The sequence below is a fragment of the Hordeum vulgare genome, chromosome 6H (assembly GCF_904849725.1).
Source record: "Hordeum vulgare subsp. vulgare chromosome 6H, MorexV3_pseudomolecules_assembly, whole genome shotgun sequence".
Lineage (NCBI taxonomy): Eukaryota > Viridiplantae > Streptophyta > Magnoliopsida > Poales > Poaceae > Hordeum > Hordeum vulgare.
Window position 1 is genome coordinate 25,625,010 of NC_058523.1, and position 144,179 is coordinate 25,769,188.

Consider the following 144,179-nt stretch of genomic DNA (forward strand, 5'->3'; position numbering starts at 1 on the left):
TCAGAAATTGTTGAAATTTTGTGATGTGCCTTTGAATGGTGCATTTTGAACACACAAAAAGTATGGAGTTCAAATCAGTTCAAAAAAACTGAAATCCCTTTATAAGAGATGAGTTCTCGTTCGAAACGATCATACTTCGAGAGAGATTGTCCGTTTTGTACTCGAAGTGCATCCAGTTTTTGTTGTAGCCCTCTCAACTTTTTAACACATGCTATGTGGGTGAAATGATGATAGCATGCCAACTTTCAACATTTTCAGAGTTCATTTGTAGTGCTTTTCAATTTCAGGGTCAACTAGCTCAAAAAATAAGTAAATGCACGAAGAATACCAAATGAAGTCAGAAATTGTTGAAATTTTGTGATGTCCCTTTGAATGGTGCATTTTGAACACACAAAAAGTATGGAGTTCAAATAAGTTAAAAAAAAAGAAATCCTTTTGTAAGAGATGAGTTCTCGTTCGAAACGGTGATACTTCGAGAGAGATTGTCCGTTTTGTACACGAAGTGCATCCAGTTTTTGTCGTATCCCTCTCAACTTTTTAACACATGCTACGTGGGTGAAATGATGATAGCATGCCAACTTTCAACATTTTCAGAGTTCATTTGTAGTTCTTTTCAATTTCAGGGTCAACTAGCTCAAAAAAAAGTAAATGCACGAAGAATACCAAATGAAGTCAGAAATTTTTGAAATTTTGTGATGTGCCTTTGAATGGTGCATTTTGAACACACAAAAAGTATGGAGTTCAAATAAGTTCAAAAAATGAAATCCCTTTGTAAGAGATGAGTTTTCGTTCGAAACGCTGATACTTCGAGAGAGATTGTCCGTTTTGTACACGAAGAGTATCCAGTTTTTGTCGTAGCCCTCTCAACTTTTTAACACATGTTATGTGGGTGAAATGATGATAGCATGCCAACTTTCAACATTTTCAGAGTTCATTTGTAGTGCTTTTCAATTTCAGGGTCAACTAGCTCAAAAAAAAAAAAGTAAATGCACGAAGAATACCAAATGAAGTCAGAATTTGTTGAAATTTTGTGATGTGCCTTTGAATGGTGCATTTTGAACACACAAAAAGTATGGAGTTCAAATAAGTTCAAAAAAATTAATCTCGTTCGAAACGCTGATACTTCGAGAGAGATTGTCCGTTTTGTACACGAAGTGCTTCCAGTTTTTGTCGTAACCCTCTCAACTTTTTAACACATGCTATGTGGGTGAAATGATGATAGCATGCCAACTTTCAACATTTTCAGAGTTCATTTGTAGTGCTTTTCAATTTCAGGGTCAACTAGCTCAAAAAAAAGTAAATGCACGAAGAATACCAAATGAAGTCAGAAATTGTTGAAATTTTGTGATATGCCTTTGAATGGTGCATTTTGAACACACAAAAAGTATGGAGTTCAAATAAGTTAAAAAATGAAATCCCTTTGCAAGAGATGAGTTCTCGTTCGAAACGCTGATACTTCGAGAGAGATTGTCCGTTTTGTACACGAAGTGCATCCAGTTTTTGTCGTAGCCCTCTCAACTTTTTAACACGTGCTATGTGGGTGAAATGATGATAGCCTACCAACTTTCAACATTTTGTGAGTTCATTTGTAGTGCTTTTCAATTTCAGGGTCAACTAGCTCAAAAAAAAAGTAAATGCACGAAGAATACCAAATGAAGTCAGAAATTGTTGAAATTTGGTGATGTGCCTTTGAATGGTGCATTTTGAACACACAAAAAGTATGGAGTTCAAATCAGTTCAAAAAAATGAAATCCCTTTATAAGAGATGAGTGCTCGTTCGAAACGCTGATATTTCGAGAGAGATTGTCCGTTTTGTACTAGAAGTGCATCCAGTTTTTGTTGTAGCCCTCTCAACTTTTTAACACATGCTATGTGGGTTAAATGATGATAGCATGCCAACTTTCAACATTTTCAGAGTTCATTTGTAGTGCTTTTCAATTTCAGGGTCAACTAGCTCAAAAAAATAAGTAAATGCACGAAGAATATCATATGAAGTCAGAAATTGTTGAAATTTTGTGATGTGCCTTTGAATGGTGCATTTTGAACACACAAAAATTATGGAGTTCAAATAAGTAAAAAAAATGAAATCCCTTTGTAAGAGATGAGTTCTCGTTCGAAACGGTGATACTTCGTGAGACATTGTCCGTTTTGTACACGAAGTGCATCCAGTTTTTGTCGTATCCCTCTCAACTTTTTAACACATGCTATGTGGGTGAAATGATGATAGCATGCCAACTTTCAACATTTTCAGAGTTCATTTGTAGTGCTTTTCAATTTCAGGGTCAACTAGCTCAAAAAAAATAAGTAAATGCACGAAGAATACCAAATGAAGTCAGAAATTTTTGAAATTTGGGATGTGCCTTTTAATGGTGCATTTTGAACACACAAAAAGTATGGAGTTCAAATAAGTTCAAAAAAATGAATTCCCTTTGTAAGAGATGAGTTCTCGTTCGAAACGCTGATTCTTCGAGAGAGATTGTCCGTTTTGTACACGAAGTGCATCCAGTTTTTGTCGTAGCCCTCTCAACTTTTTAACACATGCTATGTGGGTGAAATGATGATAGTCTACCAACTTTCAACATTTTGTGAGTTCATTTGTAGTGCTTTTCAATTTCAGGGTCAACTAGCTCAAAAAAAAAGTAAATGCATGAAGAATACCAAATGAAGTCAGAAATTGTTGAAATTTTGTGATGTGCCTTTGAATGGTGCATTTTGAACACACAAAAAGTATGGAGTTCAAATCAGTTCAAAAAAACTGAAATCCCTTTATAAGAGATGAGTTCTCGTTCGAAACGATCATACTTCGAGAGAGATTGTCCGTTTTGTACTCGAAGTGCATCCAGTTTTTGTTGTAGCCCTCTCAACTTTTTAACACATGCTATGTGGGTGAAATGATGATAGCATGCCAACTTTCAACATTTTCAGAGTTCATTTGTAGTGCTTTTCAATTTCAGGGTCAACTAGCTCAAAAAATAAGTAAATGCACGAAGAATACCAAATGAAGTCAGAAATTGTTGAAATTTTGTGATGTCCCTTTGAATGGTGCATTTTGAACACACAAAAAGTATGGAGTTCAAATAAGTTAAAAAAAAAGAAATCCTTTTGTAAGAGATGAGTTCTCGTTCGAAACGGTGATACTTCGAGAGAGATTGTCCGTTTTGTACACGAAGTGCATCCAGTTTTTGTCGTATCCCTCTCAACTTTTTAACACATGCTACGTGGGTGAAATGATGATAGCATGCCAACTTTCAACATTTTCAGAGTTCATTTGTAGTTCTTTTCAATTTCAGGGTCAACTAGCTCAAAAAAAAGTAAATGCACGAAGAATACCAAATGAAGTCAGAAATTTTTGAAATTTTGTGATGTGCCTTTGAATGGTGCATTTTGAACACACAAAAAGTATGGAGTTCAAATAAGTTCAAAAAATGAAATCCCTTTGTAAGAGATGAGTTTTCGTTCGAAACGCTGATACTTCGAGAGAGATTGTCCGTTTTGTACACGAAGAGTATCCAGTTTTTGTCGTAGCCCTCTCAACTTTTTAACACATGTTATGTGGGTGAAATGATGATAGCATGCCAACTTTCAACATTTTCAGAGTTCATTTGTAGTGCTTTTCAATTTCAGGGTCAACTAGCTCAAAAAAAAAAAAGTAAATGCACGAAGAATACCAAATGAAGTCAGAATTTGTTGAAATTTTGTGATGTGCCTTTGAATGGTGCATTTTGAACACACAAAAAGTATGGAGTTCAAATAAGTTCAAAAAAATTAATCTCGTTCGAAACGCTGATACTTCGAGAGAGATTGTCCGTTTTGTACACGAAGTGCTTCCAGTTTTTGTCGTAACCCTCTCAACTTTTTAACACATGCTATGTGGGTGAAATGATGATAGCATGCCAACTTTCAACATTTTCAGAGTTCATTTGTAGTGCTTTTCAATTTCAGGGTCAACTAGCTCAAAAAAAAGTAAATGCACGAAGAATACCAAATGAAGTCAGAAATTGTTGAAATTTTGTGATATGCCTTTGAATGGTGCATTTTGAACACACAAAAAGTATGGAGTTCAAATAAGTTAAAAAATGAAATCCCTTTGCAAGAGATGAGTTCTCGTTCGAAACGCTGATACTTCGAGAGAGATTGTCCGTTTTGTACACGAAGTGCATCCAGTTTTTGTCGTAGCCCTCTCAACTTTTTAACACGTGCTATGTGGGTGAAATGATGATAGCCTACCAACTTTCAACATTTTGTGAGTTCATTTGTAGTGCTTTTCAATTTCAGGGTCAACTAGCTCAAAAAAAAAGTAAATGCACGAAGAATACCAAATGAAGTCAGAAATTGTTGAAATTTGGTGATGTGCCTTTGAATGGTGCATTTTGAACACACAAAAAGTATGGAGTTCAAATCAGTTCAAAAAAATGAAATCCCTTTATAAGAGATGAGTGCTCGTTCGAAACGCTGATATTTCGAGAGAGATTGTCCGTTTTGTACTAGAAGTGCATCCAGTTTTTGTTGTAGCCCTCTCAACTTTTTAACACATGCTATGTGGGTTAAATGATGATAGCATGCCAACTTTCAACATTTTCAGAGTTCATTTGTAGTGCTTTTCAATTTCAGGGTCAACTAGCTCAAAAAAATAAGTAAATGCACGAAGAATATCATATGAAGTCAGAAATTGTTGAAATTTTGTGATGTGCCTTTGAATGGTGCATTTTGAACACACAAAAATTATGGAGTTCAAATAAGTAAAAAAAATGAAATCCCTTTGTAAGAGATGAGTTCTCGTTCGAAACGGTGATACTTCGAGAGAGATTGTCCGTTTTGTACACGAAGTGCATCCAGTTTTTGTCGTATCCCTCTCAACTTTTTAACACATGCTATGTGGGTGAAATGATGATAGCATGCCAACTTTCAACATTTTCAGAGTTCATTTGTAGTGCTTTTCAATTTCAGGGTCAACTAGCTCAAAAAAAGAAGTAAATGCACGAAGAATACCAAATGAAGTCAGAAATTGTTGAAATTTTGTGATGTGCCTTTGAATGGTGCATTTTGAACACACAAAAAGTATGGATTTCAAATTAGTTCAAAAAAAATGAAATCCCTTTATAAGAGATGAGTTCTCATTCGAAACGCTGATACTTCGAGAGAGATTGTCCGTTTTGTACACGAAGTGCATCCAGTTTTTGTCGTAGCCCTCTCAACTTTTTAACACATGCTATGTGGGTGAAATGATGATAGCATTCCAACTTCAACATTTTCAGAGTTCATTTGTAGTGCATTTCAGTTTCACGGTCAACTAGCTCAAAAAAAAAGTAAATGCACGAAGAATACCAAATGAAGTCAGAAATTGTTGAAATTTTGTGATGTGCCTTTGAATGGTGCATTTTGAACACACAAAAAGTATGGAGTTCAAATTAGTTAAAAAAATGAAATCCCTTTGTAAAAGATGAGTTCTCGTTCGAAACGCTGATACTTCGAGAGAGATTGTCCGTTTTGTACACGAAGTGCATCCAGTTTTTGTCGTAGCCCTCTCAACTTTTTAACACATGCTATGTGGGTGAAATGAGGATAGCATGCCAACTTTCAACATTTTCAGAGTTCATTTGTAGTGCTTTTCAATTTCAGGGTCAACTAGCTCAAAAAAAAAGTAAATGCACGAAGAACACCAAATGAAGTCAGAAATTGTTAAAATTTTGTGATGTGCCTTTGAATGGTGCATTTTGAACACACAAAAAGCATGGAGTTCAAATCAGTTCAAAAAATGAAATCCCTTTGTAAGAGATGAGTTCTCGTTCGAAACGGTGATACTTCGAGAGAGATTGTCCGTTTTGTACACGAAGAGTATCCAGTTTTTGTCGTAGCCCTTTCAACTTTTTAACACATGCTATGTGGGTGAAATGATGATAGCATGCCAACTTTCAACATTTTCACAGTTCATTTGTAGTGCTTTTCAATTTCAGGGTCAACTAACTCAAAAAAAAAGTAAATGCATGAAGAATACCAAATGAACTCAGAAATAAGTTCAAAAAAATTAAATCCCTTTGTAAGAGATGAGTTCTCGTTCGAAACGCTGATACTTCGAGAGAGATTGTCCGTTTTGTACACGAAGTGCATCCAGTTTTTGTCGTAGCCCTCTCAACTTTTTAACACATGTTATGTGGGTGAAATGATGATAGCCTACCAACTTTCAACATTTTGTGAGTTCATTTGTAGTGCTTTTCAATTTCAGGGTCAACTAGCTCAAAAAAAAGTAAATGCACGAAGAATACCAAATGAAGTCAGAAATTGTTGAAATTCGGTGATGTGCCTTTGAATGGTGCATTTTGAACACACAAAAAGTATGGAGTTCAAATCAGTTCAAAAAAATGAAATCCCTTTATAAGAGATGAGTGCTCGTTCGAAACGCTGATATTTCGAGAGAGATTGTCCCTTTTGTACTAGAAGTGCATCCAGTTTTTGTTGTAGCCCTCTCAACTTTTTAACACATGCTATGTGGGTTAAATGATGATAGCATGCCAACTTTCAACATTTTCAGAGTTCATTTGTAGTGCTTTTCAATTTCAGGGTCAACTAGCTCAAAAAAATAAGTAAATGCACGAAGAATATCATATGAAGTCAGAAATTGTTGAAATTTTGTGATGTGCCTTTGAATGGTGCATTTTGAACACACAAAAATTATGGAGTTCAAATAAGTAAAAAAAATGAAATCCCTTTGTAAGAGATGAGTTCTCGTTCGAAACGGTGATACTTCGAGAGAGATTGTCCGTTTTGTACACGAAGTGCATCCAGTTTTTGTCGTATCCCTCTCAACTTTTTAACACATGCTATGTGGGTGAAATGATGATAGCATGCCAACTTTCAACATTTTCAGAGTTCATTTGTAGTGCTTTTCAATTTCAGGATCAACTAGCTCAAAAAAAAAGTAAATGCACGAAGAATACCAAATGAAGTCAGAAATTGTTGAAATTTTGTGATGTGCCTTTGAATGGTGCATTTTGAACACACAAAAAGTATGGATTTCAAATTAGTTCAAAAAAAATGAAATCCCTTTATAAGAGATGAGTTCTCATTCGAAACGCTGATACTTCGAGAGAGATTGTCCGTTTTGTACACGAAGTGCATCCAGTTTTTGTCGTAGCCCTCTCAACTTTTTAACACATGCTATGTGGGTGAAATGATGATAGCATGCCAACTTCAACATTTTCAGAGTTCATTTGTAGTGCTTTTCAGTTTCAGGGTCAACTAGCTCAAAAAAAAAGTAAATGCACGAAGAATACCAAATGAAGTCAGAAATTGTTGAAATTTTGTGATGTGCCTTTGAATGGTGCATTTTGAACACACAAAAAGTATGGAGTTCAAATTAGTTAAAAAAATGAAATACCTTTGTAAAAGATGAGTTCTCGTTCGAAACGCTGATACTTCAAGAGAGATTGTCCGTTTTGTACACGAAGTGCATCGAGTTTTTGTTGTAGCCCTCTCAACTTTTTAACACATGCTATGTGGGTGAAATGATGATAGCATGCCAACTTTCAACATTTTCAGAGTTCATTTGTAGTGCTTTTCAGTTTCAGGGTCAACTAGCTCAAAAAAATAAATAAGTAAATGCACGAAGAATACCAAATGAAGTCAGAAATGGTTGAAATTTTGTGATGTGCCTTTGAATGGTGCATTTTGAACACACAAAAAGTATGGAGTTCAAATAAGTTAAAAAAATGAAATCCCTTTGTAAGAGATGAGTTCTTGTTCGAAACGGTGATACTTCGAGAGAGATTGTCCGTTTTGTACACGAAGTGCATCCAGTTTTTGTCGTATCCCTCTCAACTTTGTAACACATGCTATGTGGGTGAAATGATGATAGCATGCCAACTTTCAACATTTTCAGAGTTCATTTGTAGTTCTTTTCAATTTCAGGGTCAACTAGCTAAAAAAAAAAAGTAAATGCACGAAGAATACCAAATGAAGTGAGAAATTGTTAAAATTTTGTGACGTGCCTTTGAATGGTGCATTTTGAACACACAAAAAGTATGGAGTTCAAATAAGTTCAAAAAATGAAATCCCTTTGTAAGAGATGAGTTCTCGTTCGAAACGGTGATACTTCGAGAGAGATTGTCCGTTTTGTACACGAAGAGTATCCAGTTTTTGTCGTAGCCCTCTCAACTTTTTAACACATGCTATGTGGGTGAAATGATGATAGCATGCCAACTTTCAACATTTTCACAGTTCATTTGTAGTGCTTTTCAATTTCAAGGTCAACTAGCTCAAAAAAAAAAGTAAATGCACGAAGAATACCAAACGAAGTCAGAAATTGTTGAAATTTTGTCATGTGCCTTTGAATGGTGCATTTTGAACACACAAAAACTATGGAGTTCAAATAAGTTCAAAAAAATTAAATCCCTTTGTAAGAGATGAGTTCTCGTTCGAAACGTTGATACTTCGAGAGAGATTGTCCGTTTTGTACACGAAGTGCATCCAGTTTTTGTCGTAGGCCTCTCAACTTTTTAACACATGCTATGTGGGTGAAATGAGGATAGCATGCCAACTTTCAACATTTTCAGAGTTCATTTGTAGTGCTTTTCAATTTCAGGGTCAACTAGCTCAAAAAAAAAGTAAATGCACGAAGAACACCAAATGAAGTCAGAAATTGTTAAAATTTTGTGATGTGCCTTTGAATGGTGCATTTTGAACACACAAAAAGTATGGAGTTCAAATAAGTTCAAAAAATGAAATCCCTTTGTAAGAGATGAGTTCTCGTTCGAAACGGTGATACTTCGAGAGAGATTGTCCGTTTTGTACACGAAGAGTATCCAGTTTTTGTCGTAGCCCTCTCAACTTTTTAACACATGCTATGTGGGTGAAATGATGATAACATGCCAACTTTCAACATTTTCACAGTTCATTTGTAGTGCTTTTCAATTTCAGGGTCAACTAGCTCAAAAAAAAGTAAATGCACGAAGAATACCAAATGAAGTCAGAAATTGTTGAAATTTTGTGATGTGCCTTTGAATGGTGCATTTTGAACACACAAAAAGTATGGAGTTCAAATAAGTTCAAAAAAATTAAATCCCTTTGTAAGAGATGAGTTCTCGTTCGAAACGCTGATACTTCGAGAGAGATTGTCCGTTTTGTACACGAAGTGCATCCATTTTTTGTCGTAGCCCTCTCAACTTTTTAACACATGCTATGTGGGTGAAATGAGGATAGCATGCCAACTTTCAACATTTTCAGAGTTCATTTGTAGTGCTTTTCAATTTCAGGGTCAACTAGCTAAAAAAAAAAGTAAATGCACGAAGAACACCAAATGAAGTGAGAAATTGTTTAAATTTTGTGATGTGCCTTTGAATGGTGAATTTTGAACACACAAAAAGTATGGAGTTCAAATAAGTTAAAAAATGAAATCCCTTTGCAAGAGATGAGTTCTCGTTCGAAACGCTGATACTTCGAGAGAGATTATCCGTTTTGTACACGAAGTGCATCCAGTTTTTGTCGTAGCCCTCTCAACTTTTTAACACATGCTATGTGGGTGAAATGATGATAGCCTACCAACTTTCAACATTTTGTGAGTTCATTTGTAGTGCTTTTCAATTTCAGGGTCAACTAGCTCAAAAAAAAAGTAAATGCACGAAGAATACCAAATGAAGTCACAAATTGTTGAAACTTGGTGATGTGCCTTTGAATGGTGCATTTTGAACACACAAAAAGTATGGAGTTCAAATCAGTTCAAAAAAATGAAATCCCTTTATAAGAGATGAGTGCTCGTTCGAAACGCTGATATTTCGAGAGAGATTGTCCGTTTTGTACTAGAAGTGCATCCAGTTTTTGTTGTAGCCCTCTCAACTTTTTAACACATGCTATGTGGGTTAAATGATGATAGCATGCCAACTTTCAACATTTTCAGAGTTCATTTGTAGTGCTTTTCAATTTCAGGGTCAACTAGCTCAAAAAAAATAAGTAAATGCACGAAGAATATCATATGAAGTCAGAAATTGTTCAAATTTTGTGATGTGCCTTTGAATGGTGCATTTTGAACACACAAAAATTATGGAGTTCAAATAAGTAAAAAAAATGAAATCCCTTTGTAAGAGATGAGTTCTCGTTCGAAACGGTGATACTTCGAGAGAGATTGTCCGTTTTGTACACGAAGTGCATCCAGTTTTTGTCGTATCCCTCTCAACTTTTTAACACATGCTATGTGGGTGAAATGATGATAGCATGCCAACTTTCAACATTTTCAGAGTTCATTTGTAGTGCTTTTCAATTTCAGGGTCAACTAGCTCAAAAAAAAAAGTAAATGCACGAAGAATACCAAATGAAGTCAGAAATTGTTGAAATTTTGTGATGTGCCTTTGAATGGTGCATTTTGAACACACAAAAAGTATGGATTTCAAATTAGTTCAAAAAAATGAAATCCCTTTATAAGAGATGAGTTCTCATTCGAAACGCTGATACTTCGAGAGAGATTGTCCGTTTTGTACACGAAGTGCATCCAGTTTTTGTCGTAGCCCTCTCAACTTTTTAACACATGCTATGTGGGTGAAATGATGATAGCATGCCAACTTCAACATTTTCAGAGTTCATTTGTAGTGCTTTTCAGTTTCAGGGTCAACTAGCTCAAAAAAAAAGTAAATGCACGAAGAATACCAAATGAAGTCAGAAATTGTTGAAATTTTGTGATGTGCCTTTGAATGGTGCATTTTGAACACACAAAAAGTATGGAGTTCAAATTAGTTAAAAAAAATGAAATCCCTTTGTAAAAGATGAGTTCTCGTTCGAAACGCTGATACTTCAACAGAGATGGTCCGTTTTGTACACGAAGTGCATCGAGTTTTTGTTGTAGCCCTCTCAACTTTTTAACACATGCTATGTGGGTGAAATGATGATAGCATGCCAACTTTCAACATTTTCAGAGTTCATTTGTAGTGCTTTTCAGTTTCAGGGTCAACTAGCTCAAAAAAATAAATAAGTAAATGCACGAAGAATACCAAATGAAGTCAGAAATGGTTGAAATTTTGCGATGTGCCTTTGAATGGTGCATTTTGAACACACAAAAAGTATGGAGTTCAAATAAGTTAAAAAAATGAAATCCCTTTGTAAGAGATGAGTTCTTGTTCGAAACGGTGATACTTCGAGAGAGATTGTCCGTTTTGTACACGAAGTGCATCCAGTTTTTGTCGTATCCCTCTCAACTTTGTAACACATGCTATGTGGGTGAAATGATGATAGCATGCCAAATTTCAACATTTTCAGAGTTCATTTGTAGTTCTTTTCAATTTCAGGGTCAACTAGCTAAAAAAAAAAGTAAATGCACGAAGAATACCAAATGAAGTGAGAAATTGTTAAAATTTTGTGATGTGCCTTTGAATGGTGCATTTTGAACACACAAAAAGTATGGAGTTCAAATAAGTTCAAAAAATGAAATCCCTTTGTAAGAGATGAGTTCTCGTTCGAAACGGTGATACTTCGAGAGAGATTGCCCGTTTTGTACACGAAGAGTATCCAGTTTTTGTCGTAGCCCTCTCAACTTTTTAACACATGCTATGTGGGTGAAATGATGATAGCATGCCAACTTTCAACATTTTCACAGTTCATTTGTAGTGCTTTTCAATTTCAAGGTCAACTAGCTCAAAAAAAAAAAGTAAATGCACGAAGAATACCAAACGAAGTCAGAAATTGTTGAAATTTTGTGATGTGCCTTTGAATGGTGCATTTTGACCACACAAAAACTATGGAGTTCAAATAAGTTCAAAAAAATTAAATCCCTTTGTAAGAGATGAGTTCTCGTTCGAAACGTTGATACTTCGAGAGAGATTGTCCGTTTTGTACACGAAGTGCATCCAGTTTTTGTCGTAGCCCTCTCAACTTTTTAACACATGCTATGTGGGTGAAATGAGGATAGCATGCCAACTTTCAACATTTTCAGAGTTCATTTGTAGTGCTTTTTAATTTCAGGGTCAACTAGCTCAAAAAAAAAGTAAATGCACGAAGAACACCAAATGAAGTCAGAAATTGTTAAAATTTTGTGATGTGCCTTTGAATGGTGCATTTTGAACACACAAAAAGTATGGAGTTCAAATAAGTTCAAAAAATGAAATCCCTTTGTAAGAGATGAGTTCTCGTTCGAAACGGTGATACTTCGAGAGAGATTGTCCGTTTTGTACACGAAGAGTATCCAGTTTTTGTCGTAGCCCTCTCAACTTTTTAACACATGCTATGTGGGTGAAATGATGATAGCATGCCAACTTTCAACATTTTCACAGTTCATTTGTAGTGCTTTTCAATTTCAGGGTCAACTAGCTCAAAAAAAAGTAAATGCACGAAGAATACCAAATGAAGTCAGAAATTGTTGAAATTTTGTGATGTGCCTTTGAATGGTGCATTTTGAACACACAAAAAGTATGGAGTTCAAATAAGTTCAAAAAAATTAAATCCCTTTGTAAGAGATGAGTTCTCGTTCGAAACGCTGATACTTCGAGAGAGATTGTCCGTTTTGTACACGAAGTGCATCCATTTTTTGTCGTAGCCCTCTCAACTTTTTAACACATGCTATGTGGGTGAAATGAGGATAGCATGCCAACTTTCAACATTTTCAGAGTTCATTTGTAGTGCTTTTCAATTTCAGGGTCAACTAGCTAAAAAAAAAGTAAATGCACGAAGAACACCAAATGAAGTGAGAAATTGTTTAAATTTTGTGATGTGCCTTTGAATGGTGAATTTTGAACACACAAAAAGTATGGAGTTCAAATAAGTTAAAAAATGAAATCCCTTTGCAAGAGATGAGTTCTCGTTCGAAACGCTGATACTTCGAGAGAGATTGTCCGTTTTGTACACGAAGTGCATCCAGTTTTTGTCGTAGCCCTCTCAACTTTTTAACACATGCTATGTGGGTGAAATGATGATAGCCTACCAACTTTCAACATTTTGTGAGTTCGTTTGTAGTGCTTTTCAATTTCAGGGTCAACTAGCTCAAAAAAAAAGTAAATGCACGAAGAATACCAAATGAAGTCAGAAATTGTTGAAACTTGGTGATGTGCCTTTGAATGGTGCATTTTGAACACACAAAAAGTATGGAGTTCAAATCAGTTCAAAAAAATGAAATCCCTTTATAAGAGATGAGTGCTCGTTCGAAACGCTGATATTTCGAGAGAGATTGTCCGTTTTGTACTAGAAGTGCATCCAGTTTTTGTTGTAGCCCTCTCAACTTTTTAACACATGCTATGTGGGTTAAATGATGATAGCATGCCAACTTTCAACATTTTCAGAGTTCATTTGTAGTGCTTTTCAATTTCAGGGTCAACTAGCTCAAAAAAATAAGTAAATGCACGAAGAATATCATATGAAGTCAGAAATTGTTGAAATTTTGTGATGTGCCTTTGAATGGTGCATTTTGAACACACAAAAATTATGGAGTTCAAATAAGTAAAAAAAATGAAATCCCTTTGTAAGAGATGAGTTCTCGTTCGAAACGGTGATACTTCGAGAGAGATTGTCCGTTTTGTACACGAAGTGCATCCAGTTTTTGTCGTATCCCTCTCAACATTTTAACACATGCTATGTGGGTGAAATGATGATAGCATGCCAACTTTCAACATTTTCAGAGTTCATTTGTAGTTCTTTTCAATTTCAGGGTCAACTAGCTCAAAAAAAAAAGTAAATGCACGAAGAATACCAAATGAAGTCAGAAATTGTTGAAATTTTGTGATGTGCCTTTGAATGGTGCATTTTGAACACACAAAAAGTATGGAGTTCAAATAAGTTCAAAAAATGAAATCCCTTTGTAAGAGATGAGTTCTCGTTCGAAACGCTCATACTTCGAGAGACATTGTCCGTTTTGTACACGAAGAGTATCCAGTTTTTGTCGTACCCCTCTCAACTTTTTAACACATGCTATGTGGGTGAAATGATGATAGCATGCCAACTTTCAACATTTTCAGAGTTCATTTGTAGTGCTTTTCAATTTCAGGGTCAACTAGCTCAAAAAAAAAAGTAAATGCACGAAGAACACCAAATGAAGTCAGAAATAGTTGAAATTTTGTGATGTGCCTTTGAATGGTGCATTTTGAACACACAAAAAGTATGGAGTTCAAATAAGTTCACAAAAATGAAATCCCTTTGTAAGAGATGAGTTCTCGTTCGAAACGCTGATACTTCGAGAGACATTGTCCGTTTTGTACACGAAGTTCAACCAGTTTTTGTCGTAGCCCTCTCAACCTTTTAGCACATGCTATGTGGGTGAAATGATGATAGAATGCCAACTTTCAACATTTTCAGAGTTCATTTGTAGTGCTTTTCAATTTCAGGGTCAACTAGCTCAAAAAAAAGTAAATGCACGAAGAATACCAAATGAAGTCAGAAATTGTTGAAATTTTTTGATGTGCCTTTGAATGGTGCATTTTGAACACACAAAAAGTATGGAGTTCAAATTAGTTCAAAAAAAAATGAAATCCCTTTATAAGAGATGAGTTCTCGTTCGAAACGCTAATACTTCGAGAGAGATTGTGCGTTTTGTACACGAAGTGCATCCAGTTTTTGTCGTAGCCCTCTCAACTTTTTAACACATGCTATGTGGATGAAATGATGATACCATGCCAACTTTCAACATTTTCAGAGTTCATTTGTAGTGCTTTTCAGTTTCAGGGTCAACTAGCTCAAAAAAATAAGTAAATGCACGAAGAATATCAAATGAAGTCAGAAATTGTTGAAATTTTGTGATGTGCCTGTGAATGGTGCATTTTGAACACACAAAAATTATGGAGTTCAAATAAGTAAAAAAATGAAATCCCTTTGTAAGAGATGAGTTCTCGTTCGAAACGGTGATACTTCGAGAGAGATTGTCCGTTTTGTACACGAAGTGCATCCAGTTTTTGTCGTATCCCTCTCAACTTTTTAACACATGCTATGTGGCTGAAATGATGATAGCATGCCAACTTTCAACATTTTCAGAGTTCATTTGTAGTGCTTTTCAGTTTCAGGGTCAACTAGCTCAAAAAAATAAGTAAATGCACGAAGAATATCAAATGAAGTCAGAAATTGTTGAAATTTTGTGATGTGCCTGTGAATGGTGCATTTTGAACACACAAAAATTATGGAGTTCAAATAAGTAAAAAAATGAAATCCCTTTGTAAGAGATGAGTTCTCGTTCGAAACGGTGATACTTCGAGAGAGATTGTCCGTTTTGTACACGAAGTGCATCCAGTTTTTGTCGTATCCCTCTCAACTTTTTAACACATGCTATGTGGCTGAAATGATGATAGCATGCCAACTTTCAACATTTTCAGAGTTCATTTGTAGTTCTTTTCACTTTCAGGGTCAACTAGCTCAAAAAAAAAGTAAATGCACGAAGAATACCAAATGAAGTCAGAAATTGTTGAAATTTTGTGATGTGCCTTTGAATGGTGCATTTTGAACACACAAAAAGTATGGGGTTCAAATAAGTTCAAAAAATGAAATCCCTTTGTAAGAGATGAGTTCTCGTTCGAAACGCTGATACTTCGAGAGACATTGTCCGTTTTGTACACGAAGAGTATCCAGTTTTTGTCGTAGCCCTCTCAACTTTTTAACACATGCTATGTGGGTGAAATGATGATAGCATGCCAACTTTCAACATTTTCAGAGTTCATTTGTAGTGCTTTTCAATTTCAGGGTCAACTAGCTCAAAAAAAAAAGTAAATGCACGAAGAACACCAAATGAAGTCAGAAATAGTTGAAATTTTGTGATGTGCCTTTGAATGGTGCATTTTGAACACACAAAAAGTATGGAGTTCAAATAAGTTCAAAAAAATGAAATCCCTTTGTAAGAGATGAGTTCTCGTTCGAAACGCTGATACTTCGAGAGACATTGTCCGTTTTGTACACGAAGTTCATCCAGTTTTTGTCGTAGCCCTCTCAACCTTTTAGCACATGCTATGTGGGTGAAATGATGATAGAATGCCAACTTTCAACATTTTCAGAGTTCATTTGTAGTGCTTTTCAATTTCAGGGTCAACTAGCTCAAAAAAAAGTAAATGCACGAAGAATACCAAATGAAGTCAGAAATTGTTGAAATTTTGTGATGTGCCTTTGAATGGTGCATTTTGAACACACAAAAAGTATGGAGTTCAAATTAGTTCAAAAAAAAGTGAAATCCCTTTATAAGAGATGAGTTCTTGTTCGAAACGCTGATACTTCGAGAGAGATTGTTCGTTTTGTACACGAAGTGCATCCAGTTTTTGTCGTAGCCCTCTCAACTTTTTAACACATGCTATGTGGATGAAATGATGATAGCATGCCAACTTTCAACATTTTCAGAGTTCATTTGTAGTGCTTTTCAGTTTCAGGGTCAACTAGCTAAAAAAAATAAGTAAATGCACGAAGAATACCAAAGGAAGTCAGAAATTGTTGAAATTTTGTGATGTGCCTTTGAATGGTGCATTTTGAACACACAAAAAGTATGGAGTTCAAATAAGTTCAAAAAAATGAAATCCCTTTGTAAGAGATGAGTTCTCGTTCGAAACGCTGATACTTCAAGAGAGATTGTCCGTTTTGTACACGAAGTGCATCCAGTTTTTGTTGTAGCCCTCTCAACTTTTTAACACATGCTATGTGGGTGAAATGATGATATCATGCCAACTTTCAACATTTTCAGAGTTCATTTTTAGTGCTTTTTAGTTCTCAGGGTCAACTAGCTCAAAAAAAATGCACGAAGAACACCAAATGAAGTCAGAAATTGTTAAAATTTTGTGATGTGCCTTTGAATGGTGCATTTTGAACACACAAAAAGTATGGAGTTCAAATCAGTTCAAAAAATGAAATCCCTTTGTAAGAGATGAGTTCTCGTTCGAAACGGTGATACTTCGAGAGAGATTGTCCGTTTTGTACACGAAGAGTATCCAGTTTTTGTCGTAGCCCTCTCAACTTTTTAACACATGCTATGTGGGTGAAATGATGATAGCATGCCAACTTTCAACATTTTCACAGTTCATTTGTAGTGCTTTTCAATTTCAGGGTCAACTAGCTCAAAAAAAAAGTAAATGCACGAAGAACACCAAATGAAGTGAGAAATTGTTGAAATTTTGTGATGTGCCTTTGAATGGTGCATTTTGAACACACAAAAAGTATGGAGTTTAAATAAGTTCAAAAAAATAAAATCCCTTTGTAAGAGATGAGTTCTCGTTCGAAACGCTGATACTTCGAGAGACATTGTCCGTTTTGTACACGAAGTTCATCCAGTTTTTGTCGTAGCCCTCCCAACTTTTTAACACATCCTATGTGGGTGAAATGATGATAGCATGCCAACTTTCAACATTTTCACAGTTCATTTGTAGTGCTTTTCAATTTCAAGGTCAACTAGCTCAAAAAAAAAAGTAAATGCACGAAGAATACCAAACGAAGTCAGAAATTGTTGAAATTTTGTGATGTGCCTTTGAATGGTGCATTTTGAACACACAAAAACTATGGAGTTCAAATAAGTTCAAAAAAATTAAATCCCTTTGTAAGAGATGAGTTCTCGTTCGAAACGTTGATACTTCGAGAGAGATTGTCCGTTTTGTACACGAAGTGCATCCAGTTTTTGTCGTAGCCCTCTCAACTTTTTAACACATGCTATGTGGGTGAAATGAGGATAGCATGCCAACTTTCAACATTTTCAGAGTTCATTTGTAGTGCTTTTCAATTTCAGGGTCAACTAGCTCAAAAAAAAAGTAAATGCACGAAGAACACCAAATGAAGTCAGAAATTGTTAAAATTTTGTGATGTGCCTTTGAATGGTGCATTTTGAACACACAAAAAGTATGGAGTTCAAATCAGTTTAAAAAATGAAATCCCTTTGTAAGAGATGAGTTCTCGTTCGAAACGGTGATACTTCGAGAGAGATTGTCCGTTTTGTACACGAAGAGTATCCAGTTTTTGTCGTAGCCCTCTCAACTTTTTAACACATGCTATGTGGGTGAAATGATGATAGCATGCCAACTTTCAACATTTTCACAGTTCATTTGTAGTGCTTTTCAATTTCAGGGTCAACTAGCTCAAAAAAAAAGTAAATGCACGAAGAATACCAAATGAAGTCAGAAATTGTTGAAATTTTGTGATGTGCCTTTGAATGGTGCATTTTGAACACACAAAAAGTATGGAGTTCAAATAAGTTCAAAAAAATTAAATCCCTTTGTAAGAGATGAGTTCTCGTTCGAAACGCTGATACTTCGAGAGAGATTGTCCGTTTTGTACACGAAGTGCATCCATTTTTTGTCGTAGCCCTCTCAACTTTTTAACACATGCTATGTGGGTGAAATGAGGATAGCATGCCAACTTTCAACATTTTCAGAGTTCATTTGTAGTGCTTTTCAATTTCAGGGTCAACTAGCTAAAAAAAAGTAAATGCACGAATGACACCAAATGAAGTGAGAAATTGTTTAAATTTTGTGATGTGCCTTTGAATGGTGCATTTTGAACACACAAAAAGTATGGAGTTCAAATAAGTTAAAAAATAAAATCCCTTTGCAAGAGATGAGTTCTCGTTCGAAACGCTGATACTTCGAGAGAGATTGTCCGTTTTGTACACGAAGTGCATCCAGTTTTTGTCGTAGCCCTCTCAACTTTTTAACACATGCTATGTGGGTGAAATGATGATAGCCTACCAACTTTCAACATTTTGTGAGTTCATTTGTAGTGCTTTTCAATTTCAGGGTCAACTAGCTCAAAAAAAAAGTAAATGCACGAAGAATACCAAATGAAGTCAGAAATTGTTGAAATTTGGTGATGTGCCTTTGAATGGTGCATTTTGAACACACAAAAAGTATGGAGTTCAAATCAGTTCAAAAAAATGAAATCCCTTTATAAGAGATGAGTGCTCGTTCGAAACGTTGATATTTCGAGAGAGATTGTCCGTTTTGTACACGAAGTTCATCCAGTTTTTGTCGTAGCCCTCCCAACTTTTTAACACATCCTATGTGGGTGAAATGATGATAGCATGCCAACTTTCAACATTTTAAGAGTTCATTTGAAGTGCTTTTCAATTTCAGGGTCAACTAGGTCAAAAAAAATAAGTAAATGCACGAAGAATACCAAATGAAGTCAGAAATTGTTGAAATTTTGTGATGTGCATTTTAATGGTGCATTTTGAACACACAAAAAGTATGGAGTTCAAATAAGTTCAAAAAAATGAATTCCCTTTGTAAGAGATGACTTCTCGTTCGAAACGTTGATTCTTCGAGCGAGATTGTCCGTTTTGTACACGAAGTGCATCCAGTTTTTGTCGTAGCCCTCTCAACTTTTTAACACATGCTATGTGGGTGAAATGATGATAGCATGCCAACTTTCAACATTTTCACAGTTCATTTGTAGTGCTTTTCAATTTCAGGGTCAACTAGCTCAAAAAAATAAGTAAATGCACGAAGAATATCAAATGAAGTCAGAAATTGTTGAAATTTTGTGATGTGCCTGTGAATGGTGCATTTTGAACACACAAAAAGTATGGGTTTTCAAATAAGTTCAAAAAATGAAATCCCTTTGTAAGAGATGAGTTCTCGTTCGAAACGCTGATACTTCGAGAGACATTGTCCGTTTTGTACACGAAGAGTATCCAGTTTTTGTCGTAGCCCTCTCAACTTTTTAACACATGCTATGTGGGTGAAATGATGATAGCGTGCCAACTTTCAACATTTTCAGAGTTCATTTGTAGTGCTTTTCAATTTCAGGGTCAACTAGCTCAAAAAAAAAGTAAATGCACGAAGAACACCAAATGAAGTCAGAAATAGTTGAAATTTTGTGATGTGCCTTTGAATGGTGCATTTTGAACACACAAAAAGTATGGAGTTCAAATAAGTTCAAAAAAATGAAATCCCTTTGTAAGAGATGAGTTCTCGTTCGAAACGCTGATACTTCGAGAGACATTGTCCGTTTTGTACACGAAGTTCATCCAGTTTTTGTCGTAGCCCTCTCAACCTTTTAGCACATGCTATGTGGGTGAAATGATGATAGAATGCCAACTTTCAACATTTTCAGAGTTCATTTGTAGTGCTTTTCAATTTCAGGGTCAACTAGCTCAAAAAAAAGTAAATGCACGAAGAATACCAAATGAAGTCAGAAATTGTTGAAATTTTGTGATGTGCCTTTGAATGGTGCATTTTGAACACACAAAAAGTATGGAGTTCAAATTAGTTCAAAAAAAATGAAATCCCTTTATAAGAGATGAGTTCTCGTTCGAAACGCTCATACTTCGAGAGAGATTGTTCGTTTTGTACACGAAGTGCATCCAGTTTTTGCCGTAGCCCTCTCAACTTTTTAACACATGCTATGTGGATGAAATGATGATAGCATGCCAACTTTCAACATTTTCAGAGTTCATTTGTAGTGCTTTTCAGTTTCAGGGTCAACTAGCTAAAAAAAATAAGTAAATGCACGAAGAATACCAAAGGAAGTCAGAAATTGTTGAAATTTTGTGATGTGCCTTTGAATGGTGCATTTTGAACACACAAAAAGTATGGAGTTCAAATAAGTTCAAAAAAATGAAATCCCTTTGTAAGAGATGAGTTCTCGTTCGAAACGCTGATACTTCAAGAGAGATTGTCCGTTTTGTACACGAAGTGCATCCAGTTTTTGTTGTAGCCCTCTCAACTTTTTAACACATGCTATGTGGGTGAAATGATGATATCATGCCAACTTTCAACATTTTCAGAGTTCATTTGTAGTGCTTTTTAGTTCTCAGGGTCAACTAGCTCAAAAAAAAATGCACGAAGAACACCAAATGAAGTCAGAAATTGTTAAAATTTTGTGATGTGCCTTTGAATGGTGCATTTTGAACACACAAAAAGTATGGAGTTCAAATCAGTTCAAAAAATGAAATCCCTTTGTAAGAGATGAGTTCTCGTTCGAAACGGTGATACTTCGAGAGAGATTGTCCGTTTTGTACACGAAGAGTATCCAGTTTTTGTCGTAGCCCTCTCAACTTTTTAACACATGCTATGTGGGTGAAATGATGATAGCATGCCAACTTTCAACATTTTCACAGTTCATTTGTAGTGCTTTTCAATTTCAGGGTCAACTAGCTCAAAAAAAAAGTAAATGCACGAAGAATACCAAATGAAGTCAGAAATTGTTGAAATTTTGTGATGTGCCTTTGAATGGTGCATTTTGAACACACAAAAAGTATGGAGTTAAAATAAGTTCAAAAAAATTAAATCCCTTTGTAAGAGATGAGTTCTCGTTCGAAACGCTGATACTTCGAGAGAGATTGTCCGTTTTGTACACGAAGTGCATCCAGTTTTTGTCGTAGCCCTCTCAACTTTTTAACACATGCTATGTGGGTGAAATGAGGATAGCATGCCAACTTTCAACATTTTCAGAGTTCATTTGTAGTGCTTTTCAATTTCAGGGTCAACTAGCTCAAAAAAAAAGTAAATGCACGAAGAACACCAAATGAAGTGAGAAATTGTTGAAATTTTGTGATGTGCCTTTGAATGGTGCATTTTGAACACACAAAAATTATGGAGTTTAAATAAGTTCAAAAAAATGAAATCCCTTTGTAAGAGATGAGTTCTCGTTCGGAACGCTGATACTTCGAGAGACATTGTCCGTTTTTTACACGAAGTTCATCCAGTTTTTGTCGTAGCCCTCCCAACTTTTTAACACATCCTATGTGGGTGAAATGATGATAGCATGCCAACTTTCAACATTTTCAGAGTTCATTTGTAGTGCTTTTCAATTTCAGGGTCAACTAGCTCAAAAAAAATAAGTAAATGCACGAAGAATACCAAATGAAGTCATAAATTGTTGAAATTTTGTGATGTGCATTTTAATGGTGCATTTTGAACACACAAAAAGTATGGAGTTCAAATAAGTTCAAAAAAATGAATTCCCTTTGTAAGAGATGACTTCTCGTTCGAAACGCTGATTCTTCGAGAGAGATTGTCCGTTTTGTACACGAAGTGCATCCAGTTTTTGTCGTAGCCCTCTCAACTTTTTAACACATGCTATGTGGGTGAAATGATGATAGCATGCCAACTTTCAACATTTTCACAGTTCATTTGTAGTGCTTTTCAATTTCAGGGTCAACTAGCTCAAAAAAAATAAGTAAATGCACGAAGAATATCAAATGAAGTCAGAAATTGTTGAAATTTTGTGATGTGCCTTTGAATGGTGCATTTTGAACACACAAAAATTATGGAGTTCAAATAAGTAAAAAAATGAAATCCCTTTGTAAGAGATGAGTTCTCGTTCGAAACGGTGATACTTCGAGAGAGATTGTCCGTTTTGTACACGAAGTGCATCCAGTTTTTGTCGTATCCCTCTCAACTTTTTAACACATGCTATGTGGGTGAAATGATGATAGCATGCCAACTTTCAACATTTTCAGAGTTCATTTGTAGTTCTTTTCAATTTCAGGGTCAACTAGCTCAAAAAAAAAAGTAAATGCACGAAGAACACCAAATGAAGTCAGAAATTGTTGAAATTTTGTGATGTGCCTTTGAATGGTGCATTTTGAACACACAAAAAGTATGGGGTTCAAATAAGTTCAAAAAATGAAATCCCTTTGTAAGAGATGAGTTCTCGTTCGAAACGCTGATACTTCGAGAGACATTGTCCGTTTTGTACACGAAGAGTATCCAGTTTTTGTCGTAGCCCTCTCAACTTTTTAACACATGCTATGTGGGTGAAATGATGATAGCATGCCAACTTTCAACATTTTCAGAGTTCATTTGTAGTGCTTTTCAATTTCAGGGTCAACTAGCTCAAAAAAAAAAGTAAATGCACGAAGAACACCAAATGAAGTCAGAAATAGTTGAAATTTTGTGATGTGCCTTTGAATGGTGCATTTTGAACACACAAAAAGTATGGAGTTCAAATAAGTTCAAAAAAATGAAATCCCTTTGTAAGAGATGAGTTCTCGTTCGAAACGCTGATACTTCGAGAGACATTGTCCGTTTTGTACACGAAGTTCATCCAGTTTTTGTCGTAGCCCTCTCAACCTTTTAGCACATGCTATGTGGGTGAAATGATGATAGAATGCCAACTTTCAACATTTTCAGAGTTCATTTGTAGTGCTTTTCAATTTCAGGGTCAACTAGCTCAAAAAAAAGTAAATGCACGAAGAATACCAAATGAAGTCAGAAATTGGTGAAGTTTTGTGATGTGCCTTTGAATGGTGCATTTTGAACACACAAAAAGTATGGAGTTCAAATTAGTTCAAAAAAATGAAATCCCTTTATAAGAGATGAGTTCTCGTTCGAAACGCTGATACTTCGAGAGAGATTGTTCGTTTTGTACACGAAGTGCATCCAGTTTTTGTCGTAGCCCTCTCAACTTTTTAACACATGCTATGTGGGTGAAATGATGATAGCATGCCAACTTTCAACATTTTCAGAGTTCATTTGTAGTGCTTTTCAGTTTCAGGGTCAACTAGCTAAAAAAAATAAGTAAATGCACGAAGAATACCAAAGGAAGTCAGAAATTGTTGAAATTTTGTGATGTGCCTTTGAATGGTGCATTTTGAACACACAAAAAGTATGTAGTTCAAATAAGTTCAAAAAAATGAAATCCCTTTGTAAGAGATGAGTTCTCGTTCGAAACGCTGATACTTCAAGATAGATTGTCCGTTTTGTACACGAAGTGCATCCAGTTTTTGTTGTAGCCCTCTCAACTTTTTAACACATGCTATGTGGGTGAAATGATGATATCATGCCAACTTTCAAAATTTTCAGAGTTCATTTTTAGTGCTTTTTAGTTCTCAGGGTCAACTAGCTCAAAAAAAATGCACGAAGAACACCAAATGAAGTCAGAAATTGTTAAAATTTTGTGATGTGCCTTTGAATGGTGCATTTTGAACACACAAAAAGTATGGAGTTCAAATCAGTTCAAAAAATGAAATCCCTTTGTAAGAGATGAGTTCTCGTTCGAAACGGTGATACTTCGAGAGAGCTTGTCCGTTTTGTACACGAAGAGTATCCAGTTTTTGTCGTAGCCCTCTCAACTTTTTAACACATGCTATGTGGGTGAAATGATGATAGCATGCCAACTTTCAACATTTTCACAGTTCATTTGTAGTGCTTTTCAATTTCAGGGTCAACTAGCTCTAAAAAAAAAGTAAATGCACGAAGAATACCAAATGAAGTCAGAAATTGTTGAAATTTTGTGATGTGCCTTTGAATGGTGCATTTTGAACACACAAAAAGTATGGAGTTCAAATAAGTTCAAAAAAATTAAATCCCTTTGTAAGAGATGAGTTCTCGTTCGAAACGCTGATACTTCGAGAGAGATTGTCCGTTTTGTACACGAAGTGCATCCAGTTTTTGTCGTAGCCCTCTCAACTTTTTAACACATGCTATGTGGGTGAAATGAGGATAGCATGCCAACTTTCAACATTTTCAGAGTTCATTTGTAGTGCTTTTCAATTTCAGGGTCAACTAGCTCAAAAAAAAAGTAAATGCACGAAGAACACCAAATGAAGTGAGAAATTGTTGAAATTTTGTGATGTGCCTTTGAATGGTGCATTTTGAACACACAAAAAGTATGGAGTTTAAATAAGTTCAAAAAAATGAAATCCCTTTGTAAGAGATGAGTTCTCGTTCGAAACGCTGATACTTCGAGAGACATTGTCCGTTTTGTACACGAAGTTCATCCAGTTTTTGTCGTAGCCCTCCCAACTTTTTAACACATCCTATGTGGGTGAAATGATGATAGCATGCCAACTTTCAACATTTTCAGAGTTCATTTGTAGTGCTTTTCAATTTCAGGGTCAACTAGCTCAAAAAAAATAAGTAAATGCACGAAGAATACCAAATGAAGTCAGAAATTGTTGAAATTTTGTGATGTGCATTTTAATGGTGCATTTTGAACACACAAAAATTATGGAGTTCAAATAAGTTCAAAAAAATGAATTCCCTTTGTAAGAGATGACTTCTCGTTCGAAACGCTGATTCTTCGAGAGAGATTGTCCGTTTTGTACACGAAGTGCATCCAGTTTTTGTCGTAGCCCTCTCAACTTTTTAACACATGCTATGTGGGTGAAATGATGATATCATGCCAACTTTCAACATTTTCACAGTTCATTTGTAGTGCTTTTCAATTTCAGGGTCAACTAGCTCAAAAAAATAAGTAAATGCACGAAGAATATCAAATGAAGTCAGAAATTGTTGAAATTTTGTGATGTGCCTTTGAATGGTGCATTTTGAACACACAAAAATTATGGAGTTCAAATAAGTAAAAAAATGAAATCCCTTTGTAAGAGATGAGTTCTCGTTCGAAACGGTGATACTTCGAGAGAGATTGTCCGTTTTGTGCACGAAGTGCATCCAGTTTTTGTCGTATCCCTCTCAACTTTTTAACACATGCTATGTGGGTGAAATGATGATAGCATGCCAACTTTCAACATTTTCAGAGTTCATTTGTAGTTCTTTTCAATTTCCGGGTCAACTAGCTCAAAAAAAAAAGTAAATGCACGAAGAATACCAAATGAAGTCAGAAATTGTTGAAATTTTGTGATCTGCCTTTGAATGGTGCATTTTGAACACACAAAAAGTATGGAGTTCAAATAAGTTCAAAAAATGAAATCCCTTTGTAAGAGATGAGTTCTCGTTCGAAATGCTGATACTTCGAGAGACATTGTCCGTTTTGTACACGAAGAGTATCCAGTTTTTGTCGAAGCCCTCTCAACTTTTTAACACATGCTATGTGGGTGAAATGATGATAGCATGCCAACTTTCAACATTTTCAGAGTTCATTTGTAGTGCTTTTCAATTTCAGGGTCAACTAGCTCAAAAAAAAAAGTAAATGCACGAAGAACACCAAATGAAGTCAGAAATTGTTGAAATTTTGTGATGTGCCTTTGAATGGTGCATTTTGAACACACAAAAATTATGGAGTTTAAATAAGTTCAAAAAAATGAAATCCCTTTGTAAGAGATGAGTTCTCGTTCGAAACGCTGATACTTCGAGAGACATTGTCCGTTTTGTACACGAAGTTCATCCAGTTTTTGTCGTAGCCCTCCCAACTTTTTAACACATCCTATGTGGGTGAAATGATGATAGCATGCCAACTTTCAACATTTTCAGAGTTCATTTGTAGTGCTTTTCAATTTCAGGGTCAACTAGCTCAAAAAAAATAAGTAAAGGCACGAAGAATACCAAATGAAGTCAGAAATTGTTGAAATTTTGTGATGTGCATTTTAATGGTGCATTTTGAACACACAAAAAGTATGGAGTTCAAATAAGTTCAAAAAAATGAATTCCCTTTGTAAGAGATGACTTCTCGTTCGAAACGCTCATTCTTCGAGAGAGATTGTCCGTTTTGTACACGAAGTGCATCCAGTTTTTGTCGTAGCCCTCTCAACTTTTTAACACATGCTATGTGGGTGAAATGATGATAGCATGCCAACTTTCAACATTTTCACAGTTCATTTGTAGTGCTTTTCAATTTCCGGGTCAACTAGCTCAAAAAAATAAGTAAATGCACGAAGAATATCAAATGAAGTCAGAAATTGTTGAAATTTTGTGATGTGCCTGTGAATGGTGCATTTTGAACACACAAAAATTATGGAGTTCAAATAAGTAAAAAAATGAAATACCTTTGTAAGAGATGAGTTCTCGTTCGAAACGGTGATACTTCGAGAGAGATTGTCCGTTTTGTACACGAAGTGCATCCAGTTTTTGTCGTATCCCTCTCAACTTTTTAACACATGCTATGTGGCTGAAATGATGATAGCATGCCAACTTTCAACATTTTCAGAGTTCATTTGTAGTTCTTTTCAATTTCAGGGTCAACTAGCTCAAAAAAAAAGTAAATGCACGAAGAATACCAAATGAAGTCAGAAATTGTTCAAATTTTGTGATGTGCCTTTGAATGGTGCATTTTGAACACACAAAAAGTATGGGGTTCAAATAAGTTCAAAAAATGAAATCCCTTTGTAAGAGATGAGTTCTCGTTCGAAACGCTGATACTTCGAGAGACATTGTCCGTTTTGTACACGAAGAGTATCCAGTTTTTGTCGTAGCCCTCTCAACTTTTTAACACATGCTATGTGGGTGAAATGATGATAGCATGCCAACTTTCAACATTTTCAGAGTTCATTTGTAGTGCTTTTCAATTTCAGGGTCAACTAGCTCAAAAAAAAAAGTAAATGCATGAAGAACACCAAATGAAGTCAGAAATAGTTGAAATTTTGTGATGTGCCTTTGAATGGTGCATTTTGAACACACAAAAAGTATGGAGTTCAAATAAGTTCAAAAAAATGAAATCCCTTTGTAAGAGATGAGTTCTCGTTCGAAACGCTGATACTTCGAGAGACATTGTCCGTTTTGTACACGAAGTTCATCCAGTTTTTGTCGTAGCCCTCTCAACCTTTTAGCACATGCTATGTGGGTGAAATGATGATAGAATGCCAACTTTCAACATTTTCATAGTTAATTTGTAGTGCTTTTCAATTTCAGGGTCAACTAGCTCAAAAAAAAGTAAATGCACGAAGAATACCAAATGAAGTCAGAAATTGTTGAAATTTTGTGATGTGCCTTTGAATGGTGCATTTTGAACACACAAAAAGTATGGAGTTCAAATTAGTTCAAAAAAAATGAAATCCCTTTATAAGAGATGAGTTCTCGTTCGAAACGCTGATACTTCGAGAGAGATTGTTCGTTTTGTACACGAAGTGCATCCAGTTTTTGTCGTAGCCCTCTCAACTTTTTAACACATGCTATGTGGATGAAATGATGATAGCATGCCAACTTTCAACATTTTCAGAGTTCATTTGTAGTGCTTTTCAGTTTCAGGGTCAACTAGCTAAAAAAAATAAGTAAATGCACGAAGAATACCAAAGGAAGTCAGAAATTGTTGAAATTTTGTGATGTGCCTTTGAATGGTGCATTTTGAACACACAAAAAGTATGGAGTTCAAATAAGTTCAAAAAAATGAAATCCCTTTGTAAGAGATGAGTTCTCGTTCGAAACGCTGATACTTCAAGAGAGATTGTCCGTTTTGTACACGAAGTGCATCCAGTTTTTGTTGTAGCCCTCTCAACTTTTTAACACATGCTATGTGGGTGAAATGATGATATCATGCCAACTTTCAACATTTTCAGAGTTCATTTTTAGTGCTTTTTAGTTCTCAGGGTCAACTAGCTCAAAAAAAAATGCACGAAGAACACCAAATGAAGTCAGAAATTGTTAAAATTTTGTGATGTGCCTTTGAATGGTGCATTTTGAACACACAAAAAGTATGGAGTTCAAATCAGTTCAAAATATGAAATCCCTTTGTAAGAGATGAGTTCTCGTTCGAAACGCTGATACTTCAAGAGAGATTGTCCGTTTTGTACACGAAGTGGATCGAGTTTTTGTTGTAGCCCTCTCAACTTTTTAACACATGCTATGTGGGTGAAATGATGATAGCATGCCAACTTTCAACATTTTCAGAGTTCATTTGTAGTGCTTTTCAGTTTCAGGGTCAACTAGCTCAAAAAAATAAATAAGTAAATGCACGAAGAATACCAAATGAAGTCAGAAATGGTTGAAATTTTGTGATGTGCCTTTGAATGGTGCATTTTGAACACACAAAAAGTATGGAGTTCAAATAAGTTCAAAAAAATTAAATCTCTTTGTAAGAGATGAGTTCTCGTTCGAAACGCTGATACTTCGAGAGAGATTGTCCGTTTTGTACACGAAGTGCATCCAGTTTTTGTCGTAGCCCTCTCAACTTTTTAACACATGCTATGTGGGTGAAATGAGGATAGCATGCCAACTTTCAACATTTTCAGAGTTCATTTGTAGTGCTTTTCAATTTCAGGGTCAACTAGCTCAAAAAAAAAGTAAATGCACGAAGAACACCAAATGAAGTGAGAAATTGTTGAAATTTTGTGATGTGCCTTTGAATGGTGCATTTTGAACACACAAAAAGTATGGAGTTTAAATAAGTTCAAAAAAATGAAATCCCTTTGTAAGAGATGAGTTCTCGTTCGAAACGCTGATACTTCGAGAGACATTGACCGTTTTGTACACGAAGTTCATCCAGTTTTTGTCGTAGCCCTCCCAACTTTTTAACACATCCTATGTGGGTGAAATGATGATAGCATGCCAACTTTCAACATTTTCAGAGTTCATTTGTAGTGCTTTTCAATTTCAGGGTCAACTAGCTCAAAAAAAATAAGTAAATGCACGAAGAATACCAAATGAAGTCAGAAATTGTTGAAATTTTGTGATGTGCATTTTAATGGTGCATTTTGAACACACAAAAACTATGGAGTTCAAATAAGTTCAAAAAAATGAATTCCCTTTGTAAGAGATGACTTCTCGTTCGAAACGCTGATTCTTCGAGAGAGATTGTCCGTTTTGTACACGAAGTGCATCCAGTTTTTGTCGTAGCCCTCTCAACTTTTTAACACATGCTATGTGGGTGAAATGATGATAGCATGACAACTTTCAACATTTTCACAGTTCATTTGTAGTGCTTTTCAATTTCAGGGTCAACTAGCTCAAAAAAATAAGTAAATGCACGAAGAATATCAAATGAAGTCAGAAATTGTTGAAATTTTGTGATGTGCCTTTGAATGGTGCATTTTGAACACACAAAAATTATGGAGTTCAAATAAGTAAAAAAATGAAATCCCTTTATAAGAGATGAGTTCTCGTTCGAAACGCTGATACTTCGAGAGAGATTGTCCGTTTTGTGCACGAAGTGCATCCAGTTTTTGTCGTATCCCTCTCAACTTTTTAACACATGCTATGTGGGTGAAATGATGATAGCATGCCAACTTTCAACATTTTCAGAGTTCATTTGTAGTTCTTTTCAATTTCAGGGTCAACTAGCTAAAAAAAATAAGTAAATGCACGAAGAATACCAAAGGAAGTCAGAAATTGTTGAAATTTTGTGATCTGCCTTTGAATGGTGCATTTTGAACACACAAAAAGTATGGAGTTCAAATAAGTTCAAAAAATGAAATCCCTTTGTAAGAGATGAGTTCTCGTTCGAAACGCTGATACTTCAAGAGAGATTGTCCGTTTTGTACACGAAGAGCATCCAGTTTTTGTTGTAGCCCTCTCAACTTTTTAACACATGCTATGTGGGTGAAATGATGATAGCATGCCAACTTTCAACATTTTCAGAGTTCATTTGTAGTGCTTTTTAGTTCTCAGGGTCAACTAGCTCAAAAAAAAATGCACGAAGAACACCAAATGAAGTCAGAAATTGTTAAAATTTTGTGATGTGCCTTTGAATGGTGCATTTTGAACACACAAAAAGTATGGAGTTTAAATAAGTTCAAAATATGAAATCCCTTTGTAAGAGATGAGTTCTCGTTCGAAACGCTGATACTTCAAGAGAGATTGTCCGTTTTGTACACGAAGTTCATCCAGTTTTTGTCGTAGCCCTCCCAACTTTTTAACACATCCTATGTGGGTGAAATGATGATAGCATGCCAACTTTCAACATTTTCAGAGTTCATTTGTAGTGCTTTTCAATTTCAGGGTCAACTAGCTCAAAAAAAATAAGTAAATGCACGAAGAATACCAAATGAAGTCAGAAATTGTTGAAATTTTGTGATGTGCATTTTAATGGTGCATTTTGAACACACAAAAAGTATGGAGTTCAAATAAGTTCAAAAAAATGAATTCCCTTTGTAAGAGATGACTTCTCGTTCGAAACGCTCATTCTTCGAGAGAGATTGTCCGTTTTGTACACGAAGTGCATCCAGTTTTTGTCGTAGCCCTCTCAACTTTTTAACACATGCTATGTGGGTGAAATGATGATAGCATGCCAACTTTCAACATTTTCACAGTTCATTTGTAGTGCTTTTCAATTTCAGGGTCAACTAGCTCAAAAAAATAAGTAAATGCACGAAGAATATCAAATGAAGTCAGAAATTGTTGAAATTTTGTGATGTGCCTGTGAATGGTGCATTTTGAACACACAAAAATTATGGAGTTCAAATAAGTAAAAAAATGAAATACCTTTGTAAGAGATGAGTTCTCGTTCGAAACGGTGATACTTCGAGAGAGATTGTCCGTTTTGTACACGAAGTGCATCCAGTTTTTGTCGTATCCCTCTCAACTTTTTAACACATGCTATGTGGCTGAAATGATGATAGCATGCCAACTTTCAACATTTTCAGAGTTCATTTGTAGTTCTTTTCAATTTCAGGGTCAACTAGCTCAAAAAAAAAAGTAAATGCACGAAGAATACCAAATGAAGTCAGAAATTGTTCAAATTTTGTGATGTGCCTTTGAATGGTGCATTTTGAACACACAAAAAGTATGGGGTTCAAATAAGTTCAAAAAATGAAATCCCTTTGTAAGAGATGAGTTCTCGTTCGAAACGCTGATACTTCGAGAGACATTGTCCGTTTTGTACACGAAGAGTATCCAGTTTTTGTCGTAGCCCTCTCAACTTTTTAACACATGCTATGTGGGTGAAATGATGATAGCATGCCAACTTTCAACATTTTCAGAGTTCATTTGTAGTGCTTTTCAATTTCAGGGTCAACTAGCTAAAAAAAAAAAGTAAATGCATGAAGAACACCAAATGAAGTCAGAAATAGTTGAAATTTTGTGATGTGCCTTTGAATGGTGCATTTTGAACACACAAAAAGTATGGAGTTCAAATAAGTTCAAAAAAATGAAATCCCTTTGTAAGAGATGAGTTCTCGTTCGAAACGCTGATACTTCGAGAGACATTGTCCGTTTTGTACACGAAGTTCATCCAGTTTTTGTCGTAGCCCTCTCAACCTTTTAGCACATGCTATGTGGGTGAAATGATGATAGAATGCCAACTTTCAACATTTTCAGAGTTCATTTGTAGTGCTTTTCAATTTCAGGGTCAACTAGCTCAAAAAAAAGTAAATGCACGAAGAATACCAAATGAAGTCAGAAATTGTTGAAATTTTGTGATGTGCCTTTGAATGGTGCATTTTGAACACACAAAAAGTATGGAGTTCAAATTAGTTCAAAAAAAAATGAAATCCCTTTATAAGAGATGAGTTCTCGTTCGAAACGCTGATACTTCGAGAGAGATTGTTCGTTTTGTACACGAAGTGCATCCAGTTTTTGTCGTAGCCCTCTCAACTTTTTAACACATGCTATGTGGATGAAATTTTGATAGCATGCCAACTTTCAACATTTTCAGAGTTCATTTGTAGTGCTTTTCAGTTTCAGGGTCAACTAGCTAAAAAAAATAAGTAAATGCACGAAGAATACCAAAGGAAGTCAGAAATTGTTGAAATTTTGTGATGTGCCTTTGAATGGTGCATTTTGAACACACAAAAAGTATGGAGTTCAAATAAGTTCAAAAAAATGAAATCCCTTTGTAAGAGATGAGTTCTCGTTCGAAACGCTGATACTTCAAGAGAGATTGTCCGTTTTGTACACGAAGTGCATCCAGTTTTTGTTGTAGCCCTCTCAACTTTTTAACACATGCTATGTGGGTGAAATGATGATATCATGCCAACTTTCAACATTTTCAGAGTTCATTTTTAGTGCTTTTTAGTTCTCAGGGTCAACTAGCTCAAAAAAAAAAATGCACGAAGAACACCAAATGAAGTCAGAAATTGTTAAAATTTTGTGATGTGCCTTTGAATGGTGCATTTTGAACACACAAAAAGTATGGAGTTCAAATCAGTTCAAAATATGAAATCCCTTTGTAAGAGATGAGTTCTCGTTCGAAACGCTGATACTTCAAGAGAGATTGTCCGTTTTGTACACGAAGTGCATCGAGTTTTTGTTGTAGCCCTCTCAACTTTTTAACACATGCTATGTGGGTGAAATGATGATAGCATGCCAACTTTCAACATTTTCAGAGTTCATTTGTAGTGCTTTTCAGTTTCAGGGTCAACTAGCTCAAAAAAATAAATAAGTAAATGCACGAAGAATACCAAATGAAGTCAGAAATGGTTGAAATTTTGTGATGTGCCTTTGAATGGTGCATTTTGAACACACAAAAAGTATGGAGTTCAAATAAGTTCAAAAAAATTAAATCCCTTTGTAAGAGATGAGTTCTCGTTCGAAACGCTGATACTTCGAGAGAGATTGTCCGTTTTGTACACGAAGTGCATCCAGTTTTGTCGTAGCCCTCTCAACTTTTTAACACATGCTATGTGGGTGAAATGAGGATAGCATGCCAACTTTCAACATTTTCAGAGTTCATTTGTAGTGCTTTTCAATTTCAGGGTCAACTAGCTCAAAAAAAAAGTAAATGCACGAAGAACACCAAATGAAGTGAGAAATTGTTGAAAATTTGTGATGTGCCTTTGAATGGTGCATTTTGAACACACAAAAAGTATGGAGTTTAAATAAGTTCAAAAAAATGAAATCCCTTTGTAAGAGATGAGTTCTCGTTCGAAACGCTGATACTTCGAGAGACATTGTCCGTTTTGTACACGAAGTTCATCCAGTTTTTGTCGTAGCCCTCCCAACTTTTTAACACATCCTATGTGGGTGAAATGATGATAGCATGCCAACTTTCAACATTTTCAGAGTTCATTTGTAGTGCTTTTCAATTTCAGGGTCAACTAGCTCAAAAAAAATAAGTAAATGCACGAAGAATACCAAATGAAGTCAGAAATTGTTGAAATTTTGTGATGTGCCTTTTAATGGTGCATTTTGAACACACAAAAAGTATGGAGTTCAACTAAGTTCAAAAAAATGAATTCCCTTTGTAAGAGATGAGTTCTCGTTCGAAACGCTGATTCTTCGAGAGAGATTGTCCGTTTTGTACACGAAGTGCATCCAGTTTTTGTCGTAGCCCTCTCAACTTTTTAACACATGCTATGTGGGTGAAATGATGATAGCATGCCAACTTTCAACATTTTCAGAGTTCATTTGTAGTGCTTTTCAATTTCAGGGTCAACTAGCTCAAAAAAAAAGTAAATGCACGAAGAATACCAAATGAAGTCAGAAATTGTTGAAATTTTGTGATGTGCCTTTGAATGGTGCATTTTGAGCACACAAAAAGTATGGAGTTCAAATAAGTTCAAAAAAATGAAATCCCTTTGTAAGAGATGAGTTCTCGTTCGAAACGCTGATACTTCGAGAGAGATTGTCCATTTTGTACACAAAGTGCATCCAATTTTTGTCGTAGCCCTCTCAACTATTTAACACATGCTATGTGGGTGAAATGATGATAGCATGCCAACTTTCAACATTTTCAGAGTTCATTTGTAGTGCTTTTCAATTTCACGGTCAACTAGCTCAAAAAAATAAGTTAATAGTTTGGATAGTCAAAATAATTACTTTTGAAAATAGAAAAATAGTTTTGCATTATTTATTCAATTTCAAACACTTTTCATTATCATAGTTTTGTCAAATTCTCAAATATGCAAAAAGAATTTTAATAAACATAGTTTTTAATTGAAAATAACAAAATAGGTAATAGTTTGGATAGTCAAAATAATTACTTTTGAAAATAGAAAATAGTTTTGCATTATTTATTCAATTTCAAGCACTTTTCATTATCATAGTTTTGTCAAATTCTCAAATATGCAAAAAGAATTTTAATAAACATAGTTTTAATTGAAAATAACAAAATAGTTAATAGTTTGGATAGTCAAAATAATTACTTTTGAAAATAGAAAACAGTTTTGCATTATTTATTCAATTTCAAACACTTTTCATTATCATAGTTTTGTCAAATTCTCAAATATGTAAAAAGAATTTTAATAAACATAGTTTTTAATTGAAAATAACAAAATAGTTAATAGTTTGGTTAGTCAAAATAATTACTTTTGAAAATAGAAAATAGTTTTGCATTATTTATTCAATTTCAAACACTTTTGATTATGATAGTTTTGTCAAATTCTCAAATATGCAAAAAGTATTTTTTAATAAACATAGTTTTTAATTGAAAATAACAAAATAGATAATAGTTTGGATAGTCAAAATAATTACTTTTGAAAATAGAAAATAGTTTTGCATTATTTATTCAATTTCAAACACTTTTCATTATCATAGTTTTGTCAAATTCTCAAATATGCAAAAAGTATTTTTAATAAACATAGTTTTTAATTGAAAATAAAAAAATAGATAATAGTTTGGATAGTCAAAATTATTAATTATGAAAATTGAAAAAAATTGAAACTATATGAGAATTTATAGAGAAAATTCAATCTAAATTCAAAGTGAACTCACTTTGAATTCAGGTTGAATTTTCTCCATAATTTTGAATATAGTTTCAATTTTCATTGATTTTAGGCCCGTAAGCCTGCTTTAGAGAGGAGCTCGATGGAGAAGCTGTGACGGGGCTTATAAACAAGTGTTAGTCCCCCTCGCTGGGCGAGGTGGGACTAAACTTATCGTGCAGCCGAGGAGGGGCTTTAGTCCCGGGTGGAGCCACGCCCCGGGACTAAAGGGTCTCTTTAGTCCCAGCTCGAGCCCCGACCCGGGACTAAAGACCCCTGCTCCCCGCCTTCTGGTCTGCCGAAAAAGGGCCTTTAGTCCCGGGTCGTGGCTCCACCCGGGACTAAAGGGGGTCTTTAGTCCCGGATTGAGCCCCGAACCGGGACTAAAGATCCAGCTATATAAGCGGGAGTTAGAAAATTTCCAACCCAAATCGCATTTCCTTCTCTCCTTCTTCCTCGTTCTCCTGCCCAGCGCGGCACAGCGACGAACTCGACGACGCAGTTAGGCTGCCCGTCGTCCTGCTCGCCGCCGTCTGCCGTCCTCCTCGCCGTCGCCGCCGTCCTCCTCGCCGCCGCCGTCCTCCTCGCCGCGCGCCGCCGTCCTCCTCGCCGCGCGCCGTCGACACCTCCGACCGGTAAGCCCCCCGCCCCCTCCTCCCCAACAATCCGGACAGTAGAAGAAAAGAAGAAAAAGAAGAAGAAAGGAAGAAAAAGGAGAAGAAAGGAAGAAAAAGAAGAAGAAAGGAAGAAAAAGGGAAGAAAAGAAGAAAAAGATTTTTTTTGTCATTTAATTCCTATTGTTATTAGGTTGGTGCTAGATTATTAGGGTTAGTAATATTTAGAATTAGGAAAAAGGAAAATAAGAAGAGGAGGAGAAGAAAAGAAGAAAAAGGAGAATATAAGAACAGGAGGAGAGGAGAAGAAGAGGAAAAATAGAAGAAGAGGAGAAGTAGAAGAAGAGAAAAAATTAGAAGAGGAGGAGAGGAGAAGTAGAAGAAGAGAAGAGGAGAAGTAGTAGAAGAAGAGGAGAAGTAGAAGTAGAAGAAGAGGAGAAATAGAAGAAGAGGAAAAATTAGTTTAGGGTTACAAGAAGAGGAAAAAATAGTTTTTTGTCATTTAATTTTGCTATTGTATAGTGTATATGCTTAAGTGTTAATAGTGTTTCTTAGATTATTGCTTAATTTTGCTATTGTATATGCTTAAGTGTTAATAGTTTAATTTTGCTATTGTATATGCTTAAGTGTTAATAGTTTATTTTTAGCAAGAAAATTAATAGAACTAGTTTATTTTTTAGTTCATTTTACGATGCCTATCCCGCATCCCCGTCGTCGACTCGGCGGAGGACACCTGCTTGATCATAGGGGCCCTGTCCGGGACTGGGCTCCGCCCGGCTGGTATTGGGAGGTGCTACCTTCCGGGGGGCGCAGGTTGGTGAGGAACCAGCCCGTCGTTGACCCGATCCTTGTTTGGTGGCGGTCGCGTGGGCCAGTGAGGGTGCCGAGGCTTCCGGACACCGTGGAGGTGGTACGTCACCGTGTCAGCGAGGAGGATGAGCACGTCCGTCGCTACATGGTTGCGTTGGAGGGCAGGTTCGAGCATACCTGACAGGTTCTTCGGGGATCTCACTAGAGCTATGATCCTGTGATGGTTCCTTCTCTTTGGGTGTCCACCGCCCGCGCCTATACCCGTCGGGCGCTACGGTTCTAGATGTATCATTGATGCTATATGTATGATAGTATTCGAGAAGTATTAGTGATAATATTCGACGATGTTTGGACAAAAGAGATGATGTATTTTCTTATAATTGAATGCATGCTAATTTGAATACTACTTTCTTTTACGATTTGGTTTTGCTTATTGAATGCTCAAATTGGAAAAGTACTCCTACTTTGAATACTATGCAGAAATCTAGGAGTCCCGGGTGGAGCCACGACCCGGGACTAAAGTTGTTTTAGAACGGAGTTCCTGATAGAATAATTCTTTTTTGGTACAAAGGTTAAGAGAATCCGTTTTTTGCAGAACTATGGATGCACATATCAGGAACCTCGAAGAGGAAGAACTTCTCGAAGATATAATCAAAGACGGCCCCGACGTTGAACCAGCTGAATCTCCGTCGTCATATCTAAACCCCTCCGGATATGGAACGGAGGTCGACCGACACGAAGATGAAGTCGATGGGGCAGGAGATAGGTCCAATGACGGAGAAGGTGATAGCTCCACTAATGGAGAAGCCGGTGAAGAAATAATAAAGTCCGGCGAGGTATACATATGAAGTTCGACAATCACTTGTAATATGTGAAAAATATTGGAGATAGCTCTATATTGTATACATATACATTCATTTGACGAATGTTTCTCCCTCTTAGGCCTCCACATCGAGCAAAGCTACGAAACGAGGCCCGACTAGAAAGTTGGATGCACGGACGCATTACACCTTTGAGGTGATATTGCCTACGGGCGAACCCAAGCTTCCTAAGAATGCTGCTGACACATTCAAGAAGCAATGCGGAGTTCTCGTTAGGGATCACGTCCCGATCAGTGTTCGGGAGTGGTACAAGCGCAAAGGGGCAGCCGATAGTGACTATGTCGCCGAAAGGTACAAAGATAATCTTTGGAATGATCTCATGTCACATTTCAACCTGCCAAAATGTGAGAATGAAGACGCCGCAGACAAACTGAGGGCCAAAGTCAAGCAGTGGACTCTAAAGAAGATGGCTGAACTGTTCCGTAGTTGGAAGAAGAAGCTATGGAAAAACTATCTGAAGACAAAGAAAGTGCCAGTATTCGAGGGGTATCTAGCCAAGCAGGCGAATCACTGGAAGGCATTTCAAGAGTACAAGGAGTCAGAAGATGCCCAGGCATATTATCAGAAAAGAACAAGATAAATGCCGACAAGAAGAAATATCACCACAAGCTGGGGCCAGGGGGCTATGAGACTGCCATCCCAAAGTGGGATAAGAAAGAGCAAGATTTGCTAGATAAAGGCATCGTACCTGAACCACTCCGTGATGAGTGGGAATTGAGAGCAAGAAATTGGTTCCTTGCGCATGGTGGTTCGTACGACGAAGAAACAGGGGACCTCATCTGCAATGACGGTCTTAGGATACCCAGGGAGAATTGGAAAAGGATAGTGAAAGAAATTAAGGAGGGAAAAAGAAAGTTCATTGCAGATAGAGAGAAAGATTTGCTCACACTGGTCCTCGGCAATGACGAACATGGAGGACGAACGCGAGGCTTCGGTCCTTCTTACCCATGGTGGCTTGCGTTTGCAAGAGACCAAGACACTTACAGAAGCCGAGAGAGAGCAAAGAAGCGGCAGCAGGATGAGGAGAATGACAAATTCAACCAGTTGCTTGCCACGATTAACGAGCAACAGAAGCAGATTGATGAGCTTAGAGGAGTAGCGCGCCAGGAAGATCCTGCATTTGATATTACCGGCGCCCCATCTAAGCGGAAAAGCAGCGTGGCTGAATCTGAGGCCCCGCCCGACGAAGAACGAAGAATGATAGAGGGCGGTCCCGGCTACCCCGTGGATGGAATCAAGGAGTTAACATCATGTGAACTCCATCAGAAATTCAAGAACATATCCATGAAGGTGGCCGTCGGACAAGCTTTACCTTCTGGCCCTGATGCACGCTGGCATGGCCGTGAGATTCCAACTGGCTTTGCTAAAGTCGGGGTGGATGAAATCATGGTGGGGTTTCATGATATAGAGCTCGACAAGCTGGACCCGAAGATGAGAAGACACTCGGAGAAGTACTAGGTGGAGTCATCCTATTTGACAAGAACTACATCAAGCTTCCAGGCTCGGCCCCAAGGACAACACCGCCTCCGAGTCGTCGCAGGTCACCTACAACTCTATTACCTCCAAGCCCTCCACATGACGTCGGCCAGCACAACACGAGTCCATCTCGATCACCGCCGTCGGACTTGGGTCGTCCGTCTCCGCCGCCGCCCGCTCCGGATACTAAGCACAAGCGTGCCAACAAGAACGCTCCGCCGACGATTTCTAAGCAACGGAGCCCCCCAAAGCGCAAACGGTCTCCCCTCCCAAAGGTACCTCATGCTAATCTTCCTATCAGACCTTATGATCGTACCCCGAGGAAAACGCCAGGATAGCAAAGGAACATCATGATGCGCAGATGAAAAAGAAGGAACCCGAGCCCCGCCCGGAATACACCGAGAAGCAAATAGCATTTGCAAAATACTTCACGACCCTTCCATCACAGCATGACTTACACCATAAGCCTGATGACTATACACGCACATTGCAGAAGGAAGTGAAAAAGAGCAGATCACGTGCAAGTGCAAGTGGGAGCAAATCAAGTTCAACTACAAGCAAGAAAAAATCAGACGTTCCTCAGCTTGGACAACAGGCCAAACAGTCGATCCCACCCCTCAAGGCGTTAACCGAGAATGTTCCCCCTTCGATGCATAGGCAAGATTTGGAATTAGCAAAGAAGTGGGCGGCTGAATGGGGTATCTTGGTTGAAGATGTTCTGGCTTCCCAAGACGACAGGTTACCCAAGGCTGTGGTAGCCCCTAAGCCACAGTTTGTCATGGGAGAGCCTTTGGTCAGCAAAGATGATCTCCCAACAAATATGTGTTACTTGCATACATGGTACTTAAGTGAATCAAAGAATGGGAGAACGATGATCATGCTGAGTGTCCCACGGGAGTACTACGGTCGTCCCGAAGAAATCCATATCGACTTTGATGAACTCTTCCATATGTACAATGGCGACGCCCTCGACAAATCGCTTATGAGTTGCTATTGTCTATAAGTTTTTCAATTCGTTGTCTACATATAACTTGTTTAGTTATTTCAATTCATTGTCTATATATAACTTGTACTCTATTATGCAGAATGAAGATTCTGGATTGTAAAAGTAGGAACATCCTAAATATTGGGTTTATTGACCCAGATAAAATACATATAGCGACGCTAACTGATAAACCCAAGGAGACGGAGGAAAACCTTCTAAGATTTCTAACAGATCAAAATTTCTGTGACCACATACTGTTTCCATACAACTTCAGGTGAGGGTCTTTACTCTGTTGTGTCCATTCACTTATAAGTGTAATCGATAAGTTACTATATATATATATATATATATATATATATATATATATATATATATATATATATATATACACATGTGCAGCTTCCATTGGATTCTGTTGGACATTCAAATTGATAAGGGAAGAGTTGATGCCTTTGACCCATTATCGAGACCCTTGGAACAGTTCCAAAGCCTGCAGGACATGCTTCAAGGGTAATTTCAATCATTCTTGCGTTCTATCGGTCTCTTTCGATGATTTTCTGATATATCAATTAATGAAAAACTTAGCAAATCATTATCCTTGTCGGGCAGGGTTTGGAAGCGGTTCAAGTGCGTGACTCCCGGTATCGAGCCTGAGAAGCTGACCTTTAGAGCGGCTCAGGTAAGTAGTAGTATGATATACTTCTATTTCCAATACATTTATGATGCTAGATTGTTATTTTGATTATATATATTCTATTCTCGTAAAGTGCAACCAGCAGCCACGGGAAACGCATCTATGCGGATACTATGTTTGCGAGACCATTCGCACGTTTACCTCTGAGCACAAGGATCACAGATTCGACGTAAGCAATGAACATTCACACCTCTATTTATACCCGTCATTCTTTGTTATCATGATTGATATTCATATTCATCTCCTCTTCTTATATAATACACGGCCATGACGACGAAGGTCCTACCAGAGCAACGCGCGATTGCTGTTGCAGAGGAGTTTGCGACCTTTCTGAGGACGGAAGCTATAGATGACAAATGACGATTTAGTGTAGCTAGGGGCCATTACTGATGTTCGTCCATGTAATCGAATAGACGGGCTCTAGTCCTGATAATTCAGATCTCCATATAATTGTATATATATGCTCGCTTGTAAGATAAGTTAATCTTATATATATATATGCATATTTCTATTTAAATTATATGAAAACTAATTCCCGAACACCAAACGAGACATCACGTTAATCTCCCGAACACCTAAACCCTAAAACCCTAAAACCCAAAAATAATTTCATTAAAAAAAAACCAAAAAATAAACAAAATTTGAAACTCTTTAGTCCCGGGCTGTGTAAGGAACCGGGACTAAAGGGCCTGCCCATGAGGGCGCTACGAGGCGCCCACGTGGAGCACCTTTAGTCCCGGCTTGGAACAGGACCGGGACTAAATGTTAGGCCTTTAGTCCCGCCCCTTTAGTCCCGGTTGGTGAACCGGGACTAAATCCCCTTACGGGCCGGGGCTATAGGCCCCGTCCCCACTAGTGGCCGGAAGCTACGGGGTTCGACATTAATTAAAACAAAGCGTCTTTTGTTTTTCCTGATTGAATGCCGGTTCGTTATTAAGAAATACATGGTCTTTTCTATAAATATTATTGACGGACTAAGAATATCTTTTCTGTATTAACAGGTATAGATTATGTTTTGCACGATGTTAATAAAAGGAGTAAACATGAAAGAAAATAACTCTTTCTTGTTATTTCAGATCTACTCTGGTTGACACTAACTTGGTTCATTGGATAGATTGGAATATTTAATAGGTTATTAAGTGTTATCTAATTTGGCTAATGATGTGAAACATCACTTCAATTTCACAATAGGATTGAAGTGGTCTCTCATTTGCAACTTGTATAACTTTTTGATTCCAAAAGTATACGTAATAGTGAAGACTGTGTCACAAATATATGTGAGGTTGGAAGTAACATTGGAGAAGGGTTAAGGTGCTAATTTGGAAGGACGCAATATGTTCATTAAGTATTGACGGCCAATTATGTTGGCTTACTAATTGTAGTTATGATTGGCATGTGATTATCATAACTTGAATTTCTTGGTCCTCAGTTTTTTGGTTTGCAAGTACACTCACGGATCCTCGCTCTTGTGTTTATTCGGTCTTCATGGTTATAACTTATGTTATTTTATGAACCTAGATCAACAAATCTTTTTGAGGTTGAATTTGTTAGGCTACCCATATAACTCTTTATTAGTTCTGAAATGTGTCAGATGCCTCTAACTGAATATAATGGTTAAAAATGTATGACACTGTTCATATACTTTATGTTTGCATCCTTAATGTACTTTTTCGACAGATCTAGTCTACATTAATAAGTGCATCTTTTTTCCTTAGACAAACTTAGGGTGCGTTTGGTTGCAGGGACATGCTAGGGTGGTTGAGGGCATTCCCAACCATCTGGTTAGGGATAGCCATTTTTTTTGTTTGATTGAAAGGGTGGTGTTATTTCATGTTTTGTTTGGTTTGAGGGGTATAAATGAAGGATAAAGGTGCGACCTCGACAGCGCGGAGGAAGAAGAAGATCGGCTGGTGACAGGGGAAGGGGAGGAGCAACGACACGGAGGAAGGAGAGGAGCGGTCGGCTGCGCGGTGGTAGGAGAGGAGCGGCCGGCAGCGTGGAGGTGGGAGAGGAGCGGCCGACGGCATGGAGGTGGGAGAGGAGCGGCCGGTGGCGCGGAGGAAGGAGAGGAGCGATCGGCGGCGCGGAGGTGGGAGAGGAGCGGCCGGCGGCGCGGAGGAAGGAGAGGAGCGGCCGACGATGCGGGGGAAGGAGACGAGCGGCCGACGGCGCGGAGGTGGGAGAGGAGAGGCCAGTGACGCGGAGGAGGGAGAGGAGCGACCGGCGGCACGGAGGTGGGAGAGGAGCGGCCGGCGGCGCGGAGGTGGGAGAGGAGCGGCCGACGGCGCGGAGGTGGGAGAGGAGCGGCCGACGGCACAGAGGTAGGAGAGGAGCGGTCGGCTACGCGGAGGGCGGAGAGGAGCGGCCAACGGCACGGAGGAAGGAGAGGAGCCACCGGTGGCACGGAGGAAGGAGAGAAGCGGCCGGCCAGTGAACACAGCGCGCGGGGTGGATGCCGCGACCCCCCGTTTTGGGCGGTTGACCCCATCCCTGTTTTGAGGGAATATTCTTGGCATTTGGTTGCCCCTGTCCTCCCTCGCCTCGGATCCAAACATGTGGCATCCCTTGCATAGAAGGGGCATCCCTGTCCCTCAGAGGATATCCCTCCAACCAAACGCACCCTTAGTATCCAACATGCGTAAACATAAAATGCTTACCTATATATGCATTAACATGGATCGTAATCTAAAGTTACCACATGTAAGTTACTTTGATAATTATGTATATTAAATGACAACCAAGCAAGACATGGTTACTCTACACTACCAAGAAAAACCTTATAGGTTGATGCTTAGTAGTGGCGAGGAGTATATGGGTCGTGTTGCTACTAATTAGCAGTATCGTGGGGTATAGACCCCACACTACTACTATGTCGATAGTAGTAGCGTGAGGTATAAACCCCACGCTACTACTAAGTTGTCTCCATCGTGCCCTCACATTGCTACTAAGTGCTCTCTATTATGTTCTCCGGGACATGACATAGTAGTAGCACAGAGTATAAAGTCCGCGCTGCTACTAAATACACAGCTTTTAACAGCTTTGATATCCCCATCTCCTCGATCGAATTCCTCTTATCTCCCATCCCTGTCCATCCTCTCTGCATAGGCTCTCCTATGCCGCTCTTGTCGATGTGTTTCTCCTCCTTCATGGTGTCCAAAGAGGCCGCCGCCCCGCGCCGGCGGCATCCAAGAGCTAGACGGTCTCCCCTCACGCCTCCATGCCACCACGTCGAGCACCTCATCACCGATGATCCCCACTGCTCCCTACATCTCCTTCTTGTCTTCCCCGTTTCTGTTTTTTCCTCTCACCTTCTCGTTTGGCTCACCTCCCATGTCCATGTCGTGCATGTCGCCATGGACATTTTTTTTGATCGGATGGAGTAATACATTTTTTCTATAAGTGCCGTGCTAAACAAGCAATAACCTTCATTAAGCAAAGTGTAAAACACACTACTGCTGCACCAGATTGTGCTTTTTCTATAATCCGATGTCCAAGTATTTTGCGCCTTATCATAGGTACAAATAACAATACCTGAAATTTAAGACATCCACTCGTACGGACACTATCTGAATCTAAATACACCTACAGCTGCCGACATTTCTAAAAACCTATCTACAGAGACAACACCAATCCATCATCATGAGTTCAACTTGAGGCTTTATTAGAAGTAGAGTACCTATTAGAAGTAGAGGACCTGTTAGAGCATGGTTAATAGTATAGCCAACAGCTGGCTATAAGCAGTCTTATAGTTCATCTTATAGCTAGCTTGTACAATAGTTAGCTATAAAAGAGTATTATTTTTATCATATACTTCCTCCGTTTCTAAATATAAAGTGTATTAATTTTAAAAAGAGTCAAACCTTGTCTATGTTTGACCAACTTTATAGCAAAATATATAATAATTTACAATACTAGATATATAAAATATGAAAATATATTTCATGATGAATCTAGTGATAATGATTTGCTATTCTAGACCTTGATATATATTTGTCTACAAACCTGGTCAAAGTTTAAGAAGTTTGACTTTTCAAAAAAATAATACACGTTATATTTAGTAATGGAGGGAGTATGACATACCTTTCATTCTCACAAAGCATCTAGGAGCACGTGCTAGACCTGACTCTTCACGAAGAGTCCGCTTCCTTCTCTTTCATCCAACTCTCGTAAGCACTTTCGTAAGAGCATCTCCAACAGGCGTGTAAAAACTGCTCCGCGCGCTAAAAGATTCATTTTTTGGGCGCCGGACTGCTCCAGCAGAAGCTGCAAAGCGCTGCGCGCGCTAAAAACTTCCGGGCGTGCGCTTAAAAACGCTATCGCGCGCAGCATATTTGGTGCGCCGGCTTGCGCGCGCAGCAAACTCTGAGCGGCTGCAGATGGGACCGCTGTATCGGACTGGATTGGACGCCGCACTAGCGCGCGTCTGTTAGAGATGCTCCGGTCCCCGCGTTTCAAAACTGTTACAGTGACGTGCTAAAATATTTATTGGGCGCAGATTTTTTGCGCTGCCGTTGGAGATGCTCTAAGCACTTGTTTAAAACACATGGTATCCAGATAGATAGATAAGGTACCTTCATTTGTTAACTCGCACAGCTTAGCGCAGCAATGCCGGCGGTGGCGTCACTATCGCCACCGGCGCCGGGGCCGGCCGCATCGCGTCGCCGGAGGTTCTCCCCCGCGTCGGCGTCGCTTCGCCGCGCCGCATCCGGAGGGGGCTCGAGCTGGCGGGGCGAGCGGCGCCTCATGTCGGAGCTGGAGCGCACGGTGACGGCGGGCGCCGCGGAGCGCGTCATCCGCGGCTACGTCGGCACCAAGTCGGAGCGCGCCGCCCTCGCCGCGCTCTCCCGCCTCCTCATGGACTCCGACCCCCTCGCCGTCCCCGTGAGCGCCCGCGCATCCCTGCTTCTCTCCGACTCCTCTCTCTCTCTCTCTCTCTGACCTCGCCGGCGAAATTCTGGATCTTTGCTGCAGTTCTACGAGGCGGTGACCCAGGCCCGGTGGTTCAAGTGGAGCTCGATCCACGCCGCAGCCGTCGCCGCCTTGCTGGAAGCCAACGGCCGCGCCGACGAATCCAGATCCCTCATCGCCGACTCCGCCGGGCGCCTCGAGTCCACCGCTGAGCTGGCCCTCTTCTACTGTGACCTCATGGCGGCCTTCTCCTCGCGCGGGCTGAAGCGCCGGGCCATGGATTTCTACGCGCAGCTCCGGGCGATGCCGACGCCGCTCGCCGGGGGCGGCAAGACCTACATGGCCATGATTAAATCCCTGTGCATGTTGGGCCTCGCCGCCGAGGCCGAGGAGGCGCTGCGGGAGATGGTCGCTCTGGGGTACCAACCTGATGCGTTTCAGTTCGGATTGGTGGCGAAATGCTATGGGAAGGCAGGCCAATTGGCTGAGATGGAGAGGGTGATTGCGTCCATGTCTGAAGCCGGCATCCGCCTGGGCACCGGCGCGGCGAACATTGTCCTCTCGTGCTACAGCGCTTGCCGTGAGCACGGAAAGATGCTAGCGTGGCTGAAGAAGATGCGGAAGCTGCGCGTTGCGCCGACAACCAAAGCCTACAATTTCGTGCTCAACTCGTGCCCGACGGTGGTGTCGATGGCTCGTGAACTGGGCCCTTCGCTCCCGTTGTCGGCAGCGCAGTTGGTGAGGAAGCTCAAGTCTGCATCTCCATGGCCGGCAGAAGTTGAGGTGGTGCAGGAGCTTCTGGCAGCCTCATCAGTGTTGAACAAGGCGATGGTTTGGTCAGAAACTGAGGTGAAGCTGAACCTGCATGGGTTCAGTATAACATCAGCCTATGTGCTGATGCTGCAGTGGGTGGACGCAGTGAGAGGGGGCCGCGCATTGCCATTGGAAGTGTCTGTCGTGTGCGGCGTCGGGAAGCACAGTGACGTCCGAGGCGAGCCCAAAGTGCGGGAGCTGGCACAAGAGGTTCTGAGCCGGATGGGAAGCCCCCTGCGGCTGTCCGCGAGGAACAAAGGCCGGCTCGTGGCGAAGCGAGACAGGGTGAAACAATGGCTGGCCACTGAGTGGACTTCTGTGGTGCCTGAGGACAGCACAGATCAGTCACCCAATGCGAGCAATAAGCAACCATTTTTACCTAAGCTTTTGAGGAAACTCGGGCAGTTTTTTTCCTCCTTTGTGTCGGTTTCCATATGAGTGTCAAGCTGTTCATTGTAGATTAGGAAGTTCAGAGTTGGCATAACATCTTTCTTATGTTGTGTGAATGATACAAGATGGGCTTAGTGCATGAATGTACCTAAACCCATCAGTGCATATTCGACTTGCCTCTCAAGTCCTCAGCCAACTACTTGACGGTAATTGGTTTGCCTTGCTGATTTTTTTTTTCAACTGGTTGCTGGTGTTTAACCCCTGCTTTGATGTGCCTTACTTTATGGTGAAATTGCAGAAACCTATTGAAAATGTCAAGTTTAATTGTTCCTAGTAAGCTCAGTTGGGACTTGGGGTTTTCAAGCTTTGCACAAAAACATTTATTAGATCTCTGGTATGTGCATCATATTTCTGACGTAACTGCATCTTACCAAAAATAATCTAAGCTGATACTATTATTTCTCGAGCTGTAACTGATCTTTGTCAATGTATAACTCCTCACTGTCCTCTTGGAGTAAAACCAGTGCCCGTTCCTCTGGAGTTTTCTAGTTATACAGCCACAAATACATTTTTATATATTATGGGCTAGGCTTAATGTTGGAGATATTGTTACTTGTCTATCAAGTGCTTTGTTTACTTAGGGATATTTGTTGAAGTAGGTCTAATTCATGTGCCAGATGATTTCGCTTCAATTCAGCAGCGAACTGTCTCTTTCAAGGTTGATGGTTGTTCCCTGCACTGACGTAACTGCATCTTACCAAAAATAATCTAAGCTGATACTATTATTTCTCGAGCTGTAACTGATCATTGTCAATGTATAACTCCTCACTGTCCTCTTGGAGTAAAACCAGTGCCCGTTCCTCTGGAGTTTTCTAGTCATACAGCCACAAATACATTTTTATATATTATGGGCTAGGCTTAATGTTGGAGATATTGTTACTTGTCTATCAAGTGCTTTGTTTACTTAGGGATATTTGTTGAAGTAGGTCTAATTCATGTGCCGGATGATTTCGCTTCAATTCAGCAGCGAACTGTCTCTTTCAAGGTTGATGGTTGTTCCCTGCACTGACGTAACTGCATCTTACCAAAAATAATCTAAGCTGATACTATTATTTCTCGAGCTGTAACTGATCATTGTCAATGTATAACTCCTCACTGTCCTCTTGGAGTAAAACCAGTGCCCGTTCCTCTGGAGTTTTCTAGTCATACAGCCACAAATACATTTTTATATATTATGGGCTAGGCTTAATGTTGGAGATATTGTTACTTGTCTATCAAGTGCTTTGTTTACTTAGGGATATTTGTTGAAGTAGGTCTAATTCATGTGCCGGATGATTTCGCTTCAATTCAGCAGCGAACTGTCTCTTTCAAGGTTGATGGTTGTTCCCTGCACTGACGTAACTGCATCTTACCAAAAATAATCTAAGCTGATACTATTATTTCTCGAGCTGTAACTGATCATTGTCAATGTATAACTCCTCACTGTCCTCTTGGAGTAAAACCAGTGCCCGTTCCTCTGGAGTTTTCTAGTTATACAGCCACAAATACATTTTTATATATTATGGGCTAGGCTTAATGTTGGAGATATTGTTACTTGTCTATCAAGTGCTTTGTTTACTTAGGGATATTTGTTGAAGTAGGTCTAATTCATGTGCCGGATGATTTCGCTTCAATTTAGCAGCGAACTGTCTCTTTCAAGGTTGATGGTTGTTCCCTGCACTGAGATTCAGTGCGGGAAGTGTCCTGTGATTAAACAATCAGTATATTACAAAATTGATCATGTAACACTTAGTAGTTGTGTTTTTTCTGTTTTTTATCCTTTTGTATTTTAATGTTTGCTATCAAAAATCTGAAACTGTCAATCTTTGTATACTGAAGCTATGTTTTCACTGGAATTAGTTGTCTTTTCTCAACTCGATATAATATTGCTAAAATGGTCATAATGAAATACCATTTTTGGGACTTAAAAGTTATTTTTGTTTTTCAGGTTGCTGATGCTAAACTTATTCAACAGGATTACAATAATAACTCTACCTCTTGGTGTATAAGACATTGGTGAAGTTAAGGATTTTTATGAAGGGAGGTTCTTCTGGAGCCTTGGGTTAGCTCCAACTTTGGTGGTAAGATGAAATTTCATTGTTTAGTTGTCAATCAGTTATGAAACATGGTACCTGGAATTGAAGTCATTTCCTATCAAACCTGCATATATAGCTCTTTGGTCAGTTGCAAACATAAAGTTTTTGCATGACACTAAACAAGGTACAAACTTTAAGGTTAAGCTGATCTAGGTCAACAACAGAAAATTCCTTTGTGTGTTGGGGGGGGGGGGGGGGGGGGGGATATGGGTTACGATCTCGTTAAGAATTCTTCAGTTTTAAACACCAATGGAATCCTCATATTTCAATTTTTTTTCCCGAGAAACAAAGTGTTTTACTTAGGGTCGCGATATTCACCACACGTGTGGCATGATGGACACCCGACCACACACCATGTGTGGCATACCTAGGAGGCAGCCCATATGGTCATGTGTGGGCGGACATTAGAACTGCCCGCACGTGTGAGTGCATCTACTTCGTGCCACACGCCCAACAACAACTACTCATCCCCAACAACAACAGCTACTTCGTGCCACACGCCCACGTGCCACACACCCACACGTGTGGTCCTGTGTTGCAACATTTTTTTATGTCAACTTTAGTTAACCGGGGGATGGCAACTTTAGTTGTAAAGCATGACTACTTCTTTGTTTTGGTTAACTATAGTTGCCATGTCTAATTAACGGTAGTTGCCACGTGTGGTCAACCCATAGTTGTCATGTATGGTCAACCATAGTTGCCATGTGTAATTAACTAGTTGCCACATGTGGTCCAACCATAGTTGCCATGTATGGTCAACCATAGTTGTAGTGTGTGATTAAATAGTTGCGACATATGCACAACACATGTTGGCCATCTATCACCGTACAAGCGTTGTGTGGGCGAGAGCAGTTCACCCACACGACGTGGACTGGGTGGTGTCCGTGTGGGCGAGGACTGATTCACCCACACGACACAGCTGGCAACTGCGCGCGGCAGGTCGTGTGGGCGAGCGCTCTAACCCCCACACAACACACTACGCCTACGTGACACTCCAATTTCGTTAGAAATCGTCAAGATTCGTGCAAACCAGAACAAACGAAGATTGAGGCGTGTGGATGAAATGTAGAGATGCCACACGTGTGGGTGTTATCATTTGGGTTTACTTAAGGCGCACCGCATAAAAGCCAACGATCGCAGAAATTAGATAGGTTTGAATTAAGTATACTATGTGAAGTAGGAGTAGAAAACAACCATGAGAATAAGGGGACATACATCTTTTGTCCTAGAGGCAGAAGAATCAAATGCAAAGTTGATCATGAGTTTACACTGAATATGAAAAATACTATATTCTACTCCCTCTGTAAAGATATATAAGAGCGTTTAAATCACTAAAGTAGTGATCTAAACGCTCTTATATTTCTTTACGGAGGGAGTAGCTCATAAAAAACATAGCTGTTATTAGAGAAAGCATTATAAGAATCTATTTCCCCAAGGTAATCAGAGCACATAAAAATGTGGTCAACTCATGTAAGCGGAACTACCGTGGATATCTTGCAGACGACATGTACTCTTCTTCCATGCTATACTGCCTGCTAACCAATCCCGCTCCGCATGTTGATGTAGAATTTACCGCAACATCACCACTCGCCTCAAATTCCTTAGGTGGTCGAGCACCTTCCAATCTCAACTCCACTTGTCTCATGGTTGGACGTTCCTCCCCTCTTAGTTTTATACATGCTACCGCGATTCTAGCGATTTCATCAATTCTATTGCCACCCTCACTCATAACTTGAGGATCTAATATTTGCGACAAATTTCTTTCTGCAAATAAGGTAGCAAAATGAGCCACAAGACCAACTCCTTCAGAAGCCATATAGGTAGTGAAGCTAGCTATCCATGTATACGTATACGTACGTGTGTTACTGCTAGAGAAATCAATCAAGCACTCTGTCTGCTTGCTTGCGTGGTAGTTTTGCGTACGTGTACACAGCTACAGAGGGATTTGGTCTAGCAGTTCAAAACCCAACAATTGGTATCTAGAGCCTCGACGATCTACGATGACGGACAACGACGCTGAGTGGGTCAAGTCCGACAAAGGCGGTCCGAAGGCGAACAAGAACGGCGACAAGGTGAAGAAGGGCGGCAAGTCAGCAACGAGTGGTGGAGGAACGAGCGGCGCCAACGTCCAGGCGCATCGCAACATCCCCATCCAGTACCCGATGCTCACCGACGCCAACTATGGCGTGTGGGCGGTGAAGATGAAGATTATTCTCCGAACCCTTCGAGTGTGGCAGGCAATCACGGACGACGACGTCGATGACGAGTCCGACGAAGGTGCCATGGCCGCCATAGCCCAGTCTGTGCCGGATTCCGTGCTGATGACATTGGCGGAGTTCGAGACGGCAAGAGAGGCGTGGAACGCACTCAAGGAGATGAGGATCGGAGAAGATCGCGTCACCAAGGCTCGGGCACAAGTGCTGAAGCGCCAATTTCACAAGTTGCAGATGGAGGAAACTGAATCGGTGAATGACTACGCCATGCGTCTTACTACTTTGGTGGGAGAGATCCGCGCGCTTGGTGCAAAGCTCGATGAGACCGAGATCGTGGAGAAATTTTTCAGTTCTGTCACTGATAAATTCACGTACATCATCGGCACGCTCGAGCAGCTTTACGACATCGACGACATGACCATAACGGAGGCGATCGGACGATTGCGGACATGGGAAGAGAATGCTCATGGCTGTCGGAAAGGCAAAGGAGGAGGTAGTGACCAACTCATGTACTACGGTGGCGAAGGCTCAAGCAACACGAAGGGCGATGGACAAACCGGAAAAGGCAAAGGAAAAGGCAAACCACAAGGTCGTGGTAAGGCGGGCCAATCTAAAGAGCAGAAACCACGGAACTTGGACTTGTCCGAGGTCAAGTGCTATAACTGCAATAAGATGGGTCACTTTGCGAAGGATTGTCCAAAGCCTAACAAGCGGGAGATCAAGGCAAATTTGGCAAAGCAGGAAGACGAAGGTCCAGGTCTTCTGATGGCCGAAGTTTGTGATCTCGCTGAAACGGTGGTTGTAAAACCAAGCCGGAAGGTGCTAATTCATGAGGAAAAAGTGACACCAAAGTTATCCGGTGATCAGAACGTGTCGTGGTATCTCGACACGGGTGCCAGTAACCACATGACGGGGTGCAAGGAGAAATTCCTCGAGCTGGAATACGATGTTGAAGGCTCGGTCAAGTTCGGTGATGGTTCAACTGTGGAGATTTGCGGGCAAGGATCTGTCCTCTTTGAGGGTCTCACAGGCGAACATCGCATACTCACCGGAGTGTACTACATCCCACGGCTGCGCAACAACATCATCTCTATTGGGAAGCTTGACGAGAATGGATGCAAGGTGAATATAGAGAGCGGAGTGATGACGATCTTCGACAACCTCCGAAACGTGCTAGCTCGTGTTAATCGCACACGGAATAGGCTCTATATCCTCAACCTTCATCAATCTCAACCGGAGTGTTGGCTTGCCAAGAGTGATGATGATTCGTGGTTATGGCATGCTAGATTTGGACACGTTAACTTCTACGCCTTGAAGAAGATGTCAAAGATGCAGATGGTATCCGGGATGCCAGTTATCGACCATGTTGATCGAGTATGTGACGGGTGCTTGGTTGGAAAACAGCACCGCAGGCCATTCCCTGCTCAGTCTACCTATCGTGCAAGTGATGCACTCGAGCTGCTCCATGGTGATCTATGTGGCCCTATCACCCCGGCAACTCACGCTGGAAAGAAGTATTTCTTCCTTGTGGTAGACGACTACTCGAGATATATGTGGGTCATTCTCCTACGATCTAAAGATGAGGCGTTTGAAGCGTTCAAGAAATTGAAGGCTGCAACAAAGATGGAACACAAGCTGAAGGTTCGCGCTCTACGGACAGATCGCGGCGGAGAGTTTACGTCGAATGAGTTCAACGACTACTGCGAGAAGATTGGCATAAAGAGGTTCCTCACGGCACCTTACACGCCGCAGCAGAATGGGGTCGTTGAAAGGCGCAATCGAACCGTTGTTGACATGGCAAGGAGTTTACTCAAGAGCAAGAACCTGCCATGGACTTTTTGGGGAGAAGCTGTCTCGACGGCGGTCTATCTTCTCAACCGAGCTCCAACGAAGGCGGTGATCGGCAAGACTCCGTATGAAGCAATTTACGGACGTAAGCCGAATGTGTCTCATCTACGGACATTCGGGTGCGTGGCACATGTGAAGACGGCGGAGCCGCACCTCTCAAAGCTTGCCGATCGTAGCACCAAGATGGTGTTCATCGGATACGAGAGCAGTTCTGGCACCAAGGCATACCGTTTCTACGATCCACAAACCAAGCGTCTACGGATTTCACGCGACGTCGTGTTTGAAGAAAACCAAGCGTGGAATTGGAGCGCCGCAGCCGACGATGCTCCAAACAGTAACATATTTGCAGTTGAATTTCCAACTGATGATGATGCAGGGGAGGATGTCCAGGTGATTGGCAAGACGCCCAACCAAGGTGACCACAATGGTAGTGATCATCATGGTGCCGACACCGACGACGACGCGCATAGGTCGCAAGGAGATAGCGACAACGCCGCGCACGACACAGGCGGAGATCTCGACGACAACATCGACAACGAGGCGCATAGTGACGACGACAATCAAGATGATGGTCACGGTCACGACGACTACGCCGACGACACGGATGTCGATGACACACCAAGGTCTCAGCCGTCTTCCTCAAGTGCATCAACACCGACACAATTTGTGTCGCCTCCTTCGCAAGCCACAACGGACTCCTCAGGGCCTCGTCGCTACAAGACCCTCAAGAAAGTCTACAAGTACACAAAGCCAGTTACGCTCGAGTACTCCGGACTATGTCTGTTCGGAGTTGAGGAGCCGACGAACTTCGTAGAGGCGAGAAAAAGTCCTAGCTGGACGCACGCCATGGATGAGGAGATGAAGGCAATTGAGAGCAATGGCACGTGGACTTTGGTAACCCGACCTCCAAACCAAAAGACGATAGGTTTGAAGTGGGTTTACAAGATAAAGAAGGACACGGAGGGTGCCATTGTGAAGTACAAGGCAAGACTCGTTGCAAAGGGCTACGTTCAACGTCAAGGAGTTGACTATGATGAGGTGTTTGCACCGGTTGCTCGAATCAAGATCAGAGAGAAAAACGAAAAGCAATACAAAAGTTTACCAGGCTCGAGACGAGCCTGTAGCAATACTACATCGATCGGTTTCTCGTTGAGTTACGAATCGCTGCGATCCGCCGGATACGTACGATCGCTAGCTTAGCTAGCTTTGCCAGGAATCCATCCAGGTGCTTGCTAGATTGCTTGCTAGCTTGCACGTACGTTTGTGTAACTCCTGGGTAGTTTTGTTCTACGGTTCAAAAACCAACAAATGGCTTCTTTCTGGTCATCAGCTCAATAAGCATAACACCAAAGCTATAAACATCACTTTTCTCCGTGAGGCGCCATGTGTGCATGTACATCGGGTCCAGATATCCCAGTGTACCTTGCACCATTGTTGTTAGCCCTGATTTGTCCAATGGAATGTACCTTGAAGCTCCAAAGTCTGCCACTTTTGCTGTTAGAGTATCATCCAAAAGTATGTTAGCGGGCTTGACATCTCTATGGATGATAGGTACTGAAGCTGTTGAGTGAAGATGAGCAAGAGATTTGGAGATTTCAGTTGCTATGCGTAGTCTGTCATCCCATGATAATGATCTTGGTCCTTCAACATGAAGGTGATCATAAAGAGTTCCATTGGATATGAATTCATAGACCAACAATGGGACTTCTGTTTCAAGGCAACAACCATATAGTTTTACTACATTCCTATGGTTGATTTGTGATAGGATAGCAACTTCATTAATAAACTCATCGATTTCCCGTTGAACAACCATCTTTGGTTTCTTGATGGCCACAACATGGAGGTCCGATAAAATCCCTTTATATACCGTACCATGTCCACCACCACCAAGTTCACGAGCTTTATCAAAATTGTTTGTTGCCTTCTGTAGCTCTTCCAAGGTAATGATCATTCTCTCTGCAATATCAGCTCTTTGAGATACCAACCGTTGCAACAATTGCCCATGGTTTTGCTCGAAATACTTCTGTTTCAACATTTGTGCCTTCCGATTCTTAAATTTGTTGGAAATATAGTATGCAATGAGAACCAAAAGTATGAGACCTGCCCCACTAGCAACTCCAATGATGATGCTTAAGCCTGAGAAAATAAATACACACAATCATTCATTTTCACCGGTATGCATGTAATGCCATGTGTAAATTGTCTCAGAAAGTGCTTTCATCGCTTTTGATTTTCCTAGGTACTAATAATGGTAGTCTATGGTGGGTTGTATTTAAAAAGTATTGTTGATATCCAAAATAAAATATTGATAAATTGATGACATTTTGGACATTTGAAACGGTCCCAAATATGTATATTTGACCTCTATTTCCTGTAAGTAGATGTTAATAGAAAGCTGCACATTTTATATTTTTAATAACATTTTTGATGAAATAAACCTAATGATACTATTTTGTCCTTACACATCTAAATGTTTTTCTATGGGCAGTCCTAGTGCTCAACCTTGTTCTACATCATAATCATGATAACTGATAATTTTTTGATATGGCACCGTATTTAGTAAAGAAAGACAGAGTTATCATTTCTTAATATAGATATAGCTCTTGTCACCAAAACCAAGATAAAGTATAGTTTTCCTCCCACAAAACACATTAAATAAGCGCTCTTTTGGATAGTATAATGACGATATAATCCATTAGAGGAGTTATTACACATATTTTATGCATATGATATAGAAGTAGTTTAAGATACAATACATATGAGGTAGTTGAATGTGTTAGCATTAATGTACTACTCCCTTGCTATTGGTAGGAAACTAAAGTTGGAGCATTCGCTGCTCACCTTTGATGAATTTGGGGTGGCCACCTGGAGATAAAAGAAAAGGAAGGTGAAATTCAGTAAATTACACTTTCAAAGGAGTAGTACATAATTGATGGAATGATTGCATCAAAAGTACCTATGCATCCGTCTTGAATGTAGGGGTTGCCATGATAGTCGTCACTACACTGGCACGAATAGCCTCTATTTCTGGGTTGGCAATGGCTTTGCTTGCTCTTACAAATATTACGGGCTACCTGATCCCTGTTGCAGTCCGGATGTGAGGAGCTCACGTTGGCTGATAACGAGCCATTATGCAAAGGCAAGACCTCCCACCGGAGAAGAAGAGGAACCTCCACGTAATTTGTGGACATCGTATCATGATCCTGCATCAGTCTGGCAGCAACACCCGGACGGTCGAACCATCCCTCCTCTGCAATGAAAACCATTCCGGGCATCCGTATAGGGCCACGGGGTGCGTTGGCGTTGACCCAATTGAAGCGCAATTTCTTGGGCATTCCATCCATGGACTCAGAGATTCGCGCTTGACAGCATCCCATACCGTAGCAGTACTTGCCACCACTGCTTCCACCATGTAGGTCATCTGTTGGCCACCCCACAGCCCCAATGCGGTTGGCGGTGTCGTTGTGGGAGCAGAAGGAGGCGCATCCACTAATGATGGCAGCCGGGTTACCATGCCCCAGCAGTGTTGCCTGTGTGTTGCATCCCGTGAGGATGAACTCGTTGTCGGTTGACAGGGAATAGGGTGCCTTTTCTGAAAAGAACCGAAGAAATTCACCTAGTGCTGTTTGTTGGATCTGATAATCATTAGGTGTGAACAAGGTGTTTAGCATAAGGTCGGTAGTCCCAATGACGCGCATTGTAGTGTTGGGAAGTGAGATACTGGTAACACGGAATTGGCCGCTGCCAAGGAGCAGCCGCGGGGGGTAATTGGTGGTGTCACACCTGAGCTCGAATCCTGGCCAGTAGCACTTGGACGGGCCAATGCCAAAAGGGTATGGCACCTCCACATCCCCGCATGACCTCATGCAGGTACCTGTTTCAAACACAATTGTTGATCAATTAGAGTGGCGACATCAATATTAAATTAGTAAGTGCCTCACTCATAGTTCGTGACATTTTTTGGCGTATGTTTTTTATCTGTCTTGGTGGCATCATGCGGTAGAGTGGAAGACCAACGGCACAACAGACCCCCTCCCCCAATACTCCCAGCATCACACAACCGATCAATGTCGGCGCATAAGACGCAAAAAACACATGCACATCACACATACACGCAGGTAGGCTCAATGGCTCTACACAACCGGACCACTCAACGTATCAATGCCTGCTGCTGATGATTCTCCAACGCATTGGATTGGTTTCCTTGCTTAGATTTACTGGTTATACTAGCCCACTTATTTTGTGCATGGTGCTTATTCAGAGCATCTCCAACAGCCGCGCTATACTAGCGTCGTGCGGCAAAAAAGGCTAATATAGCGCGCGCGCAACGCAGCGGACAGCTCCAGCGGGCGCGCTAAAACCGCGCGCGCTAAAACGATTTGGACGCGCTGGTCCTAGCCCCATCCCGCGTTGCGTATTTTGGGCGCTCACTTCGGCGCGCGGCAGACTCGAGCGCGCGCGCGAACTCTCCCTTTCTTCCTCCTTTCTCCCGCGCGCCTGCGCCAGCGCCCCGGCCACCATGGACGCGCACACCGGCGCCCCACTGACCCCGCTGTACAGCCGCGACCCCCCCGCCGCAGCCGCCGCCGCCTCCGCCGAAAACCCTAGCACGGCCGCCGCCGGAGCTCCGCCGACCGTCGGCCTCGCGCGCAGCCTCTTCTTGCCGCCGCGGACGACCACGCCGGCGGGTGGCGTCGCGCCGGCGCCGTCCCGTGCCGCCGCTGCACCGTTGGAGCGGAAGAAAGGTAAAACATCCGCGAAGAAGAAGACGACGGACGGCTCCGGCAGCTCGAAGCCGAAGAAGAAGGTTGCAGTGCGCCGGCCGGGCGCGACGTCTACCGAAGCGCCGGCGAGCTCACTCGTTGAGCCGGTGGCAGACGCGCACCACGTGTTTGATGAAATGCCCCCAAGGTGAAAAAATTCCAACTTTAATTTTCTTGTTTTTTTTTCAATGCATCATCATATAGATAGCTTATTTGCATTGTCACAAAACTTTGTAGTCTCAACGATGATGCATACATGTCAACTATGGGTGTTGGGTCCAACAATTCACATTGGTCTCAAACCAATGACATCCATTTGGACGACGATGAGTTTGAGGTGGACGAGGGGGGTGAGGGCATTATCGAGGCGCCGAAAGGAAGAGCGGGCAATTACACCACCAACGATGACAACTTACTATGCAATACTTGGTTGCAAGTGTCGAGGGATCCATCCGTTGGAGGTGATCAAAGTAGAGATGCTTATTGGGGGCGAATGAAAAAACACTTTGATGCTCAGAACGTGAGTGGAATAGACCGCTCCGAGAGATCACTTCGGTCCCGATGGTCGACAATCAACTCGGATTGTCAAAAGTGGGCGGCCGCACAGAAGGCAGTTGACAAGCTTAACCCAAGTGGCACAAATGAGGATGATAGAGTAAGTGGCATCTCATACATGTTCATCATACTTGTTTTTGGTGTGAGAAGTGCTAACTTGTTTTGTTTTTCTTGTAGTACAACATTGCCCAAAACTTGTTCAAAGAAGAGACGAGGACAACCAAGAAGGGCAAGATCAAGAAAGGAAAAAATCTTTACCTTGCCTCATTGCTACGAAGTGTTGAAGGATGATGAGAAATGGAAGAAGCGTGAAGATTTGGATGATTTGCATTTGAGCAACAAACGCAAGCGCACAATTGAGTTGAATGATGATGATGAGGAGGATGATGCATCAACGGATGACGGCAAGAGAAGCCCCACACCCAACTCGGTTTCATACTCGAAACCAAAACGACCGGATGGGTGCAAGAAGGACAAAACCGAAAAGAAGAAGAGGAAAGGAGATGATGAGCTCACAAATGCTATGGAAGCTATTGTGAAGGCAAGAAAAGAAGCCAACGAGGTGAGGAAAATGGCAAGGAACCAAGATGCCGCGGCCGAGGAGAGGAGGTTGGCGGCCGAGGAGAGGAGGGTGGCCGCCGAGGAGAGGAAAATGGCATTGGAGGAGAGGAAGGTGGGCATGGAGGAGCGAGCTAAGTTGTTGGAATGAGAAAAGCACTTGTTCTTCTTGGACACATCTTTGTTCAATGATGCGCAAAAGGAATATGTCAAACTTGCCCGTGAAGAAGTGTTGATTCAAAAAAGAGCCATGATCCGCACAATGGGTGGCGGTGGCCTTGGCGGCATGGGTGGCGGCGGGATCGGCGCCATGGGAGGCATGGGCCTCGGCGCCATGGGAGCCATGGGTGGCGGTGTCCTTGGCGGCATGGGTGGCGGTGGCTTCGGCGCCATGGGTGGCTTTGGAGCACCCTCCAACGCTATGGGAGGCATGGGTGGCATGAGTTTTGCTTCTCTCATGGGCGGCATGGGTGCACCTCCGGCCATGGGTGGAATGTCTTTCGATGTGCCTCACACACATACCCATGAAAATGCCGTTGAAGATCTTGCCAAGACCGTCGGAGCTACGCGTGATGCGGTGCGTGATGAGGTTAGGGAGGAAGATTCATCTTCGAAGGCGGAAGAATCGTCTTCGGAAGAAGAGGAAGACGACGAGGAAGATGATTGATGTGTTATTATATGTCTTCAACTTTGTTGGATGAACTTGTATTTTTAACTTGGTTTGCATTTTGAACTTGGTTGGATGAACTTGTGGGGATGACCATCTACTTGTTTGTATTAAATTTCGCATGTTATTGCATTTTGATGAATGTTTCACATTGCATTTTGGGCGTTGCAGCGGCGCGCGCTGCATTTTTGCGCGCTGCTGGAGCGGAGCGCGCGCTGCATTTTATAGCTACTGCTGGAGCCAACGCTGCGCGACGCGCAAAACCAGTTGACCAGCGCGCGACAAACTCGTTTTTTAGGCGCGCGCGAAGCGCGCCTGTTGGAGATGCTCTCCGGAAGGAATACCAATCTCACGGGAACATATCCCTTAAACTCCTTTGGAAAGTTGCATGGTCGTCCCTGGTTATATAAGTATCTTTATCTTGAATCTTTCTTATTTGCTCATTCAATCTGATGGTCAGGTTAACAATGTAATTACTTGGAAGCTCCGTTTTCTGAACATGATTCTCTTTTGAAATTTTGCAAACTAGCAACACTACTTCAAAATCTTGATAAATTTAGACACCCAATGAGGTTAGCCATGAAAAGACGATTTGAAAGACAAATGCAATTATGGTCTGGGGTGCCACAACAACTATCATGGGGCAAACTATGAATGCATCTATTTCTCTATGTTTATCCGGAGTACTATTGGAAAATCTGTGTTTTATGAAGCACACATAAAATCACTAGGGCTCAATAATAAATACTTCCTCCGTCCCATAGTATAAGATGTTATTGCATCCAATATACTCACATATTAGATGTAATAACATCTTATATTATGGGACAGAGGGAGTAACAATTATTGCACTACTTGTTTGTTCATCCAATAATATATTGTTATGTTACTAAAAAAATTAATGCCTTTGAATTGTGTTCAGAAGCATTTCCTTATTCTGGAACTATATCTATTATTGTGGTTATCATCGTACTGTGCTTTCTAGCATGCTTTTCTTCAGTGTACAGAATCAAGAAAGAAATAGCAAACTACAAACACTGATATTCCAGTTATGTGAGCCTGCACTTCCTGAGTATACCACAAAAGAAAATAATATGCATATACTGGTATAACTCAGTTACTTTTATTTTGTATTGCACACAAAATAATATGAATAGAAGGGTTTTCGATGGCATTACTATACGTCTATACCTCCAGCGGTAGTCGTGATCACAAACGTTCAGCTTGTGTTTTTTTTTATGACATCTGAAGGTAGCCTCCCCTCCTATTTGCTAAAAAAGGGGCCTTCCATCTAAAAAAGAGGGTGCCTTTGATTATATTGCACATATTTTTCCTAAACCAAAGCTTGGTATCGCTCTGCCTTTTTTTTCTTTCCTCATATGAGTATTGTTAGTACTATATGCATATCCATGTAGTCTTTTGTAAATACCTCATTGTATAAGTTTTTTTTATATATATTTCTTGTATATGCACATGTATACATATTAACTTTGGCCTCATAGAAATACAAATTGCATATTTTCTAACATGGTATTAGAGTCTAATGCCTTAAGTTCCAGTCTTGGCTTTTGCAATTTATTTAAAAATTGTTGTTGTCCCATCTGTGTCCGTGTATAGGACTTTTGAGCCATTCCTTCGAGTATACTCACGTGTTAACTTCCTGCACCACACGTAAGAGGGGTGTTGAAGTATGCAGGGGTGTTGAAGTATGCGTGCATCGTGTAGCCCTTTCGAACAGTTCAAATTTTTGGTTGTGTTGGCTAGTGTATAAAGCTTAAATGATGAGTCAGTTTGTTTCTGCTCCTGCTTCGGTTCACTACAGTTATCCCCTTCGTGTTTTTTGATATCTTTGTAGTCATCTTCCTGTTTTTTGATATCTTTGAGACACGATCTCTCATGTGAGGTTCTTTCACGCTCCAGTTTATTACCACTTCAGGCCTATCAAATGATATGTGGGCTTTCTATTTACTATATTTTCTTGGTGGCTCCCTCATTGCCTAGAAGACGATGAAACAGATTGCAACTTCCTATTCGAGTATAGAGACTGAGTTTGGAGCTATGATTCTTTTGACGACAGAAGTGATTTGGTTATGGTACTTGCTTTAACAGTTTGGTGTTTCTGTCACCACACCTACTCCGCTCTTGTTTGACAGTATATGTGCTATTACCAGTGCTTGCGATCTTGTGAGGTATGAGTTCATCAAGTATATTGATGTTGATGTTTCTTTTGTGTGAGCTGATTGGGTTAGGTTATTGCTTTTTAGTATGTGCTTTTAAGTTACAATTGTTGGATTTCTTTACGAAGGGCTAAACTAGAGCACAACATGGTTTCTATCTTTCTAAATCAGTATTGTTGATCAAACATGAGTTTGAGGGGGCGGGGAATGTTAAAGTACTATATATACTTATGTAGCATTTTGTAGGGTTTTTTTTGCACTTGTACATGTATATATAATGACCTTTGGCCAAACAAAGAATACAAATTGCATATTTCCTAACAAATACTCCTTCCATATCAAAATAAATGTTACAAATTTAGTATTAAGTTAATATAATTTTTTTACTAGATCAGTGACGCTTATTTCGAGACAGAGGGAGTATAGGCTATGATGATGATCGGGGAGTTATTATTTAATTCTGTATTGGCAAGGCCAAAGCAGCAATAATGTGTGAGGGTGTGAGAACGGGATATGAGATTAGGAGTAGAAAATTTGTCATAAAAGGGAGTGTCTTCGAGTAGAAAACTTATCTTCAATCTTTACCTATGGTGGCGATTGTAGTGTTGACGCACCCACCAGGTATGGTGTGGTCGCCAGTGGTTCCTAGCGGACACCGGCACGAGAAGGATCCTTCCGTATTGATGCATTCGCCGTAGCATTGAGTGAGTTCTAGTGGCCACTCGCACTCATTGTCATCTACATATATCCAAGGGTTAATTAGTTAATTGATCCTAAAATGTACTCCTAAGTATCGATCGAACTAACCAGGAGATGTACTGAGTGGCGAGTGCAAAAGTTTCAATCAATATTTCTTTTCGAAATTTGTGTTTTTCAAAACGTTTTTAATTATTCCATACTCACTGCAGGTGTACTTAGTATAAAGCGGGGGCACTTGCCTTTGCATCCATCGACGAGGTAGGGATTGCCGTCGTAACCTTCATTGCAGGTGCAAACATAGCCTCCTGTTCTTGTACCCTCGGTAGTTTCGCTGTGGTTGCTCTTGCAGACGCTGGTGTTGGGTTGGCCAACAATATCCCACGTAAGCCGAACAGGAGCTGCCATCGCCTCCTTTGCCACGGGCCGGCCTGTCTGTAGCAGATCGTTTGAGGTCGAGCTGTTATCAAACCACCTATTGTCCGCGACAAACACACGCACGGGTAAGTGCTCCAGGTCCGTGCTCCGGTTCCAACCGCCCATCCGTGTAAGCTGCACATCGTATTTTGACGTGCCGGCGTCGCTGCTGTCGTAGTCGGTCGGCACGATGATGTCGGAGCGGCAACAGCCTGTGCCGCCGGAGCATCGCAGGGCCACGCCGCTTTCATCGGGTTGAGCCTCGTCTGCTGTGTCATCGCAGAGCGAGGTGCAGCTGGCCATGGTGACGTTGCCGCTCTTCACTGTCGCCTGAACATTGCAGCCTGTCAAGATGAGCTCGCTGCCGCTGTCAAGCGCGTATGGCGCGTCGATCGTAAGACAGCGGCTGAACATGCCGTTCCCGTTGCCGTCGGCATCGATCTCGAGCTTTATGGCACCGTTGTGTTGCGCATGAAAAAGGGGGAACACGTCGATCTCGACGACTTGGAGGGTGCCGTCGGGGTCGAGCAGCAGCCGTGGCCGTGAACCGGCGGTGTTGTCGCAGGTGAGGTTGAAGCCCGGCAGGTAGCAGCTGGTGTCCGCGCCGAGGCCGAACGGGTACGGCACCTCCACGTCGCCGCAGGACGTGACGCAGTCGGGCATGCCGATCGGCGGGCTTGGATCAGCTGCTGCTCCTCCTCCTCCTCCAGCGGACAACAACGATGCCAGCATCAGAAGTAGTGACGCTATAGCTACCGCAGAGAAGGTGCTTTGCGCCATTGCTCTGGATGGACGCATGGATGATGAATGGTGGATCGGTCGAGCTAGCGCACACAATTCTTTTATGAGGAAAAGAAATAGGGTGTATGATGCCTTATCAGTTATCAATGAGGCATTCAGATTCAGGCCTGCAATCATGCATGCGCGACTGCAACACGCGGTACCACTGCATGACTAAGACAAAGACCAAGACCAAGACTCACTATGCAGTGACATGTGGTACGTCAGTTAATTAATTGTTATGAATACCTACGTATGGACCATCAGTTAATTTCCACGTGACCCACTGCTGCGCGTCTGCTTCAAACAGTAATTGATTCTGTTTTGTGGGGAGCTGCTTTTAATTCGGATACAACAGTTTGTTTGTCGGTCGAGTCCGAGAAAGACAGTGTATGTGAATGCCTCGGTTTCCAGTGACGGCGGAGAACTTCCGTTGATGCGGGTCGCCTTAGTAGGAGTACGGCGCAAAACTTCCGTTGATGTGGGTCGCCTTAGTAGGAGTAACGTAGGTAGTAACATACATGTCACATAGACAAAAAATAATAATATAACAAGTAGTAACATACATGTCACATAGACAAAAAATAATAATATAACAAGTAATTAAAGCAGAGAGAGATAAATGAAATATCCCTTTTGTTTTTATTTACAGCGTATAGTAGTTTTTTCTCGGGTCAAACTTTCTAAACTTTAACCAAGTTTATACAAAAAATATTAACATCAACAATACCAACTCAATACCTGCACATGGGGCCACATTCCGCGAGATCAAATGTTTTGCCAGTTTGAATTTTGCTCGTTTTAATATTTTGCATTGCCCACGGGCTTGTGATAGAGTAAATGATACTCTAGCTTGCATTTGGTGCTAGCCTTGGGCTTGCATCCTTAACTGTATGGGCGGATGGGGTCCCGGACTTTGCATGTGGTCTGGTTACCAGCGATTTAGCTGGTTGTTTTGGTTAATGGAATAGAGAAGTATCCCGGTTAAAAATAATCAATACCATTAGAATCACTCTTCAATATATTTTGATACCATATATTTTTTATTGTGAAAGTTTAAACTATTTTTAATAAACTTATTTGAACTTTATAAAATTTGACTTATGTCAAATCTAATATGCAGATTAAATAAAAACGGACGGAGTACTCCCTTCAGTTGGGTTTATAGGTAAGGCACAAGTTTTTAGTTCTTATATTTCACTAATAAAAAATATATAATATGTTACAAAAATTATATGGTTAGAAACTTCATTTGATGACGAATCTAAAGATATAATTTCCATATGATTCGAACTGGGCCCTTCACCCCCGTTCTCTGCGGTGCAGTTGGTGAGGAAGCTCAAGTCTGCATCTCCTGATCTCCATGGCCGGCAGAAGCTGAGGTGGTGCAGGAGCTCCTGGCAGCCTCATCAGTGTTGAACAAGGCGATGGTTTGGTCAGAAACTGAGGTGAAGCTGAACCTGCATGGGTTCAGTATAACATCAGCCTATGTGCTGATGCTGCACTGGGTGGACGCAGTGAGAGGGGGCCGTGCATGTCCATTCACTGGTGGAAAAAGGGCCTTTGGTCGCGGTTCGCAACTGTCATTAGTCGCGGTTGCGCAACCGCGACCAAATAGGCGCGACTAAAGGCCCCCCCTGTAGTCGCGGTTGCTTAAGAACCGCAACTAAAGGCCCGTCCACGTGGACGCCAGGCGGCCGTCGGGGCGGAGGACCTTTAGTCGCGGTTCTTATGGACAACCGCGACTAAAGGCCGCCGCAGGTTTAGGGTTTTAGCCCCCCCCCCCCCAAACCTGTTTTCTGTTTAATTTGTATTGTTTTATTTTTTTTATGCTTTATTTTAATTTTGAAGGAGTTTCACATATTCTACGGGGCATAATTCTAACTTATATTGACAACGGATGATGGGCTCCCGGGGCATGCATGTGAATCGGACAAGAGACGGCCGGCGGCGTTGAGGGCGGGCGAGGGAGGCCGGTGATAGCGGCCGGCGGCGCCGTACGTGGGCGAGACGGGGCGGCGTCGAGGGCGAGGGGCGACGGCGGGCGGCGTCGAGGGCGAGGGCGACGGCGGGCGGCGAGGGCGGCGTCGAGGGCGAGGGCGACGGCGGGCGGCGAGGGCGACGGCGGGCGACGTCGAGGGCGAGGGCGATGGCGGCAGGCCTTCGGCGCGGCAGAGATCGGAGAAGACGAGATGGAGTCGACGGTTCGGGCGTTGTATTTATAGCCCCCCACCTTTAGTCGCGGTTGGGGAGGCGACCCGCGACTAAAGGTTTTTGGCGGGTTTTTCGTTCCCGCGCGCAACGACCTTTAGTCGCGGTTGGCCAGGCGACCGGCGACTAAAGACCTTTAGTCGCGGTTGGCCTGGCCAACCGCGACTAAAGCCCCTCACGTGCACCAGCTGGCCACCGAGCGCCCTGGGCCCAGGACTTTGGTCGCGGTTCGTCTTCCGAACCGCGACTAAAGAATTCATTAGTCGCGGTTCCTACAGTTTCGCGACTTATGGGGTTGGACGGAAGCCTCTTTTTCGGAAGTGTCTGTCGTGTGCGGTGTCGGGAAGCACAGCGACGTCCGAGGCGAGCCCAAGGTGCGAGAGCTGGCACAGGAGGTTCTGAGCCGGATGGGGAGCCCCCTGCGGCTGTCCGCGAGGAACAAAGGCCGGCTCGTGGCGAAGCGAGACAGGGTGAAACAATGGCTGGCCACTGAGTGGACTTCTGTGGTGGCTGAGGAGAGCACAGATCAGCCGCCCTATGCGAGTGATCAGCAACCATTTTTGCCCAATCTTTTAAGAAAACTCGGGCAGTTTTTTTCCTCATTTGTGCCAGTTTCCAGATGAATGGCAAGCTGTTTATTGTAGAGTAGGAGGTTCAAAAAAGCCATAATATCTTCCTTATGTTGTGGATTGATACAAGATGGGTGTTGTGTGAATGCTGGAAAAAATAATCATCTCTTTTTGAATGGTGAACTAGGCCTCTGACTGCATATAACAAATTAGACTTGTGCCGCGAGTCCTCGGCAGCTGCCTTAAGGTAATTCATGCTGATTTTTTTTTTCAATTTGTTACTGATGTTTAACCCTTGCTTTGCTTTTTTAATTTTTAGAAAAGGAGGTTAAACCTTCGGCCTTTGCATCAATCGATGCATGCAGCCATCTTTATTAATTATTCCACAAAGGTCTCATAAAAATATACATCAAACCATCCGAAGCCATCATTCACATTTATAGACTCAATAGTGTGGAGTGCTCTCATTTCCCATATCTAAAACCGGTGTTGTCGTCAATCCATCCACATAACGTATCAGGACCAACAACCGGTGCAACAGACCTGAAGTGCACACCACATGCACACATTAGAAGCAACCATCATAATCGGTTCACTGATCCATCTATAGAAAGAGAGATTCGTATCATCTTTGCCAATCCGAACATCCGTCGACGCCACCACGACGCCAAACAGCGCCCCTGCCCTCGCTCATCCATCCAGACACGAAGATTCTGGAAAACTGTCATGCGTAGCACCTGCCAACCAGGCATGAGTCAGCGTAGCACCTGTCTGCCAGGCATGACTTGACAACTCCACCAAATCTTCATACAAGACGAAACCGCTCCACCTCCTGCCTGTGTCATCCAGTGCTGCTCCACAAACGATGTTCCCAAGAGAAAAGCGGCACCGGAGTACCGCCATCGTTCGATCTGAAAGACCAAATCCTAGGGTTTCCCCCGAACCAGTGCCCACCACCAGCAGTCGTCGAGGATCCACATAGTGCCCACCACCAGTCAGCCCTCAAGGCGACGCCTTCAGAAAGGTCATGATGTCAAGGACGCCGCCGCCACCCATCAGAGTTAGGGTTTTCACCCGAGGGCGGGTAGGAGGGAGGTAGAGGAGCAGACATAGACCGACTTCTCCAAGAAGAAAAGCGGCGCCCTTGAGCGTCATCGTTGGTGCGGACAGGCGTGGTTGATCAAGAGTTTTCCCCAATCTGGATCTCCTTCACCAGCTTCACCCGCAACCACATGCCAAGGTCCCGGCAAGCCAGGCAGCCAGGACCTTCCACCCCCGCACCCTGTGGTCAAGACCAATCACCATGTAGCGACCACCCCGACAACCAGCGTCACCATCATGAGCTGCCCCACCGTGAAGACCAACCAGGAAGGTAGCCAGCGAAGGACGCCCCAGCCCGGGCCAGCCACATCCGCCGGGGGCAGTCCTGCGCCACCCGTGTCACCGACGACCAGATCTGACCTCACCAGATCGGGGCCGCGGACACCACGGGCACACCCAGACAGCCATCCACGCAGTCACTAGGGCCACAACAGCCGTGGAGCACGCACGGGAGCCCGCCGTCACCGCTCGAGCCTGCGCCGTCACGCCCCACCACCAGCGCGCCGCCACCTGCCGAGAGGACCGCCCGTGCCGTTCCCGTCGGTAGAGGGGAGAGGAAGTCCCGCCGTCGCCGACGCCAGCTGGGCTTTGTCCGACGGTGGCTAGAAGGAGAGGAGGGGGGCGGGCACTGGGCCGGTGGCGCTAGGGTCCCCCTCGGTCGCCTTGGGAGCGACGCAAGGAGAGAGTACGCGTCGTCTCAAGCCTCAAAATATCTCGTGTGTTGTTACCGACCCCTGCTTTGCTATGCCTTACTTTATGGTGAAATTCAAGAAATCTACTGAAACCGTGAAGTTTAATTGTTCCTAGTAACCTCAGTTGTGTTTTTTTAAGTCCTGCACTAGAACATCTATTGGATCTCAGGTATGTGCATCCTAGTACTGGCAATAGCTGAAACTTACCCAAAATAATCGAAGCTGATACTATTCTTTCTTGAGCTGTAACAGATCTTCGTTAGTGTATAACTGCTCATTATCTTATTGGAGTAAAACCAGTGCCTCTATTCCTCTGAATTTGTTTTGTTTGTTTAGCCAATAAATACCATTTTATATATTGCGTGCTTTACTGTTGGCGATATTGCTACATGTACTATCAAGTGCTTTTGTTTACTTTTTGATATTTGTTGAGGTTGGTCTAATTTGTGTGTCAGATGATTTTTCTTGAAGTCAGCAGCAAACTGTTTCTTTTAAGGTTGAAGGTGTCCATGCCTCCCTGCATCGAGATTCAGCGTGGGAAGTGTCCTGGGATGATACGATTAGTATCTTACAAAATCGGCCAGGTGACACTTAGAAGTTGTATTTTTTCCGTTAGTGCACCTGGCCTCCTTTTTAAAAAATCTTTTTCGTGTTTTAAGAATTTTCTGTTGAAACTTGAAACAGTCGGTCTCTGCATACTTGACGTATATTTTTGTTCGAAATAAGTGCACCTCTTCTCGACGGAATTTAGTACTGCTAAAATGGGCATAATGCTATGCAGTTTTGGAGAGTTGAAGTTACTTTTATTTTCTGGTTGTCATGAAAAACTTATTCAATAGGATTACAATCATAACCGGATGTCTTTTTTTTTCTTAAAGATGTAAAGATAATGGAGAGTTCCCCCTCTTGAGATGAAAAAACATAGATGAAGTTATGGATGTTGATGAAGGAAGATTCTTGTGGAGCCCTGGGTTAGTTCCAACCTTTCAGGTAAGATGATTTTTTTTTCAGTGTTCCCAATTTTGCAATTTGTTCCTGGAACTGGAGCCATTTGCTGTAAAACCTTTTGCTCACCACTCATATATGGCATCTTTGGTCGGTTGAAACTATAAAGTTTTGCTTCGTATGCAAACAATATGAACTCTAATGTTAAGTTGATTCAGCTAAGCATGTAGACAGAAAATTCCTGGGGGTAATAGATTATCACATCTGTCTGTTACAATCTCTTTAAGCATTTTTTTTAACTCATCTTTAACCATTCTTCAATATTAAATACGTACGGAATTCTTACACTAGTAGAAAAAGGGTCTTTCGGCCCTCGGCCGAAAGACCATTAGTCCCGGTTCAAATCAAAACCGGAACCAATGTCAGGCATTGGTCCCGGTTCGAGCTGCCAGGGCCTAGCGGGGCAATAGCCCCGGTTTGGTTCGATGGATTAGTCCCGGTTCGCCCAAAAACCAGGACTAAAGATCCAGCGACTGACACGTGGTGTCTCGCGGTGGTGGCAACCGTTCGTATCCCCCTTTAGTCTCGGTTGGTGGCTCAACCCGGGACTAAAGGTCTGACACGTGGCCTGTCGTAGTGGTGGCAACCGTTGGTATTCCCCTTTAGTCCCGGTTGGTGGCTCAACCCGGGACTAAAGGCCCAAACGGTTTGCATCCCGCTTTCCAAAAGCACAACCGAAGCAGAGTCTGCTGCCATTTCTCTATTCTTCTCCTCTCTCGCTCTGTTCTTCCCCTCTCTTCTTCCCTTCTCTTCTTTCACCATGCCAACTCGCTTCGGAGAGGTGCTCGCACATGGCAAGACCAAGCTCGATGTCGTGTACACGAACGAGAGCAGGGAGTTGTCGCATTTTCTTAGATAGTTGAAGGAGTGGCTTGACGCCGCAGTGGGTCATGAGAAGTTCTTGGGGCTTGATCTGGAGTACACGGTCGATCAACGAGGTGTTGCCGTCATCCAACTATGTTTCAAACACCATGTCTTGATCTTCCAATGGGCGATGTATGTTTTGAGGCTTTCTTTGATCCAAGGTTATGAAAATTGCATATATATAGTGATTTTTTAGGTTCCATTGGATAGCAATATGCAGTTTCCATATATGTTCCATTGGATGGTTAATTAAGAGTTTCTTGATCAATTCATAGGATATGAAAATTGCACATGATCGATAGCTATATGTTACATTTTGGAATCCTATAAAGATAGATTTCTCTTTAGTTGTAGTGAAACAATTTTATGCGGCGTTCTTTGATCCAAGGTTATGAAAATTGCATATAGCTAGTGATCTATCTAGGTTCCACTAGATAGCAATATGATATGTTATAGTTATGAAAATTGCATATAGCTAGTGATCTCTCTAGGTTTCATTGGATAGCTATAGTGATCTCTCTTGGTTCCATTGGATAGCAATATGCAATATGTCTAGCTTATTGCATATTCGCAAAACCGTGGGAGAATATATATTGCATATTCATCACCCAGGGTGCAGAATAGGTTATTCTTCACCCGATGTAATCTTACGAGCGTTTCATAAATAAATTACATTTAAAATACAAATAGTTACATTCATATTGACCCACTATGTAAAATTTGACATAATTTTTTTAAAAATATAGGCTGTAAGACAAGAAAATATGCATTTTATGTATCTTTTATACTATGTTTTTACGTTTGTAATTTTACGTAACAAAAATATTTTTTACAATGATTATATATTTTCTTACAGTCTGCTTTTACGTATGGAATAAGAAAAAAAATTACGGAACGTAAAATTACGATGCATTGATGTTAAAATGGAGGGGGTGAAGAATAACTATTCCTCACCCAGGATGACGAATAGCGCGACCCTATATATATATATATATATATATATATATATATATATATATATATATATATATATATATATATATATATATATATATATATATATATATATGTCATAATTAATTTACCGTTTCTTAATCACTTCATAGGATATGAAAATTGCATAGGATAGGATAGCAATACATTCCATTTGAATCCTAAAGATAATTTTTTCTTTAGTTGTAACGAAACATTTTTCCTTGTTACAGCAGTATGTAACATTTGTTCTATTTTAATTTGTTGTTGATGCAGTAGTGACAAGCATTGTCCAGAACTCATGGACTTCCTTCGCAGCGGCATTACTTTTGCTACCGTTGACATAACGAACGACAAGATGAATATGAGGCACAACTTCAGTATTGAGATACCAACTAGTTGCCTCATTGATCTCCAAACGGTATTTAGGCTTCGACATGCCAGGACTTCGATGGCTCATATGGCAGTTGCCTTGATCGACGAGTAGTATGGTGATATGAAGACCAATTTCCCAAAGTCTCAGCACAGACTTTGGGAGAAGGCCCCACTTGATCGTATCAATACTGAGTATGCAGCAAAAGATGCATATATTTCATATGAGTTGTACCGCAAGATTCGAGTCGTCAGCTATGGCGAGCGTCACCTCAGACAAGGTGGACATTCTGATTCAGACGATTCAGACGAGTAGTGTTTTCAACGTCGAACATTTTTATATATATCTATGTTAGCTATTATTATGTACTGTTTGGACTAGTATCATGTACTGCTTGGACTAATTTATATATGTCTAGTTTTTGTTTGTGCCATTATAGTTTCCAAATTTGAATGGTTTAGCCCTTTCTAACTTCATTTGCCACTTTTGAATGGTTTAGCCCATTATAACTTCATGGTATCATGCATTTCGACCACATATATATACAAAAAGTCTTCAGTTCAAATAAGTTAAAAAAAGAAATCCCTTTTATAACCGATCTGTTTTTGATTAAAACAGTCGTTTAAAAATGAAAGACCATTAGTCCCACATGGCGTGCCGCGGAACCACGTGGCGTGCCGTGGATCATTAGTCCCGGTTTGTGGCACGAACCGGGACTAAAGTGTATGCTATTAGTCCCGGTTTTATAGAAAAACCGGGACTAAAGTGTTGCCTATATAAACCCTCGCCCCTGCCCACCCTCTCCTGTGTTTTTGGTCGTTGAGGTGTGAGCATGCATGCCATGCTCTTGTCACTCTAGTTCATGCACATGAGGTGTTCGATGAAATGCCCGAGCCACCATATATGAGAGAAGAAGAATAGCGACTGTTGTTGTGGGGGTCGCTTCTCCTTCTTCTCCTTGTGCTAGATATTTGTTATGCGCTAGTGGAAGAAGGGATAGAGACCATCATCGACGGTCGAAAAATCACGTGAGGGAGTGTCCACCATATATGAGAGAAGAAGAATGCCGACTGTTGTTGTGGGGGTCTCTTCTCCTTCTTCTCCTTGTAGATATTTGTTATGCACTAGGGGAAGAAGGAGTAGCGACCATCATTGACGGTCGAAAAATCAGGTGAAGGAGTGTCCAACATATATGAGAGAAGAAGGATGCCGACTGTTGTTGTGGGGGTCGCTTCTCCTTCTTCTCTTTGTGCTAGATATTTGTTATGCACTAGGGGAAGAAGGAGTAGTGACCATCATCGATGGTCGAAAAATCAAGTGAGGGAGTGTCCATCATATATGAGAGAAGAAGAATGCCGACTGTTGTTGTGGGGGTCACTTCTCCTTCTTCTCTTTGTGCTAGATATTTGTTATGCACTAGGGGAAGAAGGAGTAGCGACCATCATCGATGGTCGAAAAATCAGGTGAGGGAGTGTCCACCATATATATGAGAGAAGAAGAATGTCGACTGTTGTTGTGGGGGTCGCTCTTCCTTCTTCTCCTTGTGCTAGATATTTGTTATGCACTAAGGGAAGAAGGAATAGCGACCATCATCGACGGTTAAAAAATCAGGTGAGGGAGTGTCCACCATATATGAGAGAAGAAGAATGACGACTGTTGTTGTGGGGATCGCTTCTCCTTCTTCTCCATGTGCTAGATATTTTTTATGCACTAGGGGAAGTGGAGTAGCGACCATCATCGACGGTCGAAAAATCAGGTGAGGGAGTGTCCACCATATATGAGAGAAGAAGAATGCTGACTGTTGTTGTGGGGGTCATTTCTCCTTCTTCTCCTTGTGCTAGATATTTGTTATGCACAAGGGGAAGAAGGAGTAACGACCATCATCGACGGTCGAAAAGTGAGGTGAGGGAGTGTCCACCATATATGAGAGAAGAAGAATGCCAAGTGTTGTTGTGGGGGTCGCTTTTGTTTCTTCTCCTTGTGCTAGATATTTGTTATGCACTAGGGTAAGTAGGAGTAGCGACCATCATCGATGGTCGAAAAATTAGGTGAGGGAGTGTCCACCATATATGAGAGAAGAAGAATGTGACAGTTGTTGTGGGGGTCACTCTTCCTTCTTCTCCTTGTGCTAGATATTTGTGATGTGCCTCTGAATGGTGCATTTTGAACACACAAAAAGTATGGAGTTCAAATAAGTTCAAAAAAAATAAAATCCCTTTGTAACAGATGAGTTCTCGTTCGAAACCCACATACTTCGAGAGAGATTGTCCGTTTTGTACACGAAGTGCATCCAGTTTTTGTCGTAACCCTCTCAACTTTTTAGAACATGCTATGTGGATGAAATGATGATACCATGCCAACTTTCAATATTTTAAGAGTTCATTTGTAGTGATTTTCAATTTCACGGTCAACTGGCTAGAAAATAAAGTAAATGCACGAAAATTATCAAATGAAGTCAGAAATTGTTGAAAATTTGTGATGTGTCTTTGAATGGTGCATTTTGAACACACAAAAAGTATGGAGTTCAAATAAGTTCAAAAAAATGAAATCCCTTTGTAACAGATGAGTTCTCGTTCGAAACCCTCATACTTCGAGAGAGATTGTCCGTTTTGTACACAAAGTGCATCCAGTTTTCGTCGTAACCCTCTAAAATTTTTAGCACATGCTATGTGGGTGAAATGATGATACCATGCCAACTTTCAACATTTTCAGAGTTCATTTGTAGTGCTTTTATAATTTTAGGGTCAACTAGCTCAAAAAAATAAAGTAAATGCACGAAAAATACCAAATAAAGTCAGCAATTGTTGAAAACTTGTGATGTGCCTTTGAATGGTGCATTTTTAACACACAAAAAGTATGGAGTTCAAAAAAATGAAATCCCTTTGTAACAGATGAGTTCTCGTTCGAAACTGTGATACTTCGAGAGAGATTGTCCGTTTTGTACACGAAGTGCATTCAATATTTGTCGTAACCCTCTCAAATTTTTAGCACATGCTATGTGGGTGAAATGATGATACCATGCCACCTTTCAACATTTTGAGAGTTCATTTGTAGTGTTTTTCAATTTCAGGGTCAACTAGCTCAAAAAAATAAAGTAGATGCATGAAAAATACCAAATGAAGTCAGAAATTGTTGAAAATTTGTTATGTGCCATTGAATGGTGCATTTTTAACAAGCAAAAAGTATGGAGTTCAAATAAGTTCAAAAAAATAAAATCCCTTTGTAAAGATGAGTTCTCGTTTGAAACCTTTATACTTCGAGAGAGATTGTCCGTTTTGTACACGAAGTGCATCCAGTTTTTGTCGTAACCCTCTCAACTTTTTCGCACATGCTATGTAGGTGAAATGATGATACCATGTTAACTTTAAACATTTTCAGAGTTCATTTGTAGTGCTTTTCAATTTCAGGGTCAACTAGTTCAACAAAATAAATTAATGCACGTAAAAATAATCAACTAAAATTATCCAAGTGTTTATTTGTTAAAAAGAATCAAGTAAAACATTAACGAAAAATAAAATAAAATCAACTAAAAAGAATTTTCATAAAGTTTTTTGGTTAAAATCTAAACTCAACTAAAAAGAAAACTAAAATAGAAGAGAAAAAGAATGAAAGTAAAGTTATTCACAAACTTTAAAGAATTCAAATTTGAAAACTAAATATTTAGTTGTTAGTAGAAAAATAAATAAAGCAAAGAACAAAACAAAAATAATGGAATTTTTTTTGAAACTATATGAGAATTTATAGAGAAAATTCAACGTAAATTCAAAGTGACAACAATTTCCAAAGTGACCTCACTTTGAATTTAGGTTGAATTTTGTCCATAATTTCAAATATATTTGTAATTTTTAAGTTTACAGTGCGTTTAGGTCCGTAAGTCTGTTTTAGAGAGGAGTTCGACACGGTTGGGACAGCGGGGCTTATAAACTAGTGGCGGCTCCTCTCGACAAGCGAGGTGGGACTAAACTTTGGAATGCCAGCAGCCCAGGCCTTTAGTCCCGGTTCGTGGCATGAACCGTGATTAAATACCCCCTTTAGTCCCAGGTCGAGCCACGACCCGGGACTAAAGACCCTCGTTTCCCGCCACTCCGCCTGCCGAAAAGGGATCTTTAGTCCCGGGTCGTGGCTCGACCCGGAACTAAAGGGTGTCTTTAGTCATGGTTTGTGCCACGAACCGGGACCAAAGCTCCCCCTATATAGGTGGTAGTTGGAAATTTGTGATGTCGAAATCGCGGTTTCATCTTCTTCCTCCTCTTGCGCGCGACGCGGACGAACCCTTGATAGACGCCGACTCTTCCCCGACGCGCCGTCACCGTCTCCGCGCTCCTCCCCGCCGCCACCTACCTCGCCGTCAATGTCATCGTTGTCGCCGCCGCCTCCCTCGCCGTCGCCGCCGTCCCTCTCCCCTCCCACGGTAAGCCCCCTCCCCCTCTCCCGCTCCGGTAAGCCGGCCTTCCCCCTCGCTCCCCATCCCGCTCCCGTAAGCCCACTCCCTCCAGGCGCCGCCGCCCCCTCCCTTCCCGCTCTAGCACCCCAAGGTTGCTGCCATTTAGATTTGGGCCATCGGTTCAAGCTGCTAGAACAAATTGAAATAATGGAAATTGAGATGCATATGTTAATAAGAAAATCAAGATATATATGCTTGTTGAAGATCTTTTGATGGGCTAACTAGAAAGAAGGAAAAAAAATCTTGTTTGTAATTTCATGTAAGTAGGCACACATTAGGTTTGAATTAGACAACCAATGGTTTATTTAAACTTTGGAGAGGAAAAAGGCACATACATATTTCACCAACCTACAAATATCATCCTTTTGTTGGTGTTAATATAATGCATAAAACAGTAGTTAGTTTCTCAATTTTGCTTGCTAAATTGTGCTAAGTTTTGCCAGAATGTCTGAGTGGCCTAGCTAGCTATGTTATATATATATATATGTTCAATTCTTTTGATGTATATAGTGTCACGATTGTTGTTTACACACATTTACCACATTAAAACAGGAAATGTCTGACGATGGATATTGGAAGTGTGAGTATTGCGGCGACTCTCGGGGTATGTGCGACACGCCTCACCTGCGAGACGATAGGTTCTTCAGCATGAAGCTTGACGAGAATGGAGATATGTACCTCCCTTGCCATGCAAGAGGATATGCATTGGAGAGGCTCGGTTTCGAAGACCGCGAGAGAATTGAGACAAGGAGCGCTATTTGTCAAGTAATTTGCATTTATATTTAGAAATAGTTGGTTTCAGCCTGTTTTTCTCTCTATTTATTTTCCAATTGAATTTGAAGTTTTTAGCAAGTTATACACATATCTTCTGAATATTGTAAAAACTTATAAGAATATTTAGGAACACTAAAATTTTAATTTTATCCAGTGGTATCGGCATAACACCTTAACACCGGTATCAATAAATATTCTTCGCAAAAGTTGATCTAATTGTTTGATCCTGAAAATAACTACACGTAGAGGTTTAGATTTCTCACGAGAATTGTATTCTGTAGTAAGAGAGTCCTCTCGCAATTTACATGTCATGTGGTGTTCATCGTCTATTAAAAATTTGTTTGGTGCTCAATATTTAATGAAATGGCTGGGAAGTTGAGCTGTACTACCGGTTCAAATATATACTTACAATAAGAAATGACCATTAATTCCACCGAATAACGAGTGGTATGCCCTGAAAATTGAACAATTGAAAACTTTGACCACACGCTGCAGGTTCGTAGTTATTGGTCCATAGTTACTACTGTACTAAATAATTGTCTCATGTTACATGTTGTACAACAACAACAACAACAACAACACATTGTGCTTAGGGACGTGGAAACGTCGAGATGCTATTATAGACCAGCAGCTCACCATCGTAATATGAAGAAACTCCCTATATATATAGGTCGATGAAAAGGGATGCTCTAACTTCTTAGTTTGGACACCTGCTTGAGTGGTGGAGGATGTCATCACTCGTCGGGATGCAACCTACTAACTAGAGTAACACATGACTAGATGATTGAAAATCGTCATGGACTTGTCATTAACAAGGAAGATAAATAGGTGGTACAAACGTTTTAGATTAGGATATGCTTCCTGTTTTACCTCCATGTGAGTTTCTCAACCATATTTGTCAAGTAATTTGCATTTATATTTAGAAATAGTTGGTGTTCATACATATAATAAATTTGTTAAATTATAATTTACAACTTATTTCGTTGCTTCGACTGAATTACGGAAGTTAATTGACATGACTCACTACACGTATGGATCACATCTAACTTGGGAGGAGAAGGATGTTCTTCTCTACTTTCTTGTTGCTGGTGTTCTGGCTTCTAGGAATACCTTCCCGTATCATTTGGGAATTGGCCAAAATTATACATTGTACATGCCACTAGTGCATAGGTTGAGTCCGTATGACATTCGCCGAAATGTCTTGATAAGAGTTTCCTAATTAAGTACGCTCTACTATTGCATAAATGGTGTTGATTACATTGCTAACTAGGTTATTATTATGTTCTTCAACAACAACTGCCACAGGATGTAGTGCCTTCGTTGATGGACCCAGAAGGTCAAACGAAAATTAGAAGCCCGCTGAGGGCTGAGTTCTATGCTCCATACTCAATTAACTTCAAATCAAGATAAAAAGGCTCCAAATTGAAGAATGGAGAGAAATAAAGAAGGTTCGCAAGCCACAAGCTGGAGACCGTTGGACCTCTGTGATTCATCATGGAGCCATAGGTGTTATTCTGTTTTATGACATTATATCTAAGAGCGAGGACTAGGTTTTATGAGAGACAAGTTATTCTGGTTTATATTATTACTTGACATGATCGATTAATTAGGATGCATGCATATGATGAGTATATATATTATGATGCTTCTCTGTTTTATTTTATGTGTATCATATGATAACTTGGTATATGATTAAGTTGATGATGAGTTGTTAGATGATCGATTAGAATACTATTGCCATTCGACGGAAATGATATGAAATGATATAGTGTAAAAAAGATGCATATATGTGCATGTAACTCGTGTCTACATTTTGTAAATATGTTAGACAAAGCACGACGGATGAGATGGTGTAATATATTCGTGACGATGTGCAATATATATGTAACAGATAAATAGGAAAATAAGGGGCAGCAAAATAGCCCATCCAATTTAGTGCAAAACCCTAAACCCAAAATTTACTAAAAAAACAGCGATGAAATAGCCCCGGTTCGTAATACGAACCGGGACTAATACCCCCCTCGCTCCCAGCCCCGCCATGTGGAAGGCCATTAGCCCCGGTTCGGGCCGAACCGGGGCTAGCATTAGTCTCGGTTGATTAGTCCCGGTTCGAGAACCGGGACTAATGTCCCAACCGAACAGGGGCTAAATGCCTTTTTTCTACTAGTGTTATGATTCAAATAGTTTTTTAGGTAATGAAGTGGGGCTTTACTTGGAACTCACCCCATCAAGACACGGATCACACAAATTAGATATGTTTGAGTTAGATCTAGTATGGTTCAGTACCAAAAGGAAAATAGAGGTTTAGCTACAGGAAGTAGAAAACAGCCACCATGAGAGCAATGCAAGAGATCGTGAGGTTACACTGGATATGAAAAGTAATAAAAAGCTAAGGATCAAAGGTGCCATTAGAGAAAAAGGTCTTGAAACGCTTTTTTCACTAAGGTAGCAGATTGCACATAAATCTTGTAAAGTTAAGTGTGTTCAACTCATGTAATCTCAGAACTACCGTGGATATCTTGCAGACAACATGTACTCTTCTTCCATGCTATACTGCCTGCTAGTCAATCCCGGTCCGCATGCTAATGGAGAATTTGCTACAATACCACCATTTGCCTCAAATTCCACGGGTGATCGCACAGCTTCCAGTCTCAGCTCTACTTGTCTCATGGTTGGTCGTTCCTCCCCTCTTAACTTGACACATGCTACTGCAATTGCAGTGATTTCATCAATTCTGTTGCCACCCTCACTCATAACTTGTGGATCAAGTATCTCGGACAAATTGCCTTCCACAAATAAGGTAGCAAAATGTGCCACAAGACCATTGCCTTCGGAAGCCATATAGGTAAATGGCTTCTTTCTAGTCATTAGCTCTATAAGCATAACACCAAAGCTATAAACATCACTTTTCTCTGTGAGGCGCCATGTGTGCATGTACATTGGGTCCAGATATCCTAGTGTACCTTGCACATTTGTTGTTAAACCTGATTTGTCCAATGGAATGTACCTTGAAGCTCCAAAATCTGCTACCTTTGCTGTTAGAGTATCATCCAGAAGTATGTTAGCAGGCTTGACATCTCTATGGATGATAGGTACTAAAGCTGTTGAGTGAAGATGGGCAAGAGATTTTGCAGTTTCTGTTGCTATCCGTAGCCTATCATCCCATGACAATGATATTGGTCCTTCGACGTGAAGATGATCATAAAGAGTTCCATTGGATATAAACTCATAGACTAATAATGGCACTTTTGTTTCAAGGCAACAACCATATAGTTTTACTACATTTCTATGATTGATTTGTGATAGGATAGCAACCTCATTAATGAACTCATCAATCTCCCTTTGCACCACCATCTTTGTTTTTTTGATGGCTACAACTTGGAGGTCCGATAGAATCCCTTTATAGACGGTACCATGCCCACCACCACCAAGCTCACGAGATTTATCAAAATTATTTGTTGCTTTCTCTAGCTCTTCCAAGCTTATGATCATTCTTTCTGCAATATCAGCTCTTTGAGATACCAATTGTTGCAACAATTGCCCACGGTTTTGCTCGAAATACTTCCCTTTCAACATTTGTGCTCTTTGATGCTTCAGTATGTAGGAAATAAAGTATGTAATGAGGACCAAAAGTATGAGGCCGGCCCCACTGGAAACTCCAATAATGATGTTTAAACCTGAAAAAAATACTCATTACCATTTTTTTTCCATAGTATTATAAATACCATGCATAAATATGTGAAAACGTGTTTTAATAGTGTATGGTTTTAATAGGTATTGAATACTTGCTGACCCGCGCATTTGCATTGCTAGAATTTATTATATATTTTATATTGTTTCTTTTTCTTACTTCATAACCATAGTTATTTAGCATAATTTGTTGCTACATTATCATTGATATACTATTAAATACTGATTGAGAGTATGTTTTGGAGGAATATTGTTGGTAAGACCTTTGGGTTTGATAGCAGCAAATGGATCGCCATGCAAAAGAATAGACATATGTACTAATCTCCCCTGATTTTCCTCTTCAACTCTTTAACCTATTGATCTTTCCATCCACATATTTCTCCGAGTAACATTCTACCAGGAATCAAACAAAAACATTGAGGGGCCGTACCTATACCTCTTGCACTCATCGTCAACCCGCATCATCACTAACTAGATCGTAATCGTGTTTTATTGATCAATGATGTATCTTGACTCCAGGTGATTCGACCCATGATGGTGTACGACTAATTATCAGCTTTAAAATGATATAGCGTGATCTCACATTCTCACTCATTATAGCCATTGTGCCTAGTCTAGTGTTATATTAAATCAATATGGAAAATGTACGAAAACAAATCTGCTCGTAACTTAAAAAAAACTGTTTTGTCCACCTAATCACTGCACCTAATAGTAGTCGCATTGAGCCTTCCTGTTGTTTGGCATTGCTAATGCTAGACGATTCCCCGCGTGTTGCTGCGGGAACCATGTTAATTTTATTTATGATTAAGTAATATAAGACTTAAATTAATGCAAAAAATATAAGTGTCTTACATGACTTAATTTTCTAGAAAAAAGTCATGCAAGAGGTGGTATTGCATGAACAGATTAATGGAAAAAGAAACTTATGACTCTACGCATGGCTTGGTGATGTGAGATTGTTGCATCAAGACAAAAAATTAGGTAGTGGGCCGTTGCTATTTAAGAATAGAAGATTGTGCAAATCTTTCATCGGTGATTTTGTATGCATGTTAATGTATGTGAAACTTCTAATATTCATGTGCTTGTGTGGTAAGGATCTTATGCTTACTTAATTGTCTACATGATGGTTTACTCGAGGTGCTTCGACCCACAATCTATAGGTTATGGGATTGTTTTATTAATGGTCGGCTACTTCTGACACTTTTATGCAAAAATGTTCTCGTGGGATGTGTAAGATTACAATATTTGCAATTTTGTTTAGAAAAAGTATCTTCCCTGGCATATAAATAAAGCATATTACTTGTAATAAGTGCTGTTATTAAATCGATAGTGAGAAAAGTTCCTATGTGAGCAAATGTGATCATTTTTCTTACATATTTAGTTGATCATTTGTATTTTGTAATTTATATGTTTGTTGAATGCATACTGATCAAGTATGAAAAGAAAAATATTATCTTAGATTATAACCATTTGTTCAATACATACTATGTTTGTATACAAACAAAATGCTGAATTTCTTTTATTTTGATTTTCAGATGTAAAATGTAGGTGTACTAATTTTATTCCTATTCCCACACATGATTGCAGGTTAGTAAATTTGATTTAGAACTTTACCTAAGTAGTTCTATATGCACTGGCGGAGCACCCCCAGTGGGCAAGGTGTGACGCTTTGCCATACCTTTGATTAGGTGGAAAATTTATTTTATACTTAGACATAAAATGCTATTGGCTGTGGACTCTCTTGCTTGGGAAAGTTGCTACTCGCTAGAAAGGTCGTTTGTTAGATGAATGAGCAATGTAGGCTCACGACCACTCACTGCCCACAAAACAAACTATCGCCCAAGGCTCAGTAACTCACGAAGCTAGTTAGGTCCTGTTTGAAATTACTCAGATTATATAATCCAGTTTCTATAATCTATTCTATCTCTAAACATGACAGATTATGTTATAGATTATAAAATCTAGATTGACAGATTATTAAAAACTCACAATCTACTCTTCCCCAGCTAAAATCAGATTATGGATTACTAATGACCAATTATCCTTGTAAAGTTGGAGACAATTACATTTCTATCACCGTCGCCCTCCTCTTTTTTTAAAAAAAACAGAGGGCAGTCTGGTCATTATGCAATATAAAAAACTGGATTACAGTTTATATAATCTGGGCTTCAAACATGCCCGCCTAGATTATTTTTATAAAACAAATTATATAATCTATCTTCATAATCCAGATTATCATAATCTATTATGGTTCCAAACAGGACCTTGGCCAAGCGAAAAATAAATACTTGTAATTAGAAAAAACTAGTCTAGTTCTTTTCAATTATAAGTATTTAGGTGCAGAGGGAGTAGAAGTCATACGCACTAAAAACCCTAGCTAGCACGACGATTGCTTGGTAGGACGAGGTGGACAACGGGGTGGCTGACGCCGGCCGTGGACTCTGCGCCGACCAATTGCGAAGGGAGGCTGGGCGCTGCCATGCATGCTGCACCAAGGCACTGAGACTATGAGCAACTTCGAAGCATCAAGCTGCTGAGACTATGAGCAACTTCAAAGCATCGATCCATTTCGTCCACGTTCGTTTGGATTAATACGGATAAAAAGTTGATCCAACGCGCGTCCGCTGGACGACCCATTCAGACTCAAAACACAAAGCGGATGCCCCTCCCCCCCGCGCGCGCTAATTGGTGCCACGTTAGGCACTTTAGAGTTCGCTCCACTTAAAAACAAATCGTCCTCTGCCCTTGTCTATATGTGTGTACGCATGTTCATAGACTTTGTTCCTTGCCTATACGTCCTCGCTTATGATTAATTTTACTATTATTCATATCCGGTTTTCCTAGCTGGAAAAGAAGCATGTTAATGTAGTCCAATCCATGCAAAAGCATACTCTGATTTAAAATTAACTTGATGGCATCAACACCTTCTTTATTAGACTGGTCACGTAATTTTCTTTTAGTTCGGTTTCACAACTTGTATGAGGTGTTGACACATGTCCTTTTGCTGTTGTATTCAATTAGTACGCTACTTTCAGTATTTAGCTAATAATCAAATATCCGTTACTTTTTTTTTTCATAATGCCCATACCATATCATTTAAGTTTGTTTGGATGTGTATTTATTCCATTAACTTTTGAAAAGATTTTCCTCGGTAACTAAACCTTAAGATCAGTTACTTGTACCAAGAACTTTTTCTCTTCTGATCATTAATCACTTGCAGTTGTATACCATAAGGCTACTTCTAATGCATTGGTGCTAAGAGGAGTTGCTAAGCACATTTAAAAGTTTCGCAACAAAAGTCTCCAATGCATAGGTGCTTCACTTGTTGTAGCTAAGCATACTCTATTTAATGATTTAGCTACTAAAGTCCTTCATGCATTGGTGAGCTTTTTTTTATTTAAGTATTTTACCTAGGTTCACGCGTTTGGCACCGTTTCTTCCTGGGGTCATCAGATCCATCTCTCTCCTCTTAAATACCATGTCACATCAGATTTTTTGTCTACGTGGCAGCCTTAGCACCTGTACAAGGTGGAGCATTTGGAGGGGCCTAAGTGCGCTAGTTTTAGTACTAAACTAATAATCAGATGCATCTTTAGAGATTTTTTTAAACGAATGTACCTACCATATTATTAGTCGTGTTAACGTTGTGCTTATTTGCTTGAATAAATTATTCAGAAATTTGCATCAATAGTTAAATCTAAAGATCAATTACTTGTATGTAAACTTTTCTCTTTGGAAAAGTAAATGCGTTGTGCTTGATGTATACGATTAGTGTGCTAGTTTAGTGTTAAAATTATATTTAAATAGACCATAAGTAGAAAGAATTTTTTCTAAATGCACCTACCATATCGTTTAACTTTGTATTCATGTGCCTTATTTACTCCACTTAAATCTCTCTTCTATTCTTGCTTATGATTTTGTCCTTTTTACACATTTGCCTTGTTTTGCTGTAATTAATACTTTTAGCGGTTTATTATGCAATTTAGAAAATAAAATGCATTCTATTGCACAATGCAGCTATGCTACAGAAAACTTTGATGACACCCAAATTGATAGTGCAATTTTTGTTTTCTCTTTGTTGACAATAGATATATATAGCTCATATTTATTCTACTCGTGCTTGCATGCTTATCTCGTCTATAATTTATTTTCCTCTCCTGCAATAAAAATAAACATGGCCGTGCATCCTTCCATAGCAATGGGAGATATGGACTATGAGTCGACCGACAATTTCATTGTTGTGCATGTATGTGTAGTCCTTGCTGAATTTCAATTACAACACTTAAATTTGCACAACTTTTTAATGCTTTGTTACATTAAATCTAGACTGTTATAATCAATATCCACCATGTGATCGACAACTTTTTTTGGCTACATGGGCATCATATTGGCCTGTTTAATTGCCTCTTGTTTCAATAACTAGATGATGACCTGCGTGTTGCTGTGGGAAACATGATAAACAAATGCATAAATATGTGCTAAAAAACTAAAAATATTACATATTTTTTTATGATTGCTCTCGGTCTATATTTTAAAAACAATAAATCATATGAAGCATTTGAGAAAATGATGTATAAAAATAGAAACTATTGGATTGAAGTAAAGTGGGTGCCATTTAGAAAAAAAAGTGTAATATGATCTACACATACTTTCTCTAATAATCGTCCAATCTATATACCGTTTATACCCACACAAAATTTAGTGAAACAATGGGTAGGTTAGTGCACAAATTGTAACTTACGACCACATAAATGACTTGATGATGTGGCATGATTACATGAAGAGGAAAAACATAAGTACTATGGCCACAAGCATGACGCGATGATGTGACATAGTTGCATGAGTAGGCAAAATAGGTAGTGGGTTGCAACTACTTTAGAATAGAAGATAAACTAATGGATAAATATATATACTAACAGAAACTTGTGGTCAAGGATGTGTATATTGAAAACCAGATTCAAAATTGCTTATGGTTTGCTCAATTAAAGTAATGGCTCGATGTTTTTTCTCCAGAAATTGGCAACATATTTTTCATTTGACCCGTCTAGTTTTGATTCTCCCTCGCCTTCGAATTGCTGAAATTTTAGATATTGAGAGAGTCTCCAATGTGTATCTTTTATCACTGATGTTGGTACAAAATTATAAATTTTATAGTGATATTTTTTATGAAAATCAGATAATATTATTCTCAGGTTGTAAACAATATTTTAATACATTAGCAATCAAAGTTGAAATTTCTTTATGCATGCTTTCTAGGAAGTTATATTGTGTTCACCAATGGAGCTAATAGATTGGGATTGCTAAATCTCAGTCGATTAAGACTTAACCAAGTCTCACTCGATGCTATATTTGTGGGATCTTATGTGGAGATCCGTGTAAAATTTTCCTTTTTGTTTTTCCTTTTTCTTTCTTACATATTATGTCACTTGATTTAGACTTGGTTAAGTCTCAGTCGACCGAGACCCGGCCACACGCATAATAGATAGCTATTAGAAAATATCTTTCTAAAATAATTTTTTATAAATCTAACAGTAAAATATGACTCAGCTAAAAAAATGATATTTAACTTATCAAAATGAATACTTTTCATATTAATAGTCTAAGAAAATGTTAAACATATCTTTTCTTAACACTATATATACCTGACAGAGGTAGTTGTAGTACATACATAAGTAGTACACTCAGTCTACACTACTTCACCAGGAAACTTTAAATGGACGAAACATTGGGCGCATATGAATAAATGAAGAACGATCGAAACTGAGTAGATAACTAGAGGATACCAGATTGACTGCTGAATTAGTTTAGCTGTGTACGAAAAGCAAACTTGCAGCATTTGTTGCTCACCTTTGATGGGTTTTTTAATGCCACCTGGAGACAAGAAAAGAAAGGTGTAATTCAGTACTTTCTCTGTTCCTAAATATAAGACTTTATATATAGAGATTCTACTATTAACTATATACAGAGCAAAATGAATGAATCTACATTCTAAAGTATGTCTATATACATTTGTATATAGTCTGTAGTGGAATCTCTAAAAAGACTTGTACAACAGTAGTAGTGGTGGTATACTCTTTTTTTTTGGGATGGACTGGTTGCATGGAACACACCTTTGCATCCGTCGTGCATGTAGGGGTTGCCATGGTAGCCGTGGTTGCACTGACACGAATAGCCTCTGGTCCCGCCTTGGCAGTGACTTTGCTCGCTCTTACAGAGGTCACGAGCTGCCTGATCCCTGTCGCAGTCCGGATGCGAGGATGATGATGAGCCACCATGCAAGAGCAAGACCTCCCACCGGAGAAGAAGGGGAACCTCAATTTCTTCTGTCAACGTCTGGCCATGCTCACGCATCAGTTTGCTAGTGATCCCCGGCTGGTCGAACCAGCCCTCCTTTGCAATGAACACGAATCCAGGCAACGGCATAAAGTACTGGGGTTTGGTGGTGTCGACCCAACTGAAGCGCAGTTCCTTTGGCATTCCATCAATGGATTCAGAGATGCGCGCTTGACAGCATCCCATGCCGTAGCAGTACTTGCCACCGCCGCTTCCACCATGGATGCCACCTGTTGGCCACCCCACTGTGCCTATGCGGCGGCTGGTGGTGGTGGTGTCGTTGTGCGAGCAGAACGAGGCGCATCCGCTGATGATGGCCGGGTTGCCATGCCCTAGTAGTGTCGCCTGCACGTTGCATCCTGTCAGGATGAGCTCGTTGCCGGTAGACAGCGAGTAGGGCGCCTCCTTGTCAAAAAAGGTAGGAAATCCGCCCAGTATTTTTGGGACCCCATGAGCTTTGAACATAGCGTTGAGCATAAGGTCAGTGGTATGGATGACGTGCACCGTGGTGTCGACAAGGGAGATATTGATGACTCGGAACCGGCCGCTGCCGAGGAGCAGCTGTGGAGGGTGATGGGTGGTGTCGCAAGCTAGGCCGAAGCCTGGCGAGTAACACTTGGACGGGCCAAAACCGAAAGGATACGGCACCTTCACATCCCCGCACGACGTCATGCAGCTATCTGTTTAGAACACAAATATTGAGACAAAAGTAAAAAAGCAGTACAGTATGTTTTTGGTCCCTCAAGTTTATTGAAAGTATACACTTGACCCCTCAAAAGAATTTAAAAGACATTTGATCCTTCAAGTCTCAAAACCGGGTAAGTTTTGTCTAATCGGGTTTTATCTCTCCTACTCCGCCATTGCGCGCGGGGCGAAGGACTGGTCGAGCACTAAGGACAGCGTGTACGAGCGGTTGCACAGGCCGGCGGCCAGAGCAGTACAACATTGTTGGGGCTGTTGCGGCGGCTGGTCGGGGAAGGGAGGGAGCAGACGGTGGAAATGCTGGACGGGACGATGGCACAGGAGGATGTTGGATAATTATTAGTTAGTCCGTTCATCGCATGCTTGTATCTTTTTCGATATCTTTACATATTTTAGGAGATTAAAATGCTGCTTAGAATTAAAATATCCATGTGGTTCCTATACAAGGAAGTTGTATTAATTAAGGTTAATTTGATAAAGAAAAGATCGGCAGGCAGTTTTAGATATTGCTATTGTGATCAAATTGCATTAGTAGAAAAAAGGGCTTCCGTCCCAGCTCAATTTACACATTAGTCCCGGTTCCATTACGAACCGGGACTAATGTTAGCATTAGTCCCGGTTCGAACGGCAAGGGCGCCGGTCGGTCATTAGTCCCGGTTCAAAAGGGACCTTTAGTCCCGGTTCGTGTCTCGAACCGGAACTAAAGGGTTTGGAGGCTTTAGTCCTGGTTCGTGTCTTGAACCGGGACTAAAGGGTAGACCTTTAGTCCCGGTTCGAGACACGAACCGGGACTAAAGGGGTTTTGTATTTTTATTTTTTCCTGTTTTTAAATTTTATTTCTGTTTGTAGTTTCTGTTTTAAATTGCTTATATCTTTTAGGATATTTAATTTTTTTTGAGTGATTCTTTTTGCATTAGATTAAAATTTTGTCTAGTTTCTGTTTGTGCAATTAGTTTTTAAATTTGAATTTGTTCAAATTTACTTCAAACCCAAATTGTGAATAACTTGAGTTTACAAATAGTTTTTAATTTAATTATTTTTTCTCCTAGTCATCTGTTAGATTGTTATCACAGTAAGATTTATTTGGTTATTTTTAGAATAATTTAAATTTGGATTTTAATTAAAACAATATTGTTTTGCTTATATAGTTGTTTTAGTCATTTAATTGTTGTTTTTTATTATTTTTAGTTAGTATTTTCTGTAGATTTGAACATGTTATAGTATGGTGCATATTGAATGCATAAAAAGTCTGGAATTAAAATCATTTTAATAAAATGCCTTTGTAGCAGATGGGTTTCGTGTGAAACCTTGATACTTCGAAGGATGATCCAGTTTGTACACGAAGTGCATCCAGTTTTTATAGTAACTCTCTCAACTTCTTAGCACATGCCATGTGGGTGAAACTATGATATCATGCCTACTTTCAACCTTTTCAGAGTTCATTTGTAGTGCTTTTCAATTTCAGGGTCAATTAACTCAAAAAAGTAAGTAAATGCATGAAAAATACCAAATGAAGTCAGAAAATATTAAAAATTTATGATGTGGCTTTAAATGGTGTATTTTAAACACACAAAAAGTATGGAGTTCAAATATGTTCAAAAAAATGAAATCCCTTTGCAATAGATGAGTTTTCGTTCGAAACCCTGATACTTCGAAAGAGATTGTTCATTTTGTACACGAAGTGCATCCAGTTTTTGACGTAACCCTCTCAACTTTTTAGCACATGCTATGTGGGAGAAATGATGATACGATGCCAAGTTTCAACCTATTCAGAGTTCATTTGTCGGGCTTTTCAATTTCAATGTCATTTAGGTCAAAAAATCATTAAATGCATGAAAAATAGCAAATGAAGTTATAAAGGGTCGAAATTTAGGATGTGGTTTTGAATGGTTTATATTGAATGCACAAAATGCATAAAATGTCTGAAGTTGAAATAAGTAAAAAAATAAAATATCTTTCTCGCAGATGGGTTTTCGTCCGAAACCGTGATACTTCGAAGGAGATGGTCTAGTTGTGATTCTAGCAGGGACGGTGCTAGCAAATGTAGTCGACGGGTATGATTGGCCTCTTGGTTAAAGGGGGACTCTGAAAATTTTAAACTCTACCCTCCCTGGACCGTCTTTTTTAGTTTTGTAGAAAATAAACAAAAATGCTAAAATCTTCAAAAAAATAAAATCCCTTCAAAAAAATAAAATCCTTTGAGATGTAGTTAGGTTTTAGTGCCTAGTTGGTATACAAATTTTGAGATATGAATTTTGACCGTTTTTTTCAAAAAGGGGGAAAATGTAAAACGGCCATAACTTTTGCATACGACGTCAAAAAAAAGTTTAATATATCAAAAAAAACTAGAGAAAATTGGGAATCGATTTCACGAGGGCTTGCTCGGTGAAGTTTTCTCAGATGCTCAAAATTCCAAATGTAAAACAAGTTATGGCAAAAAGAAGTTTTTTCTACAAAAATAAGAAAAAAATAATTTTATTTAAAATCTTTAGGTTGTTTTCATTGAAATTCACTATTATTATTATTTATTTTGTTTATTTTAATAATTGTTTGAATTCAAAAAATTAAATCATGTGACATGACATCAAACCCTAGGTTGTTTAGGATTGATAGCTTACTATTGTGAGTAGAACAACAAGTGCAGACTTGGCAACTAGGGGCGATAGAACCAGGAAGTTAAGCGTGCTCGGGCTGAAGCAGTGAAAGGATTGATGACCGGCCGAAAAGTTAGACGATTTGAAATGAGTAATCTACGCTAGAGCAGTGAGGATGGGTGATTAGAGATTAAATTGTCAAATAAATCAAAGAGTTAAAAATTGAAATAAAACATAAAAACAAATCAAAGAATATTCAAAAATAAAATTTGAAAAATAAATAAATAAGGTACCTTTTTGGGTCAAACAAACAAAATAAACAGACGGATCCTTTAGTCCCGGTCCGTGTTAAGACTCGTGACTAAAGGGCCTGCCCCTGAGGGCGCTCCGAGGCGCCCACGTGGAGCACCTTTGGTCACGGCTTGGAACAGGGCCGGGACTAAAGGTTAGGCCTTTAGTCCCGCCTCTTTGGTCCCGGTTGGTGAACCGGGACTAAAGCCCCTTACGGGCCGGGACTATAGGCCCTGTCCCACTAGTGTTGAAGCAATAAGACACCTCTTTCTCGATTGCCCACTAGCAAAATTATTATGGGCACAGTCCATATTGTCTTCAACATCAATCCACCAACAAGCATTAATGCGTTATTTGAGACGTGACTAAGTGGATTTGATAGAACTATAACAAATCCCATGCGGATTGGAATATGTGTTTTATTTTGGGTCATATGAAACACTAGAAATTATATGATTTTTAATGGCAAGATCGTCACCAATTTTTTGCAGGTCATCTACAGTGCCACGACTTGGATCCGCACGTGATCATTATTCATTCATGCGGAGTACAGAGAGCTTATGGTTATTGGGTGCAATCGATGGAAGACAGTCACACGGCTATCTTCAGCCAATTTGGATGACGGGCTAATAACAGGCTAGGTGTATGGATACCGTAGCTTGATTTTGGTCTCCTCGTATGTGGCAGTTGTTATTTCATGTATTTGCTTTTGGTTTGCTCAGAATATGAGCTTTTCGGGGATCTAAGTCTTTGCTTTCATACTTGTTTAATAATATGACTGCATGCATCAATTAATAGGAGTTTCGTTCCTCTTTTTCCCAAAAAAATACCGCATGCCCTATATTTTTTGTTTTTTTTGTTCGTTCTTTTTATGTTGACACTCGATGATGCCATGACATGTTATGTGCGCGCCATGCAAGTGAGCACCGACAGCAGCAGGGCAGGCATGTTTGATGCCATGCTGCTTGTTTCAGTAACATCTCCGGATCTGTGGGATGTCACTATACCTAGTCATGGAAAACCTGGCCCGGTCTGACCCAGCACGAAATTTCCGGATCAAGGCAGGCCTGGGCTTGCCCTATGCACCGGGCCCGGGCCTGAGAATCAAGCTCGAAGGCCGGGCCGGACAGGGCACGAGCCTACAGAAACCCAAATTTACGCCTATGTCGGGCCGGGCCTGTCGGGCTTCTTCGAACTTGGGTCGGGTTTGGGCCCAGAAAGTAAGGCCGACGGTCGAGACGTATAGGGTCTAGGCCTGAGTTTCGTACCGTGGTTTTTTTAGGTCCGATCCGAGTTTTGGCTAGATATAGATGTCACAGGCATGAACGGCCATGACTAGCTACCTGCTCCTGTCCCTCTCTTTTCCATACCGTTGAGACCTGCCAGAAACGACAAAATGGACAAATTTGACCTCTTTGTTGAATGAATTCACAGACTGAACCTAGGCCAATTTTTTTTAACCGAGCTGACCCTTTTATGTGGCGCCGGACGCGTAGGCGCCACACTACACTGTGTGACGTCTAAGCCGTCGGCGCCACACAAAAGGGCCCCGCTGGTGCTGCAGGGCCCACCCCCGGCTGTGTGACACCTAAGCCTCGGACGTTGCACGTGCTGCAGTGTGACGCCGAGCGCTTAGGCGCCACACATGCAAGGAGCGGACAGACTGCGGATCTGCTCGCGTCTTGTTTGCATGTGAGCCTAGCCCGCCTGTCACTGAAACAGAGGGGCCCGCCCACCCATCCTTCTTTCTCTTCTCCTTTTCGTTGCGGGCGAGGGCAGGTGAACAAGCGGACGCGCGCCACACGCGGATCTTGCCGTCCTGGTGGCCGGTGTAAATCCTCCCGTCCCCGGCGACGACGATGGCCTTGACGAGCCCGCTGCCGCAGTGGAACCCCGCGAACTCGCGTGGAGTCCGTGCTGGTGTACAGCAGGTCCCCGGCCGCGGCGAGCGAGTACATGTGCCCGTCCTCCTTCAGGAACGACCCAAGAAGCCCCGTCTCGTCGGCCGCGCCGGCGCCGAGCCCCGGGAGGTTCACCCACGGCGACGCGACCGCCTGATCGTGGCGGTGGCGCAGAGGTCTGGGGATGCGTCGTCGCTGGCGGACAAGGAGCGGAGCTGGGAGTCGTCCTTCATCCAGAAGCACTGGGCACTGCAGCAGCTCTGGCGCGGCGACCAGCAGTCCTGGCGGCCCCAGCGCGGCCTGTCGGAGAAATCCGTCGCCGTGCTCAAAGCCTGGATGTTCGAGAACATCCTCCGCCCGTAAGTTTCAACGAAAGAAACTTGTGCTTTGTAGTATTCCGATTACTGATCTATAATTACAATGATTCCGAGTCTGAACTCTGAATGAGTTCGGGGCTTCTTACACTGAACTTGCTAGGTGTTGAGCATTTTTGTGACTGAACATCAGTAAACCTTTTTTTCTACATGATATTCTGAGGAGTTGACGAGACGACCAATCTGATAGCTCATGCCAGGTACCCCAAGGACCACGAGAAGGACATGCCGGCGGCGAGGAGCGGGCTGAGCAGGAGCCAGGTACGATTCTCATGCTTTTTGGCACGCGAGCAGATCCACAGTCTGTCCGCTCCCTTGCATGTGTGACCCTAAGCGCTTGACGTCACACTGCAGCATGTGCAACGTCCGAGGTTTAGACTTCACACGGTCGGAGGTGAGCCCTGCAGCGTCAACGTGCCCTTTTGTGTGACGCCGACGGCTTAGACGTCACACAGTGTAGTGTGATGCCTACGCGTCGGGCGTCACACAAAAAGGTCAGCTCAGTGGTTTTTTTTATCTAGGTTCAGTCTGTGAATTCATTCATCAAAGAGGTCAAATTTGTCCATTTTGCCGCCAGAAACAATTGATTGTCTCCCATGCTCTGCCAGAGGAGTGGTAGAACCGTAGAAGGAGGAGGCTGTGCAGGTGCTGTGGGTGACGCTGCTGTGCACGAGCCGCATACCAGCAATTCCGCCATTGAGACGGTCCATGGTAAGTGCTGCGGGAACGTCGTGAGTGTGGACATGTGCCCGTACATGGCTCCGTCAGCGTGGTCCGACTTCCCATGTACGCACGACAGCAGTGAAGCAGAGGCGAGCAGCAGATGCAGCAGCATGAGCGGTTGCACGGCGAAGTCCTATGTTGTAGTTGGTGCGTTGCAAGAATGCACACAAGGAGAGAGAGAGAGCACGAAAAAGGAGGGAGAAAACCAGTGACATGTCTGCAGTTTTAATCACATTTCTGGTTTTGGTTGAAATGTCTCTAGTTTCGAAACATAAAAGCAAGTTTTTGCTAAGTTGAATGAGAGAGAAGAGGAGAAAGAGAAGGAAAGCGGACTCTTCGTGAAGAGTCAGCTCTAGCACGTGCTTCTAGATGCTTTGTAAGAATGAAAGATGGACCATATATGATAAAGTAGTATTATTTATAGCTAACTATTATACAAGCTAGCTATAAGATTGACTATAAAATTGCTTATAGTCAGCAGTTGGCTATACTATTAACCATGCTCTAAGGGCACGAATCTAAGACAGAAACACATCGTGTGGTCTAGTTGGCTTAAATGGGCTGGCTGCATCTGTTTTTTTAGACCGGGCCTGGCAAATATAATGATGTTTAGTACTAAAAAGATAATTCATGATTTTTCAGGGTAGGCCCAAACCATGCGAAGCCTGGCCCTTAGATTCGCCACTGTCCAACGGTAATCCGTAATTTTTCTTCCGAAGGATGTATATCGAGTATACTTTGATAGCAAGCCAATGCCCTTTATATTGTGGGCATGTTTGCAACGATTTTTACCTGTTTTCTTTTTGCAAATTCACTCGGCAATTTTCTTCTCCTTAATTAACGAAAATGACAAATATTTTGCCTTGTTTAAAAAAAAACTATTGACAATGGTATTTGGAGGAAGGTATGCGTCCAAAGACAATAGACGAAATCAAATGGCATGCAAACATATTTCTAGTTTTATAGTTACATTGCTTTTAAACAAACTGGCCAATTCAAAATCCAATTTCACCATAGGTTTCCTCATATTTGGAACTAAATTCCACACAAACATGTTTCAATGAATATTTTTGGAAAACCACTTTCTACCACAAAAAAGCAAGTATCTTGTATGAACATGCTTTTTCTAACACATACTAGTAAGCTAAGAATAGTTTCTAAGCAAAAGTAGGCATCACAAGATTTTATTGTATATTTTAATATTCTCGTCACAAGACCTTCAGAATTAGCTCCGAAAATTAGATCTCACATGGACATAATATATGTTGAAAGGCAGGTGCTTACTGTGCACTTGTATTTATCTCACAAACCGGTAGGTTAACCGCTGGGCAAAGAGGATGCGACACACTTATGGACCCATAAGGCCCATAAGGCTGCCCCCACTTGGGCCAAGCCAAGTGGATATCCCGTGGAGCCTTCCAGAATTTTCTTGAAAGGTTCTGGAATATTTTGGAACCTTCCTAGATCTTCCGGTGGCTTTTTTGGTCCTTTGAGACTTTCTCAGTATTCAGGAACTTTTTTTATTTTCTCTCTGAAACTTGTTTGACCTTCGGGATTTTTTTTGGTGTGTTTGTCTCATGCTACTAATACTTTTAGTACTCCACAAATCAATACACCTTAAGTGTGTGACCCTACATGTTTGGTAATGTGCAGACATGATTTGGGACATTTTCCAGTCAATAATCAATAGCGTAATCCGGGCATCTATATTGACTCTTACACAAACACGAACAACTGAGCGAGTTTTTTTGTTCACATACACAATTTCCTTCGCTTCGTGATACATAACTAAACTAGAGGCTAGACTTTCGGTATCCATGTGAAGCAACAACTTGATCGCAATACACCAAGTTATCCTAGTTATCGGTTTTGCTCTTTTTCTTCTTTTCATATTGTGGTATCCATGTGGTCACATCATGATGTGTTTAGCCATACGATGATGGATACGGTAACACTGAGAGTGGCCGAAGAATATCTCTCAATTCTTGAAGGGACCAAATCTCAATCTTGAGCTATCATGTCCCTGGACATACATTACCGATTTACTCGAAAGTTGTTATTATAATCACCCTCTGACAAGTAACATTTGACAAACCCCAAAGCATACGACCCAACATGAAGTGTACTCCATACTCTCATGCAGTGGTGGTGCCAGGATTCAAAGTTTGTGATGTCACGTTAGCTTGTGTAGTCAATTTCGTGAAGTAGTTTGTTCAGCAGTATAATATACATGCCCATGGTGACTTGATTTACCAAATTCCTGTGCCGTTATATGACTACACAGCTAAAATATGGCTGCGCCACTGCTCTCATGGTCTAATGAATATGCATTAACACTTTACATGATTATGCTTATAACATTGTCATGACCTGTTCTCAAAGTATATCATTTAGTTGGGTCTGTTCAACACCATTGTTGTGTCAAGAATGGGCTCTCAGTTTTGTCGGCATCCTTGTTACTTTCGTAATGCACCATGATCCAAAAAAACAAGATCATCATGCAACACATGATCTAGTAGAGGCGAGGCTAGGGAATTACTTGGTGTTTAGTCCCCACTCATGGAATTGAGTTTCTCTCCGAATTTCATATTCAAGAACGAATGCAATTTTATAAACATTAATTATGGATATGAAATTAAATAATACTCTATTATTGCCTCTAGGGCATATTTCTAACATCCTGCTCACAAACCGGTTGGTTAACCGGTGGCTGACCGATTGTTATGAATTTTATGTAAAACGACTTTCAAGTATATAATAATTTGTACAGTTAAAAAAATGGTTTTATGCAATTTAAGACTTTTTTGCACTTATATTTTCGAAACACGAATTAGCATGACGAAGTGTAAGTTGTCTTGGATTTATTTCGTAATACTATGTTGCTTTGAAGAAACAAGTGTATGATGTTAACATGCTTTTCGTCGCCCAAATAATTTAAAACAAATGATTGACTTATATTTGTGGTACTGAAGCATGTTTGTGTATCAAACTTGCATTCATTGGAGAAAATACCACCACGTGCCCTCCAAATTGCAATGTTTTTTAATATGCATTTTGATGAATGTGACCGGATATTCATTTATGAGTCCGAGCTCATATGCTCCCTACGAATAGTAAAATAAGAAAAATACTAAAAGAATTCAAAGCGTTCTGATTTCTTTGCGTAGTAGATGTTTCAGTGCGTGAGGTCCTTGCCAAATTTCCAATCATCTCCACATCTGAGCAGTTTAGATTTTTTTTTAGTCAGACACAAACTTTGAATTTCATTTTTTTTTGCTGAGAGCTACTCAAATGTTCAAACGAGCTGAAATTTTGCATGAACCTCACGCACTGAAAAATCTTCCATAAAAACAGAATTTAATAGTATTTTTTATTTTACTATTTATGGTGGGTGTAGATGAGCTTGGGAGCCAAATCACCCCTCTCATATGTGAGCAACTATACACTTGAAACATGCCAGGAAATCAATTATTTTTACCACATACTTGCCTTCCGTAACTAAAATTTTATTTTTTGAAATATTTGTCAGAATATATCCATGCGTGATCTAGTTTTGAAGATCTCATCGTAAGAAATACAACGGTGATAATGAATACTTATTGTAATGCTCGATTTTGAGGCAATGCATTTTTAAATGTTCAGAGACAGTTTTGCATGTTGCTAACGTCATCTATTTTTAGCATTTTGTGGGTTTGCTGCTGATTTTGATCTGTAGGGTTGCGTATTAGTAAAGGAATATGAGTTGCAAATAGGTTTTTCATGCGCTCATAATTATCCTTGTTAATAATACAGCACACAGGCGCTCCCTAGCAGTACAAATAATTCATGCAAAATGAAGTTGCTTAGTAACTTACCTGAAACAGCGACAGTAGTGTTGACGCAGCCACCGGGTATGGAGTGGTTGCCAGTGGTTCCTGATGGGCACCGGCACGTGAAAGATCCTTCCGTGTTTCTGCATTCACCGTAGCAGCCAGTGTCTTCTTGTGGCCAGCGCTTGCACTCGTTGTAATCTTGTTCATGTACATATATTCAAGTATTTATTGCTTGATAATTCAGAAAAATCAAGACTATAGCACAAGTTTTAGCAATCAGGTATGTGCACCTACGTGTGTGCGTCGTGGAGCTAGCACATGTATACGTACCTTTGCATCCGTCGGTGAGGTAGGGATTGCCATCGTAACCGTCTTTACAGGTGCACGTATACCCTCCTCTTCTTATACCATTCAAACCCTCTATGACTTCGCTGTGGTTGCTCTTGCAGAGACTGGGGCCAACAACATCCCACTGCAGCCAAACAGGAACTGCCATTGTCTCGGTAGACGGGGGCCGACCTGCTTGTAGCAGTTCGTTTGAGATGGAGGCGTTGCCGAACCATCTACGGTCCGCGACAAACACTCGCACGGGGAATTGCTCCAAGTCTGCGCAGCTATGGTTCCAACAACCCAACCTTTTGATCTCTACATCGCATGCGGACGCCGTGTCGGTGCTACTGCTGTTGTATACTTTGCCGTTGTCGTCGTAGCTGCGTGTGACGATGTCCGCACGGCAGCAGCCTGTGCTACCGCCGGAGCATCGGTCGAACACACTGCCTTCATCGTGTGTTGTGCTTGTGTCGTCGCAGAGTGAGGTGCAGCTGGCCAGGATTACGCGGCCACTCTTCACCGTCGCTTGGACGTTGCAACCTGTGAGGATGAGCTCGCTATGGCTGTAAAACATGTATGGCCCGTCGTGCCTAAGGCTGCGGCTGAACGTGCCGTTGCCGTTGCCATTGGCATCGACGTCCATTTTCACGTCGCCATTGCGTTGGACCAGCATAATGGGGGACGAGACGTCTTGGATCTGGAGGACTTGAATAGTGCCGTCGGCGTCGAGCAGCAGCCGTGGCCCTGAGCCGGTATTGTTGTCGCAGGTGAGGTTGAAGCCCGGCAGGTAGCAGCTGGTGTCCTTGCCAATGCCGAACTGGTACGGCACCTCCACGTCCCCGCAGGACGTGACGCAGCCCGGCAACCCGATCGGCGGCGGCGGCGGCATCGGATCACCTGCTGCTGCTACTGATCCTCTGGTGAAAGTGAACACCGGCATTAGTATCAGTGCCGCTGCCGCTATAGCTACTGCGGAGATGGTTATTTGCGCCATTGCAATGGATGGATGGATGCATGGACGCTTGAACGATGGATCGAGCCCCCTATAAAAGCACTAGTCTGGCACTGGCTAGCTCAAGCGCGATGATGCCGGAGCCAGTTGTTGTGATCGTACGTACACGGATCCACCAGTTTCACGTGGAGAAGATGCATGCGACCACCAGCGATGCCTGCCAGAGTAGGTCAAGTCAATCGATTCCATGCATGATGACCGGCCGGAGTCGTCCTTGATTCCTCTGCACCTTGACGCCGAACTTCAAAGGACTGGCGTCTCCTTCAAACCCCTGTTCGATTCTGCCTTGCGAGGAGATGATAAGATGCAAGACATTTTTGGTCCAGCCAGAGAAAGACACGTCTATATATGAATGCCTCCACAATTTCCACCGACAGCCGGAAGTTCCATCAAAAAATGTTCACGGCTCGTCTCAGTCTTAACTGCTATCATTGTGTTTTTGGCCATCCTCCCATGTCACTTGCTTCCGATTTGGCCTAGGTTTTGGCTTTTAGACTGGCATGAGCTCGTGTCTTGGCCAGTCTGCCTGCACAAAAGCATTCACGTTCAGACGTGACAAACAAATGAAAAACCAAATGTTGTGTTTTGTACGCATGCAAATGAATTCGGGTTTAGCGTTTAGGGTTAATAAAACGCCCAATGAGTTTTCGCTTTGACTTTTTTTGGATTACAATACTGGCTTTATGCAAATCATGTGGATGCATGGATAGCATCGTGTGAACATGTCGAGCCTTACCAAACTATGCTCCAAAAGCTTCGCAAAACGGCCTACATACCTAAATGTTGGAGCAAGGGATTACTATCCAACTTGAAAGTTCAGCTACAAATGGCCCTGCACGTCATTCTTCATCTCGACATGACTCAAGATAGTCGTGTTCTCTCCCACAAGAATCGGATCTACGGGCTATGCTAAAAAGGAGAGTCGGGCCGATTTGCAATGGGTCAGGAAAAAAATATGCAAGAGTTAAGAGCATGAAAAAAGGGAAAAGTCACACCAAGTATTTCATCTAAGGGTCAATACGAGAAGAAGGAAGAACTTCATTCATAGACCCAAGGTTCGTTCAGGTTGCGTAACCCCTCACGACTAAAAAAGAAAAAGTTGCACATGATCATTTCTCCGCAATTCTTCATAACGGGCCAACACGGACTTGAGATTTAATTAGGAGGCTCTTCAATTCAATGAATGCGATATGTCCAGCCTCGGAGAAAACTTCATGAACGACGAGGTCCTAACGTCCATCTTCCATATCCCAGGTGACAAGGCTCCAGTCCCTGAAGGTTTGATGGGGGTTTTCTTTAAATCTTGTTGGGAAGTCATTAAGGAGGATACGATAAATGTGGTGAACCGCTTCTCAAATCTCTATACTGCAAATCGGTTTGGGTTGTACTTAGCTAACATAGTGTATGTGAATGCATGCCTCCACAATTTCCAGTGACAGCCGGAACTCCCGTCAAAAAATGTTAACGCGGGTCGACTCGGTCTTAACGGCTATCATTGTATTTTTGACCTTTCTCCCATGTTACTCACACACGATTTGTCCTTGGTTTTGGCTTTTAGACTTACATGAGCTCGTGACTTGGCTAGTCAACTTGCACAAAAGCATTCACGTTCAGACGTGAAAAACAGACCCGAACCAAATGTCATGTCGTGTTGTGCATGCATGCAAATGAGTTAGGGTTCAAGAGAAACACCCAAGAAGTTTCTGCTTTGATTTTTTTGGATTACAGCGCCTAGCTTTATGCATGTTGTGCAAGATGCATGGACATCCCCGTCCGAACATGTCTTGCCAAATTTTATTGCACAAGCTTCACAAAACGGCCTACATGCTGAAATGTTGGAGCAAGCTATTATGCTCCAACACAAAAGTTCAACTACACATGGCCCTGCACGTCATTTTTCATCTCGAGATGGTTCAAAATAGTCGTGTTTTCTCCCATAAGAATCATATTTACGAGCTAGGCTAAAAAGAAGAGTTATTAGCCAGACCGCTTTGGAGGGGCCAAGAAAAAATGACGTGCACGGGTCAAGAACCTTAAAGAAGGGGACAATGGAACCAAGTATCTTTCTTCTAAGGGTCAATGCAAGAAGTGAGAAGAACTTCATTCATAGAAGCAAAGTTGGTCTAGGTTGGGTAACCTCTCACGAGGAAAAAGAAAAAAAAACTGCCCATCATCACTTCTCCGTGATTCTTCGTAAGGCGCCAACACAGGCTCGAGATTTTAATTGGGAGGCTCTTCAATTGAATGAATGTGATCTGTTCAGCCTTAGGAAAAACTTCACAAAGGACGAGGTTATTTTTTTAGAAAAGATGAATTACCCCCGACCTCTGCATCTCGATGATGCATGCGACCATCTCTCACATCCTAGGCGACAAGGTTCCAGGCCCCGATGGTTTCATGGGGATTTCTTTAAATCTTGTTGGCCAATATTAAGGAGTTTACGATGAATGCAGTGAACTTCTTCTCAAATCTCCATGCTTCTCAAATATCTATACCACAAATACACACTTATTGGACTCAGCTAAGAGCATTTAAAGCCGGAGCATGCAAATCCGGCCCTTCAAACGCTCGCGGATACGACCGGTCGGTGATCAGGCGTGTCTGTTTTGAACTCCTATTTTTGTTGGTCCGCGCAGCCGCATCTTTTATATTTTTCCTCATATGTTCAATCACTTGCATGTGATCGTTGAAGAAGAAGAGAAAGAAAAAAAGAAAAAAAAGATGGTCCGGGATGCGGTCGCGTCTTATATGACGAACTGACAGGGCGTGTCTGCGCGCGTCCGCAAGGCCTCATATCGTCCTTATATTTCAGATGAATATGATGGGTGTCGGTCAGTTCGGACGTTTGAGATGAGTATGAGGGATCCGGTTGAATCGAATTTTTACGACTGATCAGTGATCACGTGAACTGCCCGAGCGTTTGCGGCAGGTTTGATGGGTCTGTATGTAGATGCTCTAGTGTATGTGAATGTATGCCTCCATAATTTTCACCGACAACCAAAACTTCCGTCAAAAATTGTTCATGCAGTTGTCTGAGTCTTAACGGCTATCATTGTGTTTTTATCCTTTCTCCAATGTCACTCGCACGCGATTTGTCCTTGGTTTTGGATTTTAGACTGGCATGAGCTCGTGACCTGACCAGTGTGCCTGCACAAAAACATTCACGTTCAGACGTGAAATACGAACCAGAACCAAATGCCGTGCCGTGCCGTGCATGCATGCAAATGAACCACAACCAGAACCAAATGCCCTCCCTGGCTACCTCTAGATTCATGCCGGGACCAGCAGATGTTGTGAGTACGTGCATACGAACCAAGCAGTTTCACGTGGAGAAGATGCAAGCCCAAAGCGATGCCATCCCGCAAATAGGTGCAAAGAAACCACGAGGGCACAGGCCATTATGACCACACGCGCAAGGAGCAAACACAGCTCTCGCCTTGCCGATGAGTATCATAAACGAAATATGTAGGACTTACGCCGACCGTGTAGAAGTTAATCATGTTGTTTCTTTAGGATTAGGAAAGAAAGCCAAACCGAGTCCTAGTAGTATTATGATTCCTAGTCCTAGTCTATTCCCATAGTCTCTTGTGGACGTGTATAAAAGACACCCTAGGGGTGTTGAAAAAGTAAAAGCAATACAAAGCAAAGGCACGACACGGGCCTTTAGCCATCAAATCCATCGATCAGTTTTATTCGTGTCGTTAGTTACGCAAGTTCTGTCAAGTAGCCGGCCGAAGCAAGAATCGCGTAGGCACGCCTGTACAGCTGCATACGCACGTTCAAAAGCCAACAATTGGTATCAGAGCCTCGACGATCTACGATGACGGACAGCGACACTGAGTCGGTCAAGTCCGGCAAGAACGGCGACAAGGTGAAGAAGGGCGTCAAGTCAGCAACCAGTGGTGGAGGAACGAGCGGCGCCAACGTCCAGGCGCATCGCAACATCCCCATCCAGTACCCGATGCTCACCGACGCCAACTACGGCGTGTGGGCGGTGAAGATGAAGATTATTCTCCGAACCCTTCGAGTGTGGCAGGCAATCACAGACGACGACGTCGATGACGAGTCCGACGAAGGTGCCATGGCCGCCATAGCCCAGTCCGTGCCGGATTCCGTGCTAATGACATTGGCGGAGTTTGAGACGGCAAGAGAGGCGTGGAACGCACTCAAGGAGATGAGGATCGGAGAAGATCGCGTCACCAAGGCTCGGGCACAAGTGCTGAAGCGCCAATTTCACAAGTTGCAGATGGAGGAAACTGAATTGGTGAACGACTATGCCATGCGTCTTACTACTTTGGTGGGAGAGATCCGCGCGCTTGGTGCAAAGCTCGATGAGACCGAGATTGTGGAAAAAAATTTCAGTTCGGTGACTGATAAATTCACGTACATCATCGGCACGCTCGAGCAGCTTTACGACATCGACGACATGACCATAACGGAGGCAATCGGATGCTTATGGACATGGGAAGAGAATGCTCGTGGCTGTCGGAAAGACAAAGGAGGAGGTAGCGACCAACTAATGTACTCGCGCGCAGATTGGGAGGCCCCAAGTAGCAAAGGAAAGCGTGATGGTGGCGAAGGCTCAAGCAACGTGAAGCACGACGGACAAACCGGAAAAGGCAAAGGAAAAGGCAAGCCACAAGGTTGTGGTAAGGCGGACCAATCTAAAGGGCGGAAGCCACGGAACTTGGATTTATCCGAGGTTAAGTGCTATAACTGCAACGAGATGGGTCACTTTGCAAAGGATTGTTCGAAGCCTAACAAGCGGGAGATCAAGGCAAATTTGGTAAAGTAGGAAGACGAAGGTCCAGGTCTTCTGATGGCCGAAGTTTGTGATCTCGCTGAAACGGTGGTTGTGAAACCAACCCGGAAGGTGCTACTTCATGAGAAGAATGTGACACCTAAGTTATCCAGGGATCACAATGTGTCGTGGTATCTCGACACGGGTGCCAGTAACCACATGACGGGATGCAAGGAGAAATTTCTCGAGCTGGAATATCATGTTCAAGGCTCGGTCAAGTTCGGTGATGGTTCAGCTGTGGAGATTTGCGGGCAAGGATCTGTCCTCTTCGAGGGTCTCACAGGCGAACATCGCATACTCACCGGAGTGTACTACATCCCACGGCTTCGCAACAACATTATCTCTATTGGGAAGCTTGACGAGAATGGATGCAAGGTGAATATCGAGAACAGAGTGATGACGATCTTCGACAACCTCCAAAACGTGCTAGCTCGTGTTAATCGCACACGGAATAGGCTCTATATCCTCAACCTTGATCAATCTCAACCGGAGTGTTGGCTCGCCAAGAGTGATGATGATTCGTGGTTATGGCATGCTAGATTTGGACACGTTAACTTCTACGCCTTGAAGAAGATGTCAAAGATGGAGATGGTATCCGGGATGCCATTTATCGACCATGTTGATCGAGTATGTGACGGGTGCTTGGTTGGAAAACAACACCGCAGGCCGTTCCCTGCTCAGTCTACCTATCGTGCAAGTGATGCACTCGAGCTGCTCCATGGTGATCTATGTGGCCCTATCACCCCAACAACTCACGCGGGAAAGAAGTATTTCTTCCTCGTGGTAGACGACTACTCGAGATATATGTGGGTCATTCTCCTACGATCTAAAGATGAGGCCTTTGAAGCGTTCAAGAAGTTGAAGGCTGCAACGGAGATGGAATACAAGTTGAAGGTTCGCGCTCTACGGACAGATCGCGACGGAGAATTTATGTCGAACGAATTCAACGATTACTGCGAGAAGATTGGCATAAAAAGCTTCCTCACGGCATCTTACACGCCGCAGCAGAACGGGGTCATTGAAAGGCGCAATCGAACCGTCGTTGACATGGCAAGGAGTTTACTCAAGAGCAAGAACCTGCCGGGGAATTTTTATGGAGAAGCTGTTTCGACGGCGGTCTATCTTCTCAACCGGGCTCCAACAAAGGCGGTGATCGGCAAGACTCCGTATGAAGCAATTTACGGACATAAGCCGAATGTGTCTCATCTACGGACGTTCGGGTGTGTGGCACATGTGAAGACGGCGGAGCCGCATCTCTCAAAGCTTGCCAATCGTAGCACCAAGATGGTGTTCATCGGATACGAGAGGAGTTCCGGCACCAAAGCATACCGCTTCTACGATCCACAAACCAAGCGTCTAGGATTTCACGCGACGTCGTGTTTGAAGAAAACCAAGCGTGGAATTTGAGCGCCGCAGCCGACAATGCTCCAAACAGTAACATATTCATGGTTGAATTTCCAACTGATGATGATCCAGGGGAGGATGTCCAAGTGGTTGATAAGACGCCCAACTAAGGTGACCACAATGGTAGTGATCATCATGGTGCCGACACCGACGACGAAGTGCATAGGTCGCAAGGAGATAGCGACAACGAAGCACACGGCACGGGTGGAGATCTTGACGACAACATCGACAACGAGGCGCATAGTGACGATGACAATCAAGATGATGATCATGATCACGACGACTACGCCCACGACGCGGATGTCGATGACACGCCCGAGACTCAGCCATCTTCCTCAAGTGCATCAACATCGACACAATTTGTGTCACCTCCTTCGCAAGCCACAACGGATTCCTCAGGGCCTCGTCGCTACAAGACCCTCAAGAAAGTCTACAAGTACACAAAGCCAGTTACGCTCGAATACTCCGGACTATGTCTTGTAACTGAAGGCGTTTCTTGACAATTCTATTGCCCACCTTTTGTTGGTGACGAATATAAAGTTCTTGTGTGGCATGAAAAGGATGTGCAACCATTTTGAGCTTGAAGGTTAAGGTGAGTAGACAGAAAATTCTAGGAAGGGCAATGGGCTCTCACAACTGTTGGTGACGAACTATGTAAACATTCTTCAGTAAATATGTATGGTATTCTCATATTCAAATGGCCTTTTTCATGGTATCAAATAGGCTTTACTCGAACGCAACTTGTGAGCCACTAGCCATGCAGATAAGATATGTTTGAATTAGATCTTGTTATTTAGTACGGAAGAAAAGACAGATCATGCATTGTTTAGCTAAAGGAAGTAGAGAAACGACCGCAGTCCAAACAACGTGAGAGGCATATTCAAAATAACCGCAATCCATACAAAGTGAGAGACATCTGTTTCCTGGGGCAGACAAATCGATCCCAACGAGCTTTGCAAATCTGACCGTGAGTTCACACTACAACAACAACAACAAAGCCTTTAGTCCCAAATAAGTTGAAGTAGGCTAGAAGTAAAACCCATAAGTTCTCGCGACCAATTCATTATTCTGGTACATGAATAGCAAGCTTCCATGCAAGCTGACCGTGAGTTTACACTGAATGCGAAAAATAATAAAAGGCTAAAAACAAAGCTGCCAGCAGAGAAAGGGATTAGAACAGTCCTTTCCACTAAGGTAATATAGTGCACAAAATATCTTAAAGTTGAATGTGTTCAGCTCATGTGCAAATAGAACTACCGTGGATATCTAGCAGACAATATGTACTCTTGTTCCAAACTATATTGTCTGCTAGTCAATCTTGCTGTGCTTGCTGATAGAGAATTTGCTGCAACATCACAATTTGCCTCAGATCTAGCAGTTGATTGAGCAGCTTCCAGTCTCAACTCTACTTCTCTCATTGTTGGTCGTTTTTCCCTTCTTATTTTCACACATTCTATCGCTATTCTAGCGATTCCATCAATTTTGTTGCCACCCTCGCTCATAACTTGTGGATCTAATATTTGTGAAATATTGCCTTCTGTATATAAGGTAGAAAAATGTGCAACAAGACCATTGCCTTCGGGAGCCATGTAGGTAAATGGCTTCTTTCTTGTCATCAACTCTATAAGCATAACACCAAAGCTATAAACATCACTTTTTTCCGTGAGCCGCCATGTGTGCATGTACATCGGGTCGAGATATCCTAGTGTACCTTGCACCATTGTTGTGAGACCTGATTTGTCCAATGAAATGTAGCTTGAAGCTCCAAAGTCTGCTACTTTTGCTGTTAGAGTATCATCCAAAAGTATGTTAGCAGGCTTGACATCTCTATGGATGATAGGTACTAAAGCTGTTGAGTGAAGGTGGGCAAGAGATTTAGCCGTTTCAGTTGCTATCCGTAGCCTATCATCCCATGACAATGATCTTGATCCTTCAACATGAAGATGATCATAAAGAGTTCCATTGGATATGAACTCGTAGACCAACAATGGGACTTCTGTTTCTAGGCAGCAGCCATATAGTTTTACTACATTCCTATGGTTGATTTGTGATAGGATAGCAACCTCATTAATAAACTCATCAATCTCCCTTTGAACAACCATCTTTGCTTTCTTGATGGCTACGACGTGGAGGTCCGACAAAATCCCTTTATAGACCATACCATGTCCACCACCACCAAGTTCACGAGCTTTATCAAAATTATTTGTTGCCTTCTTCAATTCTCCCAAGGTTATGATCATTCTCTCTGCAATATCAGCTCTTTGAGATACCAACTGTTGCAACAACTGCCCACGATTTTGCTCGAAATACTTCCATTTTAACATTTGTGCCCTTTGAAGCTTATATTTATAGGAAATATAGTATGCAATGAGGACCAAAAATATGAGGCCCGCTCCACTAGCAAGTCCAATAATTACGTTCAAACCTGAAAAGAGTAATTCATTATCATTCATTTTCTCTAGTATGCGCATAAATACAATCCATAATTTTGTCGCAAAAAGTGCTCTCATATTGTTTGATTTTACTAGGTATTACAAATATACCTAAAGATAAACTAGTGGCCAAGGTTTGCCATTTTTTGAATGCCATGTTGATGCATCAAATGAATCATTTAGGAACTGGAAGGAGTAATAGATATAGAGCCGAAATAGTGCACGGATCATAATTGTAACAATGACAATTGTTTATTGTATTTTGTTGACCAAACAAATTAGTTTATGTTTTGTTATTTTTCGTGAAATTGTTAACACATCCTCATTTCCCTCATTGACCATTGACTACTTTTAATTCTTCGTAGAATTAAAACCTTGGGAAGCCTTAATTAACTAGTTCTGTGGTAAAATATGATAGGCACAATTTTTATAATATGTTAGTAAAGATATTTATCTCGCTATGGTGGACACATTTCATATATGTATTGAGCCGACGTCCAACATGTTTCTTTGATCGCTGCATTTTTTGTAGGTATACTATGTTAGTTAAAAAACTTATGAATTTTATATTCATGATAATACTATTTTGACCTTGCAAAATGAAATGTTTGTTGTATATATGTTTGCAGTCAAAATCTACTTTTTTAGTTGAAAATCTGTATTACTGTTGCACACTTTCTAGGAAGTCTTATTTTTATTTTTATTTTGATAACACACCCACTTTATAGATTATGGCCTAATGTCCATACAAAAAGATTCCGGGATGCATTCGGGAGACACACCACGCCAAACACGACACCCTAGCTAATTACAAGATCTAGCCAACAAATGTGCAGAAACATTTTGCCCCCGACGCAAGTAAAATATAGAACAGGTACTGAAAAAAGTTCTAGGAAGTCTTATTATGTTTACCAACGGGGGGGTACTATATAATAAATGCTCGTAGAAGTTTATTTTGTAGATATTTTTGTCATAAAGCTAACAAGAAGAATTCCTTGCAGCCAATCTAACAATAAAATTTTGACTAATCATGATAAATGGTTTTTCATATTAATATTGAAAGCTAGAAAAGGATAGACCCATGTTGTCCCAGTGCTATCTACACCTCATAGTCGATCTACATTTTACTAAGAAACTTCTATATGGAATAACGAAAATATTGGCAACATATGAATATATGAGCAGGAGCAATCGATCGATGCATAACATTGAGTACCAGACCACAACACTGATGTACTCCCTCCGTTCCAAAATACAAGACATTTTAGGAATTTCACTATAAGACTACATAGGGAGCAAAATGAATGAATCTATACTCTAAAATATGTCTATGTACATCCGTATGTAGTTTATAGTACAATCTTTAAAAAGTCTTATATTTAGAAACGGAGGGAGTAGATAGGAAAATTAAATTTGCGGCATTTGTTGCTCACCTACGTATTTGGAGCGGACATCTGGAGACAAGAAAAGTTGGAATTCAGTAAGTTACATGTACGTAGTAGTGGTATTACGTAATAGCTGTATATATGTGTGCAGCAATCGATGGAATTTATCGAACCTTTGCATCCGCCGTGGACAACGTATGGGTTGCCGTCGTAGCCCTCTTTGCACTGGCACGTATAGCCTCTGTTCCCACGCTTGCACTGGCTGTGCTTGCTCTTGCAGATCTGGTCGCGTGGTGTAACCTGATAATCGCCGCCATCGCAGCCGGGATGTGAGCTCACGTTGGCTGATGATGAACCATTATGCGGGAGTACCACCTCCCACTGGAGAACAATGCGAGGCTTCATAACATCCGATGTCCGGTTGTTCCGACCACGGCCCTCCCGCATCAGTTTGCCGGTGACACCCACCGGATCAAACCATCCCTCCTCTGCGATGAATACATAGACAGGCAACCGTATTTGAGAGTTGGTGTTGATCCATTTGAAGTCGAGTTTCTTTGGCATTCCGTCCATGGACTCAGAGATGCGCGCCTTGCAACATCCATTGCCGTAGCAGTATTTGCTGCCGCCACCGCTGTTTCCACCATGTATGCCATTTGTTGACAACCCATCGCCCCAGACACCACCGGTGTCATTGTTGTAGCAGAAGGAGGCGCAACCGCTGATAATGGCTGGGTCGCTGTGACCCACCAGAATCGCATGCGCGTTGCACCCCGTGAGGACGAGCTCGTTGCTCATGGACAGGGAGTAGGGCACCTCTTCAGCAGAAAAAGAAGGGAAAGCATCCGAAAATTCAGTGGCCAGTGAAGCTCTTGACATTCCGTAGGGATAAATGTCGTTGGTCCCGATAAGACCCATCGTGGAGTTGGGAAGGGAGATATTGACGACCCGGAACTCGCCATTACCGAGGAGCAGCTGTGGGGGGTGATTGGTCGTGTCGCACACGAGGCGGAACCCTGGCGAGTAGCAATTGGACGGGCCAATGCCGAACGGGTATGGCACCTCCACATCACCGCACCAGCTCATGCAGCTATCTGTTTCAGATACAAATGTTTTTTTGGGGTATCAGATACAAATGTTAGCAAAGCGGATTTACGACATCATTATCCCAAATGCTCTATGATGCACGTGCTATTTTTCGTTCAAAATGGCGGACGACATATACATCTTCAGTCATTCATCGTGCTCTTATATATTTTTTATGGCTATCTAGTGAGCAAAATACCCCACGTACAAACAAAATAGATGACATTGGCACTATGTAATATATATTTAAAGATATAAAAACACATAACTTTCAAACTAATCGGCCAAATCCAAATCCGTTTTTATTCATCGAGACAAGATCTTTAACATCCCACATGGGCATGTTCCAGTAAATATTTTCAAAAAACAACTTTCTCCCAGAAAAGCAAACTTTTCTAGCACATGTCACGAAATTGGTTTTCGGTTGAGTAAAACTAGATGTCACATGGTTTCGTTGCAAATTTTTAATGTTTCTCGTCATGAGACATTCAAAACAAGATTCGACATGGACATGTCTTTATGGATATATTTGATTTGAGTAAAACTAGGCGCCAAATAGTTTTTTTCCAAAAAAGAATAATTCTTATCATCATCAAACATTCAAGAAATGGATTTCACATGGACTTGTTATGATGAATATAATCGAGAAGATACTTATTACCACAAAAGCACGAGTTTAGCATGAACCTTTTAAGAGTTTGTTCACAAACTGATAGGTAGATCATTTCGCACAAGAAAACTGATACGTAGAATGTATATTATGAATTGTATGTCCTAATAAATTTTTTCATGGTTTCTAGAAAATATTTTATAATGACCTCAATCTTTTTTTTATTATCGATTTTCTTGTTTTTATTAAAACCATGAAAATCTTGTATAAATTTTAAGAGTTTGATCATGTTTCTTAAATAATATTGGTGTGGCTAAAACAACCAGTAATATAAATTTGTGTTTTTATTACGTGGCTTCGGAAAAAGAATCATGTCCTAGAAACTACACAAAAGCAACTCAAATGATATCCACGCAACAGTTTTTTTTCAGAAACATGTTTTTCATCACAGACTAATTCATAACAAATGATTTACATATCATTATCGTAGAAAATCGGTCTGAGCTAGATAAGCATATGTGTACCATTAAACTTGCTTTTTTCATGACTCAAAGTTGCTTTTCGGAAATATTTATCAGAATAGGGATGTATGGGATCTAGTTCGGAAGATTTTGCCACGAGAACGGTGTGGTGAAAATGGATTTCGATTTAGTCACTCTAGTTAGAAGCAAACCATTTTTTAAGTTCCAAATAATTTTGATCTTTCATGCTAGTTTTTGAACACTTGCACGTATGCGCCAAATTTTCTCAACTAAACCCCACCGTCATGTTTGTCATACCGACTTTTATAACTAGCAAAAATCTGAACGTATCAGAACTTTTCATGTTGGCACAAGTTATTTAGCAATGTCTTTATGAAAAGAATAAATAGGATCAATCTCTAGACACCAAATCTAAATTAATTAATCTTACCATACGTCACTCAGTCAAATTAATTCATAAAGGGGATTGGTAGGTTTTGTCGCTTTGTTTTGTATCCAATTGAATGACGATGTCCGCCCCTCCGAACTCCCGCACCACCAAGCACATGGGCTAAGCCCAGCCCCATGAGACAGAACACAACACAGTCAGCCCTAGATGTACCCTGCCTCCTTTGTCACTCCTTTGAATCCAGCCTCTGGTCCATGCCACATTGCCATCTCGACTACTCCCCACATCCTACTAACGCGTCGTCGGCCGCTGCCCCGCCCACATCGTGTCAGCCTCTCCGACCATATGCTTGCGCTCGCCCTTGTGCTGGTTGGCGTTGCAGCCGGAGCTGACGTCACCCACCACTACTGCTAGTGGTGCCGCGTCCTTCACTTGGTCTACCGCCTTGCAGACGAGATGACTTTGTACTATACACCGGCATGACCATGCATGGTTGCCACCACTGGTTCCTTAGCATCTCTTGCCCATCTCCCCCTTGTGCACATCCAGTTGATGGCGAGGATGACGTAACCGCCGCAGCCAAGGTCATGTCCGACGCGTCTAAAATGATGGGGTCACCACACACGCGATGTAGGAGGAGCTCACACAGGTCACCGTACTAGACGGTTCAGCGGCCTCATGTACACTGGCAAGCAGCACCCCACCATCCTCGCATATCAGTGTTTCCTTCGCGAAGTCGTCGGCTATCTACCCCTAGGTAAATTTAGGTATTTAGACGTCTCTTCACTCTCCTGGGGTGAAATCCGGTACAGTTCCAGCGTATGTAGAAAAGTAGAAGTAGCCTGGAAGGTGCAGCGGTGAAATCCGGTATGACGAAATATGGATTTTATTGAAATGTTATGAGACCTACAAGTGTGTGAAATACAAAGCTTGTACTAAAAGTTTAGGAGATAGGGTAACTTTTCAATTTTGATTCCTATATTGTTTGTCGATTTCACATTTAAAGGTGTGACAATATCCAGGAAACTACTGTTTACCTGGTCAGATACTATATCATCGCTTTCAGAAAGATATCTATTAGAGAAAGATTAGACTCCTACCTTTTTAGCAGCTAGCTCGTGAGATGCAAAGTTTAAGAAAAAACAACTATCTATTTTAGTAGACCGGCCTGATCATCATTTTACATACGTATATGTATGGAAACTTCAGATCAAATTTTACAAGATAAGTTGACGTCTTATAACATGGTCTCTTGGTGCAAGGCTAGTAGAAATTGTTCTTAAAATATTTCTTTGATAATCTTATGTATTGCTGATTTACACTTTCTGGTGCATAATACTAAATGGTTAATATTGAGTAATCACAAGTATAAACCATTTATGTAGCAACAATGCACAAAAAATGATCATATTACCTTAATCTTTGTTGAATTCCTTTCTGTTTTTTAGCCACACAACCCTTTCGAGAGCTTGTTCTGTTGCTTTGATTGCAAAATGTCAAAGAAATAAATATCCCTAATATGGCGTGTGGACTATAATTATATTCTTAAATAGCAGGCACCCCAACTTGATGGTGTATGTGTTTCAGGTAAGCTTGCTCCTTGATAACAGTCTAAATCTAGGAATGCAGTGAGTACATGATGTATTTTTTTCCTGATGTGCATGTTGATACAGTTGGATAATTGTTTGATACAATTATGTCTGAAATTCAAGATGGCATCATAAAAATAGTTTCTCCGATGTTATTATTTCTTGGTGAAATTTCTCGGTGAAGTGTAATATATCCGACCATTAGCGACACATCTCCACCACAAGGCATAGATGTATCATTGTATTATTTCTTGAAGTCAAGTTAAAATTTGTGTCCATTCTGACTAACAAGTAAACTGTTGTGTTGATCAAATTTGTATATTTGGAAACCGTTTCCTAATATCATGGTTGGAAGAGTGGGGTTTAATGGAAAATTGGAAATAAAATAGTTGCATTGGTTTGGTTCAGATTAGGATATAGTAAGTATGCTCTATAAGAAATAATTGAAATTTTCTTCTGCGAAGAACACGCCAGGCTTGCGTTTTCAATCTACATGTACGTCCGTTGTTCCAAAACTTCTCCTATAGGTTTGTTATTTCTTGTCTACTTGTAGAACTGTGACACAAGTTAGGCTGCTCTCGAGCAATATCCATTTGTAAAAAATTGTTACTTCGTGTTTACCTGTAATTGCTAAAGGTAATTCAAAGAGATACGCAGAAGGAGCTTCAACACGCATGGTGGTTCGACAACCCCAACATCGCAAGGTAATCCCTATGGCCTGACAAAACTTTTTCAGGTTTGGTGTTCGCTCCCTTCCTAGCAACTCTCCAAAGGATGTTATTATTGTAGTTACTTCATGGATGGATGGTTTGTTTCTAGGGTTACTCCATGGACTAATATGACCTTTCCAATTGAACATTTCTATTACAGAACTGCCTTCCTTTGTTGTAGAGTACTAATTTTTATCAGCATGCTCCAGTGCTAGGTATTGTTCCCTCGAAATGCTATTGTAGTTTCTGCCATCTTGAAAAATGTGTGAAGTTCGTAATGCACGATATTTCACCAATGGTCATGGCTCAAAAAAATTCTCTTGTTCAACTCATATGCTTAACTTCTCTTTTAGATAATTGAAGATTGCTCCTTTGGTGCCTAATGTCCAATTAATGTTTTTGGATGATTATGAATATATACTATTCTTTGACTATTTTATATAAGATAAGAATGACGTTATTAAGTAGGCTGAAAGGGTGGTCCTCATCTGGAACTATTGAACATATGATATTTCATCAGTCTAAATGTTATGATAGCCCACTAGGATTTTATATTAAGATTAGCTTATTGAGTGTAGAATTTCTAATTTATGGCTAATGCCAATTTCAGGGAGTTTTGATGCTATAAAATATATATGGAAAGTAAGATCATATGTTTTGATTTCAGAACTAGAAGGGAACAAGCGCCTATATCCAGAGTTGTGGCACACTTGTGGTAGGGCCCTTGTTTTGTATCCCATGGATTCTAGCCTATTGTTTCCAAGGTCATAATAAGAAGATTATTCGTCTAAATTTCAGTACAAATAGTTAGACTGAAATGCTATTTTATATCCAAAATTATCGGTAAAGGTTATAAACCGGTCTCATTTTTTTTACCCCTTTTGCAAGTTTTCTCTCGAAATTCATATCCATGTAGCCTTGCTGAAAATACCATTGGGTATGCTGAAACCCTCTTAAAGGTTGATGGCTTGGTTACCTTATTTGTGTGACCACTGGTTTCATTTTTTAAGATTAAATCATCGATCCAGTTCATAAGGGAATGATGCACCAACAACCGCTAAAATGCTTGTCAATATTATATGTAAATTGGAAGATTGTATATATACATCAAACTGCATAATATGGGCGGAATTGTTATTGGGATGAACTAGTACTAATTGACACTATTTCAATCTTTTCTTCTTTAAAACTTGCTTAATTACTTATTTTTCTATTACTTATATGGTTATAATATATGCTCCAGCAACTATGTGTCCAAACTATAAATATTCCAGCAAACAAATTTAGTTGTATTGACTTTGGAATGTATTATGATGGAAAACATCAATCGTAAAGGTAAGCATTATGATGTGAATTGAGGAAAACTCATGATTGAAAAAGAGGGAAAGGGAAATGGAGTGGGGATGGTGGGAGGGACGAAGAGAAAGAGCTGTTTAGCACGACGTGCAGTATATCTCAACTACACGGTTTGTGTTTGAAAATCAAAGATTGTAAGGTGTAATGGATTGTAATTTAGGTGCTCCATTGTCAGGGTATGATGGAGTTAGTTTTTATAGGATCGAGGAGAGGGAGGATGGAGAGAGTGGGTGAAGGAGTAAAAGGTTGATGATGCCACCTAGAAGTATATTGTACACAATTAGAGATGAACCAACATAATGTGTATGCCTTCATTGCAAAGAACGACTTTAATCATTTTGTTCATTCATTTATATGCATTGCAGTTCGTAGCTATGGACGGATATCCTACTAGTCTTTAATATTAAAGGGAAGTCTGCGGTCATGATGGTATGTCATGGTTTGGTTTGATTTTGTACTTTTTTGGTTTCTGTAAGTTATGAAGAATATCATCTTAGGACGTAACATAGAGTGTTATCCTTTGGACACGATGATCACGATTAATTAAGGAGACTATCATCGAGCATGTGCGTGCGTGCGTGTGTGTGTGTTGGGCGGGGGGAGGAGGGTGGTACACGAGTCGAAGATGGATATATACACAAGGATCCATGAAATTAGATTTAATAAAGATGGCCATTTGCGAACTGAGACAAAAATGATAGTTATCTACAATTTTTGTGTTCTTACACACATTGCAGAAATGATAATTTTTGCAAGCATATAGTCCACGGAGTATGTGACTTGAACATGTGCAATACAGTTCATTTGGATTTGGTTTGACACTTGGAAAACATTTCCTCCCTCAGGTGATCTTTTGGAAAACAACATTTTGCTCCAAGGTGCACCTTTATATGACTTGGAAAAGAAAATTTTGCTTGACACTAGTGTAGTTCCCTCTACGCAAACATGTAGCGTGTATTTTGATGAGTAAATTTCTTAAAACCATCATATTTATGGCTTAGTATTCCTTTAACGTAGCTTTAGTCAAAAGACACAAAAGAGCACTTCTCCTGCGTCAAGTGAGTAACAAATCTTCCTGAACCAGACTCGAGCCCTGACTAACAGCAAAACTGACATGTGGGACCCGTCTATCTCGGGACTAGACACCAATCGGGACTAAAGATGGGAGTGCCGTCCGTCCGCTCCTAACCATTTGAACCGGGACTAATGCAGTCCCAGTTTGTAAAGCGACCGGGAGTATTGCTCAATCGGGGCTAGGACGAAAGCCGTGTTTTCTACTAGTGCACATATTTCTCATCCTCACCATCGGCCCACTCCCACGAGAAGGACCCAAGCTTCCCCAGAATATCGCTCCTCCCTCTCTTCGGTTCACCCATCATGCCAGAGGCCGCCACCATTCCTGCCATGGGCCGATGATTAATAATCCATCGTCACCGTTGCCACCCGCAGTCGAGCCTGAGGCTGCCGCCCATCCTGCCTCGGGTCGAGACAGAGGCTGCCTTCACCATTGCAGGTCACGGTCGAGCCTTAGGATGTCGCATGTCATGCGCCGGACCGACGCAGTGGCCTCTATCGCTGTTGCCAGCCGCGTTCGAGCCCGAGGCCATCTCCCATCCCGCACCCTGACAAGGAAGAGGCCCCGCCGACGCTAGCGTTTGACCATTCCCCTCATCCTGAGCGAGGCGGGCCAGGGCAATGAGCGCGACCCGAGTGTTGGATCCATCCTGCCGGTGAGGTAGGATGTGGTATCCTTAGTGTTGGAAATATGCCCTAGAGGCAATAATAAATTGGTTATTATTATATTTCCTTGTTCATGATAATTGTCTATTATTCATGCTATAATTGTATTAACCGGAAACCGCAATACATGTGTGAATGCATGTACCACAACATGTCCCTAGTGAGCCTCTAGTTGGCTAGCTCATTGATCAATAGATGGTCATGGTTTCCTGATCATGGACATTGGATGTAATTAATACGGGATCACATCATTAGGAGAATGATGTGATGGACAAGACCCAATCCTAAGCATAGCACAAGATCATGTAGTTCGTCTACTAAAACTTTTCTAATGTCGAGTATCATTTCCTTAGACCATGAGATTGTGCAACTCCCGGATGCCATAGGAGTCCTTACAACATAACTTGGTGATTATAAAGGTGCACTACAGATATCTCTGAAAGGGTCTATTGGGTTGGTACGAATCGAGGTTGGGATTTGTCACTCTGTGTGACGGAGAGGTATCTCTGGGCCTACTCGGTAATGCATCATCATAATGAGCTCAATCTGACTAAGGAGTTAGCCACGGGATGATGTGTTACGGCATGAGTAAAGAGATATGCCGGTAACGAGATTGACCAAGGAATAGGGATACCGACGATCGGATCTCGTCCAAGTGTCATACCGGTAGATAAAAGGGAATTGCATACAGGATTGAGTGAATCCTCGACGTCGTGGTTCATCCGATGAGATCATCGTGGAACATGTGGGAGCCAACATGGATATCCAGACCCCGCTGTTGGTTATTGGCCAGAGAAATATGTCTCGGTCATATGTGCATGTTTCCCGAACCCGTAGGGTCTACACACTTAAGGTTCAGTGACGCTAGAGTTGTTATGGGAATCGTATATGTGGTTACCAAAGGTTGTTAGGAGTCCCGGATGAGATCCCGGATGTCACGAGGAGATCCGGAATGGTCCGGAGGTAAAGATTTATATACGGGAAGTCCAGTTTCGGTCGCCAGAAAAGTTTTGGGGTTTATCGATATTGTACCGGGACCACCGAAAGGGTACCAGTGGGTCCACCGGGAGGGTCCACCTATCCCGGAGGGCAACATGGGATGAAAGGGGAGAGGAACCAACCCCTGGTGGGCTGGTGCGCCAATGGGAGGAGGCCCATGGCGCAAGGGAGGAAGCCCAAGCGCAAGGGAGGCCAAACCCTAGGCGTGGGGGCTGCCTTGGGTGGCAAGCCACCGACCTAGGGCACCACCCCCTCCTCCTCCTAGGGTTTCCCTAGGGGTGGCACACCCCCTCTCCCTCCCTCCTATATATAGTGGAGCTGCACACACCTGATTTCATCACCCTTGGCGCATCCGTACCTCTCCACCTCTTTCTCCTCCTCCGCGGTGCTTGGCGAAGCCCTGCCAGAGAGACACATACTCCATCCCCACCACGCCGTCGTGCTGTCGAAGTTCTCCCTCAACTTCTCCTCCTTCCTTGCTGGATCAAGAAGGAGGAGACGTCTCCGGGCTGTATGTGTGTTGAACGCGGAGACAACGTACGTTCGGTGTTCGGATCGGAACTTCCGCGATTTGAATCGCTGCTAGTACGACTTCATCGATCGCGTTCATAGTAACGTTTCCGCTATGCAATCTTCAACGGTATGACGATGCTCTACCTCACTTGTTGCTGGTCTCTCGTAGATGATCTTGGAGTGACGTAGGATTTGTTTTGAAATATTACTACGTTCCCCAACACTTAGCTTGGTCGTCCCCACAGTCAGTCGGGATTCTCCCCTGCCCCCTCCATTGGAAGGAAGAGAGAGAGGGACATGGAGTATATGAGCTCGAGCTCATATACTCCCGGATGAACAGTAAAAATAAAAAAAAAGTTAAAACGCTCGAAAAAGTCTGAAATTTTGGGACATGAAACATTGATGTTTTTTCTACATGCGTGCAAAATTTCATGGTGAAATCACATTTGTGGAGGAGTGGGCAAAAAAAAAACAAAATCAATGCTCAAACTTAGTGTTTTTTTAAGCATTTTAGAGCATCAATTTTGTTTTTTTTGTCTACACCTCTAGGAATGTGATTCCGTTATGAATTTTTGCATGTATGTAGGAAAAACATCAATGTTTCTCACCACAAAAATATAATTTTTTTTAAAATGTTTTATTATTTTTTCGAATTTTACTGTTCATTCAAGAGCATATGAGCTCGAGCTCAGAATAGCACTTCCCGAGAGAGAGAAGGATTTCCCAATCGACAGAAGAGAGAGAAGGATGGAAAAGGTGGCGGATGGTATGGTGCGGTGGTCAGTTGGTGGCGGAGCATCACTAGACCTGTGGATCAATGTACGGGAACAATCGAGGAGGGTGTGGCGAGAGGCAGCAGGCGCAGCTGTCGGCTGTGCAGGGCATTGCAGGAGATGTCATGCTCTTCGTTGACAGCTGGGTCTTGGTGGGTGGCCATGGTTGGGCCGAGAGAGTGAAGAAAAGGAGGAGGAATACGAAAAATATATTAAAGGATATGGGAGGTTGCTGACATGTGGGGCCACCTTCCACATATGCATTCTAGATCAACGTGCCATGTCGGACCAACCCGTCAGTTTTGCTGTTAGACGCGGCTAAGTTTTGAATTAGTGTGTTTTGTTACTCACTTGAAGAAAAGTGGTGGTCTTTTATGATTTTTGGCAGAAGCGATGGCACAGGGGTACCATAGCCACAAATGTGATGGTTGTGTGCAATTTACTCTATTTCGATTGATGATAAGGCTATGAAAAAGAGAAAAAGACTTTTTGTATGTTATCTAAAGACCGGTGGTATTAAATTTATATCAAAAAGCCAATGGGGTGTTTGTTTCCAGGGATTTTTTGGTATAGGGACTAAAAAAGTCCCTTTTAGTCTCATATGAAACAAACATGATAGACTTTTATGGACTAAAAGGAGGTATTTGGGACTAAAGGAAAAAAGTTCCTATGGAAGGGTCTTTTTGGGACTTTTTGACACTTTTTACAACAGTGCCTCTACTTTTAGCATGTCATTTAATAACTTCTAGTACATTACTAGGGGTAACATTGTTTTTTTACATGTCATTTAATGACCTCTAGTCTCTGTTTAGTCCATAAAAACAAATGAATAGAGACTAGAGACTTTTTAGTTGGGACTAAAATAGTCCTGGAACAAGCAGGGCCTATATCATTGCCCTATTGTATCACACATATATCATATTAAAGGAGTAATTATTAGTCGAAGCCTAGCCAAGACCAATAACGCATGTTTAAATTATACATCCAACTGTTTAAATTATACCAATGGTCTGCCATCTTGATCAATGTGTGAGATCAAATGTTTTGTCGGGCCGTGGTGTGCCGATCATTCTAGAGCTGCCCTTTTCCCAATCCCTGCTGCCCCACCAAGAAAGACAGTGATTTGTGGATAAACTCGCACCCAAATCGTGCCTTCCGACCCATCCTTCTTCTCTGGCCCCATGTCGACAAGGACAGATCTGCAGCTAATGCGGCACCGATCCTCCCGTAACGGGGACTTATCTGTAAGGTTCATCATCAAGGACGACGGGGAGGGATTACACAAAAAAGATTTTTCATCGGAAAAAGGTCTACAAAGACTTTTGAGAAAACGTCGACGTTTGCTGGCTTATTTGGCAAAGAAAAATAGAGTAAGTTATAAGAAATTAATCGGTCAGTTGAATATTCGGGAGCAGTAATTTAATCCTTCAAATTTTTTTCTTGTTTTATTATTTTTTTACTTCGCCTCCTCCTCGCGCCGCCCATCTTCTTGCGCCTACGATGGCCCTCTTTCCGCTGGAATTTAATCTATACGATCCAGTCCAATAACCATTTTCAAAATTCCTAATAAATTCTAAAGGCCCACTTAACCCATTCGTGTAAGGTAAGATGTGGACAAAAATTTAGTCCCACATTGATAGTTTGGTAGGAGTTGGGCATCCTTATAAGGTGGATGTTTCCACACATGTATGAGCATGAGAACAAGATAGACATACACGCGCGCTCCTCCTCCTCCGCCTGCTTCGCCACGCCCCGCCTCATCACGACGCATCATGGGTTGTCACTGCTGCTGCAACTCAGTACGTGTTTGTGTTAATAGTTTAGTTATGTTCCTACTCACCACTTCAAATGCTACTTGCATACTCTCTGCATAATTGCATGACTTGTCTTATAATTTCTATAGTAGTCAAGATTTATCTATTATTACTGCTAGCAAATTCACATGGTAAATCGCTCATATTTCCAACAATCCAAAAGCCTTATTATAGGCAATTTACCCCGCGTGGTTTTGCATAGTTGATGCTTATGCATCAATTGATAATGGAAAAGATATATGGAGCCCAGTCGAGGCCAAGTTTGGAGTCTCCGACACCGGCACCGAGCTATATACATGGAACAATCCTATGATTACATGATGACTAATGAGCGCAGTGTGGTTGAGCAAGCTCATGAGATACAGTCATTTGATAGAGAATTGGAGCACTTCAATTGTATGTCACCGGAGAAGTTTGTTGCCAAAGGTTTCATCTCTAAGCTTCCTCCCTCATGGAGGAACTTTGCTACCTATTTGAAGCAAATGCAAGATCAAAATCCATACGTGCTCGAGGTATGGAGGGAGGTTCCAGTGCCAATCTGGTACAGAAGAAAAACTTCCAGTCCCAAAAGTTCAAGAACAAGGGCAAGTTTGATGGTAAGGGAAAGCTTGATGGGAAGAACAAGGCTTTGTAGCACACCAACTTCAAGAAGAAGACTGACAAGAAGAAATGTGTTTGTCATGTCGGCAGAGATCCTGATCATTGGTCACCTAGCTGCCCTAACAGTTATGACGAGCGCCAACATGGGAAAGGTAACAAAGATTGCCAATGTTGTCATTGGTGACACTGAGATGCAGGTTGTTGGGTACGGTATACTTCCCACTATTATCTTAGTATGTCATTCCCCTGATTGATTGATTGACATGGGTGCCAATGCGCATGTATGAAGTGATATTTCCATGTTTTCTTCTTATTAGACTGCAGGGACTACTTCCATCATGATGGGAAACGGTTCAAGTGCTTATGTTCGTGGTGTTAGTATGGTCGATCTGAAGTTTACTTCGGGGTAGATCGTGCGGCTTAAGAACATGCATTATGTCCCCTCCGTAAAAAAATCTTGTTAGCGGATCTCTTCTATGTAGATATGGCTACAAGCTTGTCTTTGAGTCCAACAAATTTGTAATATCCAAGTATGAAACTTCTGTTGGTAAAGGTTATGAGTCAGGTGGCTTGTTCACACTATCCTTGTTAGATGTTTGTAATAAAGTTGTTAATCATGTTTGTAATAATAGTGAATAATGTGTGACATTCACGTCTCTGTCATGTTAATTTTGGTTGTATAACGCGGCTAGCCAATTTGAACTTAATCACCAACTTCATCGTTGTCAAGGGATCAAAGTGTCAAGTTTCAGTGCAAACTAAGCAACATCGTAAGTGTCATACAACTACGAAAACAAGAAATCTTGCGCCACTAGAACTCATACATTCGGATCTTTGTAAAATGAATGGTGTTTTGATGAAAGGTTGAAAGAAATATTTTATGACGTTAATCGATGACTGATACGTCTCCGTCGTATCTACTTTTCTGAACTCTTTTGCCCTTGTTTTGGACTCTAACTTGCATGATTTGAATAGAACTAACCTGGACTAACGCTGTTTCCAGCAGAATTGTCATGGTGTTGTTTTTGTGTAGAAATAAAAGTTCTCGGAATGACCTGAAAATTTACGGAGAATTTTTCTGAAATTAATGAAAAATACATGCGCAAAGATCCACCGAAGGAAGTGAGCCAGTGGGCCACAAGCCCAGGGGCCGCGACCACCCCCCTGGCCGCATCGTGAGGGCTTGTGGGGCCCCTGAGGCTCCACCGCCTCCAAACTCAGCTCTATATATTCCGTTTCGCCCGAAAAAAATCAGGGAGAAGGATTCATCACATTTTACAACACGGAGGCGCCGCCACCTCCTGTTCTTCATCTGGAGGGCAGATCTGGAGTCCGTTCTAGGCTCCGGAGAGGGGAAATCGTCACTATCGTCATCATCAACCTTCCTCCATCTCCAATTCCATGATGCTCTTCACCGTTCGTGAGTAATCTCACCGTAGGCTTGCTGGACGGTGATGGGTTGGATGAGATCTATCATGTAATCGAGTTAGTTTTGACGGGGATTGATCCCTATTATCCACTATGTTCTGAGATTGATGTTGCTACTACTTTGCCATGCTTAATGCTTGTCACTAGGGCCCGAGTGCCATGATTTTAGATCTGAACCTATTATGTTGTCGCCAATATATGTGTGTTTTAGATCCTATCTTCCAAGTTGTAGTCACCTACTATGTGTTATGACCCGGCAACCCCGGAGTGACAGTAGCCGAAGCCACTCCCGGAGATGACCATAGTATGAGGAGTTCATGTATTCACCACATGTTAATGCGTTGGTTCGGTTCTTTATTAAAAGGAGAACCTTAATACCCTGTAGTTTCCATTAGGACCCCGCTGCCACGGGAGGGATGGACAATAGATGTCATGCAAGTTCTTTTCCCTAAGCACATATGACTACATACAGAATACATGCCTACATTAGATTGACGAACGGGAGCTAGTTACTTATCTCTCCGTGTTATAGCTGTTACATGATGAATCACATCCGGCATACTCATCCATCACCGATCCAATGCCTACGAGTCTTTTACTACTGGTCCTTGCTACGTTACTTTGCTGCTACTGATGTCACTAGTGCTGTTACTTGCTACTGCTGTTCCTTTCTACTGCTGTCACTACTGCTGTTCCTTGCTACTGCTGTCACTATTGCTGTTACTTGCTACTTTGCTGTTACCCGCTGCAAGATTTTTCTGGCGCCACTGATACAACAAGTCAGGAATAGTCTGCCGTCAACAGACCATTTTCTGGCACCGTTGCTATCATACCACTTTGCTACTGATACTTTGCTTGCAGACACTAACCTTTCAGGTGTGGTTGAATTGACAACTCAGCTGCTAATACTTGAGAATATTCTTTCGCTTCCCCTTGAGTCGAATCAATAAATTTGGGTTGAATATTCTACCCTCGAAAACTGTTGCGATCCCCTACACTTGTCGGTTATCAAGATTATTTTCTGGCGCCGTTGCCGGGGAGGCACGACTATATTCTCTGAGTCACTTGGGATTGACGTCTGCTGGTCACTATGAGGAATCCGAAAGATCCAAGAACTGAAATATTGCCTTCCACTACAAGGACAGGTAAGGAACTGCAATCTAGCTCTACACTTGATTCACCTTCAGTTTTGAGGAAGTTTGCGACATCACCTCCTGCTAGAAATCTTGATATGTCGCGTGTGCTTGATGATGCTACTTCTGCTGCCCATGATGCTTATGATGATGCTATGCTTGATAATGCTTTGCTTGATGATGCCATGCTTGATACTGCTTTGCCTGATGATGCTATGCTTGATACTGCTTTGCCACTAGGTGCATTACTTTATGCACAAATTGCTAGAGTTGCTGCTAGATGTGATGATACTTCTGAAACTGCTCATACTATTGAAGTAAAACCTGCTACTATGCCTGAATTGCCTGTTATGCCTGAGCGCTATGTTATGGAGGGAGAGATAGCTGAGGACTTTCTTGCGTGTAAGGGTAGTTATGATGTTGAGAAACTACTGCTCAAGTGGACAAAAAAATCTCTGAACACTAGGATGAAATACGACCCGAAGTTTGCTACTTCGCCTATCTTTGTGATCGATAAGGATTATGAATTCTCTGTCGACCCTGAGTTAATCACTTTGGTCGAATCTGATCCTTTTCACGGTTATGAGTCTGAAACGGTTGTAGCCCATCTTACCAAACTGCACGATATAGCCACCCTATTCACTAGTGAGGAAAAGATCCGCCACTACTATATCCTCAAGCTGTTTCCTTTCTCGCTAAAGGATGATGCTAAGACTTGGTTCACTTCTCTTGCTCCTGATTGTGTGCGTAGCCCCCAGGATATGGTCTACTACTTCTCTGAAAAATATTTCCCTGCCCATAAAAAGCAAGTTGCCTTGCAGGAAATATACAACTTTGCTCAAGCTGAGGAAGAGAGTCTCCCACAAGCTTGGGGGAGGCTCATCCAGCTACTGAATGCTTTGCCTGATCACCCTCTTGAGAAGAACGAAATACTTGATATCTTCTATAATGGACTTACCGATGCTTCTATAGACCACCTAGATAGTTGTGCTGGTTGTGTTTTTAGGGAACGAACCGTAGAACAAGCTGAGATTCTACTGAATAACATCTTGTGCAATGAGAATGCTTGGACTATTCCCGAACCACCTCCTAAGCCAACTCCAAAGAAAATAGGTATTCTATTCCTTAGTCCTGAAGATATGCAAGAAGCCAAGAAATCTATGCGAGAGAAAGGCATTAAATCTGAAGATGTCAAAACTCTACCACCTATCGAAGAGATCCGTGGTCTTGATAACCCGATACAGGTAGTAGAAGTAAATTCTCTGCGTAGGTTTGATGAGAGTGATATTCCTTTTGATAAACCTGCTAGCTTATGCGTGGATGAATTAGATAACTTTGTTGCCAAACAACAGAGTTTCAATGATTATGTTAGCAGACAATTGGAACAGAATGCTCGTATGCTTAGTCATTTAAGTGCTTGTGTGGACAGAAATATCAATGATCTTAAGCTCCTGAGTAAACATGCCTCTATGGTTACTACTCAGGTAGAACAAGTACTTAAAGCTCAGAATGACTTGCTCAACGAGTTGAATGGCAATTCTGTCAGAGTCGTTACTAGAGGCAGTAGAATGACCCAAGAACCCTTGTATCCTAAGGGTCATCCGAAGAGAATTGAACAAGATTCTCAAGGAGTTAGCACTGATGCACCTAGTCATCCTAGAAAGAAGAAGAAAGATGATAGGAACCTGCACGCTAGCAAACCTGTTGCTGCTACACCTGAGAGTCCAAACGATGTCTCTGTCTCTGATGCTGAAACACAATCTGGTGATGAACATGAGCCTAATGATAATATCAATAGTGATGTTCATGAAGATGCTCAATCTAGCAATGAAAAGGATGTGGAGATTGAACCTGTTGATCTTGATAACCCACAGCCTAAGAATAAGAGATACGATAAGAATGACTTCACTGCTAGGAAGCATGGTAAAGAAAGGGAACCATGGGTTTAGAAACCCATGCCCTTTCCTCCCAAACCATCCAAGAAAAAGGATGATGAGGATTTTGAGCGATTCGTTGAAATGATCAGACCTGTCTTTCTGCAAATGCATTTGACAGATATGCTCAAAATGACTCCGTATGCTATGTACATGAAAGATATTGTGACTAATAAGAGGAAGATACCTGAGGTTGAGATTTCCACCATGCTTGCTAATTATACCTTCAAGGGTGGAACTTCTAAGAAACTAGGTGATCCCGGAGTGCCCACTATACCTTCCTCCATTAAAGGTAATTACGTGAGAACTGCTTTGTGCGACCTTGGAGCCGATGTTAGTGTTATGCCTCTCTCTCTTTATCATAGACTTGAACTGGATAAGTTAACACCCACTGAAATCTCTCTGCAAATGGCCGACAAATCAACTTCTTTCCCTATCGGCATTTGCGAGGATGTGCCTGTTGTGGTTGCTAACTTCACTATCTTAACAGACTTTGTTATCTTGGATATTCCCGAGGACGATGCCATGGTAGTCATCCTCAGAAGACCCTTTTTAAACACTGCAGGGGCTGTTATAGATTGCAACAATGGCAATGTCACTTTCCATGTCAACGGTAATGAGCATACGGTGCACTTTCCGAAGAAACAATATCGAGTACATTGCATCAATGCTATCGAAAAGACTTCATCGATTCTTATTGGGAGCATTGAATGCCCTATACCTCGTGTCAAGATAAAGTATAATTTGCTTGTTGGGGAGATACACATCCCCATTGAGGTGACCTAGTGACTATTCAAAAATTCTCCATTCTATTTTGCGATTCGAAAAGGTTTGTTGAGGACGCTTGATCAACCTCACTGATAGATTTCTTTCGATGACCAAGAGATGGATGAATCAAGGAGTCACGAACCTCTGTTCCAAGCTTTCACCTTCGGTTGCTTAGAAGAAAAATGATAGATTTACTTTAGTTTTCCCTGTTTTCTGTTTTAGCGTCTGGTAGAAAAATAACCCGAAAATAAAAGTTCTCCGAACGTCCTGAAAATCAAGTATGTTTTTTTCTGGAATTTTTGAAAAATTCTGAGACGAAGAGCTTGTCCGGGGGCTGCACCAGTGGGCCACAAGCCCAGGGGCGCAGGCACCCCCCTGACCACGCCACCCAGGCTTGTGAGGCCCACAGGCACCCCCTCTACTCATTCTTGCTCTCATCTGGTTCTCCTACCTCTAGAAAAAATCGTTTCGCAGCTCAAACCCGTGTTCTTGCTCCTCTTGCTGGGATTTTCGATTTCTTTGCACAAATCACCATTCTCCGAACTGTTTTGGGGAAATTACTCCTTTGTAAGTGACTCCTTCATTGGTCCAATTAGTTTTTGCTCTAGTGCCTTATACTCCGCGTATTTTTGCTGCCTTGGTGACCATGTTATTGAGCTTTGCATGCTGATCTTAGTTGGTCCCAAGTAGTTTTGATGCGTATTATGGCCTCTAGGCACTTGTGGGAGTAGTTGCTATGAGTTTTGTTGAGCCTTGTTCACTTTTCCTTTGGTCACTGAAAATTTCAGAAAAGGAAGATGTTCAGGAGAAACTTTCATGGTGGTTCCTCAAGCAAGAGAGGTCCCCGTCTTGCGATTCGGGAGCCTGATCTTTACCAACCAAGGGACGCGCAGGTACAACCATGTGAATGGCCTCCTGATGAATTTATGATTGAGGCGGGTTTCAAAGATGAGTTTGATGCACTTGTTCGCAACGTCGGACTCGAAGAATTCATCTATGATAAATGTGAACAGTATGTTACTCCACTGCCTCTTTTGTTCGTAGATTCAAATTTTCAGTTGGCCGTGACACATCGGTACTGTTTGATCTCTATGACAAATCGTATACCATGGATTTAGAGGATTTTAATAGAATTTGCAAAATACCTATTTGGTGTAGCCTCAGTGATCCTCCTAAATCTTTGGTTAGACATTTTTTCTCTGGTATTACTGTTGGACAAACTAGAGACATTACGCGAGCTACCATGGGGAGTATTCATTTTCCTGCCCTGCATTACTTTGCCCTCTTCATAGGCAGATACATTAATGGCAAGATTGAGCATTGTCACCTCTGCACATCCGACCTTAGTATCCTTTAGAGCGCAGTAACGGGTGATAAAGTTTCAACATGGGAGCTATAATAGCAAGGAGGTTGAATAAGAATGCTAATGAAGGGGATTTCTTTGGTGGGATCTATGCCACTCGCATAGCAAATTTTCTTGGAGTACCCATCCGCGAAGGAGATCCCCCACTCCATACAACTTTCCTTGACCGCGTCGCTTTGACACGCTACCAGTTCCTTGAGAGGGATGACGAATCCCTCCTATACTATTTGATATTTAACCGGCAGCGTGTTTTCCATATTACCCTTCCTGCTCCTGCCTTCTTTGACTTTCAGGTAAAATGAAGATATTACATAACCAGAGGAGAGGCACAGGAGTACGAGAGGGAGGCAAAGGCTGCTCGTCTCCGTGAGGCAGCTATTCTTGCAGTGGCTGCAGCGCTCCCGTATAACCCCCATTATGATTTTGGGTGCCGCGAGGACCATCCTTGGGAGTAGACCAACTTACGCCAAAAGCCTAAGCTTGGGGGAGTACGTATTCTCACCGACTTTACATTCTTGCTTATTCTTTCACTTTGTTAGCCGGTGTTCACACTTTGCCACTGTATCATCCATGTTAATTTATTTTCTTTTTCTCATATTCTTTTCGTGTGTCTGTCTAGTTTGAGAAAACCCAAAAAGATTTTCCTTTTCTTCTTTTGCTTGTTGGGAGCTTTCCCGTGTAAACAATTTTCTTTTTCTTTGGGTCAAGGTAGAAGATAATGGTTACAATGTTTAGTGGCTCTCGCATGCATACCTGTTTAGCTGTCAAAGAACCATATTACTTTGTCTTCTCCTTTGTGTTTGCCTGCAGATTCCAGTGTAGTCCAATGCATGATCACTCTTATTATTGTTCACATCGTTCGGTCGTGCAAGTGAAAGACAATAATGACGATATATGATGAAGTGACCGAGCCTGGAAAAGCTGGTATAAACTCAATCTATTTTGTTTTTGCAAATATGACTAGCTCATCATGCCTGATTCAGCTTTGTTGTGAGAGAAACATGTTTGCAATGACAACTTAGAGATCATAGTTGCTTATGCCATGATTACTTAGCTAGGAGCTTACAATGGTTTGTCTTGGATGCCCACATGAATGTTGAAATGACTGTGTTGTAGTATGATAGGATGGTATCCTTCTTTGAATGATTCAAGTGGCTTGACTTGGCACATGTTCACGCATGTAGTTGAAACAAAATCAACATAGCCTCTATGATCTTCATGTTCATGGTGATTTATGTCCTACTCATGCTTGCACTCAATGTTAGTTAATCTCAATGCATTTCGATGACTGTTGTCGCTCTTTAGTTGGTCGCTTCCGAGTCTTTTGCTAGCCTTCACTTGTACTAAGCGGGAATACTGCTTGTGCATCCACTTCCATAAACCCAAAGTTGTTCCATATGAGTCCACCATACCTACCTATATGCGGTATCTACCTGCCGTTCCAAGTAAATTTGCATGTGACACTCTTTAAACCCTCAATAAATAATCTGTTTTGCATGCCCGAACCGCTCATGTGGTGACAGGGGGCTATCAGTATCTTCCGTGCTAGGAGCGTTATCCTCGATATGTGATTATTCACTATCATTCACGAGAAAGGGGCCGGTAATTGGAATTCCCAGTTCCATGCTCAAATCGAAAAGATAATTGCAAACAAAACTTCCCCAGGATTGATGTTGGTATGGACGGTACCCGAGGATTCGGCTAGGCGTGGAGTGTGATTGATTGGTGGTGGGGGAGTCAAAACTTTACTTTTCTGTTTGGGAACCGCCTATAGATATTGAGAACTCTTAGTCATTGCGTTGACAATGAGAGGATGCCATCCAAAATTATTATCTGTATTTTAAAAGCTTGAGCTATGGCACCTCTGCAAATCAATGCTTCCCTCTGCGAAGGGCATGTTTATTTATGTTCCTGTTGAGTCATGCTCCTCTTATAAAAGCACCAATTAGAGAGCACCTCTGTCATTTTTATGCTTTGCTTTTAACTGTGTTGAGTATGACTGTGACTGGATCTTCTTTGCCATGAATTACAATGTTTAGTCAGCCCTTGGTCTTTGAAGGTGCTCTGCATTTATGTTTTGCGGTCTCAGAAAGAGCTAGCGAGATACCATTTGTTCGTACTGCTTCATGTTATTTTGATTGAAGTGTTGACATTTGAGGCTTATTATTATTTGCTCGCTAGCTGATTATGCCATTGATATGAGTTTACCGTGAGTCCTAGATGTCATTTGCTTATGTGGTTTGCTTGTGATCTTGCTGAAATTATGGTTATGAGTTAGACATAGTTGCAACAACAAGATCAAACAAAGCTCGTCAAAGTTTTTCTTTTGTCTCTTTCAGTTTGTCAACTGAATTACTTGAGGACAAGCAAGGCTTTAAGCTTGGGGGAGTTGACATGTCTCCGTCGTATCTACTTTTCTGAACTCTTTTGCCCTTGTTTTGGACTCTAAGTTGCATGATTTGAATGGAACTAACCCGGAATAACGATGTTTCCAGCAGAATTGCCATGGTGTTGTTTTTGTGCAGAAATAAAAGTTCTCGGAATGACCTGAAAATTTACGGAGAATTTTTCTGGAATTAATGAAAAATACCTGCGCAAAGATCCACCGGAGGAGGTGAGCCAGTGGGCCACAAGCCCAGGGGCCGCGACCACCCCCCTGGCCGCGCCGTGAGGGCTTGTGGGACCCACGAGGCTCCACCACCTCCAAACTCAGCTCTATATATTCCGTTTCGCCCGAAAAAAAATTTAGGGAGAAGGATTCATCGCGTTTTACGATACGGAGGCGCCCCACCTCCTGTTCTTCATCTGGAGGGCAGATCTGGAGTCCGTTCTGGGCTCCGGAGAGGGGAAATCGTCGGCATCGTCATCATCAACCTTCGTCCATTGCCAATTCCATGATGCTCTTCACCGTTCGTGAGTAATCTCATCGTAGGCTTGCTGGACGGTGATGGGTTGGATGAGATCTATCATGTAATCGAGTTAGTTTTGACGGGGATTGATCCCTAGTATCCACTATGTTCTGAGATTGATGTTGCTACTACATTGCCATGCTAAATGCTGGTCACTAGGTCCCGAGTGCCATGATTTCAGATCTGAACCTATTATGTTGTCGCCAATATATGTGTGTTTTAGATCCTATCTTGCAAGTTGTAGTCACGTACTATGTGTTATGACCCGGCAACCCGGAGTGACAATAGCCGGAACTACTCCCGGAGATGACCATAGTATGGGGAGTTCATGTATTCACCACGTGTTAATGCGTTGGTCCGGTTCTTTATTAAAAGGAGAACCTTAATATCCCGTAGTTTCCATTAGGACCCCACTGCCACGGGAGGGATGGACAATAGATGTCATGCAAGTTCTTTTCCCTAAGCACGTATGACTACATATGGAATACATGCCTACATTAGATTGACGAACGGGAGTGATACGTCTCAAACATAACTATAATTTTTGATGGTTTCACGCTGTTATCTTGCCTTCTTTGTATGTTTTATGTACCTTTTTTGGGACTAACTTATTAATTCAGTGCCAAGCGCCAGTTCTAGTTTTTTCCGTGTTTTGGACTCTTTTCAGATCTGATTTTGGAACGGAGTCCAAACGGAAGAAAAACCCCGAAATGATTTTTTCCCGAACGGAAGAAGTCCAGGGGGCTTTTGGTCCAAGCCAGGTGGGCTCCAAGGAGCCCACAAGCCCCCACTCCGCCACCAGGGGAGAGGCAGCGATGGGCAAGCTTGTGGCCTACCTGGACGCCCCCTGACCTAGGTCTTTGGCCTATAAATTCCCAAATATTCCGCAAAAAATCGGGGGAGCCTCGAAAATACTTTTCCGCCGCCGCAAGCTTCCGTTTCCGCGAGATCTCATCTGGAGACCCTTCCCGGCGCCCTGTCGAAGGGGACTTTGGAGGTGGAGGGCTTCTTCATCATCATCATCGCCCCTCCAATGACTCGTCAGTAGTTCACTTCAGACCTACGGGTCCGTAGTTAGTAGTTAGATGGCTTCTTCTCTCTCTTGGATCTTCAATACAAAGTTCTCCATGATCTTCATGGAGATCTATCCAAAGTAATCTTCTTTGGCGGTGTGTTTGTCGAGATCCGATGAATTGTGGACCTGTGATCAGATTATCTATGATATATATTTGAGTCTTTGATGATTTCTTATATGCATGATTTGATATCCTTGTAAGTCTCTTCGAGTCTTGGGTTTTGTTTGGCCAACTAGATCTATGATTCTTGCAATGGGAGAAGTGCTTGGTTTTGGGTTCTGCCATGTGGTGACCTTTCCCAGTGACAGTAGGGGCAGCAAGGCACACATCAAGCAGTTGCCATCAAGGGTAAAAAGATGGGGTTTTATCATTGGTTTGAGATTATCCCTCTACATCATGTCATCTTGCTTAAGGCGTTACTCTGTTCTTATGGACTTAATACACTAGATGCATGCTGGATAGCGGTCGACGTGTGGAGTAATAGTAGTAGATGTAGAAAGTATCGGTCTACTTGTTTCGGATGTGATGCCTATAGAAATAATCATTGCATAGATATCGCCACGACTCTCCACAGTTCTATCAATTGCTCAACAGTAATTTGTTCACCCACCGTCTACTTGCTTTCATGAGAGAAGCCACTAGTAAACACTACGGCCCCCGGGTCTATTCACATCCATCGTTTACATCTCCGCTTTTACTTTGCTTTGTTACTTTGTTGCTTTCAGTTCTCACATGGCAAACAATCTATAAGGGATTGACAACCCCTTCATAGCGTTGGGTGCAAGTTTTTGTGTTTGTGCAGGATCTTGAGATACTCTTTCCCTGGATTGATACCTTGGTTCTCAAACTGAGGGAAATACTTACCGTCGCGGTGCTACATCACCCTTTCCGCTTCGAGGGAACACCAACGCAAGGCTCCAAGGCCAAGGGGGAAATCCTATGCATACTTGCCTAGGAAGTCCCTTAAGGCGTAGCCGTAGCTGAAGGATTCCTGGTGCCGTCAACACAACTATTTCTAGCGCCGTTGCAAGGGATACACAGCAAACATCAGGGAGCTAGTTACTTATCTCTCCCTGTTATAGCTGTTACATGATGAATCACATCCGACATACTCATCCATCACCGATCCAATGCCTACGAGTCTTTTACTACTGGTCCTTGCTACGTTACTTTGCTGCTACTGATGTCACTACTGCTTTTACTTGCTATTACTGTTCCTTGCTACTGTTGTCACTACTGATGTTCCTTGCTACTGTGTCACTATTGCTGTTACTTGCTACTTTGTTGTTACCTGCTGCAAGGTTTTTCTGGCACCATTGATACAACAAGTCAGGAATAGTCTGCCGTCAACAGACCATTTTCTGGCACCGTTGCTATCATACCACTTTGCTACTGATACTTTGCTTGCAGACACTAATCTTTCAGGTGTGGTTGAATTGACAACTCAGCTGCTAATACTTGAGAATATTCTTTCGCTTCCCCTTGAGTCGAATTAATAAATTTGGGTTGAATACTCTATCCTCGAAAAGTGTTGCGATCCTCTACACTTGTGGGTTATCAATGACTCCACTATATTCTGCCATGTGTATCTTTTAAAATCGAGAGGTGAGGCTTTAAATTTCTTCAAGATCTATAAAGCTGAACTGGAAAACCAACTTTATTGGAAAATCAAGAGGCTTGGGTCCGATCGTGGTGGAGAGTATTTTTCCAATGAATTTGATTTTTTTGTGTGGAACGTGGTATAATCCATGAGAGGACTCCTCCCTATTCACGTCAGTGAAATAGGTTAGCCGAAAGAAAGCATCACACTCTAACTAATTTGGTTAACGCCATGTTAAATACATTGGGTCTCGCAAAGGCATGGTGGGAGAGGCGATATTTATTGCATGTCATGTCCTAAACTGAGTTCCCACAAAGAACAAAGTGATAAATCCATTCGAGGAATGGGAGAAAAAAAACTCTCTTACCTATGAACTTGGTGCTGCTTCGCAAAAGTCAATATACCAATTCCAAAGAAGCGAAAGCTTGGATCAAAAACTATGGATTGTATTTTCCTGGGTTATGTTTTCCATAGTATTGGTTATAGATTCTTGATTGTTAAATCTAGGGTATCTAACATGCATGTCGGTACATTCATGGAGTCGAATGATGCGACTTTATTCAAAGATATATTTCCCATGAAGGATTTGGGTAGCTCATCAAATCAGGAGATGCCTAGTTCGTCGAGTCAAGATGTAGTTGCAATTTCTGAACCTACCATTGCAACACAACATCTTGAAGATCCTCTGGAGAACAATAATGAAACTCCAAAAAGGAGCAACAAACAAAGGACTGCAAAGTCCTTTGGTCATGATTTTCTTGTATATCTCATAGTTGACACTCCTACTTCTATTTCAGAGGCTTCTGCATCTCAAGATGCTGACTACTAGAAGGAAGCAGTACCTAGTAAGATGGATTCCATCCTGGCAAATGAAACATGGGAGATAACTGATCATCCTTATGGATGCCAACCAATAGGATACAAATGGGTATTCAAGAAGAAGCTTAGGCCTGATGGTACTATCGAGAAGTACAAGGCACGGCTCGTGGCCACGGGTTATACTCAAAAGGAAGGTGAGGACTTCTTTGATACTTACTCACATGTGGCTTGAATGACCACTATTCGAGTACTACTTTCACTAGCTGCCTCACATGGTCTTCTCGTTCATCAAATGGATGTTAATACTGCTTTCCTAAATGGAGAGTTGGACGAGGAAACTAAATGGAACAATCAGATGGGTTTATAGTGGACGGTCAGGAAGGAAAAGTGTTCAAATTGTTGAAGTCTCTGTATGGACTTAAGCAAGCACCTAAGCAGTGGCATGAGTAGTTTGAAAGAACTTTAATGTGTATAGGATTTGTTGTAAACGAAGCTGACAAATGCTTGTAATATCGCCATGGTGGGGGCGAGGGAGTTATCCTTTGCTTGTATGTTGATGATATATTGATTTTCACAACAAATCTAAGTGTTATTAAGGAGGTCAAATATTTCCTATCTCGTTGTTTCAAGATTAAGGATTTAGGAGTAGCTGATGTTATTCTGAATATCAAGTTGTTGAGAAGTGATGATGGTTGGATTACATTTCTTCAATCTCACTATGTGGAAAATATCTTTAGTATCTTTGGTTATAGTGACTCCAAGCCCTCTCCAACACCTTATGATGCTAGCGTGCTGTTTCGAAAGAATTGAAGAATTGCTAGAGATCAATTGAAATACTCCAAGAAAATTGGTTCGCTTATGTATTTAGCCAGTGCTACGAGACCTGGCATCTCTTTTGCTGTTAGAAAACCGAGTCGATTTTTCTCCAAACCAGGAGATGGTCATTTGAAAGCTCTAGAAAGAGTTACGCTTTATTTGAATGTCAGTACTACAAGTTATGTAATTCACTACACTGGGTACCCAAAGGTACTTGAATGGTATAGTGACTCAAACAGGATCTCCGATGCTGATGAGATAAAGGCCACAAGCAGATATGTATTCGCTCATGGTAGTGGCATAGTTTCTAGGAAGTATTGCAAGAAGACCATGTTAATGAGGTTAACAATGGAAGGAGAACTCATAAGACTAGATACATCTACGGTCGAAGTAGATTTGCTTTGTCGCCTCTTGAATGACTTATCGGTTGCTGAGAAACCTGTACCGGGTATTCTTATGAACTGCGATAATCAAACTGTGATCACAAAAGTGAGCAGTTGAAAGGATAACAAGAAATCATCAAGACATGTTTAGGATGGTCAAAATCCGTGGGGAAAATGAGAAACTCTGGATTTATTGCATTGGATTATATCCAAGCATCTAAAAATCTGGCAGGTCCTTTCACTAAGAGTGTATCACGTAATGTGATAGATAATGCATCGAATGATATGGGTACGAGACCCACAATATGAGTTGTTGACAGTGGTAATCTATTATGTGTGATCGGAGATCCCATGAATTACATGTGGAAGACAAGTTGTTGGTTAACTGAGAGGAGATTATCCTTACCATTGATAATACAACTCCATGAAAATGCAATACTTTCCTAATCTGCATGGCAGGTTGATATATATGTTAATGTGTTCTAAATGGCTTATTGAAGCACATATGTTGTCCTGCAGGACATCTTTTGAAGAATACATGTATATGAGTCTGATTGTTAATGTTGCAATCTATGAGAGTAGGGCGCTCTCTAGTAAACGCATGAAAGGCCTCTGAGTATGACGAAGATGCTCCACCCATGGGAAAGTGCCATGGTAGCCTAGTATCGGTTAAGGCTCTGTTTGAAGCTAGATTCAGAGGAAACTTGCACGTGAAGGCATAGTCCACTGTTCAAGTTGCTTAGTAGTGTAGCATAGAGTTCTAGGTGGAAGTTCAACTTAACAGTCTCCACTGCAGTACCGGTATATAAACAGTGTTTTGAAACCAAAGGGAAATTTGTGTGCCTGTGGGATCTGGTGGGGGATTGCTGGAATTTAATTTATATGGGTCGGCCTGATAACCATTTGGTAATGGAAAGATGACAATATGGTCATTTGAAGATGACAAGGCAATCTGTCTGTATAACCCACACATACCAATTTGAATACCAAGTTCTATAAGTTAATGTTGAATTAATATGACTTTTGCAAGATGAAAAATTAGTGCTTTGATGAGATTAAAAAGAATGTAGTCCATAGCACATGCAAGAAGCACTTGCAGGAAGTGAAGCAAGAGGGTATACAACACTGCAACATGACCAAGCCAACATCCCTACCCTAAAACGTAGTCCTCCTAATATTTGAAGAAGACATGACCTATATTTTTGTTTCTAGATGCAGACTTGTTGAAGCAAGACACAACTTGATAGTAATTTAAAACTGAAGACAAAGGCTGCAACATGAAGCAAGTGACTACAACTTGCTAGCAACATGCCAAAATTTGTTGTAAATTGATAAATAGTTGACATCCGACTACTCTAAAATTTGTTTATCTTAACACTCACACCTCTGCCTCAGATTGAGTGCGAAGCTTACTATTCCTCGGCCTCAGACCTCTGCCATGTGAGACGAGGAGGACGACGATAGAACCGTGAGGAACGGCGGGGTAGCGACGTCGCGACAAATGCTTTCATCCTCTTGTGGTTGGTGGGCGAAGACTCCATAGGCTCTTGGATCAATGCCGCCTTCAAAAACGGCACCATGATGCTTCTCTCTGGTTCGTCATCCTCCTGATGCTCTATCTTGGACCGATAGCGACACCACCTCCGCCTCACGATCGCAATCGGTGAATCCGACTGCTCCATGGCCCAGAGGAGGACCTCTATAGGGTCCCGAGCGAGTCCTCCCAGGTGATAGAAGATCTCGCGCTATCATTCAAATGTGTGTACGCCGGAGCACTGTCCCCGCTAACTACCGCTTGTTATCGACCCAAGAACCGATCTCCCTCAGCCTGGTGAAATTTACCTCATCGCCGCCCGAGAGCTTCACGTACTCGTCTTCCATGGTGGTTCCGGATTGGGTAGAAAAGGGGATCGCTTGTGGTGTCACCATGGAAGAGGAGATGAGGGGCAACGGAAGAAGATAGGACTCGGCGGCGACGATTGGGAAAAATGATGGGCTCGGCGGCGACGGTTGAAAACATGATGGTAATGGAAGAGGCTAGGGATCGGGGGAGACGGCTTATGATGACCGGGGCGGCACTAGGAACAAAAAATGATATCAATGGAAGAGGATGGAGCTCGGCTGCGATGGTTTTGGATTGGGTGACAAGGGCGGCGGCGTACGGGGAAAAATGTTGGACTAATTTGCCCTCAACTTAGCAGTACCGACCCCACAATTTTTAGTACTTTCGAGTACTTACGAAGCAGTACTACGAAGTATTAACAATTTGACGGCTCTTAGATCGACGAGGATGGACGGTTGAAAAAAAGACCAAACATGCTAAAACTTCTAAAAGATAAAATTCTTTTTTTGGAAACAATGATTGTTACTAATAGAAATATATTTTTTTCTACAGAAACAGAAAGGTGACCTGTGTTTTACTAAAATATATTGTTTAATATTCAGATAGATTTTAAAGAAACACATATAACACAACAAATGATAAACTGCTAAAATATTCATTCATACGTTGCAACGGACAGATAATTGCCTATACAAATAAAAGCCGCATCAACATTCTAACTAGGTACTCCATCGATTTATTTTCGCCCGTAGCTTTTATGCTTTAGACACTTCTTGACTTGAAGTTTAGATGTTTTCTTACAGCTTGTCTTCAGAATGTACCAAGCAACAATCAAGATGAGCTAGAACTGATAGAGAAGGTGCATATTTCTTCATATTTTTTATGCTATGACATTTCACACAAATGTAAGATAGTTATGTTGTGATTTCAAAAGGAAAATAGCTAAGTTGAACTGCCTAGGTTCACTACATTGCCTAGGTTATATATGTTTTTAACTCTAAAGTTGATAGCTTGAGTGTCAGTTCAAGAATAGATGAAATTTATCGGAAGCACTTCAAAATCTATAATTGGTCGTTTGGGAAATGAGGGTTTGATCCTCCGAGATCAATATGGTTTTTGTTACTCGCATTATCAGGTTTGGGAAAGTAGACTGCTCGATGTTTTTTTGTCTTTTCATGAACCTCTTACTTGAAGACTTGGGGTAGCTTCATTTGTGCTACAAAAGGAACTTTGTTTTGTAAACCCTCCACGCTTGTCCATCTAAGAGCTGGTTTATTTTATATTCTTATTAATGCAAGGGAAAGCTATATTTTACATTCAACTCTTTATAGTTAGTGGATGGAGGAAGAATATGTATGGCAGACATGGTTGGTGTTCATCCACTAGAATATATATTCCCCCGTTCGCATACAAAATAGCCAGTAATCTTGTACAGAAAGAGTCAGTTTTGATAGTGTGTACAGACAACATTATACAGACTGGCCATTTTTTAACCTCAAGGAGTGATTCATAACCAATCACTTCTGGTAATGATGTACAACATCTCTGCAAGTATGCATTTCCTTTTTTTCTTGTTAATATTATACAACTTAAGACAATCGTCTTTCTCCAGTTTGGTTTTTGAGTTTCATGTTTCTCTGAAAAAGTTTTCACACTGCTTTGAAAAGATCAGATTTTCTACTCTACCAATTTAACTACAAAAACAACAACCAAGCCTTTGGTCCCAAACAAGTTGGGGTAGGCTACCAATTTAACTAGCCCAACAAAAAATATCATTTGCTGAACAATCAGTAAATATCAAAAGATAGAATGCATTATGTTACTTTACTATACCAATGCAGCTTGTTGCTTGCAAAACAAAAATGAGAATTTTATTTTGGTGTTCCCGATGTTTCAATCAAGAAACTTCCACTCTTGTTCTCTATGTTGGTTCATGTGGATTTCCTGCATCAGCCATGAATGATTCTTGCCACTGTTAAATTTGATCCAGTTTATTGGCTTGCTTCTACTGTAATTTGTAAGTTTCTTACAAGATGAACGTCAAAAAAGAATTAACAAGACAATGTTTTGTATGTACAGTCTCTCCATTCCATTTCTGCAGCTGTGCAACACATTTATCGATTATAAGACCCTAAAAGAAGGGGAAATGCTTCGTTGGTGTACATATGCTTGACTCAAGCTCATTTTCAGTAACTTTTTTGTGTCATGGAGAAGGTTCAAGTTCGTGTTGGTGCAGAGATTCATGCATCATAAGTTGAACATAATGACTAAGCAAAACCATTTTATTTGACAAGTGGAGGAAATGTATAAATTGCAATTTGCAACATTGCCCCCAAAATAGATGAGGTTCACGCATATAACTATCGATTTGTGTAGCTTGTGAACTTAGAGTTTTTGAAAGCACCATTAATGATCTCCATTTGTATAGAGAGAAACGAAAAGCAAGACATTCAACAACTTTAAACTAACTCTCGGTTGTTGTAAGAGCCTGAAAACGTTGTTTCCGACCTTCCATGCTAATTTGGAAAGTATGGTAGAACTATTCGCATAGGGTAGTTTCAGACATGCATGCAATGGGTAATTGATTGGGAGTGGATGTATGTGAGGATAAAATATTAGTTGAAAGGTGGATTGCATGTGCTAGCTTTTTACTAGTGCTACAAACAACGTACCTGCCATAGCGATAGTAGTGTTGACGCACCCACCGGGTATGGTGAAGTTACCAGTGGTTCCTGCCGGGCACTGGCACGTGAAGGATCCTTCCGTGTTTCTACATTCACCGTAGCAAGTATTGGTTGCTGGTGACCACTTGCACTCATCGCTATCTACATATATATAATATCCGAACTTAGATGGATCAATCGATCAAACCAATAAACCAATACAAATGTCATAATTAAGCTTTTCTTGATTATATACTTATACATACCTTTGCACCCATCTGTGAGGTAAGGATTGCCTCCGTAACCCTCTTTGCAGCCGCACGTATAGCCTCCTCGTGTGCCATTTATGCGTTCGCTGTGGTTGCTCTTGCAGACGCTGCTGCTGTTAGGATGACCAACAACCTCCCACATCAGCGTAAGAGGAACTGCCATTGTCTCTTTTGATGGAGGTTGACGAGTCTGTAACAGGTCGTTTGAGACGGAGGTGTTGTCGAACCACCTACGGTCGGCCACAAACACACGCATCGAGAATTGGTCCCGGTCGGCGCTACGGTTCCAACCACCCAACCGTCTGAGCTGCACGTCATATGCGGTGTTGCCGGTGCTGTAAACTTGGCTGCGTCCATCGTCGTCGTAGCCGGGCGTGATGATGTTCGCGCGGCAGCAGCCATTGCTGCCGCCGGAGCATCGGTCGATCAAGCTGATTTCATTGTCTGATGTCTGCTCGTCGCAGAGCGAGGTGCAGCTGGCCAAGGTCACATTGCCGTTCAATATCGTCACCTCCACATTGCACCCCGTCAGGATGAGCTCGTGCACGCCGCTTACAAGCGTGTATGGCCCGTCGAGCCTAAGGCCGCGGCTGAACACACCGTTGCCGTTGCCATCGGCATGGAGCTCGACTTTTATGTCGCCGTTGCGTTGGACGGCGAAGAAGGGTAATTCGCCGTCGCCGATATAGGAGACTTCGAGAGTGCCGTCAGTGTCGAGCAACAGCCGTTGCCTTGAGCCGGTGGTGTTGCAGGTGAGGTTGAATCCCGGCAGGTAGCAGCTGGCGTCCTGGCCCAGGCCGAACGGGTACGGCACCTTCACATCGCCGCACAACGTGACACAGTTGGGCATCCCGATCGGTGGCTGCACCGGGCTGGTATCACCCCCAACACGCAACGGCATCACTATCAGTGGTAGTGCCATCGCTATTGCTACCGCCGCTGCCGAGATGGCTATTTGTGCCATTGCTATGGAATATGGATGGATGCATGAATTGTGGGTGGATCCAGCCATATAAAAGCTAGCTAGTCCGCTGTCCCTGGCTACCTAAATATTCATGCATACCCCACAGCGATGACTGCAGAGTCGGCTAAAAATAAATCGATTTTTATGGGGCCAATAGCTATTGTGCGACATTTTTGATACGAACTGGCTGCAAACCGGCTTCGTTCGTAAGAATGGCTCTGCTGCGACACCTCTACGCGCACAAACAGCCCAGACGCGACATGGCCCTTAAGCACAATCTTTATCAGGATTAGGAGGAGCCAGGCGGGACCCACAGCTTTTTCACGTCGGCATATGACCCAGATGACGGCGACTACGGTCAAACAGTTTCCCCTGCGCGCGCATCCTTCCTCTTCTTTTTCTCCGGCAAGGCCGGCCCTAGCGTATGGCCGGAGAGGCGGCCCCCTAGGGCCCCGGCCTGGGAGGGGCCCATGATCGGGGTATATACAAGGATAATACCTTCTTTGTCCGGCGTGCAGAAGCGGCTCTTGTAGAGCAAGGTGACACCCTTCGTGCGTGTCCGTGTCTTGCATGCACGCGCTTGGAGCGATTTCATTTGTCAATTACGTGCAGCTAATTACTAGAGTATGCAGTTAATTAAGAGCCGACGGTGTTGCGCACCTGTTTTGGGCGGCCGGCCTGGCCGGTGGCCACTTAATCACTCATGTTTGGTTGTCCGCGTCGTTAAGTCTTTGTTTTTTTTAAGTGCATATCCGTCCATCCTCAATTTATATCTACAAGATTACAATTTCGATGTACAAACATCTCATTCCATGAATTTTCTTTTCATTATATGTTTAGAACATTAGTCTGCCATAAAATGTTGCCTAAAAAGTATTTGTTAGCTGTTAAAAAGAGAGAAAAAGAAAACAAAGCGATCTGCAAATTCAATCATTCAAAAAGGAAAACAAAGCATTATGAAAATTCAATGTTGCCTAAGAAGCATTATTGTTGTTGATGGTGTCACTTGATTTGGTTATTATTTCAGGTTAAGGTAATCATGTTAGTTTTATTTTGCAATCTCTTTAGTCTTTCTTTCTTGGTATGGCATTGTGAAACTAGACGTATAGATGGAAGTTTACTTTTAATACTATGAAAATGAAGGTGTGTAATTTATGTAGCGCACGCGCACGCACATATAGTCTTAGGACTTATGGGCCCATGTCGTTGAGTTTGCCCTAGGGCCTTCTGAAACATATGGCCGGCCCTATCTCTGGCGACGAAGCACGGCAACGCCGGCGAGCTCCGATTCAGAAAAGCAAATTTACAAGCATTTAAAAGCAAATCGACCGAATTCAAACAACATAGATCCATTTTAGCAAACATAGAGCAACATAGATAGTAGTGGTTCGATTACACGGGCTCGTCGGAGCAATATTCCACACATATAGGTTCGAATACACGGGCTCGTCAGAGTAATATTCCAGACATACAGGTTCGAATACACGGGCTCCTAAGCTCCTACCTCACCCCTACTAGATCTCCAAAATTGGGCTCACCTGAGTCCCAGGGGTGCGGCCCTGACGAGGCGGCGACGCCGGTCAGTCGGAGTTGGAGTCGGAGGCGCCCCACCCCCTGTCGGCGCGGGATTCCTCGATGGCTTGGCGGAGGCGGATCTCGTCGAGCTCCTTTTCCCTCTGCCGGCGCACGACGACCTGCTGGGCCTCGTCCTTGGTGCGCTCCATAACCTCGGCGATGACGCCGTGAGGTCGCCGTCGTCGATGTAGTCTCCCGGCAGAAAGCCCCGCTCCTCCCTCTCCCTGTTCGGAGGCGGCAGCGGTGCGGGTGCAATAGTGGAGCTCCCCGTGCCACTCGCGGCAGAGGAGCGCGCCGCTGCCACCATCTGGCGGTCGTACTCGTCCACCTCGTGCCGAGCGAACGGACGAGGTGGCGCGAGCCCCCAGTTGATGTACTTGCGCGTACCGCGCTTCCGAGCAGCGTCGGAAGCAACCGGCGCCGCCCGTTCGCAGCCAGAGTCACGCGCTGGTTGCTTCGCCCCATTCCGGTTTCCGTCGCCGGAATGGCCGCCGCGCGAGCTGGAAGATCCGGCCTCATGATCGTCGCACGGTGGTGCTTGATCTGCGGCGGCGGGGTTGGATTGCGTGGTTTTGGTGGTCGCCGGCGGCGAGAGGGGGCGAGAGCGGCGCAAATCTAGACGTGAAAATAGATAGGGTACGACACATTTCACTGTATAAGTAGCTCGGGTGAGACACTGATGTGACGCCCGCTGAGTTCACTGGCCCACGGGTCAGATTGACCGGTCAGCCCCCTGCTCTGTTTCGAATGTTGTTTTCAGTTGAGCCATCGTCTTTTCTTCACGTTGCTGAATAGGCATGCCATCCTTCGGGATCCTATTCTTGCGTTTGCACCTCATTGAATTTCTCTTTGTTCATATTTGAAACTTGTTTAAATGTTTTTCAAACTTAGGTTTGACCAGGTTTGAAATGAGCATAAAAAATAAAATAAAAATATTGAAAAACCAGTGCACATGTTCTTACTTTGTCATATACTAACAACTCAAATTGATTTGGCTGTTTTAGACATCGTCGACAAAAATACTTTTTTAGAAATGGGGTATTTACCCCCTTTGCAGCTAATTTGAAAATCATGAGTGAAGACAAGTGGTTTTGGGTGTTGAACTTCAAGCTTTCAAAAACCTCACAAAAGCTTTATTTTGGAGTGACTAAGAAGGATCCAGGCTTGGTTTGTCATTTTCATGTTTGAAACTTGTTTAAATGTTTGTCAAACTTAGGTTTGACGAAGTTTGCAATGAGCATAAAAAATTAATTTTTTTTTTAAAATATTGGAAAACCCGTACACATGTTCTTACTTTGCCATATACTAACAACTCAAATTGATTGACACCAGTTTTCTATTTTTTTGATTTTTTTTGAATTGCTTATGATAAAACCTAACCTTTGAAAACCCTACTATCGTTCGTGATAGCCAAGTTTGTGAAGGTTTTTTCATGAAAAACTCCATAGTTCAGATTTTTTATTTTTCCTATGGAGTTAGTCACATAGAATGATGATTGGCACCAGTTTTCCATTTTTTGATTTTTTGGATTACTTATGCTCAATCCTAACCTTTGAAAACCCTACAACCTCGTTCGTGATAGCCAAGTTTGTGAAGGTTTTTTATGAAAAACTCCATAGTCCAGATTTCTTATTTTTCCTATGGAGTTAGTCACATAGAATGATGATTGCCACAAGTTTCCTATTTTTTTAATTTTTTTGAATTACTTATGCTCAACCCTAACGTTTGAAAACCTCTCAAAACCCCATCAAAAACCCTCAAAA

At 41.5% G+C, this 144,179-nt stretch overlaps 4 protein-coding genes and 1 pseudogene across 8 annotated transcripts; 2 read left to right on the plus strand and 3 right to left on the minus strand.

Moving 5' to 3' along the window:
• The first annotated feature begins 45,036 nt into the window (after positions 1–45,036).
• LOC123403407 (pentatricopeptide repeat-containing protein At2g17033) lies at positions 45,037–55,776 on the plus strand. Of its 3 annotated transcripts, XR_006611471.1 has the most exons (5): positions 45,037–45,385; positions 45,476–46,821; positions 46,914–47,009; positions 48,603–48,735; positions 55,623–55,776. XR_006611471.1 is itself a non-coding variant. In XM_045097342.1 (2 exons), the coding sequence occupies exons 1-2, from the start codon at positions 45,110–45,112 to the stop codon at positions 46,661–46,663; spliced, it is 1,464 nt and encodes a 487-aa protein (XP_044953277.1). In that variant the 5' UTR covers positions 45,069–45,109; the 3' UTR covers positions 46,664–46,825. The 3 variants fall into 3 exon arrangements, 1 of the variants encoding a protein (XP_044953277.1); XR_006611470.1 differs by lacking the exon at positions 46,914–47,009 and having other exon boundaries at positions 45,069–45,385; XM_045097342.1 differs by lacking the exons at positions 46,914–47,009; positions 48,603–48,735; positions 55,623–55,776 and having other exon boundaries at positions 45,069–45,385; positions 45,476–46,825.
• Positions 54,106–63,463, minus strand: LOC123404971 (annotated as a pseudogene).
• A 15,284-nt stretch (positions 63,464–78,747) lies between these two features.
• Positions 78,748–98,307, minus strand: LOC123404574 (wall-associated receptor kinase 2-like). The gene is made up of 5 exons (XM_045098509.1): positions 97,180–98,307; positions 96,892–97,047; positions 86,230–87,132; positions 85,967–85,990; positions 78,748–80,106 (listed from the first exon to the last, which is right to left on the minus strand). The coding sequence occupies exons 1-5, from the start codon at positions 98,171–98,173 to the stop codon at positions 78,935–78,937; spliced, it is 3,249 nt and encodes a 1,082-aa protein (XP_044954444.1). The 5' UTR covers positions 98,174–98,307; the 3' UTR covers positions 78,748–78,934.
• LOC123404575 (homeobox protein BEL1 homolog) lies at positions 90,277–96,885 on the plus strand. 3 transcript variants are annotated; one of them, XM_045098511.1, is made up of 3 exons: positions 90,277–92,299; positions 92,515–92,575; positions 92,669–96,885. In XM_045098511.1, the coding sequence occupies exons 1-3, from the start codon at positions 91,899–91,901 to the stop codon at positions 92,756–92,758; spliced, it is 552 nt and encodes a 183-aa protein (XP_044954446.1). In that variant the 5' UTR covers positions 90,277–91,898; the 3' UTR covers positions 92,759–96,885. The 3 variants fall into 3 exon arrangements, with proteins under 3 accessions (XP_044954446.1, XP_044954448.1, XP_044954447.1); XM_045098513.1 differs by having other exon boundaries at positions 92,505–92,575; positions 92,669–92,707; XM_045098512.1 differs by lacking the exon at positions 92,669–96,885 and having other exon boundaries at positions 92,505–92,659.
• Positions 98,308–105,429: 7,122 nt separating the features above from the next.
• Positions 105,430–140,941, minus strand: LOC123406063 (wall-associated receptor kinase 3-like). The gene is made up of 5 exons (XM_045099558.1): positions 139,875–140,941; positions 139,618–139,770; positions 108,387–109,307; positions 108,262–108,282; positions 105,430–106,821 (listed from the first exon to the last, which is right to left on the minus strand). The coding sequence occupies exons 1-5, from the start codon at positions 140,887–140,889 to the stop codon at positions 105,650–105,652; spliced, it is 3,282 nt and encodes a 1,093-aa protein (XP_044955493.1). The 5' UTR covers positions 140,890–140,941; the 3' UTR covers positions 105,430–105,649.
• Between the last annotated feature and the right edge of the window lie 3,238 nt (positions 140,942–144,179).

Coding starts and splice junctions, on each gene's coding strand:
- LOC123403407 (XM_045097342.1), top strand. CDS start 45,110: ATGCCGGCGGTGGCGTCACTATCGCCACCGGCGCCGGGGCCGGCCGCA. Junction 45,386..45,475: donor CCGACCCCCTCGCCGTCCCC/GTGAGCGCCCGC, acceptor TCTTTGCTGCAG/TTCTACGAGGCGGTGACCCA.
- LOC123404575 (XM_045098511.1), top strand. CDS start 91,899: ATGGCCTTGACGAGCCCGCTGCCGCAGTGGAACCCCGCGAACTCGCGT. Junction 92,300..92,514: donor TTCGAGAACATCCTCCGCCC/GTAAGTTTCAAC, acceptor AGCTCATGCCAG/GTACCCCAAGGACCACGAGA. Junction 92,576..92,668: donor GCGGGCTGAGCAGGAGCCAG/GTACGATTCTCA, acceptor GTCACACTGCAG/CATGTGCAACGTCCGAGGTT.
- LOC123404574 (XM_045098509.1), bottom strand. CDS start 98,173: ATGGCGCAAATAACCATCTCCGCAGTAGCTATAGCGGCAGCGGCACTG. Junction 97,048..97,179: donor CCTCACCGACGGATGCAAAG/GTACGTATACAT, acceptor TACATGAACAAG/ATTACAACGAGTGCAAGCGC. Junction 80,107..85,966: donor CATTAAAAAACCCATCAAAG/GTGAGCAACAAA, acceptor TATTTTTTTCAG/GTTTAAACATCATTATTGGA.
- LOC123406063 (XM_045099558.1), bottom strand. CDS start 140,889: ATGGCTGGATCCACCCACAATTCATGCATCCATCCATATTCCATAGCA. Junction 109,308..139,617: donor CACTACTATCGCTATGGCAG/GTACGTTGTTTG, acceptor TATCTGAAACAG/ATAGCTGCATGAGCTGGTGC. Junction 108,283..108,386: donor TGTCCACGGCGGATGCAAAG/GTTCGATAAATT, acceptor TCTTGTCTCCAG/ATGTCCGCTCCAAATACGTA.